The 132861-nt window shown below is 38.1% G+C and overlaps 1 protein-coding gene across 1 annotated transcript; it reads left to right on the forward strand.

Moving 5' to 3' along the window:
* Positions 1 to 21213: 21213 nt before the first annotated feature.
* GALNTL6 (polypeptide N-acetylgalactosaminyltransferase like 6) lies at positions 21214 to 121350 on the forward strand. The gene is made up of 7 exons (XM_090290165.1): positions 21214 to 21365; positions 26496 to 26613; positions 42899 to 43006; positions 68229 to 68450; positions 95142 to 95258; positions 103598 to 103747; positions 120171 to 121350. Exons 1-7 carry the CDS (start codon positions 21214 to 21216, stop codon positions 120336 to 120338), a joined length of 1035 nt encoding a protein of 344 aa, XP_090146291.1. The 3' UTR covers positions 120339 to 121350.
* Positions 121351 to 132861: the final 11511 nt, after the last annotated feature.

Raw genomic sequence — 132861 nt, forward strand, 5'->3', positions numbered from 1 at the left:
TCAGCAATATTGATAACAGGAAACACTGTATGTGGCTTGCGGCATTGTGTTCAGCTTGCAGAAGAGAAACTGATGTTATTTTCTCTTGTGATGAAAAATGAAGACTATGTTATGTTCTTCAAAATGATTGATAGGATATACAAACTAATATTTATAAACTTTTTTCAGCAGAGAAAATATTCTAGAATCTACTGGAATTCGCTGAGTTGGATCAAATTTAAGGATAAGCTGGTGAGAAGTACACTTTCTGCTTCATCCATAGCATATGCCTAAACTCACCTGTTTCTGCCATTTGGACAAGATTTGCCCTGTGAGAGTACTGCATGGCTTCACAGGGGTTTTCTGCTTTTTTTTTTTTTTTTTTTTGTATGTCTATTTTCTGTCACTCAGGCCCATTTCAAAGCATCTACTCAACAGACTTCCACTTCCTAGATAGTGCCAGTGTTAGTTCTAAGTACTTAAATAAGCCCACCCTGGTTGCCATGGTGAGATCAATGACATGTTCAAATTATGTAGGAAGAGAGGCAAGGCAGAGATTATGTAGAGGAGTAAACATGGTGGCATGTCTGACACGGATTTTGAACTTTTGCCCTGCCTACCAACAAGCTCTTTCTTCCTGGCTTAGAAACACTCCCACACACTTCCTTCCCTGACTCTTTATTACTTGGTCTGTTCTTTACGCCCTTTGTAAAAGCACATAGTCATCCAGCTGTATCATTCTGTCAGTATTCTCTGCCCTATCATAGCCAGTTGTCTTAGTTTGAGCTGCTATAACAAACTACCACAGACTGGGGAGCTTATAAACAATAGATATTTATTCCTCACAGTTCTAGAGGATGGGAAGTCCAAGGTCAAGGTGCCAACATGGTTCCCTTCTGATGAGAGCCAGAATACCTCTCTGTGTCCTCGCATATTGGAAGGTACTAATCCCATTCATAAAGGTTTCACCCTCATGACTTAACACTCCCTAAGGTCCTGCTTCCTAATAGCATCCTCTTTGGAGGTTAAGATTTCAACATGTGAATTTGGGGCTGGGGACACAAACACTCAGACTGTAGCAGCTGAATCATAAATAAGTAGACTAGAACTCACCCAGTAAGCTAAGGAATGGCTTACAGTGTTGGAGAAATCCTAAGGAAAAAGAAAGGAAGGAACCATTTGAGAAGCACTAGAATAATATACAAAATTAAGTAAGAATACTCTGTCCATATTTAGAAGATGACATAAGTAACTTTTATATGGGTCCATTCTGTCACTATTACAGTGTGATATTTCCCTTGGAAAAACTATGGTATCTCTACTTCAGTTTCAGCAATGAAATACACCCAAGTCATCTATTTACTTTGCAAGGCTAGAGGGAAATTATTAATCAATAATGCTTTCAGATATTCATAAGTAAGTTTATTTTAATTTATTAAAAATCTCAAAGCTAGAAGTAATAATGTTAAGGCATATCACATATATTAAATTGGGCTTATAGAATAAATATTTATTCCCTTTACTTTTGATGTTCTATTTCTATTTTAACTCTATTTGTATTTTTACACCTTTATAGCTTATTTTAAAATATTTCAAAATTTTGGGAGGAGATTAGTATCAATAAAAATAAAATAAAATTCTTAAGGGCAAATTCATATAGTGTCACTATCATATATAGGACAATATCATATAGTGTCACTGTTGTAATTATAGGGATATTATTAGATCTCCTTGCCTGAAAGGATTTGGGTTGTTATCTTCCTAGAAAAAAGAAGTTGAGAAACTATTAACCTTTGATAACCTTTACAATATTTTTTCAAGTTTGCCCTGTGCTGCCACGGGAACATATCCAGACAGAGCAGAAAATTCATTAGACTTGAGTGTTCCAAGTATCTATATCAAGGACAAGGACAAAACTGCTGTCATAGAGAGAGGATTGGGACACTAGGGCACAATAACTTCAATTTTTCTTCATCTGGGTCTAGTGACCCATTCCATGAAAATGCCAACACTGCACTATTCCATCCAGATGAACTGGGGTTATGGCATCAAGATAAACACGATTTGCTCAGAAAGCCCCAATGCCCAGCACTGCAAGGCTCTATTCCTAATAATATTCAGAATCTCACTTGGTAGAGTCAAAAGTGGCATCCAGTTTGGATGACATTTGCAGAATTTTTGGCCAAAGTCTTTCTGCCTCCCAAAGGCAAAAACTTTGAATCATTGGGACTACTAGGTTTAAAATAAGGTACGTACATGTTAGCAATCAGATACCATTAGACTCGATTAATGAGCTGAATAGCAACTATAATTCTGATGCCTTGAAGTACCAATTTAGCTTTGTAATATTTTCAAATATACTCATGAAAACCTGTTTAATTATTTTGTAAGATATCCATTACCTCACTTTTATAAATACTAGATTCTTTTTCCATTTGTAGAGGCTAGATTATGTTGCTCTCTTTCCACCTTTTGCCTTGATTCATCATCTTTTTCTCTTTGATCTCTCTCTTCCTCTGTGTTTTTTAATTTATTTTTCAATTGTAGTTGAAATTCAATATTATTTTGTATTAGTTTGAGGTGTACAGCATAGTAGTTAAATGATCATACCCTTTACATCTCCTCTCTTGTGTTTTGTGACATGATTTTATCCTGATTGTGCTCCTGCCTTCCTCCTTCCTCTTATTCCTTTATCCCTCACAGCAACCTGTAGTATGTATTCTTATATCCTGGGCCTGCTTTCTTCTCTATAGCTCTATCCTGGATCATTTCATCTGATTTCATGCCGATGATTCCTACAGCTATACTGCTCTCCCAGATCTTTTTCTTGAGTCTCAGCCCTGCATATTCAACTACCTATTTAACAAATCTATTGGATATTGCACAGGCAGCTCAAGCCAAACGTGCCCCAAACTAAATTCACTATCTAACCTGTTTACAAACTTGATTCCCAGTTTCATGGAATTATACCACCTGATTTCCATAGGTACAAGGCTTGAAAGTGAAACTCAGCTTTTCAACCACCCTTTCAAATTCTGTTGATTCTATGACCTCAGAATCTCTTGGATCCATTCTCTCTCCAACATGTCCACTGCATCTGCCTTAGACCAGGTATACATCCTTACCACCTGGATACCTGGAACAACCTAGCAGGATGCCCCTGCTCCTGCTATCCAGATCCAAATTTCCATTCCCAAACTGCCATCAGGTAGTCCTTATAAAATAGAAATCTAATCACGTCATTTTCCAGCTTTAAGCACTTCAATTATTCTTTATTAACTCATTGAATGGGTGTGTGTGTATGTGTGTGTAAGTGTGTATGTGTGTGTGAGTGTGTCTGTGTGTGTGTGTATTTGTGCCTCTGAGAGAGATAAAAAGAGGAAGAGAAGGGGAGAGAGATGGAGAAAAAGAAAGTGCTAGGCTTTCATGTCAAATTCTCTTGGTTTGAATCCGAATTCTACCACATGACATCAATCACCTCAGTAAACTCTCTCTAACCTGGGTCTTCTCATGTGGGAAATGGGGATAACAGCTGTATCTAACTTCTTGGGGAACTTTGAGGACAAATTGAGATAAGGCATTCAAATAACTTAACCTAGTGCCTGGCATATAATTAGGTGTTTGATCAATTATAGTTATTGTTGCTCTTACTTAATAAAGTCCAAATTCCTCAGTGTTATGTACAGAACCTCCCTTCACCCAGTCTGTACTTATTACTTTCAGCCCATCTTTAGCCAAACCTTTCACACCCTGAGATTCTTCCATATCAACTAAAGTACTGTAATTTCTTATAGCTCCTGCTGTTAATAAGCTGCTTCTCTGTCTGAAGTGCCCTGCCCTGTGTCCTTCTTTTCCTGGCCAATTCCTACTCACCTAATCAGCCATTTCTTGCTCTGGAACACTTTCCCTCAGCCATACCTTTATCTGGATTATAGGCCCATACTACACATTTAATAATTATTTAAATAAAACACTCATGACCCTCTCTCTCAGTAGTAAACCAGTTGAGAATAAATGGATATCTGAGAATGAAGACCTTGCCCTCACGGAGCTTACATGTAACTGTGGAATAGGAAATGCTGTGGCAGGTGTATTTCCAAGCATCATGGGAATATGTAGAAGGGAACTCTAATCCCGCTTCTAAGGGTCTGAGATAACTGTCTGGATAAATGTAATTTCCAGAATCTTCTGAGAATACTAAATTTGACATACATCAATTCTTTGTCCAAACATAGGCTTTCAAGAATAAAAGTGGGTCCCTGGCTGGTGTGGCTCAGTTGGTTCGAACATTGTCCTATAACAAAAAGGTGGCTAGTTCAAGTTCTAGTGCAGGCACATATGGGAGGCAGCCAATTGATGTTTCTCTCGCTCCCTTCTTCTTTCTCTAAAAGCAAAGAAAAATGCCCTCAGGTGAGGATAAAAATAAATAAATAAAAGTAAGTGCTATTAATAACCACTATGAGCCATAGGCATAAACTAGGACTGTCCAGGACAAATGGGATATAAAATCACCCTACGTACAAATATCCTATAATGAATGTGTTTTTCTCCCATTATAAAGTGATCACCTGCAGTATGGAGTGCAGTTCTTGACATAGCTTAGTAGGTGCCAGTAAATATTTCAGAGGACAGAGATGGTATACGGCAAAAGAGAGTCAGAAAACCACAGAGGGCTAAGGATCTCCAGACCAAGGAGAAGAGGTTATCTTATGCATCAGGCCATCAGGAACACACAGAGTGAACAAAATGAAGAAAGGGAAATGAGCCTCCTAAACAGCCATTGAGTTAAACATTCCCTCTGTGGTTTTGTTGATTTGCTATTTAATTCTCAGCCCACATCACTTGTAAAGTGTGGTGGGGACAGAGGAGAGTAGGGTGCACAATGTCTTCTGACCACTTCCTTCTTTTTCTGACTAAGGCCTGTCTACAAAGCTTTAATGTTACAGACTCTATCAGGTCCTATCACGTGGCCAGACTTCCCTATCTTTGTAACACAGACAGGTGTATCTGTGACCCATGACATCCAGCAAAATCAATAGCTTTCTCTTTTTAGCTCCAGAAAACAAACAACATTATGCACACACAGAGAATTGATCCTGCCTTCAGAATATGGTTATCTGAACCCTATAAGTGTGGTGACAATAGGGTAATAGCATCTGAAACACACAATGAAGTTTAACCAATACTTAATAGGAATTGGTGCATATACAGAATTAGGGGTAGAGCCTTTTCTTGCAAACACTCTCTGTATATTTAATCCCCCACAGTGTGTCTGACAAACGTCATATTACAAAGGCCAGAAAAAGGATTTTGAAGCTCTTTTTTGTATTATCAGAACATAACAATGAACAGAGTGAACTACAGCAGTTGTCTGTTCTATTTATAGAAGCCTGTGGTGACCTGGTGACTGCAATTTACCATCCCTGAAGGGATGTATAAATAGATAAATGATTCAAATCTGGGAAATTGCATAGCAACACTACACAATAATCACAGGCTCTTAGAGCTAATACCGCCCAGCAGAAATGGAGAGGTCTCCCCAAGCAGGGCAAAGCACTTGGAAGATCCTTTTGACACTTCATCTTCTCAGCATCTTTGTGAGCTTGGGAGAAGAAAAGATTATAACATTTAGGGAGATTTTTTAAAGCCTATGAATATATTATATAAAAAGCTCCTAAGAAGAGAGAATCAAGGCAGACAAATGTTAATTTTTCTGCCTTTTCATAACAGAGAAAACCTTTTAAAATGCATATTACTTTAGAACCAGGCATCAGTGGGTCTTTGGTAGCTCTTCACATTCTAAGAATTACTAGATAAAATGGAAATGTGACTTTATCTTACTATTTCACTGATATAATATATGTAAAAATGTATATGTGTGTGTCTTAAAAAAAAAAAAAAAAAAAAAAAAAACCAACCTTGGAATCAGGCAGGCTGCATTAGGTCCTGTCTCTGAAATTTCTCTCAGAAGCAGCTAATGATGGGAACTCATGGCTCCAACACAAAAACAACACTTTGTCTGTCCTCACTAATCAAAGCCTCAGGTGAAATCTTGTCAGGAGACTTGACCATCCATGGAGCATTACACAAAACCAAAATACTGAGTACTTTTTACTTTTAATTCTTCAACCTGAGGGCACTGAACAATGAACTTGAGAAACACAACTCTTCCTTCTAAAATGTATTCTGGCCACCATGTCAAGAACATCATAACCCATCCAGCTGACATGCTACATGACAACTTGTTACTTTGTAGGAATACCTTGTCCAGTTTACTGACTGTGCAGACATTAAATACTGGACTGATTCCAAATGGAGGTCATTAATTCCTTTGGTAAACTTGATGGCATTATATGCTGGAAGGCATAGACCTGTCCAAAAAAATCAGATGTGGATAAGAAAATGGGTTTTAGTCAAGGGAAGAAAAGAATTCTCCCCTAGTGAGTGTAAATCATTTCTAGCCACAAGTAAGTTTAAAATATAAAATATAATGAATATAAATCAGTGCATCCTATTAGAAATCTCTAAGCTGAACAATAAACAGTAAGGAAACTGATTTAAGTGGAATTTTCTAGAAGCAGAGCTTGAGATGGGTTTGGGTGCCTTTTATTTCTTGCAGGAGTTGCTTCAGGAAAAACCTACAAGATGGCGGGGGAAACAGGGCAGGCAAAGAGGCAAGGAGGGTGCAGCCTGATCCCAAGAGGTGGGGAGCATAAATCACGCACACAGCTGACCCTCTATGAGATAAGGGGGCTGGGCTTTTCCATCCCCTTTTCAGCCTACCAGTGGTGATCCCAGAGGGTAGCCCAGAGAAGGGGGTGTAAGCTCTCAGACCTCTCAGGGCGGGACAGCTGCCTTCGGCCAAAGACAATTCTGCAGAGGAGAAGCAGCTGGGAGCTGTTTCAGAGCCCTTGCAGGGGCAGGAAAGGGGAGCCATCTGATAGGGCACGGGCTGCTTCTAAGACTGAATTCATGTCGATTGTTTCATTACAACTGTAGAGGCCACTGAGGAGCTAACTTGGAAATATCTACCCTGCATTTTCCAAAATCTTTACTATTTGCCACCAAAATATGAAACTACATTATCAGCTCCTCTTGAGAAGAGACCCTGCCTTGATATCTTTTAGTTTTCACCATGCCTAGCAGTGTGCTATGAATGGGAAAGGAGTAGCGTGGCATGGCATAGAATAGAATCATATCCCGTAAAATGAATCGAAATTCTTGGAAGGATGTAGACTAGGTATTCATCCCATTAGAGAAAACATGCTAAGTGCAACTACACTGATCTAAAGAACTATACTGTGATTGAACATGCACCTCCTATGATAACCGTACATAATGCATTGAATCATCTTGAATTGATTTATGAATTTATGCTAAAATATAAAGGAGAATGTGAGCATTTCAGTGAAAAATAAAAGGAATTGAAACAAATTGCTACAGCTTAGGACAGAATCCCGCTAGCTTAAGCCAATCATAAAAGTGTTGCTCTGGGCGTAAAGAAGGACCCCAATTGTGTGCAAGGAAGAAAACATTGTTCGACCAAACCAGGTTTTTGGTGAACATTAAGTACGGATCAGCTATGCCAAGTTTGATAAATCTGGTAATGATTACTACCTTAAAATGAATAAAAGTTGTCTATGAAAAGCACTTACCTTGAAAAATATATCTAAAGTTACAGAATTCTCCAAATCCTGCTTTTGAGGTGAGGTTGAAACAAAAAACAAATTATCTCATGTGAGCTAGTTCTCTGAGTTCTGTGAAAATGTTACTTATCCTCATATCCCCACAGACTGCTAGCCCATAGCAAGTCAATGTGGAGAGCGTATTGTGCAGCAATTCCAAACACTCATTCTCATAACATACGTGCCATCTATCACTATCAGCCCAACTTTACAGATAAGGAAACGGAGTCAGAGATAGTAAGAAAGTTGCCCAAGTTATGTTATATGGAAAGGACTTGAGCCCATGCAACCGGGCTCCCAAGTCCATGCTCTTAACCATTGCTCTATGCTTAATCTGTACCATTCAGTCTGAACAGAGTTCAAGTGTATGTCTAATACTATCTAAGAGTCAATATATGTGAGCAAATACCCTGTCATGGGTGTCTGTTTTTGTGCTATCTCACGCATCGGCCATCTTCTGACAACTACTATAATTGCTCTCTTGGAACAGCTTCCTCCTGCATTCTCATTTTATATGGTTTCACGAAGTTGACTCTACACTCTGCTTTAGTTGTGGATAGAGTTACTGATATATTCACAGTGTGTTAGTGATCCCTCATAGTCTCTGGACAAAGCCATCCAGATAGACAATGTTAGACAGATGGGCCACTCATGAAGCAGAGTGACTTATTCCTAACTTATTTCCTAATTTTCTTTTTCTGTTCCCTCAAACCATACACCCTGGTATCTGTTCTGAATTATGCAGGTCCAGGTGATCTTTCCTGTTATTATAATCAATTGTCTAAAAAGACAGAAATTCCAATGTCCCCTATCCCTCTCTTTGGAAACCACAGGTAACTTTAAGGATTATAAAACCCTTTTAATCGAAGAGAGCCCCTATTATTTGGACCAACATCTATATTGTCCCATAACGGCTATAATTACACATTTTTCATTACAAGAGGACTTAAAACTTTATAGTACTTTTATTATATCAGAGTAAAGAACTCATTTCTTCTGTATTTTATAGCACTAGACTATATTGGGTAATATCCTTTCATTTGTCTTGGGTGTCTGTGCGTTCATTCTTTGGTCCTTTTTATGAGATAGTTTTATAGGCAGTTGTTTGATTCAAAATCAAAAGTTTGTTCCAAAAATGTTTGATGCAACACAACAGGTCACAGGAAAGTGCAAGCTATAGAATAAATCAGGTCCTACTTGGCTGTGAAGTTAATTAAACAATTCAGACCAGCCCATGACAAAAATATCTGGTTTACTGGTGATAAATCATTAACCTGATTATAGGTACATGACAACTTAATCTTAGGGAGATGTGGCCAAAATTAAGACAAGAAAGCAGTTTCCTACTCAGAAAGGATAAGGGAATAAATTCCATGGGAACAAGTATGGTATTCTCTGTGCCCATAAAAACCAAATTGCAAAAGCCACAAGGACAATTGGGGGTACATTTCCAAATTGGATTTTAATTTTTACTTTTTTTTCAGGCCCAGAGTGTTTCATTTGCTTACTCACAGATACAAAAAAAAAAAAAAAAAAAAAAAAAAAAGTGGTGGAAAGAACACATATGCCTCTCTCCACAGCATCCCTCCCTATCTCCGTGGAGCTCTTCTCGATATACATTAATTTCTTCTGGTGCCTGGCCAGGTCTTCTTCTCCACTCAGCCCTCTGACTCCCAGCTTTTGTCACTTCCTCTGGAGATGATGGCCTGTATCTGATTTCCCCAGATGGCTGAACCTTCCAAATGACCTGTCAGTAAGCTGAGCGTGTACTTACCTGGTTCAAGAGACTCCACTATGAGTGGCAGGCATGCCCTGACTGAATAGGCTTAGGCATCTCCCTGGAGGTTGTTACCCTATGCCTCGCTCAGTCTCCCCAAGCAGATATGAACGCCACACCAACGCTCTCTAGACATGGTCATGCTGACCCACCTTCCTCCGTGCTTTTTCTATATTTTACCAGTGACGGACATGTCATGGGCTTTACACATGTTCTTGTAGCCCACTGTCACACCCAAGTTAAGTAGACACCCCCCTGGCAAAACCATGAAGTGCTTTATACACTCCATCATTTTCCACACTACATTATATTGATTCTATGTGTGTCTTCTCCACTAACCCTCAGCACCACAGGGACAGAAGGGCTACTGCTCATTTTTGCATCCTGCATTCAGTATCTTAATCAGTTTCTCAGTAATTGTTGCATTGAACTACAAGGGAGTGCACTATTTCAGCTTACTCCTCAGCCATCTGTTCAGTAGCTGATGAAAGAAGTCCCTGGCAAATCTCAACACCTGTTATGGACTGAATAGTTCCCCCCAAATTCATATGCTGAAATCTTCACTTGCAATATGATGGCATTAGGAGGTAGTGTCTTTGGGAAGTAATTGAGTCATAAAGATGTAACCCAGATGAATAGGATTAATGCCCTTACAAATAAGACCCCAGAGAGCCCTTCAGCCTTCTTTCTGCAAGGTGAGGATGCAAAGAGAGGTAGGCAGTCTGCAGCCAAGTAAAGGGTCCTCACCAGAATCCAGCCATGCTGGCACCCTGAGCTCAGACTTCTCTGTCTCCAGAATCATGAGAAATAAGTTTCTGTTGTTCATGGACCACCTTGTCTATGGTACTTAATTACAGCAACCAGGACTGATTAAAGCAACCTCTTATAAAATTGATGCCCAAAAGCGAACATAAATAATCATCTTCATCCTCTAAAATTATAAAAGATTTAGCTAATAAGCCTCGTCGTTACATAAGCCCACAGTTCTAAGTGCCTTTATTCTTCTAGTTTTCAAAGGAAGAGTGAGACACTAGAGAGTATGTAATAGATGAGGCAACCCAGAAACTTTTCCCATATTCCCTGCTTCTGGTAACAAACCCTGCTGCACAGACCACAGAGATGCACTGTATTTCATATCATGCTTTATAAAAGGTTGATGCTGGATCCAAGCAAAGCCAAGCAAATTCCATTTCTGGTATTGGCATAGGAACCCTGTAAAAAAGAATCCTTCTGTAGCCTAGGATCGCCAGATGAAATGCAGAATGCTTGGTTAAATTCAGATAAATAACAAATACTACCATAATATAATCCTGTCCCAAATATCACATGCTTTATATCACTGAGTTGTGAGGTGGTTTGTTACATAGCAATAAATAATGGAACAGAGATTTGATACCAAGGATTAATTTATTTTTTGTTATTTAAAAAAATTATTAATTTGTAAAAATGAGCATAAATTCTTTAAAGATCAATTCTTTTTAAAAAAAGCTAGGAAGTTAGGAAAGAGAGTATTTGTCAAGACCAAAGGACATTTCAAACTTGTGTAAGCAAGAAAGAGATCAAAGCATCTCCACATGGCTTCTCTGTGTGGCCTGTGCTTCCTCCCACCCTGGGAGCACTGTGTCAGCTGGATTCTCATGTGGTAGCTCAGAGTCCCAAGATCAAATGTTCCAAGGAACAAGATAGAAGGTGTGTGGTTTCTCACAAACTACCTTGGAAGCCAGCAGGGGTCAACTTGCCATACTCCCTGGGTCAAAGCAGTTATATCCCCGCCCAGATTCAAGGCAGGGTCATAGACTCCACCTTTCAAATAAAAGAGGATCTAAGAATTTATCAACATGTTTGAAAACTGCCATAGAACGTGAGAGAGGCAGATATAAGTATAGATACAGAGCATAGCGAGGGTGTTCTTTTTCTCTCCTGCCATATATAGTTCTACCACTTCTTTATGGATAGGCTTGACCTAGAGAGAAAAACAAGATAATGCTTTTATCTGGATTTTTAAAAATAAATTATGGTTATGGCATTTTTTCTTAATACTTCTTTTCCTAAGTCCCTGTTTTCTTTTGCTTTTATTTTTCTTTTTAAGGAATTAAGTTCATTAAGCAGGGGGTAGATATTCAGTGTGAATTTCTTGAAAGGTAAAGGTTTGATAAGAGGTATTAAAAATCTATGCCATTTACAGTCGATTATAGATTGATATAAAATACTGGGAAATGAGACAAAAAATTGCCTTTGAGTTGCAATCAGTGCCAAAGAGAAAACGCATATTTTGCATTCTTTTCTAAGATGGAGGGGTAATATTTTCACAAGAAGAAATTTTTAAGTGTTTATTAAATAAATGAAGCCTAAAACAATCCAGGCTTGGATTTTATTAACTAGCATTTATCCCTGGAATGAAAAGGTATATTTGTATCCAAGAAGAAAGGCTCCCTCCTCTGCACTTGGGATTTTTAGCTCTGAACAGTCCCCTTTACTGATGAAATAAGTGATTTCCTCTGTCATGTCACAGTATTACTGTGTTCCTTTTGATGTTGGTGTTGATGGGAGTGATAAGAGCCTGGAGGAGGGAGGGGTAGGGCAGTGAGGGAGGATCGTTCCAGGGCTGGGTGGCAGAGTGTAAGGGAATGTGGAGCCTGATAGACCAGAACAGATGTGAGGTGAGGACCTTAAGGGACGTGCACTCATCAACATTGCGTGAGGACCTAAGGGTGCATCAATGTCAAAATACGGATTTTAGGAAGGAGTGAAAGTTATATTGGAAGACAAATACCAGAGAACAGGAAGGCTTTGAAGGCTCCATCCTGATAATTTTATGAAATCTGACCTGCATTGTATGTAAGAGAAGCAAGATGCTTTTGCTGGGTCCAAACTGGAATTCAGAGACTCACTGTACTGGTGGGATGGCAATATAATAGGTGTAGGACTGGCAGATTTTTTTAAGCTAAAGAAGGAAAGAAGATGTCTTAGTCTATAACGGTTGCTATAAAAATAAAAAAAAATACCATAGACTGAGTGGCTTACGCACAAAAGAAATTTATTTCTCTCAGTGCTGGATGCTGGAATTCCAAATTAGGGCACCAGCATGGGCAGGTCCCAGTAAAGACCCTCTTCTGGGTTGCAGACAGCAGATTTCTTGCTGTGTCCTGACATGGTGGAAGGGGCAAGGGAGCTTTCTTAAGTTGCTTTTATAAAGGCACTAATCTCACTCATGAGGACTCTGTCTTCACGATCTAATCACCTCCCAAAGACACCCCATCCTAACACCATCACTGTAAGGGTTAGGTTTCAACATAGGAATTTGGTGGAGAACACAAACATTCAGACCATAGCCAAAGGTTCTGGGAAACAGAGAGAATAAATAAAATCTCAAGGTGATGAATTAGTGTCTGCCCGATGTCTGGCCTGGGAGACTGGTGGGTGGCCCCTGTGGGGAGCAAGGTTAATTTCAGAAGCAGAAAGAGTTCTGTTGGGAAAATACTGAAATTGTGAGCATGAACAATATGGCTTTGGAGCTCACCTGCAAGACAGGTTATGGGGGACAAGGCCTAGGTCCCAGGGCTACTTTCCCCTGGCAGGCTCATTTAAGGGAACCGCCAGCAAAGAATGACCTTGGGTGGTGGGACAGCTTTCTCACGGAGGCGGCTGGCATCAGGAACAATAGCCAACTGACTTAATGGGCTGGAGCAGAAAAACATAAGCAGACTTGCTCCTAAGAACAGTATTGATATCCTTAGGGAAGCCCAGACCACGAAAAATTCTAGTGGGCAGGAGAATAAAGGAAGATGAGCCCAGAGACTTTTTGTAAGACCATTATAATTTGATTATTTCATGTTAATGTGACCTTATTTGTCCCTTCATGCAGGAAGAGTTTGCAGTGTTTAGATCACATAAGGAAAGAACTAATAATTGAAACTATCACTACAGTCATTATCCTGATGTGCAATATGACACTATGATTTAAATCTGTAGCCATTTAGGAATTAGAAATGAAAGAATCCAGTACAAACTGCAAGATGATTTTACTAGGGACATAATTTGGCAATAAAAAAGGAAATCCAAAATGAAACTTTGAGCCAAGTTTCCAGTCCCTCACACTGCTCAAAGAAAGAAATGGACAGGAAGTGGATTGAGAAAATAAGCTGTCACATTTACATTTTATGTGTCCCCAAATATCTTTGAAGAGATTGCACTGGGGGAGATCAGGTATATTCTGCACTTTGAGGAGTGGGGTGTGTGTTCCCAGTAGGTTGTTCAGCATGCACCTACTTAAAGGGCACAATTACCAGCAAATATGAGCTCTTTTCACACAAGAGTAGGAGTCAGGTAAGGTATTTTTGGAACAATTAATCTGGTCCCCATGCTTGGTAGGTCCTCCACTTGCACATACGTGAACACACACAACACACACATATACCATTTTTAACCACAGAAGAGCAGTTGAGGGACACAATATGTTAGTTACATAATAGAAGAATAACATTGAAAGAGTATTTAACACATTTTTTCCATTCTCCTGTCCCACTGAGACAGTTGTTGACGTAGCCTTTCAACATCCAGAGTTTTCTGTTTCATCTCTTGTTAGCGCAGAGCCAGCCACTGAAGGCATGAAGGCAGCCGTATTCTGCGAAACTTCAGAAACGCCAGCTTACTTGGGATATCAAATCAAGGCTATCACGCTATTTTTATGGCTGTAGTCTGGTTTAATGCCCCATATAACTTGTACTGACATCCACAAGATTTCTTCCTTCATCAACTCTTCATATCCTCTCACAGGATAGTCGACACTAGCTAAGTAGTAAGCAAGAAAAAGCATATTCAATTTTATAAAATCCTTTAAACCATTACATAATATTACATGTGTTTATGTTTGTGATTAAAAAAAATTACAAACCATGGCACAAAGTAATACAAAGTTTGTACTATGATTTATCGTTTTGTTTTTCTCCTGATTTTAATCAAAAAAATGAAAAGTCACAATCCTGCCACTTGCCTTTGGATAACTAGTTAGCCCTGGTTCCTTTTCTACCATTGCTTTTCTAAACATTAACATTTGCATTTGGAAATCTAAAAAAAATAGAAAGCTTTTATTTTTAAGGAAAGGTTTTCACTTTTATTCTGAGCAGCTCTAAAACCCAGTTATGCATTGCAATATATCCTAGAGTACTAGTGGACATAAATTTTTAAAATAAGCCTAAAAAAATAAGTCTATATCAGACAGATCTTAGAAATTAGGAAATTAATGAAAATCCTGTCTCTATCAAGGATTATTATCATTTAACAGTAGCATAATGAAATTGCTACAATACATCCTCTTTAAGAGCTTGGAATTCAAAATGAGATCTGTTATTGGCTGTCTACACGTATATAACAGACCATCACAGAATTTAGTGGCTTAAAACAGCAAGCATTTTGTTGGCTCACAATTCTGAACTTCAGAAATTTAGACTAAAGCTCCATTGAATGGTTCGTCAGTGGATGAACACCTGGTTTTGGTTTGCCTAGGACTTTTCAGTTTTAGCAGTGAAAGTCCAGCCTCTGAGGAAACCCATTGGTCTCAAGCCAAACAAGACAGTTGGTCAACCTATAATTGTGGTCACACACATTGCAGTATTCATCTGGTGGCACACCTGGAGCCACGTGGTCTAAGATAGCCTTACATATCTAGTAGTTGGTGCTTTTTGTTAGCTGAGCTATGTGTTTCCAACAAGCCAGCCCAGGCTTCTACACATGGTAGCAAGCCTCTAGAAGTAGGGGAGAGAGCAAGCCCCAGTAGACAGGGCCTCAGCTTGCACCACATTTGTTGAAATTAGCTAAACCAAGTCACATGGCCAAGGAAATTAATGTGGGAATATACCACACAAGGGCATGGATACAAGAAGCCATGATTTACTGGGACCATTATTGTTTCTATCCAGCGTAAGGTCATGTGCCTTTTAATATTTAACCTTAACAAATCTGAGATCCTGATTTTGTTCACTGTGTTACACTTAAATCTTGTCTCCTACATGGTAAGTCAAAAAATCCCTCATTCCTAGGATACAGTCCAAGTAACTATTGCCTCTGAGAAAGAAAATCAGAAAAATCTCTGTTGCTATTTGTGCTGCTGCTGCTGCTTGTTCCTGTTTTTAAAAATAAGTAAGTTCCACAGTCTGGTGCAGTCTGGTGGAAGAAATGAGAAGTGCAATGATCCGTGATGCTAAGGCAGTGATTTTCAACCCGTGTGCCACAAGAATTTTTTTTAAGTATATTTTATTAATTATGCTGTTACAGTAGTTCCAAACTTTTTCCCCATTTGCTCCCTCTGCCCAGTACCCCCCTTTGCTTCAGCAATACACCCCCTTAGTTCATGTCCATGGGTCGTGCATATAAGTGCTTTGGCTTCACCCTTTTCTATGTTATCCTTAACTTCCCTCTGTCTATTTTGTACCAACCAATTATGCTTCTTAATCCCTGCACCATATCCCCATTTCTCCTCCTCCCCCTCCCAGCTGATAACCCTCCAAATGATGCCCATACCTATGATTCTATTCCCATTCTAATTTGCTTAGTTGGATTTTGTTTTTATTTTTTAGATTCAGTTGTTGATAGTTGTGAGTGTGTTGTCATTTTAGTGTTCATAGTTTTGATCTTCTTTTTCTTAAGTCCCTTTGACATTTCATATAATAATGGCTTGGTGATGATGAACTCCTTTAGCTTTACCTTGTCTGGGAAGCACTTTTTCTATCCTTCCATTCCAAATGATAGCCTTTCTGAATAGAGTAATCCTGGTTGCAGGTTGTCTTTCATCACATTGAATACTGCTTGCCAGTCCCTTCCTGCCTGCAAAGTGTCCTCTGAGAAATCGGCTGATAATCCAATAGGCAGCCCCCTGTAGGCAACTCTCCACCTCTCTCTTGCTGCCCCTAGGACTTTCTCTTTACCTTTCACCTTTGGCATATCAATCATGATGTATCCTGGTGTGGTCCCCTCTGGGTCCAGCTTGCACAGGACCCTCCATGCTTCCGGGACCTGTATGTCCATCTCCTTCACAAAATTTGGGAAGTTTTTCTCATTTTTTTCAATTCTTGCTTCCTCATTCTGCACTGGTTGACTGTTTCTTTCTTCCTTATATTCCTTCCCTTCACCATTGGTTTTGTGTGGATTTTCCTTCATTTCACTTAGAATAGCCTTCACTTTTTTTCTTATACGTTTGCCATACTCAAGCATATCTGTCAAGCCTGTGAGCAACTTTATCATCAGTGTTTTGAATTCTGCATTGTTAGGTTGACTATCTCCTCGTCACTTAGTTCTCCCACTGGAACCTTGATCTGTTCCCCCTTTTGGGCCATACTTCTCTGTCTCTCCATTCTGACCATCTCCTGTGTTTGTTTGCCTCTGCGTCCCATGTAGAGCTGTTGCTCCTGTTACGTTGTAAGGGGTGGAGCCTTAGGGATTCAGCCGTACAGGATGGGCGACCTGTTTCACCACGTTGTGGCGCTGTATGTGGGGGAGGGGTCCAAGAGGGAACAATGCCGCCAGCCCAGCACTCTCCCCTTTTCCAGGCACCTCTCCTCCTTCCTCACTGGATTGACTCCCCTCTAGCTGTTGCCCTCACCATCATTCCCAGAGTGGGTGGGTCTGCAGATGTTCTAGGTCTGTGGGGACCCTTTAAACAAGCAGACTCTGCTGAGGGACCTGCAGTTTCTGAATCCACCCCAACCCCCACTGGTCTGCACAGTCAGAAGCAATGATGCTTGACCTTCCCCGGTGCTGGGACCGTGAGCTGTGAGGTCCAGTGAGGAGCTGGGAATGCTCCCCAGGTGTCCCTCCTGACTTTTTAAAATGTGTGACTGCGCTTTCTGCCACTGCTGCCACTGCTGCCACCACCACAATGTGTCCTCTCTGCCCTGGCTCTGTCCCTCCTACCTGTCTGGATGTTTGGATGCATATTTCTTTGCTGGACTTCCATGCAGTTTGATTTTCTGGAACTTCTGGTTGTTTCTAGTTTTGAGGTAGTTGTATTCCTTCTTAGTTGCATCACATCTGTCTATGACTCCATCTTGGCCGGAAGTCCCAATTGATTTGTTGCCTTGTGTACACACCCTGACTGGGGACTGAACACCCAACCTAGGTGTGTGCACTGACTGGGAATTGATCCTGCAACATTTTTTTGTGTAGGGGATTATGCTCCAACCAACTGAGCTACCCAGCCAGGGCAAGAATTTTTAAAACCTGAGTATTTAGTCAGGAGCACTGACCTCTTTTCCCTTAGCTTTTCAAATTTAAAAAATGACAACAGCCAATACAACAGTAGTTGTCCGGTGTGAATGAATCAAAAGTATGACTTTTTTTTTTTTTTTTTTTTTTGCCAGAGAAGCAAAAAATATACTATATTATTTGGTGTGCCACAGAATTTTAGTAATTATTTTATGTGTACCATGAGATGAGAAAGGTTGAAAATACTGTGCTAAGGCATAGATCCCAGTCACGTGTCCCATAGGACTTCTCAGACAGCAGAGAGCAGAGAGAGGAAGCTTCAGTTTACTTGGCTCTGCCAGCTCCAAGCATAGGCCTGCCTCCCAAGTGTTAAACCTCTTTACTTACTCAGTTCTTTTCAGGTTATATGTTACCAGAACCATTTCTCCCCTTGTATAACCATAGTCCCAAAGTGGATGAGTCAGGAGAAAACATAGCTTTTTAGGATTGGAATTAAATTTTCCTTCCACTCTGCATCCTGGAACTGCAAAGAGTATCCCTTTCTCTCAACCCAGGACCTACTTCTTCTTTGCCCCTGGAAGAACTACCCACTTGCATAACAGAGGCTCACATTCCTCTCTCACCCTTATAGTCCTCATTACACAATAAAAAGTAAGAAAATTATACCAAAAAGAAAAGTAATTTTTTACGTAAATGATAAAAATGAACTTATCAGCAGTTTTTTAGCCAACCATTTCAAAATTCTAATTAAGTAATGATTTAATACTTCAAAAAATAAAATTTTTAGAAAAAAATTATGTTTTAATGTGCACTACTATTTTAATCAACAACTGAATTCTAATTAATTATATTTTAGCTGAAATTGTTCAGATTCATGGGCCAACTAAAAATTACTAGTTCCATAATTGAAAATTATGTGGTTCATCTCTATGTTGATTGGCTTATGTTGATTGAGAGCTGAGTGAAATTGTGCCATTTTATTTCTGATCAAATTACATTACCATCCACATGTCCAGATTTCCCCCTATACCACTAGTCTGAATGGAAATCGAGAGACAAACTATTTTCTAAGAGACCAAATTGAAGTTTCTTATATATATCTGGAACAAAGTTTTAATTGTTAGTAAATTTTAAAAATAAATATTTTTGTATATTTATCTTTCATTATGATTTTTTTTTATTATTCTAACCCATAAAGGACACAGGAGCTGTATTAAACTTTGAAATAACACATTATATTTGAAAATGCAAGAAAACAGGCAAAAATCTCCTGGCACACTTCTTTTTTTAATTGCATAATTTTTTTCACATATGGGGGGAAATGTCAATATGTGAGATAGAGTATTAGGAAGATCAGTAACTACTAAGAATGCTGTGGGAACCACAGGGTGAGGTTATAAGCATGAAAAACTACATCCCAGTTTACCAAAGATAACTAACTATATACCCTTTAAAAAATGCATTTGCAAATGAGAACATGAAAGTGTTTCAAATAAAGAATAATTCTAGCACACTTGTACATTATAACCTCATGAATTAAAATCAGCGAAGTTTAGAATATAAAAATTGATTCAAAAAAGTAAACTAGCATACCATAAGTAAAGAGGAAAGCATATTTATTACCCAGTTCAATAGACTTAATATAAAAAAAATTGATTTTCATTAAGTATTAGAAAAGTTACATTTCTCTGCCCTGAAGAATAATCTTCCATAGGAGCATGTTGTTTATATGATTACATTAATTTTAAAGTCATCCCAAGGATGACAGGTATTTTTTAATGGCAAAAGTCAAAACTCAATTTGTGCTATTATGAGCATTACTCATAAAGTACATTAACATGTTGAAAATCTCATGGATACTGAGCCAACATTAAACATGTCTACAGCATGTCAGTATTCCCAGACTAAACCAGCAAGAATATTTGGGGGAAAAAACTAGGAATGTAAAGATAAATAAATGTGAGAGTGTGGGAAATTGAACCAATGCGGAGAGTTTCAAGCAATTAATGTTATATTTAAAATAGAAAACAGAGCATAAGAACATGCTGAAAATAATAAACTTCTCTTTCATTTACTCTGAGGGGAAAATAATATGACACATTAACATTTTTTGTTTTAATATATGAGGAAAACAGTCATTTTTCTCCTCTTGACTTCAGTGAAACATTGCACAATAGTTAACTCATATTTGTATGATGGGGTGGGAATTTCAACCCATAAACTCAGTTGCTCATGATATTTCACAATATTAAATTTTCTTCAGAGCAAGTTAAATCCAATTTTGAGTTTTTTTCACCAAAGTAGTATGAAATTCAGTCTGTCTTCTGATGGCAATTCCCTCTGCTCAGGGAAGGCAGAATCCTACTCAGGTCAAATTATCAGAGTTGTCATTTTGATCATAGTTTTAAGTTCACAGTGGTTGCCACCAAGACCCCTACTTGGTTTGTTCAAATCCAGCCATTGTGCCAATTTCATGCAAAATAGTCTGTCAAGGCCAAGAGTCCCAATGCATGGGGTATAGCCTCCCTAAGCGTTACACACAGGAGGTCTCGACATTTCCAAGGGCACCTCCCCAGAGCAGGGTGGGGCCTCCATCACTCCAGGACTTGACAGCTTCTGGTTGGGGAGTCTGCTGTTTCCTCTCTCTGCTCTCTGGACATCTTGCATGATCTCTTCAGACTGGTTAGAGTCCCTTAAAAATAGAAGAAGCAGCTCCTATTAGTCTTTTAGCAGCTTCTTCTTGCCAAGCTACAAAAATGACTGAGGCTTATGTCCTGGCTTGCTTTGTGCTTGAAATGAGAAGGGTGGTGACCATCAAGGGAAAGAACAAGTAGTGATTAATTTACTAATAATGTATTGGGTTATCCTGACAATGCCTCTTCCGTGCACCAGTAGGAACCTTCAGCACCCACTCTGTGTGGATGTGACAGTGGGCACTTTGCAAGCATCCCCCCCTTGCGCTCTGGCTTCAGCAAGGTTGACCTGCTTCCATTTCTTGTTACTGTTCTCCTTCCCAACTCAGGGCCTTGATACACCATCTTCCTTAGCCTCAAATCCACCCTTTACTCCTGTTTCTTTCAATTTTTTTAAAATCATTTACCCTGTGAAACTTTTAAATAATAATGACATGTCCCTGGCAATTTTTATCTGTAGACTGAAATATACTAATATTTTATGATAGATTTGTAATTGCTCAATAGATTTGCTTTTATTTAACTCTTCTATTTTATCAGGCCCTACATCATTGGGCTTGGATTGGTGTGAAACATGAACTAAGCTTCAGGTTGGAACACAATTTACAATGAACTTTTAACTTCCAGAAGTGGAAAAGTAAATCAGTTTTATACTTGTATTCTTTATAACACACCAGGATAGCGATTTCTAGGAGTTTAACCTAAAGATATACATACCCACATATGTGGAAATGATGTCTGGGAAAAGTTATTTGTTGTAGGAACTCTGAAATAGCAAAATATTGAAAATAATTTAAATGTTCACAAACATATGTATGTATACATATATATGTAATGGAATAATGGGCAGATGTTTTGGGGAGGTGTCTTGATGTCAGCCATGAGCCTGATGCTTTTGTCTTCCCTGGGGAATCTGTTCTTTGGATCGGGCTTTTCCAGGCACAGCATTGACCTCTTCTTAGACTTTGTTACTCTCTTCAGAAAACGCATGATGATCCTGGCTTTGAATGAGAAGGACAAGAAGAAAGAGAAGTAAAATGACCATCCAGCCTTTTCCCAATTTGTCTTCCTCTCCCTCCATCCACTCATCTTCTCTTTGCATACATTACATGTGGTGTGTTCTCTGATAATGAAAAGCATCGGAATAGCTTTTGTACTTTGTGGTTTTCTCTATTTTGAATTTTTTGATTAAAAAAAAAAAACGATTAGCAGAATATAGTTCGGAGTTTGGCTCCGTATTGGTGGAGTTCCTTCCCACTGCCTTCCTAGGCACAGCGATGATCTTCACTGCTTCACCCCGAGTGCTCTCCATGCCAGGCGCCATAGCCACCACGTTCCTTCTGTGATGGCAAGGCAGAAGGGTGTGTTTGCCAGACCAGCAGCAATTTGGGCAGCTCAGAAGCAGCAAAGCATTCACCAGAAGAAGCCCTTCACTTTCTTTGTAGGGGTTGACAGAAGCTCGGCTATAATGAGCCTGAGTAACAACAGGAGCAGCAAACTTCTTTCCGAAGCGAAACACTGCCCAGTCCCACAGGAACTGCGCGCCCTAGTTGCTGAGTGGCCCCTACCAGGTGGCTGTGATTAAAGAACCCGGGAGAGGAAGAAAAGGGAAGAGAATGGTTGAGCCTCTGGGGGTAATTGTAACTAATCTGCCAGACAAACCTAGATAAGGACTTGTTGAGACAAAATCTCCTACTGAGTGGTTCTTTGTTCAGATCAACAGATGAGGCTTGGGAGGCAGCAGTCGTTAACAGTCCTTTGATGCATTTTTGTTATCTCCCATCGGGTAATGTCCCACCTGATCGTAGGTATTGTCAAGCCAGAAATTTGGGGCAGGAGACAAATGTTTATTTTCACATGCATTTTAGTTTTTGGCTCTACGCCTGTTTTCTACAACTGTGCAGCCTTCCTGGCAGGGCCCAGGTGACCAAACCTGTAAGATACCTAATTCCCTGCAGCTTTGTGGTTGCAAATGGAGGGAGGGCAGTACCAATGGGGATCGCCAGCTCCTTCCCTCTGGCCTGCACAGTCAGCTGGCACAGATGGGTGGGCCTTGGCAGCAGCTGTGGCTCTGGCTACTCACAGGGCTTCAGCGTAAGGGGGACTGAGCCATGGAAAGCTTATTGCCAGTAGGACACCATTTTTGGCTCTGCCTGTTCACACCCAGTACACAGTTTGACCTGCAACTACTCATTTGCTGTACACCATCCCATGAAAAGGTTTGTTCCCAGGCTGTGTGTATTTCCGGGGTGGTTTGCCACCCCGAATGGCTTGCTTCCACAGAGGATGCTGCCCTCTGAGCTGCTGCCTCCAGCCTGTGGCTTGGACACTTACTAGAAGGACTTCCTTCCCATTAACCCGCCATAACAAATCCATAAATTTGTTGATTCTTTGCTAGGCGTGAGAATCCGAGTTAACATCTTTCGAAGCCAAACTCCACCTCTTGTGCTTTATTTGCTTGGGTTAAAGGAGTTTTTCTTTAGAAACTGTCAAGAATGACGAGCTATTAAAAAAAAAGAAAAAAAACTTTTAAAGAAAATGTCTTAACAGGTTTTTAAAACAGCAATCATTGTAATTATCACTTTCTTTTCTAGTTCCTTGGTTTTCAGCTTAGGCTGCATTCTCTAACATACTGTGAAGACAAATGTGTTTTTGATCAGAAATAAATGAAATCTACATAGTCTTAATTTGTAAAAATAATAAAATAAATTTCTTAACCTTAAAAAAAAAGTCAACTATAAAAGGATTCAAGTCATACAAAGTATATTCTCTGACCACAGTGGAATTAAATGAGAATCAATAACTGAAAGATCTCAAACAAACCCCCAAATATTTGGAAACTAAATTATATACTTCCATATAACCCATAGGTCAAAAAAAGAGAAATTAGGGATTATTTTGAGCATAATGAAAATGTGAATACTATCTACCATTTTATTGGGTGGGGGGGTTCTGCTAAAGCAGAATTTAAGGGATATTTTTAGTACTAAATACCTATATTAGAAAAAAAGAAAAATCTATAATCAATAATCAATAATCTCAGCTGCCAATTTAAGTAACTAGAAAAAGAAGAGCAAATTAAATACAAAGTAAGTAGATGAATTAAAATAATAAAGACCAAAGAAAAATCAATGAAATATAAAACAGGAAAACAATAGGGAAAATTAATGAAACCAAAAGCTAGTTCTTTAAACAAATCAATAAAATTGATAAAACTCTAGCCAGCCTGACTATGATAAAATAGAGAAATGACACAAATATACTCAACAACATTAATCATGAAAATGAAAAATAAAGCCATAGGAAGATATTATATTCTTGTTATAATACTAAATTTCAAAAGACTGTCCATATCAACTATTGAAGAAGATATGAAACAATTGGAACTCAAACACTGCTGGTGGAAATGTAAAATGATACTAACACTTTGAAAAACAGTTTGTCCATTTCTTTAAAGAATAAATGTATATGATCTAGTCATTCCACTCCTGGGTATTTTCATGGGAGAAATGAAAGAGTATGTTCACACCAAGATTAGTACACATAATTTATAGCAGCTTTATTTGTAATAGTTCAAAACTGGAAATAACCCAAATTTTCATCAATAGGTAAATGGATAATCAAACTGTGGTCTATCCATGAAAACAAAATACTAACTCAGCAATTAAAAAACAGAATGAATTAGTAATATGTGCTACAATATTGACGATTTCAATAATGTAAAATATAAGAAACCAGACCTCCCCCAAAAGAGTACATACTGTATGTTCATTCACATAAAGATATTTAAAATGCAAACTAATCTATAGTGACAGAAAACAGATCAGTGGTTGCCTAGAGGAAGGGAATGAAGGGAGGATCAGGAGGGTGGGATTACAGTAAGGAAACTTTTGGGATGATGAATATGTTCTTTTCCTTGAATATGGTGGTGGTTAAACAGGGGTATACATACCAAAGTCAAAACTTACTAAATTGTGCACTTTAAAATATGTGCAAGTCATTATATGTCAACTGTGTCTCAAATGTGCTGTTTAAAAGATCAGTGAACAAATATGAGTGAGTACATACATAAAAGTTTGTTTCTACTAGTCATTCACACTAATCAACATAGGAAACACTAATTTGAGCCTTGGTAAAAACATTAATGAAGGTAAAGGATATCTATTTGAACTGATTTTATTTGTCTAAAATGAACCTAAAATATACTACATGGTTTGTTTTTTATAAACTCATCAAGAAAACAAGTTATTGTATTTCCACAAAGTTACTTACAATAAAAAAATTACTATATGACTTTCTCTTGACTGATATCTATATTAATTCTGTGTCTATGATAATTATAGTTTTGAGATTAATTCTGCATATTAAAATTTTGATGAACTTTGGACTTATTTTTTGTATGATCAATATATTTGTATGACTTAAGATCTTTCTATTTGTGGTTCAAGTCAAACAGGTTTGATAATTTCTGATCACTTATGTGCAAACCCTACAGAAGCAAAGGTTGTATTGTGGAAATGTGATCATTGTGAGCTGTACCCAATGTATGATAGAACTCTAATTTGTAGCAGCTACTGTTGTAATTCACTTTTGAAATTCAGTGCATGGAAAATAGAAAAAATTTAGGCTGCTTCAGAGAAGGATGAAGTAAGGTACATTTGGTTCTAGGTTTTTTTCTTCTTTTGTTTTTCAAACAAAATTTAAAAACTGCATGAGATTTTTTTGTTTTTGTTATTGTTTTTGTTTGAATCCTGCTCACTTTCCCAGGGAAAAAAAAAATCCCTCCTCCTGCCATATAATCTTTCCATCTACGCAGAGTCTACACATTAAAAAAAAATGATTCTCTAACTGAAGTAGGCCAAGTACCATCTTAACGTGTAAAGTCATTGAAATATATAGTACACTTAAATTCAGTTTATGTTACTCAAGTGCCACATTAAATGTTACCAAGAGCAAGTCTTCAGTGGGTCTGTAAATTGGTGTGTCTAATGTGTTTATACATATTTTAAAACATATATTTTCAACATTTAATGTCTGTACTCTTATTTATAAATATTCTTTGTTTCTAAAACTCTCTCGAAACTCTCATAAAAACTGTGCCGGCCATGTGTGTGTTTATAGATTTGCTTTTTCTGCATATGGTGTTCTCTAATTGTTTTCTATCCACCTTTATGTAGTTGTTTGTCTCTCCTCACCCCCAAACACTGAAAGAGAAGCAGTGTGGTGAAGAGCTTAAAGGCTTTAAAATCGGATCCGGGCCCCAGGACTACCACACTCTAGCTTCAATCTTGGGCACTGTTTTTTAACCTCTTTCTGCCTATTTCTTCAAACAGTACATAGGGGCGATATTCATAGGATTGCTGTGAGAATTAATCAAAGGAGTAGGATAAAGCTCATAGCCAAGAGCCCAGCTTATAGTGAGTTCTCAAAAAACAAGAACTACATTTGAACTAAAAAAATGTTTAGAGCAGGGCCCAATTATGTTAAAGTATTATATTATATAGCAACATGTATTCAATGTATCCTACCAGAAATGGAATATTGAAAAATTGTTTTTTGACAAAAAGAAAATCTCATGGAAAGGCAGAGAAAGCCTAAAAAATATATATAATTAAACTGAAAGGACATTGTTTAAATTCCAGCTTTGGCATATTAATTAACTAATTCTGGTTGGTTATTGTAGTCCAACTGTCCGTCTGATAGTCTGTAAAATAGACATGGCCTGTAAGTGACAAATGCTTAGTGAATGCGTACTGAGACATGTAATCAAAGATATTGTCTACAGCAGCAATTTCTATACTTATACCTGTCTGACGGGATAAGATCCCTTTCTCTTTGAAGAAAATCATAAAATTGAGTGATATTTCTCAATATATCAGTCACTAATCATCATGTATTTCTCTCTAGTGATAAACATAGGGAGCAGCTCTACAGGGTATTAGTGGCATTAGAACCTGAACTGAGAAGTTCAAAGCTCATGAGAAGGCCAAGGGCAATTATAGATCATATGAGAACCTTACAACCACTTACAGAAAGCCAGTCTAAAAAACTCCATGCAGTTGACTACTGAAAATATCTTGAATTTGCTTTTTTTTTCCCAAGGAAAACACCATTGCCCTTGACGTTCATTATCCTTTAAAGATTATTTTATATATTTTACAGGTCTCCTGTTATGGCTGGAGGTCTCTTTGCTGTGAATCGAAAATGGTTTTGGGAGTTAGGTGGCTATGATCCAGGTTTAGAAATCTGGGGAGGAGAACAGTATGAAATCTCTTTTAAGGTAAGCCACCAAGACCCTCTTCATACTATGTCTACATACTTTTGATGAGTTAGAATGTCATTATTTTGTTTTGTGAGATGACATAACAAATAGACATGTCACCTTCCCAAGTCAGCTTTTGGGTGAGAGAAGCTACTTCCTTCTGATGTTTCAGTGAGACATAGCCATGCCATTAAAAATACACACACACACACACACACACACACACACACACATATATATATATATAATAAAAATAAGTCAAAATCCCATTTGCAGGTTGGAAACTTGGTTTGCCCTCAGATCTACTGCTCCCCTGACAAGTGCATTCCTTCTGAAGCACTTAGAAAATATACATAGAAGAATAAAAATAAAAGATATCAAACTTAACCCTTTGTGTTTGTTCTAGAAATAGTATTGCACATTTTTATTATAACCAGTTATTCCAAAATTTGAATAACAGAAGAGTAATTTTAAATAATGAATCACAAAGCAATTTTTATGCAATTCCAAAATAAGCAAACATTTTTAATCATTTTTATCTAAAATTTCCCAGGTCTCTACTTGCTTTGACCATAAACACTCAGTAAAATTATATACTTTATCATAGTATATAATTATCACAAATATGTTTATGATAGAATATCAAATTTTAGGGTTTATAAATGAAAAAACTTTGCCATAACATGTGAAGACCACATAGAGCAAAATAAACTGTGCAAAAGTTTGTACTTCATACCTGCCAAGATTTTTTTTCCTAAAAGCAGTCTCAAACCAGAAAAAATATATATATTTTATATTATCATTGTCACTATTTATATAGAAGAAAGATTGATTCTTGCAAGATTTATCGTGTAGAAATCTCTTATGTACAATAAGTCAGCTTTTCCTAATTATTTCCATAGTGAAATCAAACCAATTCTTGCTGAGGAAAAAAAAAAAAATGTGTTCTGAATATGGGTAAAAGTCAAACTTAGGAATCCAGCTGAACTTTTTAAATTGATGTATAAAAAATGAAAAAAATAATTTTTATAGAACTGTAACATCTATACTCAATATGTTTACAGAAATAATATGCTGTACTCAATGTGTCATAAAATAAGTATCCCCAAAGAGGAGCGTGAATGAGGCTTCAAGACATCTAGAATTTTCCATCTCACTATGCTAGCAGTAATCCTTGAAATAGCATTTATCAAATTAGTGCTTTTGTTTTAACATATTCCAAACACATCTAATATCACACATAAGCTACCTTTTTTTCTTAACCTTTTATAAATACATCGTTTAAAATCTGAATTTACCAGTATCACTTGGATTTCTCTGTTATAGCTGTACACTCGTCACATTGTATATGACCAAAGGTAATAATAATAGAAGTAATAATGATAGAAATAGCATCTACTACCTTTATCTGTGGTATGAACCAGATGCTGAGCTAAGTGCTTTATATGCATTGTCTAATTTGAAATCACAACTCTGAGAGGTTATTATTCTATTTACTAATGAAAAAAACTGAGATTTAAAGTTTTAAAGATTTTAGATTAAATTATTTTAAACTTCTAAAGATTAAATAAATGCCAGGTAGGGATTAAAATGCTCCATGTCTGCCTAATTGCAGAGATGCAGAAACATGAGGTTCTCTGACACCCAAGGCTTATCTACCAATACCATTCTACAGTTCACTGGTGTCTACTGAATTGTTACTCTCATTGAACAGAAGCAAGGATCTTTATTGTAGTCTAATAGCAAAGAAACAGACTTTCTGCTGACCTTGGCAAAATACCACTGGTCAGCAGATACTGCCTAAAGCTGGGTGCAAAGTTTACAGTAATACCTTCAACTAGAAGCATTAAAGATTAAAATAGTATTGCTATATTGGCACTATCATCAGAATTCAAGGGATTCTTCTTATTTTCACAGCTCAAGAGATTTTTTTTTTAATTTCCTTAGTTCATGACTTCTTAAGTTTAAAATATTATTAAGAAAATTTCTATTAAGCAGGAGGTGCCTGGTTTTGAATAACGAACTGGGTGATAGATAAAATTGCTATTGAACAACAGGAGTTTGCAGAATATACATTTGCATTTGAAATCACAAAAGTATTTTCTAGATCAACATAAACTTGCATCTCTCACTTCTCTGTCGCTCATATTTATCACATCTCTTCTGGGTGACCTGAGATTTTATTACCTCATTTTCAATATTTTAGTTATCTGTCATTCTGACAGATATAATTGGAATGCAGCCCTGTTGGCTTTGTCTAGAAACCATAGCAACGGCACTGGAAGTTCAGGACTAAATTGCCCTAAGTTGTTTGGTTGAAATGACAGCTTCTTTGTAGACAGTTATGTCATGTTGTACAGGGTCCCATTTTAGACATATCCCTTCATTCTTTTCACTATTGTGTGATGACCATGGGGTTCCTGTTCCTCCTTATTAGTATTTGTAACATGAGGAGGACAAACTTAAAGAGGCTTATTAGAACTTCCATTGAAGTAAGAAAAATGTTCTCCATGTGAAAAGAATCAAAAGAATTGTATACACTATCTGGGTTAAGTAGTATTACATGATATTATTTAAAATAAAAGAGAAAAATCAAGTCTGCATTTTTGGACATATTCCATAAATTGTGATTGATTTTACAATATAAAACACTTTAATATATACACTGGTCAGCACTTAAGCTTTGGGAAATAGGTATGGGTAACTGAGAGTTCACTAGTGTATTTGACACCACCATACAAAAAGTATTTGAAGTCTAGAACTTAAAAGCTCTAATTCAAAAGATTTCTATCTATGGCCATTATCAGATATCTTTGCTAGCTGTCTACTTTTCAACCAAAGAATCATTGCACTAAAATTGATGACAAGTTTCCATCGCTGAATAGAAGTATTTCCAGAAAGCGCTGCTTTATATGAAGGGCTTAGTGTTGGGTCAACCAGTATTTAGATAAAAGTGCTCCTCCATTCCTTTTCTCTCTAAATATTTTCCCTTCCTTTTTAGAACATCTGATTAGATGAGTAAATTTAATGCCATAACAAAAAAAGTGTAATTTTAAGGAGTCAATTGAGAAAAGATCTCTCCAGAAAAATGATCTGTCTGCACTGTACCTAGTTGTTAGTATGTTTTAATATGAATGTGAACTCCTCAATGGCCCAGAACTATCCAGCTGTCCTTCAGATGTTGCTAGGTCGGCCAACTGCTTGGGAAGAGAAAGCAGCATTTAGTCAGTCATTCAGCAAGCTTTTATTGAGCATCTAATAGCATCAGGCATTGTTCCAGGCACCTGGATACAAAGAGGAACCAAAACAGACTGCACAGTGTGGCATGAAATAGATATCTTTAAATATTGTGTACCATCTAAGTTGCTGAAATAATGTTAAAATCATTATGAGTCTCTGATTTTTCAGAATGTGTTTTCATATCCATTCCCCAAAGATCAAAGTCTAAATGTTAGCATTTTCAAAAGCTCTGTCCTTCAATTACAAAAAACTCTTCTCAGAAAATAAAAGTGAGCAAAAAACACTCATTAGGCACCACAAAATTTAGAAGCCCATGGACTGGCTGACTCTATTCCACAGAATTCTCTGGCTCAGAATGTAAAATGTAGATCTGGGTAGAAGAGCCTTAACTTTGGTTTGGGCTGCCCTTTCTCAGCCCCAGGAGCTTATCAGCATGGTCCCACAATGATCCAATGTTTCTTGGGCCCTTTCATAACCTAGGAAGAGCTCTTGATCACCAACCTTAGCTGTACAGAACTTTTCATGGCTCCAAATGATGTTAGTATGGGACCATATGTCCTAGAGCGAGTTTACCAAACCTGGCAGTCCCGCACAGCCTATTTCAAAAACCACTCTTAATGAATTATAACACACTATCAATCACATTTGTTTTGTGCTGTTGTCCTTCTCCTGTATTGAGCTTAAGATTCAGACATTTAAGGAAATTTTGACTTATGTCTTGTAATCTTTCAGCGCTCATCAGTCATTAAGTCATTCAACAGACATTTATCAACTACAGTGTGCCACTAGGGGGTAAGCTCTTGAGATTCAAATACAAATGTGAGAAAATTCTCACTGTGAAGCAGCTTACTCTCCAGTAGCAGCTTGAAAATTAATTTGCCACAGTTACTATCCTCAGGATTCTTTGGAATATATTTTATTTCCATACTCACAGTAATAACTTGGGATATATACAGTAGCCTCTTTGTTACCCTCCCTTTCTCTATTTCTCCTCCTCTTTTAACCTAGTTCCACGTTTTATTCTTTTATTCCCTGAGTTGCTTTATTTTCTCCTCCTTGCTTTATTTTCTCCTCCTACAAGTTCACAGCTGCTCCTAATTAACACACCAATCAAATGAACAGACTGAATCATACACCATGAAATTTTCTATAAATTACCTGCCTCACCTACCAGTCTCAACCTACATTGCAAACCAACTTAACTTGTGTCTTCCTCTGCTTTCCTGAACATAGGAATTTATACATCCATTTCTGTGCTTATTTATTGCAGAGATTTTACTAACCAGTCAGACTTCATTCTGTTGCAGAGAAATTTGTTTATCCTCTCTACAAATATTAATCAGCAGCCTTTACCATGAGTCCATGAACCATGCAAGCTAGATTCTGCACAAAAGTGCAAAGGAAGCCCAGTAGAACCCACTGGATCAAATAAAATTGAGATGAATATTTCACCCATTAAACATAAAGAGCAATTCAAGCATAAAACTACATTAAGAATTTCCTCTAAAGTAAGACATCAAAATGCACTTTTGTTCACCCGGTTTCTAATGCAAGAGTCCAAAGCTTTTCCCTCTGCATGTGGGTCCAGCGACTGCACCAAAGTAGGGAGCATAAACCACACGCATCCTGCATTCTCTGTGAGTTCCAGTTTGGGTTCTTCTAAACCAGAATAAGAACCTATCTTAATGCAGTAATAGAATCCTTCTGAATGTTTAATGATTTTTCCTGAACCTTTCATTGTTACTTTGCCTGCATCTAATTTGACAGCAATTTTTTAATAACTCAAACCTTTCAAACTCCTCGAATTAGTTTTGACATGACTAACAATTCCCTCTCTTTTCATAACCGTATTTCATCAGTTTAAGTGGCATTTAATTAAATTATATAATTACAATTTTTTAAAAAACTAGCATAATCACATTTGGGAAGAAATAAACTCATTGCCTTTGAGGTAAGCGTGTACTTAACTATTGTGGGCAAAAAATTACAACTGTATTTAACATAGCCCCTATTCAGTGTAGATTCACCATCATATGAAAGCAATTCAATATGTTTACAGAAGGAATAGAGAGTAAGAGTTAATACATTAAATTGATTGAACAGAGATCAGTCCCTGCTGTCAAAAACCTTCAGTCTATGGAGAGACAGGAAAAGCTCAAAGGCAATTCACTGTTGCATCATCAAGGAGGCAAATATCCCCCTCATTCCGATCAGGCCTGAGTGTCCCTCCTTGTCTTTGCCCCTGCCCAGGAGTCCAGTCCCCTGACCTTTGTCAGCAGGCTTACAGGTACCCATGATTTGTGAATGGCCAGTGTCTTGCAGTAATGAGTCTGGGGGAAGTCCGCTGTGATGCCCTTCCCTTGTCTCATCCCCTCTGCAGCCCAGTCCTACAGGCCATTTCCCTCTTTTGCTGCTCAGTTGTCACATCTTTTCCCTTCCCTAGGCCCCATCTTGTGTCGTCTCTAAAGAAATAAGTAAAATAAAAATCAGTCCTAAAATAAGCCTCTCGGGTTTCTTTGAATATTTGCTTCTACTTTGGTGTGGCTGAAGAAGAAAATGCTTCTGGAGTAAAAAATAGAATATGAAAACATGCTAAGCATAACAAAAGGAATGTTTCAAGTTATAATCCTGCCACACACAATTAAGCCTACATAGATAGCTTAAAGCAACTAAAGTAAATCTGAGATTTTAATACACAGATTTTTAAATTTTCTATCCATTTATGAATTATAATTTCTACCCCTTTAGGACTTATAAAATCTTTACATGAAGCTATGTTCTAAAGTTCTGGGCATTCTATTATTCTACTGATGGTAATAATATTATTTGGTCCCTTAACAAGAACAAGTAATGGGTTGGCACTTAAAGATCATTGAATTTAATTTTTCTTCTCATCCAACACAAATGCAAGGTAAAAATATAATTTCTATTTTCTAAATAAAAGGCTTGTACTTAGTTAATATCAAAGCAACAATTAGAATTCAGGTTTGCTCTCAAAACCATTTGTCTAATTTCCTTTAGCTGGAAAAAGAGTGTTTTCCCTTGGTGAAAAAGTGACTACTGTCACTTTCATAAAACTTCTTTTTAAAAAAATGTAGTTTCTTTCTATCTGATTTTTATTAAATATGAAGGCTGATAACTCTTGTTATGATTTAATATAAAATTTAAATTTTACTATCTTCAAAATGCACTGATTATTCAACAACAATTGAATATACACAATAGGGACTAATCATTGAGTAGAGAATTCAGTTCTTAATCAAACAAGAAATCAGACATTGATCTGAAATTGGCATTGCTCAGTAAACCAAATATTCTAGATCTTATTCTCACTGTAGAGCTTCTCAAGAACAAACATGGATTTTATTTATTGGTACTTGGAAAATCAAAAAATCAAAACTAATAAACTCACAAAATTTTAGTTAAATTTAAAGTTTTCCTACAAGGTACATGGCCATCAAAAAAAAAAAAAGATTTAGGATCAACAACTGATTATTAAACAATTACAATATATTTACAGTTTTAAAATGGACAAATATCTTCTCTTAGAGATCCCTCAAAACAAAAAGGAGAATAAGAAACAGGAACCAAAAAAGCCTGTATCTTTGAAAAATTACCATAAATCTTACCAACATCCACTATGTATAAAGAAAGTTCTCAGTGTAGTAAAGGTAAGTTCAAGACATTACAACAGGGGATGGGAAGATGGAATGATACCAGCTACAACTTTCACTTGAAGTCAGCAGATCTCCATTTTCCAAGTAATAGGCACAACCGAAGGAGGAAAACCACAATCACTTGTTTGAAATAATAGCAACACGTGTGATTACTAATGGCCAGAGCTTCCCTGGATTGAGTTTAGCACACTAGAGAAGCAGCAAATGAGAGGTTAGGGACAGTTCCAAATGAGGCATTACCCAGACCAGCCATATGTGCAGGAAGCAGTCTGTCAGTGAGGCAGATTGGAGGAAGGATACTCAATATTATGAGCAGCCTGCAGCAGCCAATCCCTATTGGATGCAGACAAAAGGCTGAACTAATTCAATTATACACAATTTTTTTGTCATAGGGTGAATACCTGCTGTAATTGGTAAGAAGAATTCACCCTATTTGAAGATGAATAATAGTAATTTTTAAAGGAAGTAGCACAGAAAAATACTATAAGTAAAAAGAAGAGAGAACCAGCTAAAATGAAGAAAATGCACCAAAATAATGTTGCTACACATTGTTATATATTTTATATGTTAATGAAGTTATTTACTCTGTAAAAGAACATTAAATGCTGAACTTTATGAGATAAGTAAAACGTTGAAAGACAAGGTGGCGAAAAAGAGCAACAGTCAGGATATCATGAAAAAGGAACAGATACCATCACTGAAGTGAAAGTCATACTGAAAGCAACACAAAGAAAAATATTCCTTCTGTTTTGCAACTCTAATATCAGAAAAGAAAGAAATCTTTCAAGTTGGTTATAAAATGGAGCATAATGTTAATAGCATATTCTGACCAAGATAACACAAAAATATTTCAAAAATGCAGACTTATTTTACTTGTAAATACTAAGATTAAAAAATAATAAAAGGTTACACAGTTGAACAACTTTTCAAAGACTGATACACCAAAATAAGTGCAGCTTTCAAGCATGTGTTTTCAGTGTTGAAATATGTAACATAACATATTGACATAATTCACCTTAATAATAATTTCAAAGGTTACAGTCATCTCCATAGGCAATATAAAGACATTACATAAACTTTGCAATTTGTTTTGAACAGAATATTTAATACCTAGCATGATTAAAATATTACTATGCATTTGTATAATGAATATCTCTCACCTCAAAAGTCATCAGCTAGCTTAAAAAGAAAAGAATGATTTTTTTCCATGAAATTATTATTTAATATTAGTCCGGAGGTAGTAGGCAATTCAATTAGGCAAGAGACAATATAAGATGTAAAAACTGGAAGGGAGGAGGAAAAGTTTTCATTAATAGCAAACAATATCACCATATACCTACTTGTACAATACAGGGAACCTGATGAAAAACTACAAACAATAAGAAGTTGAGTAAGTTGCCTGAGTAAAATGTGTGTGTGTGTATATGTGTATGTAAATATGTAAAAAGTAATAGCCTTTATATATACAAATAACAACCCCAAAGGAAGACACCATTTGCAATAGTAGGGAAAAACTAAGTAGGAATAAACTTAAGTAATATCCAAGACCTCATGAAGAGCAGTTATAAAGCTACTGAGGGACACACAAAAAGACTTGAACACATGAAAATTCATAAAGAAGATAATTCTCCCTTAATGCAATCTCAATAGTCATAACATGAAACTTGGAGTGTGAGGGAGCTAGATGAAGTGCTTCCAGTTCATAAGGCAAAACAGATAAATAGAATAATGAGCTTTAATTAATAAACATTTTCCACTTTCTCCATAGTTGTCTGAAAATACAAAAATTTCATAGGGTGCTTAATTCCTACTCCTAAAATAGTCTATTTTCCTCCCAAAAAGACAACTCAATCTCATTTTACAAGTATACTCTTTTCCCTTTCTCCATCTCTCTATAAACTATCATGATAGTTTGTACAAATGGTTTTGTTAGAAATAAATTCAGCCTTATAAAATGTGCCCATTAGAAATCCTTTTTATGCGAAGAATAGTTCTAGAATATTTTATATACCTTCTCATTGCTTTTCAGAGACAATTATATTAGAGACCACGTCTAACTTTTGAGCATGCAAAGTACCTCAAAGTGTAGTTGAATTTGTATGTAAAATGTGTCAGAAGTCTTTTTATGGCATGCCATATACCTTCACAAGGAAATATCTGAAGTTATTCCTATGGGTTTTTTCCCCTGCAATATTTAGGCTAGGTGACATAAAAATAACCATTTTAATTCAACATGCCCAGAATTGATCTTCCAAAGAAAATATTAAAATGACTCTAAAGTCATTCAGAAACTCAAAGATAAACAGAAACAGCTGCTAAATATCTCACCAGCCAGTCTGAGATTCATTTCAATTATCCAACAAGAAGTACCTCAGGTGTAACAGAGCATTTTCGAGTTAAATTTTATGTCCATTAGATGTAAGCCTAGTGGCAAGTCTGAATTTCTCCCAGTAGTTACTTCCTTTATGTCTGATGACATTTTCCTAATTCCCTGTTTAATTTTATGTTAGTTTTTATTGATAGTTGTAAAGTGAGCAAGATAAAACAATCTACAAAGCATTCGGTTAGCTGTATTAAGGTTAATTTGACTTCCTATTGAAATATTTTTCCAATATTGAGATCATTTTCAAATTTTTTTACTTTTCTAGTTGCCATTCTTTTCTAACAAGAAAAGTTAAATATGATACAATTACTCTAATGTTTCTGGCATGTAAATTTATATAAAGAAAGTCAACTTGCCCCCATCTCAAAAGATATTTGTAGAGAAATTTACAAAAAAACTCCTCCATATTTTCTCAAGCCCTTCACCCATACCTCAATGGCAATACTATTGAAAGCCTTAGAGTATATACACACATTAACTGTAGAGGTATAAAGATTTGATTTTTACATTCTACATCAAGGTCAACAACCATCAACAGACAAGGTCCACAACCCCCTCCTCCTCCCCAAACTGTGAGAGTGACAGTTGAGAATACGATCCCCACCTCTCCGACCCCACATCCACATACATTCACAAACTTGCATTTTTATCATAAGGCCTGACTCCTCTCCTAGAGGTCAACATATGGTTATACCATAACCATTCTACATAGCCTCCAACATATCAGAAAGTGAAAGTTGTCCACTAAATAGACTATATCATGGGGCCACCATTCTTGAGCACCTATTATGTGCCATTTAAAGGTGCTATGTATGCTTAACTTAGTGCTTACAAGCAACCACCTTATGAAGGAGACACATTTCGACAGCGTTTCAGAAGATGAAAATGATATGCAAAAGAAAAAAGAAAGAAACTGAGATGTAGAAAAAGGTAGTAACCTTCCCAATTCAAATCCTGGTCCAAAGTGTTCTTTCCATTATTCCATATAAGGAAAGTATATCAACTTCTCCTCAAGATAAGAAATAGCATGTAAAAATGCCATTATGAACTTTTAAGAGTGCTCCCATTTCTTTATTTGGATTAAATTTCTTTGTACTGAACGTTGCTAAAAAAAATAATAATTGACTATCAACTGAAGCTTTCTAAACCCTTTGCTTTCCTAAAGTTTTTGTCATAATGGCATTCAGCTGAGTAGCTTTTGGCTGATGTGCTTATTTCAAAGTGTGCCTTTGGCGCTCCTAGACACTCAAACCCTCACTGTTCAAAAAGATAGGATTTTTTAGTGTGAATTCTTTGGCTTACTGGAAAACAACAACCCAACTGCCTACCATAGAGGAAAGGGGAAATTGTATAAAACACTCCTGTAAACAACTGTGAAAAAAGTCAGGAAAGTAAGTGATTCTCTAGGATGCCTGGAAATAGGCCCCAAATGCTACCAGGACCATTTCTCTGCCTATCTTCCCCTGTCTCTCTCTCTGTCAACTTCCCCCCCTCCAACAGACTCTCCATCCACCCTTAGGCTTTTATTTCCTGCTTTACCATCAGAAAGGTCATTTCAATCTGATGAAACCCCAAGGAAAGACTTCATTAGACTGACCTGAGTCATGTTCCCACTCCTGCCATTAGGAAGGTGGTATAAGTGACAGCCCAACTCAGGAGAAGAGGAGACTCCCATTTGTGAATTTCCCTAAAGAATGGAAGTGTGCTTCCATTACAGAAAGCCAATTTTTTAAAGCCTTTAATTCAAAAAAAAAAAAAATTGTTGTTGACTTTATTACAGATATCCTCATTTCCCCCTCTTTGCCTGCCTGCACTCATCGCCCACCCCTCTCCCCCTGTTGTCTGTGTCTATGAATTATGCATATATGTTCTTTGGCTAATCCCTTCACCTTCACTCATTTTTAAAATAGTTTTTAAAAGCTTGTATTTATTTTTGACAGGTGGTGAATCCAGAAATTTAAGCAATTAGACACAAAATCTGGAGATATATAGAAATACTGGGGCAAAGCAAACACTTTGCCTCTAATGCACCTTCTAACATGAAGAAAAATGAAGTATATCCTTAACCATAGTATTTTACCTAAAGAAGTACTATTAAAATGTTTAAACCCATTCTTTCCTTCCTAAGACTTAATGTCCTGAATAAACCCATGAGTGATATATCTGTTTTTCTGTTCCAGGCCCCACACTAATCACTGTTTTAAAGTCACTGTTTCAAAGGCTGTTTCGTGTTGCTGCAACTAGAGATGCTGCATCGTAAGAGGAGTGATCATCTGAGCACTGTCCCCTCTGAAGCCCTGCTTTTCCCCACCCAGACCTCTTGTAGCTCATTAAATGCAAAATAATTAGGGCATGATACTTTCAATACTGACATAAGACAGCATTTCTTACTTTGGGAAAGAAGTCCTATGCTGATGGCTCTAGAAACCCGAGCTTTTCCCTGAGACTAGACACTGTCATATCTTCATTAAAAACTGTAGATACATTGCCCAGTGTCTGCATTTACTATGTGCCAATCAAAAATTAGAAAAGGGAGTCAGAGAAGGTCAAAAGTAACTTCTTTCTTTTCTCCTGATCTCAAAGAATAATCAGAAAACCCAGGTTTGTGAGACTAAAGCAAAGCAATGATGTGTGTGGGCACAGCTTCTCACTGTTACCATTTTTAGATGAAGTCAGGCCAAAAGGTGCAGCTTTACTACATCTACCGGGAAAAGCAGCTTAATGACAGGTGTGGTCCTTTTCAATATCTATAGTCCAAAACATTTTAGGTTAACAATTAATATTTTAATCTCTAAATAGATGGTAAAGTCGTTGTTCAGTCTTAAGACATTTTTCAAGGTAGGGTAATGAGAACTGAGTGCAGGATGAGAGGGTGTTTGGGGCAAAAGGACGTGGAGCTAGACTTGAAGGAGATGGAGGAGTTATTCTTGTGTCTGGGAGGGAATCCCAGGTACAGGGAACAGCCCTGAGGTTGGGGGTGGGGGCCGGATAGCTGGCAAGTTGGAGGAACAGAAAAGATCACGTAATAGCTTAAGCAGAGAGAAAAAGGGACATAAAGTAGGAAATAAAGTTAAAGAGACTGCAGATTTTGCAAATGAATGCATTAATAATTTTTGAGAATTTAGATTGTTTCCATATAATATACTATATTTCATCTTATATCTGATTATAATGTGTCCTTATTATCCTCCTGACAATCAATTTCCTACTGAAACTAATTTTATATTTTGTGTGACCAGTATAATTATATAATTCCATTCAATTTAACATTCTATATGTCTAAATTCCAGTTTGTGGCTGATAAGCAAAGTGATTAAAAAAATAAAGCAAGTATTCAATTATTTAGTCAATTTGAACTACATTATGAAAAAAATATTTTGTGCTAAATCATGGGTCAGATAACATTGCTTTAAAATATTTATGTTGTCAAAATAAGACACATTATTATAAATCTAAGACATTTTTCCAAGAATTCAATATTTAAGAATGACAATGCCATAGACTTTTTAGAATATCATCACATTATACTAACAAGAAATGTCATTTAAAAATATGAACCACATCTTTTAGAATAAATGTAGAATTTGATAAATGCCACAAGAGTTGTGTTTTCTGAAAGAACAATGTTCCCACACTGTTATCTAAACACGTCTCTCTAGTGCAGTGATTTTCAAACTTTCTCATCTCATAGAACATGTAAACTAATTACTAAAATTCTCTGGCACACCAAAAAATATATTTTCTGCCCTTCTGACAAAAAAAAAAAAAAAAAAGGTGTATTTTGATTCATTCAGACCAGACAACTCTTGTTGTGTTGGCTGTTGTCATTTTTTTAAATATTTTATTTATTTGTTTTTAGAGAGAGGGGGGGGAGGGAGAAAGAGAGAGAGAAGCATCAATGTGTGGTTGCTTCTCACATGCCCACAACTGGGGACCCAGCCCACAACCCAAGCACCAGTGACCCTTTGGTCTGCGGATTGGCACTTGATCCACTGAGCCACACCAGCCAGGGCTGTCATTTTTTTATTTGATAATCTAACAGAAAAGAAGTCAGTGTCCTGACTAAATAGTCAGGTATTGCATGTTTTAAAAATTCTTGTGGCATACCAGTTGAAAATTTCTGCGGTAGTGTGTCAGGATGCTTCTGCTGAAATAGGCATTGTTATTATAAGACTGAAAAAAAATAAAAATAAAGGTGTGCATGGTGACATACTGTGGTATAGAAACCAAGACAACTTTACAGTTAGGAATAATTGATTTGGTGTGCTTATGGTGACAAGCAAGTTGGCCCTGAGGTTGTAAGAAGCACCATTAAATTGGAAAGGCCATAGAACCATTACATAAGTGGGAATATAAGTATAATTGAAACAAGAGGTGATCATATCAGCTACTCAACAAATTTTTATTGAAAATCTCTATAGCTGAAGATAATAATGAATAAAATAATCATGGAAATTATAGCCTAGTAAGGGGAGACAAACACTAAGCAAATCATTATATACACAAATAAATTGCTTAATTACAATCGTTGTAAGTCTCCACTTGAAACAAAGCTCCACGTGCTCAGAATTTTGAAGTGGTCACAAAGTATAGCTCCGGCATGGTAAACAATGCCTAGCACATAGTAGGCACTCTCTGTGTATATTTATTGACTCAATGAATCACGTGAAAGAGAAGCGTGATGAAAACAGAGTATAACACAGAAGTCCTAACCAAATCTTGGGCCTCAGTTGTAATGGTGAAGCTGAAATATGGAAAATAAATAGGAAGAAGGAGAGGAAAGAAGAGTAGGAAGAAATGGGGAGGAGAAAATTTATTTAGAGAGAAAAAGCTATAGCAGCAAGCCCTGAGGAGAGAATTTTGGTGCTTCCTAAGGTAAAAATAGCCCAGGAAGGGAAGTGGGTTAGGAACAGGAGAGGGTAATTGAGAGACACATAATCAAAGGCCAGATAATAGACAGCCTTGGAGACTTTTATGGAGGAATTGAAACTTTACCCTAACAGCAAAAGAAAACCACTGAAGGATTTTAAGTAGAGGCATGATATGCTCATATTTATGTTTTTAAGTGATCATAGTGACAATATGAAGTAACAAATTCTAGGATTCCATAGTTCTTTTAAAACTGAATTTAGCATTAAAAAAATCTGGACATAAGTTCCTGAATTTGACTTGGATATAAAGAAAAATTTCTGATGGGAATAGTTTTAAGAATTAGGAGTAGGTTGTCAATAGAAGGCATGGATTTTTATTTCTTAGAGACTGTAGTAGGCTTTATGTCATGCATGCATACTTGTGATGTTTTGATCCAAAACCTTAATCCCCATCAAGTTAAAACTGATACCATGAGTAGTCCTGAACTCATTTAAAGCAACTGGGTGTTGTTTTAATAATTGAATTGCTTTCTCCTTGGACTTCCATTCACTCTAATCACTATTTGTTCACCAGTCTTACATGGGGTGTCATTTCTCTTAACAAAAGAAGTTGGAAGCAAATATAAGTTAAGATATAAACATTTCTCTTTCTTCCTTTCGATGTTATATTTAAAACAATCTGTGTATCTGTATTAGTCAGGGTTCTTCAGAGAAACAAACAGAGCCAACGAGGTATGTATATAAAGAAAGAGCAATTTATTTTAATGAATCAGCTCACACAATTGAGGAGGCTTTGTAAATCCAACTTCTGTAAGGTAGACAGGCAGGTTGAAGATCCAAAGAGCGGCAGCTCAAGGCCAAAGGCAGACAGCTGACAGAACTCCTTCTTGCTTTGGGAGGGGTTAGTCTTTGTTCTATTAAGCCCCTCAACTGATTAGATGAGATCCATCCCCATTATGAAGGGTAACCTGCTTTACTCAAAGTCCACCAAGTTAAATGTTATTCTCATTCAAAAAACACCCTTGTAGAAACATCCAGAATAATGTTTGCCCAAATATCTAGGCACTGTAGTGAGGCTAAGTTGACATATAAAACTAACCATTACATTGAGCGTCGGCCTGTGAGCCAAGTGTCGCTGGTTCGATTCCCAGTCAGGGTACATGACTAGGTTGCACGTCAGGTCCCCAGTTGGGGGCGCAAGTGAGAGGCAACCACAGAGTGATGTTTCTCTCCCTCTCTTTCTCCTTTCCCCCTCTCTTAAAATAAATAAATAAATAAACAAATTAATTAATAAAAAAATTTAAAAAAACACAACTAACCATTACAGTATCTGATTCTTTTTACCCTTTTTCTAACAATGAAAATAGCTAAAAATCTAGCCTATATGAAGCCTGGATTTTTGTTTTGGTTTTTTTCTTTCCTAGCAAGCAGCCTGTTATATATAAAACCATGATTAAGTGTGTGTCTAGGTAGGTAGTCATGATAAAATATAACCAATTAATTTTTGTTACTATATATAAGTAAAGCATTTTAACACATACCTCCAGTGTAATATTTCCTGTGTCCACATCACTAACCAATTATTTTCTCTAAGAAAAAATCAACAATGGGGAAAATTAGAACACAACTATGATTTTTAAGATGGGTTTTACTGAAAATTTCAGAATCCAGGGTGTAACTTCAAGTATGGATACATCTGTGTTCCTTAATTCATTCATCTATTTTAGAAATTCCATTTACTATATAAATTTAAATTTTTTAATATAAATTCCAATGTTATTTTTTCAAATGATTTCACAAGACTGTCAAAACAAATATCTATATAAATATGATGCCTAAGCACTAAATTTTAGTTCAATGTAATATTTATAATAAAATACTAGTAGAATAAAAATAATGCCAAGATGTCTATGGAAATTAGATTTTATTATACAGTATTTTGATTCCATACCTTTATGAATCTAGGTTTTAAAATGTGTTTCTCTTTCTTGTTTGCCTATTTATAATAAATAAAATTATTCATTTTGAGACTTTCAGAGATATTGAGATGTTTTTGAATCTTGCTGATAATTCATTTTTTGTATGAAATTCTCAGGGACCTTTTTTCATACATTTAAACTTCCTCTCTTTAGGTTTGGATGTGTGGAGGAGAAATGTTCGATGTTCCGTGTTCTAGAGTTGGTCATATCTACAGGAAGTACGTCCCTTATAAAGTTCCATCCGGGACCAGCCTGGCACGAGTGAGTACCTGGGGATCTGAACAAGCTGGCCTTTATACAGCTTTTTGTCAGCAGAGGAAGCCGCCTCACCTGTGGTAGTAATTTAAGACACAGTCTGACAGAAACACCTCCCTGAAATGAAACTTCTACCACTTGCCATACTGTTTGGCAAGCTTTAGTGTACAGAGTTTCTGTGTTTCTCAGTGTTTTATTGCCATTCCTTAAGGATGTATTAGCTATTAGGCTTCTTCTTGTTGTTAAGTGTTTCAAAGCACTTTCACATACAGTCTATTTAATCTTTACCATCACTTTCTGAGGTTGGTACTCTTGTCTTTATTTTGTACATGAGGAAACTGAGGCTTAGCAAAATGGCTTGTTCCTGCTCACAGGAAGGATAAACAGCAGAGGAGGAGTTTAAGCTCAGGCCTTTGGAATGAAGGTCCAGTACTTCCCTCCCTCCTGGAGCAGAACAGGAGAAATCATAAGTCAGAGGGAGAAAGGGGCAAATAGGAGGTGGGAAAAGGTGAATGCCCAGCTCCACCTTCTTCTTACTTGTAACTAGAACCAGCTCTGCCTTAAGTTTTACCCCAGCCTCAAACCTCCAAAATAGGCCAAGTCCAACTTTTTTATTCCAGGTATTATTTTGAGAACTCCTTTTTCTTAGATCAAAGGCAAGAATGGTTTTCTCTTCGGCCTTTTAGAATGTTTTCATACATATTTGGGAGGGCCCAGTCACAATGCCTTCTTAGAACTATTCTAACAGTGTCTGTTTTCCGTGTTACTTTCTTCATAGCTGAATTAGTTTTACTCACCATAATATGCACCTGCTACTGTACAGATGCCAAATCTATAAAAAGGGTGCTTTGGTTCTTTTACTGGTTAGGCTGTAATACATAACTATCTGAGTCTTTTATATAAAGCTTAATAATCTCACATAACAAGCTTTTCAGAAATATAAACTAGTTCATCAGGATTCCTTAGAATATCAACCACACAATGTCAGAGCAGCTTTCTCTCTATCATTTCAGCTACAGTAGTCCTCCCTTATCTATGGTTTCACGTTCCAATGTTTCAGCTACTCGTGATCAACCATAGTTGGAAAATATTAAACGGAAAATTTCAGAAATGAACAATGTATAAGTTTTAAATTGTGCATCATTCTAAGTAGTGTGATGAAATCTTATGTAGTCCATTTTGTCCACACTGTATGTGCTAATCCCACCCCCACCCCCTCCCAACCCCCACCACCCTCAACACCCCTCCCTGGGTTATTCGCTTAGTAGCTATCTTGATTACCAGATCTACTGTTACAGTATCACAGTGCTTGTGTTCATCTAGCCATCAGTTTACTTAATAATGACACCAAACTGAAATTTGTGTGTGCCATAGAAAAGCCATAAAGTATATGTATGTATAGGAAAAAGCATAATATATATATATGGTTCCATGCCATCCATGTTTTTGGATATCCACTGGGGGGTCTTAGAAGTATCCCCCATGAATAAAGGAGACTATTGGACTATAATCCTAGCACCCAGAACAAGGCTTGATGGACTCTCAACAAATGTTTGTTGACAGAATTAGTTAATCAGGAAAAGCTAAAAGTGGAAAATGCTTCTTAAAACAAACATTTTAATTAAATATAATAAAATTTACATGTATAGTGAGTGTTTTGGGGGAAGTAGGATTTTTCCTTTTTCCTATTCTGAGATTATTTATCAACAGTGTCTATTTTTCTTTAGTCACATCCATAATCTCTTTTAGAGCAGGTTGAGTTAACAATAATGAAGTTATATTACATTCTCCCTGAAGGAAAAAAGTCATATTATTCTTCTCCCCTCAAAATATTAATCAGACATTAACAATATATTCCATTAAGTAGCTGTAGAAATATATTATTTAAAGAAAAGGATCCAATCACAAAATTATAAGATTATTAAAGAGCTATATCTCAAGGAAGAAAATATGATTTAATTTACTCAGAAGACCTGATACATATGAATGTGAAAACTCATTCAGGAAAACAAGAATTCATAAAAAGGTAAATGATCGAACAGCCTTGAGCACATATCACAAATCAACCATGTAAATTATATCATAAATCATAGCAGTTAAAAATGTCCCAGAGATAATGATGCTCTGTCACTCATCCCTTTCGCTCACTCATATGTTCTCCAGCTTATACCCAAACTAAATCATTTATTTGCAAGATGGATGGTGTATGTTTGGCTTATAGTCAAAAGTAGAGTAAAACTGGGAGGGGGGACAGGAGGTAGTTGTGCAGATCCAAAGGGCTTATTTTCAAATAATGAAACTGTTCATATATTTTTGAGAAAGAAATTAAGTACTTTTTCAAGGACTGTCAAATGTAAGGAAACTATGGCTGACATAAAATTTCCAGCAAAAAGTGAGCATTCATTCAAATAAATAAAGTCCCTAATTCTGAATTTTAATCTTTTTCACTTAAATTTTATTTGAAGACTCATTTTTTTCTAAACATCTAGTACAATTAGAATGTTATAAATATTGAAGTTTAGCTGTCACTCTGAAGAAACTTTTATGATTTTTTAAATTAAAAAGTACATGAAAATGAAAAATAATTCTATTTTGTAGAAAATCTCAATTACCAGCTATACCCTATATGATTATTAAATCATCAAAAATGATGATAGACTTTAAAGATACTTCAAACACAGATCCTTGTCTACTCATCTTTCCAGCCTCATTAGGAAATGGAGGCAAAGATGAAGAATTGACTCCAAAAGCTTATCTTCTTATTTTACAAAGCTCATTTAATTTTTCAAAACTGTGCATCCTTCACTTATGTACCTATGTAAATTGAGAACCCCAACAGAATTCCAATACATGCAAATGCACACACACACACACACACACACATACAAGTGTGTGTGTGAACAGCTGAGAGCCCTCTAAACAACATACTAGTATGTATCACAAAAATTAATTCAAATCATTAGTTTTTCAGTACCTTCTATTCACCTAGCATTACAGTCTGGTTGGAAGAGAAGATATTCACACACGAAATCATTAGAGGACAATACAAGACAATAAATAATTGTTCACATAGTATTATAAAGATATGGATTTATATAGGAAAGAGGAGGGGGAAGGGTACCACAGCTGATGAATTGAAAGAGGACCTTCAACAATACCTCAATTAAATGAACAAGGTTCATATAATAGTGGTTAATGACCTATAACCAGACCCAGTTCTTGGCCCACTTTTCCCCCAGCCCCAGTGAACTGCAAAAATAAGAATCATAAAGGTAAATCTATTCAATTTAATACCATCTTTTTTAATGCAATAATTATAGACTTTTTCTGTTTTATGAAAGAATACAAGATAGCGGATTTTTATTAATGTTCTATTCGGCAAAAGTGAAAACTAACATCCTTATGTTAATTTCCGCGAAACACAAAAATCTGAAACACAGTACGCGTTTTACAATTCACCTTCACCTGGGAATCAGAGTATACACCATCATGAATGAAACTACCTGTTTTACTGAGTCGGCTGGGAGTCCAGTGTCAGCACTGGGCACAGGCATGGTATCTTATCACCAGGAACAAACAGCCAGCCCCCAAGAGAAGGGATACTCACCCCTAGAGTTGTAGGGAGACTAGAAAGTCCCCACGACTGTAGTGAAGGTCATCCCTTCTTTGAGATGAACTGACTGCCCTTCATCACAGAAGAATGAGCAGCTAGCTACTCAGTAAATGGCACATTGAGCCTTTTGCTGAGTGACATTTTGCAAAACCAGAGGTGGCTGAGTGGCAGGTGGGTGGAACCTCTTCAAAGAGACCCTTCATTCCACAGGTTGTGACATGAACCAAGTACTCTGCTGAAAGAGCAGCAATTACTGACACCCCACAGACTCCCCTGTGAATCCCATTGTATGGGGACAGTTAAAGTGACTAGACTGCAGACAGGTGGCTCTAGCAGCAAAAACATAACAGAGATACAGAGCAGTCACCCCATGGCTAACCATACCAGCTAATTGTAGTCCAATAGCGGTCCCCATGGGAGTTTCGCAGGAGGGTCTCACGTCAGCAGAGGACAGCTCTACAGACTGAGTGGGGCAGGCCTGTCCTCCCTAGCTCCAAGGGGAGGGAAAAAAACTGGAACCAGCTTTCACCCCAAGTGTATCAGGGACACCAGAGAATGCAGATCAGGAGACTGTATTATCCTGTGTTTTGCCACTGACACTAAATATGGTATTGATAACATTTTATTTTCTAAAATTTCATCTTGCATTTTATGGCACCTGTTATCCAAGTTAAGAGCTATAAAACCAAAGACATCAACCCCCCCAAGAGTTCAGTTGTACAGGATGGTCTATAGAACTTGAAAATGTAACTCACTTTAAAAGGGATAGTTTAAATGTTCAGTGAGTAGAGCTGGAATTGTTAACTGTGGCCTGGCTATCCAAAGCTCAACCCATCTGCTACATCGTTCCTGATAGGAAGGTTTGGGGCAGTCATGGCAGGGCCTTCAGCATGAGCCAACTTCCAGATACAAAGGAGAAGACAGAGAGTGGCAAAGGATTGTGTTTGGACCCCTGGAGTTAAACTGGACCGTGCATTGGAGACCCACTCTGGAGAACCCTGTATGCAGACCAAGGTGTACTCCTTTTTCTGATATAATGTAGTGAGGTGCTCATGATTTCTGAACAGGATAAAATGGAAAGATCAACCGACAAATAAATACTAAATGGGAGAAGGACTAAATTAAGTAACAGTTATTTTGAATGCATGAAGCATTTGTAAAGAAAACTTCCTAGGACATTTTTATTGACTTGTCATTTTTTGCAAGGAGAAAGACATCAAATGTGACTATGAGGTTTTCATTGCAGTGTCTGTGTAAACAGTATCAGGACAAATAAAGGGATGGTAAGAAGGGAAAAGGGAGGATGCTGAGATTGGTTTTAGATAAATTGGGTTACAAGTGACAACTTTATGTGGGTTCAGGGAGAGTCAGATCTGGGAGACATATACAGACTTCCCATCTAGAATTTGAGAGCCCACAAAGAAAAGATTTTGCCTGATTTTTCTTTACCAATAAATTTCAATTCTGAAGAAAATATTTATTATGCCCAGCACTGTGTTGGGCCCTAGAAATATAAATGATGAACAAAATAACACAAGCCTTAACTTCTCATAACTAATGACTGACTATGACAGTAAGTTAGAGTCCAGCAATCTATATATAACAATTCAAACATCATGAGCTTGAGAGAAGAGTTAAATAAAAATAAATTCACTATGTATCTTATATAGTTTACTTATTTATAAAGTATTTTATATAGTTTATAATGTTGTCATAGGGATTATGATTTAACAGAAAAGGAAGTAGAGCTCATAGCTAACACACAGCATTATTTAATATGTACGGTAATATATGTTCTATTTACCAATTATACTTAGTGATGCTGTAGGCTACACTGTGACCTATATACAAGTTACAAATGGTTTTGACTTTACATATTGACTTAGAGTTTCTTAGCAGGATGCAATGACCTTTGAAGATTTCCTATGGTTATACTTCATGCACACCAAGGTTAAATCAGAGGTCTGAGGCAGAATGGTTGTTTCACCTCTGTCAGCTGTGAAATTACTTCTTCACATATCTCCCAAAGTGCCTTCTTTGTGTTATATCCCTAGTGGCATCCAGCTCTATTGACTCCATGGATTAGCTCAGAATCTTGAAATTGGTGGCAGTGGAAGGAGGTGTAGAGAGGAAAAGGGGTGGAAGAGGAAGAAGAGGAGGAGGAAGAGGGGGGGGGGTATTTCAGTAGCAAAGCCAGACCACCCCAAGTTCGTTAATGAGTGCTTCCTCATTGTTCAGCATGGAATCAGCTCTCCCTGACTCATAGAGCTGAAATGGAAGAACACATTCTCTGACATATGCAGCTCCTCTTGATTGTGTCAGAAAAATATGTCAGTTGAGGAAAAGCCTTAATAAGACCAAAATCACTAGTTTTATATCAGAAAATAAAATCACCAACAAGGCTATAAACTGTGGTGATGAATGAAAAATCTACATCCTACAAATTGACCTTTCTCCCTTGATGACTATAAATCAGTTTCCTCTCATAAAACTGCCCAGCAAATAAAAGCCATAGCATAACAACCTTAGCCATCGAAAGCAGCCAGCACTTCTTTCCAATGCTCTTAAAACTATAGTGTTCAGATGCTTTATTGAAAACTATCATTGAGTTCAGGGACACCATGGCCTATCATATAGACTTCCTCCCCAAAAGCAGAAAATGATGAATTCTCAAAAGACTCATCCTGCCTAAATGGCTAGGACTTCTGTATAGAAGCAGTTCCTCTAAAAACAATCATTATTTCTAATTCTTTCTTAAAATATAACAAGAAGGCTAGGGTGGAGGAAGAAACTTTATTCTTCAAGGTTCTTTTGGCTGGTCTAATAATTAAGTCTACATGACACAGATTAACAGGTGAAAATAACCAAATTTAATTATATATGCACATATGAACCCCTACATACATGAGTCAGAGACCCCCACATACATCCGAGGTTCAGTGTCAGAAAGAGAAAATAAGGTATATATGGCATTCAGAGCTAAAGATGAGGTAAGGCACCTTGGGGCTTCCAAGGAGAGGAAGGTCATTTTCAGGATGAAAAGAAGAGCAGATGTTCAATAATTTGAAGTTTGCTTCCCCCTCCTACTGATTGGTCATAGAAGGTTATTTCTGGTGATATTCGTTATGGACAAGACCCCTGATTTAAATCCTTCAAGGAAGAGGTAAAAGTTTCTCAGGAGCTTACAGAGTCTCAATTGCCTTCAGCTCAACAATAATTCACATGCCAAAGCGGCACATCTTGGGGAGGCCTGTTCTGAACCCCTTTAAGAGAAATAAGACTGTTCAATACTGCGGCAAGAATGAAAGATGATTCACATACTGCAACCATGTGGTTATTTCTCTCCCCTCTTGGCCACGTTTTAAAATATAATATCTTCCAATTAGATGGCACTTTTTACTTAAGAAATTCAAGAATCTTCCATAAGTAGTATTTCATTATTCTTCATGACGGCCTCCCTAAAAATCAATCATGTTTGTTATGTGACAATAATGATTTAATAAATCATTAAGATACGATGAGTCCATTGCATGTTATGAAGATCTCTAATGTTATCAAAGGCTCAGGCTGGAGAAATTCCTCCATAGATGTGTATCAAGTGCCCACTATGTGCCAAACAGAAATACAAGAGCAACAATTTTCAACTAGTGTGTCACAAAATTTTTTTAAACTTGAAGTACCTGACTATTTAGGCATGGGCACTGACCTCTTTTCCTTTAGATTGCCAAATAGAAAAGGAAAAAAAAAATGACAACAGCCCACAGAACAATAGCCATACAGTGTGAAATGAATCAAAATTATACCTATTTTTTTGTCAGATGGCAAAAACTTTTTTTGTGTTCTGCAGAATTCTAGTAATTAGTTTATGTGTGCCATAAGATGAAAAAAGTGGAAAATCGCTGGCAGAGAGCATACTACACATCCTTAACGATAACGTGGGGCCTTTCTGATTAGATCAAGCCATCCCTTTCTAACTGAATTTTTTTGTTTGTTTGTTTTGTTTTGTTTTTATTTTTTAGATTCAGTTGTTGAGAGTTGTGAGTTTGTTGTCACCCGAGGTCATTCCCCACACTAGAGATTAGTCCTGGTACACAACATAGGCAGAGCACTCATACTCACCCTTGAATGATGTCTCTCTTTTGAATACTGGACATTTTATGTTTATTTTGCATATAAGGAAAATAAAGAAATGTAAAATTGTTCTCTGTGCCAAGGGGTCTAGAGAAAAGAGAGGAAAAAACATGAAACACAAATTTATTTCCCACTGCTTGACCCTCACCTGCTCCTTTAATTTCTCAGTGGTATTAAGAATCTTTTTTAAGTATGTACCCATATATTTTTTGTCTGTTTGCTTAACAAATAACACCCAATCACACATTGTCTTTAAAATGTTTGAACATTACAGAGGTAAAGCATGGAATTTTCACACCAACCATAAGACGCTGAAAAAGAAAGTAAAACAGCAAATCACTGACAGGTCCGGTCTCTTGCCATTTGGAAGCATCATTAAAAAATGTGAGGTTAAGACAATCACATTACTTTAAAACTCAGCAATTTCCTACAAAACTTCTCAAAACTTTTATTCAGTAATCTGGTTTTCTCCTATTTATTTGCTTCATCCCTCCTAAAACTCCCACAGATGCTATCTTTTCCCCAATATTGAAGCCTTTTGCTCGATTTAATTGTTTCAAGTATTCCTCAGAGTTTTCCCAAGTTTCAGCTCAGCTATGACTTGTGAATCATTTATCTGATGCTTTCTCGTGTGCAAAACAGAGCTTGTAATTCAGCCAGGTAATTAATTCCCAAGCTATGGGGACAGTATTTAGCACTGCTCTGTTTATCTAGTGAGGACCGACATTACACATTAGTTTTTTTGTTAAGACTATTGGAAGATTTTATAGAGTAAATATAATATTTAAATGGTGATCCTACATGGTAATTACATGATAATTAGCGGCCATGGTTAATCATTACTTTCACTTTGCTATTCTTAATGAAAGTTAAATGGGTTTTTTTATGTTTTTTTAATTTTTATTGTATTTTTTTCCATTACCATCTGGTCCCCTTATACCCCCCTCCCCTCCACAATCACCGCACCATTGGCCATGTCCACGAGTCCTTTCTCCTTGTTGCTCAGTCCCTCCACCCTCTAACCTCCCCCCACAATAGCTGTCAGCCTGCTCTCTATCTATTAGTCTGTCTCTATTTTGCATGTTAGTTCAGTTTGTTCTTTAGATTATACATATAAGTGAAATCATATGGCATTTGTCTTTCTCTGACTGGCTTATTTCACTTAACATAATGTTCTCCAGGTCCATCAGTACTGTTGCAAAGGGTACAATTTTTCTTCTTTTTCAGGGCCAACTAGTATTCCATTGTGTAAATGCCCCACAGTTGTTTTATCCACTCATCTACTGAAGGACACTTAGTCTTCTTCCATATCTTGGCAATTGTAAATAATGCTGCAATGAACATAGTGGTGCTTATGTTGTTTTGAATTAGTGTTTTGGGTTCCTTCAAATATACTTCCAGAAGTGGGATCGCTGAGTCAAAAGGCAGTTCCATTTTTTATTTTTTAAGGTACCTCCATACTGCTTTCCACAGTGGCTGCACCAGTCTGCATTCCCACCAACGGTGCAAAAATGTTCCATTTTCTCCACATCCCCACCAGAACTTGTTGTTTGTTGATTTATTGATTATAGCCATTCTGACAGATGTGAGATGATATCTCATTCTGGTTTTAATTTGCATTTCTCTGAGGATTGGTGATGTTGAGCCTCTTTTCAAATATCTATTGGCCATCTGTATGTCCTCTTTGGAAAGATGTCTATTCAGGTCCTTTCATTCTTAATTAATATAAAAATGGGATTTATTATTTCTTTCATATGGTGCCTTTTCCAGTCTTCTTTTAGTTACTTTTTCCCCACCTAGAGTATCTTGGCACTTTATGTTGTATTCAGCATTTATATACCTTTCTTTTTTCAAAGCACTTGGGCACAGTGAGCCTTATTTGTGGACTAGGGGGAATTATAATTGCATTCTCATCATTATTCCCATGAGAAGTGAACACTTCCCTGCAGCCAGGATCTCACTGAAGGCTGAAAAAGGAGAAAGTTTGCTTAAACAATTAGGTTCCTGCTGCTATGAAATTAAGTTGCTGAAACTTAAGCAAATTGAAATATTTTAGCATGCCATAATCTCAACCAAACATCCGACTCTTGCTAGAGGGAGCAGTGTTGATCGTTTTATACCTCTGCCTTTTGGGACCACCACTGGATCATGAAGCCACAGAAGCACCTGGAGAGGAGACTCATTTTGGAGAATTAGTGTCTTACCAAGAGATGTGTAAATGCACAGCGACACTGTGCTGGAGGCCTCTGCTACTTCATTTCTGTTCTAATCACCCTTAATTCTAATAGTTTATTTATTCCTTGCAAGAATTCTATTTTCAACTGCAATTCCAGCCCAAATATATCTCCTTTTTGATGTCATTTAATGCGATTCTGTAAACTGAGAAATATTCTAAAACCAAAGGTGTCTGGATGCTTTCAAGATTCTAATTCTAAAAACAGTTTATAAAAATAAAATTCCACAGATTGCTTAAACTTTGGCCAGATATTAATTTCAACCAAAAGGCCCTGTATGACTTAATAAAAGCATAGGGAATTTTTCTGCCTGTTTTTTTCTAATTATTTATTTGTTTGTTTGTTTATTTTAAGAGGGAGAGGAAAGGAGAAAGAGAGGGAGAGAAACATCACTGTGTGGTTGCCTCTCACTCGCACCCCCAGCTGGGGACCTGACGTGCAACCTAGTCATGTGCCCTGACTGGGAATCGAACCAGCGACACTTGGCTTTCAGGCTGACATTCAGTTCACTGAGCAACAGCAGCCATACGTTTTGAACGTATGAAAAATAACACAGGCTCTACTAATAACAAATGGAATAAATACTATGGCACCATTTAGATCAAGCACAGTTTGTTTGAATGCTTGCTGTGGATGTTCTTGTGAAGGAATAAAACACTTAATATTCTCTTTGCCTGGATGTTAGAAAATGCTGGTTGTGATTTATTTTGAAAAAAATAGCCAATGTGTCAATAATAATCATCTACAAATAAGGTCATATTGTTTTTTATACTCAAGTTATGATAGCTAAGAATACCAATGGTTGGATTGTCAATAGTGGACACCCAGTTGTCCCCAGACATCCCCAAAAGGCTTCCATCCATGTCCTGATATCCTCATTTGCCAGATGCAGTACCAACTCTGTACCACCTGTGATTGGCTTTTTCTGTTTGTGCTCCCACTTGCCTCATTCTCTTGCCTATGAAGCCTTTGGAGAAGCTACATCACCACACCCTCCAAAAAGAGCATCACCTTCTAGCTTGTGGTACTGTCTCTGGAGAAACCAGTCATTAAAGTGCCAGAACTTCTCTGGGTCCTGGATAGACTCAGACAGGATCTCCTAGGTGTGGCCCATACACCTTCACCTGAACACAAAAGACCTCTGCTTACATTGGGCTCCCTTTAACAATTCCAACAGCTTCTGGGTATCTCCACATTGTCAGAAAATCAGGAAACCAATTATGAAAAAGAATTCCATCATAGTCTGATCCTCAATCTCAGCCAAATAATACAGTCTTGAGAATGAAAAATAAATAAATAAATAAAACCAGGCAAAACAAAACAGAAACCATACTTTCAATTTTGTCCTATCAACCTACTTTTTCCTTCTGAGGGTAAGTCACAAAAGGTATCGCAGATTCCGTCATTATTCTTGAGTGGCCATCAGGTCATGATGACACCCAAGCTGCCCCATTCAGAGCCCCACGTGGGGAGAATGGAGTCCCCCTACCAATATAGCAAGCACCAATTTGCCAGACCTGTGAGTGAGCCACATGGGGACATCTTTCAGCCCCATTTAAGGCTTAAGATGACTGCTTCCCTGACCAAACTTTGACTGAAACTCCCGAGAAATCCAAGTCAGATTGCTCCCCAAACCACTCTCAAGTTCCTGCCACGCGGAAGCTGTGAAAGTTTTAAAATGTTTAGGGTTGTTTTAAGCCACTCCATTTTGGGATATTTGTTATATATCAATAGATAACTAATACAGCTATTTCTGTTTAGCAGTCCTTCATCAGCAACATTAACTTAATTTTATTGAAGGCACCTGATTACGTCAAGTGGCCCATTTGAAGCTTAAAAATTAGGCAAGCTTATGCATCCAAGGACACTATCAACAGGTTTCAACAGAGTGAAATGCATTTCACAGAATGGAAAAATTATTTGCAAGTAATTATCTGGTCAGGGGTTAATATTTAGAAAACTTGAAGAGCTCTTACATTCAGTAACAACAGCCAAAACAAAAAACAAAAACCTGATCTTAAAATGGGCAAAGGACTTGATTTAGACATATCTCTGAAGAAGATATACAAACGGTTTATAAACACATGAAAAGATGCTAAACATCACTAATCTTTAGGGAAATACAAAACAAACTCATAAGATACTACTTCAGACCCATTAAGATGATTATCTTTTTCTTAAATAAAATACATGTTAGAAGGGACATAGAGAAACTGAAACCCTTGTGCATGGTAGAAATGTTTAATGATGCAGCCACTGTAGAAACAGTATGGAGGTTCCTCGGAAAATTAAAAATCCAGTAATTTCACCTCTGAATATATATATAAAAATAATTGAAAGCAGGAGTTCAAATAGATATTTGTACACACATAGATATAATAATAGATAAAATGTAGAAGCAAACCAGTTATCCAATGACAAATAAATGGATAAGCAAAATTATACACATACAATATACATACAATGGATTATTATTCAGCCATATAAAGGAAGGAAATTCTGACAGATACTACAAAATGGATAAACTTGAAGACATTATGCTAAGTGAAATAAACCAGTCACCAAAGGACAAATACTATGTGATGCCATTCATATGAGGTACCTAGAACAGTCAAATTCATAGTAACATAAAGTAGAATGGTGATTGTCAGTAACTGAGGGAAGGGGGAAGGGGTTGTTAGTGTTTAATGCGTCTGCGGTTTCAATTTAGGAAGACATCTTCGTCCTTTTCATTACAAGCACATTCCTCCTTCCTGGCAATGCATGCACCCTCACTAAGTTTCCTGACTGCGTACCTTCAGTCTCTCAAATGGTAGTGATGTCCACATTCTCATGGTCGATCACTTCTAGAAATTCTACCTGAATTTCACTTTGAGCATTAACACCTTTTGATTTTTTTCCTGCTCTTTAATTTTTGTTGGCCAATTCTGCCTTTTCGGTTATCTATTTTAGTGAAATGTCATGAGGGTCTATTGATGAGAATCAAGAATGCAACACAACCATTTGCTCTGCTGTCTGTGTGTGAACTGGATAAAAGATGTGCAATGACCAATCACCAGCAGCCTTTGAAAGAAGTGATGCAATTGCTCGTTGATCATACTGTGCATCCTGTGGGACCTTTAAAAAATATGACTAATTTTTCTCCCACCTTCTAAATTCTGCTAGACTGAGCTAATAATGAACTTGACAGAGACAGATTAACAGGAGAAAATCAAGTTTTAATACATACACATGGGAGATTCACATCAGTATGAAAATTCCAACAACAGTGAGACAACATTAGATATATAAGACATTTTTGGACAAAGGAGAAAAGAAAGAGCAATGGGATCTTAGGTTTCAGAAGTGAAAATGGGTGATTTACAGGTAGTTGAGGTAGAGCAGGACATAGTATGGCAAAAGGTTCTTGTTAGGCAACTCAGGAACAATGAAGCCCTCTTATTTACCATAGTTAATTCAAATTAGGCTATAGGGAACATCCTAAGATCTCTTTCCTGAAGCAGGTTTTTCTGTCTGAATCTCTTGAGCAGGAAAGGGAGGAGTGTCAAAAGTTCTTTCTGAGTCTTGCTTTTTAATAAACAGCTTAAAATCAATATCTCGAAAAGGGCAGCTTTGGGGTGGCAAAACTTTGATTCCCTTTAATCTTTAATTTACATAATGATTTATGGCCTGAAGAACTAACAGCAACATTTGTTCTTTATATAGTTACTTTAAGTTAATATATCATAGTAACTGAAATCTGAACTGGGTTGTTGGGAATATATGAATGTTCTCAATGCCACTGATCTGTACATTTCAGATGATTAAAAGGAAATTTATATTATAATACATTTTACTGCATAAAAAATGAGGCAAACTGATTTTAAAATTCATTTACAAATGCATATGACCTAGAATAACTTAAACAACTTGGATAAAGAACAAAGTTCTACAGCTTCTATTACCTGATTTGAAGGCATTAAAAAGCTGTAGTGATCATGGCAATAGGTATTGGCAGCTGTTGGACAAGTGGAACAAAATGCAGAGTCCAGAAATGGATTCATGCATGCAGTCAAACACTTCTAGGGGGGAAAAAAATGAAGAAAAATTCTGAGGTTGGGTAAAGATTTCTTAAATATGACACCAAAAGCATTTGTCCCTAGATAAAAATTGTTAAGTTGGAGTCCATTGAAATAAAGACCTCCTGCAGTTTAAAGGGTATTGTTAAGACAATGAAAAGAGAAGACATGAACTGGGAGAAAATATTGACAAATCACATTTCTGAGGAAGAACTTGTATCCCAAACATATAAAGAATTGTCAAAATTTAATAATAAAAAACAAACAGTTCAATTTTTTAAGTGGACAAAATTATTTAAGCAGATACTTCACCAAACAAGATATATAGTAAATAATTACATGAAAAGGCACAGCATTTTATAATAGCAAAAATTAAAAAGACTGACTATACTGAATGTTGGGGAGGTTGTAATGTAACTGGAATGTTAATGGGAATGTAAAATGATACAACCCCTTAGGAAAACAGCAAGTTCATTTAAAGTTAGACTACCTAGCATATGACCCAGCCAATCCACTTCAAGATATATACCCAAAAGAAATGAAAGTCAACACCTGTACAAAGACTTATACAAGATTGTTTATAGCAATATTATGTGTGATAGCCCCAAACTAGGAATAGCCCGAGTGTGTCTCAGGAGGCAAATGGATAAACAAATTGTGGTATATCCATAGTATGGAATCCAATAAAAATGAATCTATTTTACTCCATGGATAAGCCTCAGAATAATTATGCTGGTGGAAGAAGCCAGACAAAAAGAACACATGCTCTGTGATTCATTTATATAAAATTATAGAAAATAGAAACTAAATTATAGCGACAAAAAGTAAATCACTGTTCAAGACCCAGAGTGCACCCATATGTAAACTATGAACTTTGGGTGATTATGATGTGTCAGTGTAGGTTCATAAGTTATAACAAATACACCACTCTGGTGGGGGATGTCGGTTGGTAACGGGGGAACCTATGCCTGAGTGGGTGCAAAGAGTAGATAGAAAAATTTCTATACCTGCCCTTCAATTTTACTGTGAACCTAAAACTGCTCTTCAAAAAATAGTCTTAATGTGACAAGATAGTAAGAAGTCAGGAAAATTACTTGGCAGGTGGAATGGGGAAACTGAGACAGACAGCTGATTCAAGCTGGCCTCATCTAGCACCATGAGTTGCCTGCCTCCTTCTCCCTTGCACAGCCACTCTCTTAACCATTAAACCCTCAGGAAATGAGGTTCTGATAAGCATCAGATAATCTTAGCACCAAAGCCTTGGGTCTGTTGACCACAGAGACAGAGTTTTGGTCAAACTATAGATAACATCTAGATCTCAGTTTTGTTTCAGCTCCAGGCCCAGAAAATCAGCAAAACCAAACAAAGTGACCATGGCTTGCATAAGGACCAGATGCAATGACCAATGACCTCCTACCCTAGTGCCAAACAATCAGTAGAGACTATGACTTTGGCCCTACATGTTCATTTTGATGAATCAGCATATTTGAAGGACATGCCTGGAAAGCTGTTGAATATTCTATTGAGACCCTCCCCTGAGACCTCCTCTAAAATTCCTGGCTTTAGAAAACAGATAAAAACCCGTAAGGCAAAGGACCCAGCATATGCTTTTTCTCTCTAGAGCAATGGTTCTCAACCTTCCTAATGCCACAACCATTTAATACAGTTCCTCATGTTGTGGTGATCCCCAACCATAACTAAAGCATAGTGATTAATCACAAAAACAATATGTAATTATATACGTGTTTTCTGATGGTCTTAGGCGACCCCTGTGGGGTCACAACCCACAGGTTGAGAACCGCTGCTCTAGAGCATGCCTGTACCTTCCTGCTTCAGGTGTGTATCTTTGCTTTTTTTCCCCCTAAGCTCTAAGGGCCCTTCTTTTGCCTCTGTAACTTGTTTCCTGAATCCATGCAGCCCATCTGGCTCACTTCTTCTGACTCTGTGACTTTCCTCTTGTGCTAGAGTTCTTGGCTCTGAGTTATTTTTTGCCAAACTCAAGAACCAAGGTTCTGAACCAAGGATCAATATCACTGCCAACATTAATAAAAATATTTTAATAAACCAGTGGTTGCCTGAGGTTTATAAAGATGCCAAAGAAAGGTGAAATGAAAAGGGATATCAAAAAAGCACAAAGAAACATTTAAAGGTAATGGATACATTCATTATCTTAATCACAGCAATGGTTTCACTAATCCATACATATGTCAAAATGCACCACATTGTAGACTTTAAATATGAGCAGTTTATTGTGTATCAAAAAGCTATTTTTTAAATTAGGCTCACATGCATTTTTAAATAAGGTATGTAGTTGAATAATTTGGCTACGTTAAATACCATCAGATACACTACCATAAATATTCAAAATATTTGGCCAAAAAATATAATAGAGATATAATTAAATTACATTAAACCAGCCAAGAACAGGTAATCTCTTGCAAACAGCTCACACAGACTTGAGGAAAAAGAGAGAGGAAATTGCCTGTCATTGAAGCCTCCCTTTTTAGTACTGGGTTAGCCACCCTTTCCTTATGCTGAAGGCTTCACACTGACTTCAAAGAAGTCTTCAGATCAGAGAGAATAACGCTAGGCTGAATAATTATAGTGAGGTAGAGGCTCCCGTAAAGAGGTTCTCTTTGGAGCTGTATTCATGATGACATTATCACATTATCAAGGATAAGAGGGCTTTGGGGTGGGACTCTGGAGCTGCTACAGTATTCCTTGACTTCAAAGAGGAGAAAAGAAATGCATTTAAATCAAAGCAGAATTTTTAAAGTCATAGGAGAGTAATACAATTCCTTGCTAGAGGAGTGACCGTGACAAACTCTTTCTGTGTGCGATTGGCTCTGCTCACTATCAGCAGTATCTGGGGGGAAAGCACCAGCCAAAATATGGGAGTGGGAGGGGGGATAACAAAAGAATGAAAAATGTATTACTAACTTCACTGTAATACAACAGCTTAATATTGACACAAGTGCAGCATGGGAATTGGGGTCACATGAGAGTACATGTCACGACTGCACCCTGCGCAGAGAAATAGAAACACACTCCTGAGGTGAGATGGCCCAGATAATACACGTGCATGAGACAACCTTGTAGCCCAAGAAACAATCCGCTCCCAAATAAAATGCTAAGAAATTGAATGAGGATTGTGTTTTTTAAATAATCGAATGGTAAGGATTTAAAATGTTGCTGGAAAACAAAAATAATTAGTGAATCGATTTATGCAGTTCCATGGATGAGCAGGTATAATAAAACGATCTGTTTTTCTCATGCTGCGCAGTAAAGATGATCAGTCAGACTGGAAATCTGTTCTTATGAACTGAAGCAGAAGCATGATTTAATGCTCTTGGTAAAATATCAATTCAAAAACCTGAGGATCATTAGAATTAAAGACAAATTTAGTCTTGGATTGTGCAGAGAAAACGGGACTTGAATTCTAAAGATCTCTAATGTAAAGCTGAATGTGTTAAATTAAGTGTGTTAATAAATTTGGAGGCAACACAAAGAAAAGAGAGATTACTATCAGTTTGGGTTGAAGAGAGGAACATGTTGTGAAACACAAGGAGCCACAGAAGAGTGACATAAAAATAGAGGATGTTATCGATGTCTTGTGCATAGAAGGTGCTCAGAATAAGTTTTTATTTCATTTGATTCCAAAATGATGAAGTTCTGCAGCTTTTAAAAATAGAAAAATCCTTCATTTGCTTTCTATGCCAAAAAAAAGTATTCCTCAGTTCCAGAAACTATCTTTCTCAAATTTCCATGCTGGGAATAACCCCAGCAGGTAAAAACTTCCTGGAACCACCTTGAATGGGATTTGGCCCTCTCCCCTAGTCTGCTTTGTCCACACTACACTCAGAGCCTGAATGGAACCCAGCCCTCATGTGCAGAGAGAGGAAGGCTTCACCTACTTATTTTCAGACTGATGTTAACAGTAGGCCCTAAATTGTCCCTTCTAGCCATACTGAGCCCTTGCCTCTAGCTACCAATTAGTACTGTGTTATCTTAAGCTACAGGCTGTATAGGGCAGCTGGGGTGCCTTCCCTGCTTGCTTCAGATAGGGGGCCAGTGGGATCCCACTTGGGAGAAACAGAAAAGCAGTGGGATTGTGGACAGCATACTGAGATCAATGCTGTGTTATGGCAGACTTCTCTGCAGAGCTCTTAAAACTTCCCTGGAATAATTTACATGGAAGGAAAATATTCACTAGGTATTGGCAACAGCATCAAAATATGCCAGATTCTGTATATACAGCCAGATAGTGAACTCAAAAACATTCGTGGAGCACAATATTTTATATATTTTTGTGTACATTGGAAGTAGGGTTGCCAGATTAAGCAAACAAAAATATAGGACACCCAGATAAATTTAAATTTTGGATAAATTATATTTTTAATATTAGTATGCCCCATGTGTCAAAAGATCAACTGAGGCATATTAAAAATTCTAAGATTTTTTAAATTATTTAAGCAAAACTCAATTCAAATTGAGCAGCATCGATCCAGACATGGTTAGGAGCACTCCACCTTCTAAGTTCTTCTTGCTGGGCTAATAACCAAATTAACAGAGATAGATTCACAGGAGAAAAATTGAAGTTGAATACATGCACTTAAAGTTAACATCCCCAAAAGCACCTTCAGGGTGGCAGAATTTTGGTCTCTCCCATGAAATTCGTTATAACAGCCAAAAAATATGAAAGAAGTCAAATGTTCCATCTTACATCATCAGCAGTTCTGTTGCCATCCAAGTCTCTTCCACTGTCTTACATCTTCAGTCAGAGTCTATGCCTCACTGATCTACCTGAGACATATTTGAGAGGCATGGAAAAGCACCTGTCACCCATTCAACTCTTCATGACAGAGTAGCCGTCAAGCCCAGGGCAAGGTGCCAGGAGGAAGGGAGGATCCAGGAGCAGGTAATAGAAGTGTGTGGACAGGAGACTTCCAGCCAAGATGGAGGCCTAGACTGACACACTCCATCTCCCGCCATAACTAAGAAGGAATACAACTACCACAAAACCAGAAATAACCAGAAGTTCCAGAAAATCAATGGAAGTCCAACATATGAAGTTATAAAGAAGTGGTACTCATTCAGACAGGCAGGAGGGGCGAAGCCAGGTGGAGAGGTCAAGCTGTGCTGGCAGCTGCAATAGCGGCAGTCGCGACAGCAGCGGGACAGCAGTAAGCAGACACTCGTATTTAAGGAGAGGTGAGAAGCACTTGGGGAGCATCCCCGGCTGCAGATCAGACCCGTCAGCTTGTGATTCAAATGCCGGGGAAGGCAGACCTCCATTGCCTTGGACTGTGAGGCCCAGAGTGGGTGGGGACAGAGGAGAAGGCTCCCGGTCTCTCAGCAGAGAGTGAATGACATAAGTCCATCTTGGACTCCCACCCCCACAGAAAACACCATACCGTGGTATGAAGGGTCCCCCAGTTGTGACAAGTGCACGGGGCTCTGCCCCCTATAGGGTAGGAGGTGTGACAACCCTGCCCAGGAAGCAAAGGTAAACACAAAACTGTCAGAATGGCACAAATTATGATATAGATCCTGGTGACACTGCTGACCAGACAGCAAATGTATAATCTAATGAAGCAGCAGATAAGAAATCTTTCCGAGGCACAGTTCAGAGCTTTGGTTATAAAAATGCTTACAGACCTAACAGCAGATCTTGATGGGGAAGGAATGAAGGCTAGTCCTGTTGAAATTAAAAAAATATGAAACTAATGCTGAGGGAAAGAAAACCAGGGATCAAATCAACAAATCGGAACATAGGGAAGGAACAAACAGTCAACCAGTGCGGAAAGAGGAAATGAAAAGTAAGGAAAATGAGGAGAGGCTCAGAAACTTATCGGACAGCTATAAGCGAACCAACATCCAAATCATAGGGTTCCCAGAAGGTGAAGAAGAAGAACTAGAGATTGAAAAATTATGTGAAAAAATAATGAAGCAGAATTTTCCTAACTTGGGGAAGGAAATAGACATACAGGTCCAGGAAGCACAAAGAATTCCAAATAAACTGGACCCAGGGAGAACCACACCAAACACATTACAATCAAAATGTCAAAAATTAAGGATAAAGAGAGAATCTTAAAAGCAGCAAGAGAGAAGAAGAGAATTATGTACAAAGGGTTCCCAATAAGACTATCAGCTGATTTCTTAAAAGAAACTCCAGGCAAGATGGGACTGGCAAGAAATATTCAAAGTAATGAAAAGCAAAAACCTATAGCCACAAATACTCTATCCAGCGAAGCTGTCATTCAGAATAGAAGGGCAGAGAAAGTGCTTCCAGGACAAAGTAAAACTGAAGGAGTTCATCAGATCCAAACCACTGTTATGTGAAATGTTAAAGGGACTTGTCTAGGAGAAAGAGGATCAAAATGATGAATATTAAAATGAAAACTGTACCACAATAACCAACAACAGAAGCTAGGAAACTGAAACAAAGGCAAAGTAAGTAGGCAACGAGAGTGGGAAAAGAATTATAGGTATGGGGAACATTTTGGGGGGAGGTCAGCAGGGAGGGGGAAGGGGGGAAAGGGAAGGAGATGGTATAGGAATTAAGAAGCATGGTAGGAGGGAGTGGAGTAGACAGGAAGATGTTGAGAAGAACTGTATGCACAACCAATGGGCATGGACTAAGTGGGGGGGGGGGCAACTGGAGAGAGAGTTGTCACTGAGTGGCAGGAAAGAAAGGAAAAAGAAATTGGGACAACTGTAACAGCATAATCAATAAAGCATATTTTAAAAAATAAAAAGAAGTGTGTGAACATAGCCTTGGGGATCCACACACATCTCCAAGAAGATAAGTATATGTGATTTGAGTAAACCTATTTTATTTGAATCTAAAACAAAAAACAAAAAACAGAAATCCCAGCTAACACCTGGCTCCATGTATACAAGACAACTTTTATAGATCCAAGTTCCATTTGGGAGTAAACAATTTCATGTATTCATCACCCAGAGTCCATACTTTACTCTTTATTTCCTCTTGAGAACTATTTTTGGACATCTTAGTGCCTCCATCATTGTTCATTCAATATCAGTGAGAGCTGCACCAACTCAGAATGACTTATTTTTCTACATTACAATCTCTGGCAAGAGATGTCATTAGGAAGTCTCAGTTTTATGATTCTGTAAATGTGTACAAAGCTATGAATGTTTAAGTGAAGAATATTGCCTTGCTCCAACCCCATTACCTCCATGTATTTAAATGGGTGTATATGTGTTCCAATGTAAATACCCCAGTGAACTCAAATGTGTATATGATTATACTGTTTCTTGGAATGGATGAAATTATTCTGTAATTGAGAAAAGATCCATGAAACTTCCCTTGCAAATGCTTGTAATACTTCTCAGCTGTGGTTCCAAATGTTTTCCCAAAAACTAAGTGCTGATTTGTGATGAGAGTGGCAAATTAACACAGTATGTTGTTATTTTCAGAATAATGACTTCAGAATGATATTATTTGCTCATTCACCTGGACTGTTTGGGAGTGGGGACTATTCCTTGGCTATCATAATCAACACTTTAGAAAGCTTCCTCCTGATGGAAAATTTCACTCAGAAAAGTAGAGCATCTATAATTGAGGATGTCTAATGTGTCATCAGGAATATTAGAGAATGGTCAGGATATTGTGTTTATGCTCAAATTATTTATATAACACTCATTGCTGGAAGAAAACTAGCTATTAGAGTTTTTGCAACTATTACTCTGTTTTTCTTTTCTGATCTCCTGGAAAGCTACCAAAAAAAAAAAAAAAGGAATCTATGCTTTCACACTGTCCCTGGAAATGTCTGTGATCATGCTGCATTCTTCGGGGTATTTGGGAAATCAGCAACCCTAACCTGCAGCCAGCTGTATTTCAATTTGAAAAAGACATGCAAAAGCTACCTGGCTAGTCCTCTGGTCAGCTATACTAGAGCTTCCCTAATGTTTTTGACACTTACGCTGGCTAACATTTATCATAACCCTTCAAGCCATTTCCAAGTGAATGCACCTGAACTGGTCAGTTCCTCTTTGAGTTTTCACAGTAATTTCTACTTCTATTTTAAAAGCCCAAAGCAACAAGTATCTATGCTTTAACAACAGCACTTAAAAAATTATTTCTATTTCAGTGCCTTTATCAGTAGATATATGTACATGCTAGGAAATTATTCACATTAATTTTATAATATGATTTATTATTAAATCAACCATGGCCAGATGAACACACACCTGTGCTTGGAATCATTTGAGGTGGTGGGCCTTTTAACTTAAAAAAAAGATATATGTCTATCTTTATAGCATTTATAGTCTTAAAGTGATTATTTACCCAAGTCAAGATGGATCTTAGTAACAAATCATTTTTGGAAAGGCATGTCTCTACTTAATGAAGTCACTTTCTCATTAATCCTGGGTGACTTACCTTTTTGCCTATACTTTTTGCCATTCCCCTGTCTTTATTCATTTTTGTTTATCAAAGAAGAATAAAGTATTCTTTATTCTTAAAGTGAAAATATTTAATTTTCATTTTTATAATAATTAAAGTTTAGAATAAAGGATGGAACTACAGCCTAAAATCTAATTTGAATATAAATCAAGTTGTAATATTATTGACTAATTTTTTCATTCTATCTTTGAATCTTTTTGCTAATTATAAAAATTGTCTCTCCAATTGTAACAGAACCCACAGGCTTTTCAGTAATGAGGGGCCTGATCGCCCACCGCCAGAAGCAAAACTCTCAATACTGGAGTTTGGTGAAAAAAAACAAAAGAATTATTTATTTAAAGGTTATATAGATTTAGATTATTTGCGGATTTCTGCCATTAAGTCTTATGTTCTTTAAAACACCCATAAACACATAGTTCTGCCTCCTCCTACCAAACCAGGCTAGTTTTAGAAAAGTCAGAGATACAGTTTTCCTACTTCCCAGACACAGTTCAGTTTTACCAACAGCTCCCAGTCATTGGAGCCTGATTGGGGAGGTTTTGCCTGTGGTTTTGCCAGCTCTTAATGCAGAACCATGTGGAGTTCTCAGCCTCCTTGTAAACTGCATGGAGTTCTCCCTTTCCTTTCAAAGCTGCATGGTATTCTTCTCCAACATGCCTGCCACCTTATTTTTAAATCCCTGACTGTGTCCTGTGACGCAGTGGGCAGGGTGACTAATTGCAGCTACTTGTACAATTTTACGTAGGCCCCGTAAGCTTTTCATCACTATTTTATGGTTAAAGCCCCTCCCATCTCCTTGAGGACCCTGCTCTGTAACACAAGGACAAATGGAAATAACATGCATTTTATCCAGAACATTTGTCAAAATAAAAGCTAAATGGCAAGATGGTGCTGAGAACACACGCTTAGACATTATATAAGTATGTAGCACATGGTACCCTCCCAGAACAGAAGCCTCAAAACATCATTTGTTTCCTTTTCTTTCCCAAAACACATCAGGCAGTTCAGAATCTGTGGCAAAGGCTAGAATAATACAATACAACATCGACTCTGAACATCTGTCAAGATAAACTGGAGTCAGAGGAGTGGGAAGTGTTATGAGCAAGGCAATGCCTGCGGGATGTTAGGCAAATAATTCCTCAGAGAACATGTCTTATACTTTTGGGGCTAGGAATCTTAGAAAGAAAGGAACACAGAGGCAGCCAAGAAATCAGAGTAGTCTTTGTGACATTGTCTCTTTTCTGTATCTTGCTGTATTAATTGAGCCCTGCTTTGTGCTCATCATTGACCATAACTAACCAAGGAATCCATGGGGGGTGAGGAGGCCAAATGGGAGAGGGGCCCATGGGAATACTGATGGAGCAGTTGGTGGGGCAGAACAGGAAAGGTGTACAATCCCATTAAAAAAAAAAATATTTGGAGACTTCTGAGTATGGTTCCAGGAGGCCTTAATTAGGATTTTGCACCAATTTTTAAGATAAAGTGTTTCCTAAATATCACTAGTGTTTACCTTTAGACACATGTTTGGATCTTCTTAAAGTTCCCAGCCATCCTGCTCATTTTCTCTTCTAATGCAAATGCAAAACTGGAAAGAGTCAATGTTCACACCAACTGGGCACGTAAGGAATTTAAACACAAAATGAGGAGCACCATAGCCTATGGGACACCAGCCAAAGAAACTGAACTGCAAGTTGCGGGCATGAGATGTGATCTCTTTAAGACAATGCGGCTGCATTCTCCACCACTTAGAATCACAGAGCTGAAGGAGTGCCAGAAACATTTCATCTCCTCTAAAGCCCTTCTCACAGACCACAGGACCAATTCCGCTCATCTGTGGCCAAGCCCAGTATCCAGGTTCTGATTCCCAATGCTGCACACTTTCTAATAATAGTTCTGATATTTATAGTACCCATTGTGTTCCAGGTGCTATTCCAAGCACTTTACAGAGTTACTCTATTTAATCCTACAACCACTCCCATGATGTATGTACAGATGACTGTCTGTACTTGTTTTACATGAAGAATCTGAGGCCTCAATGTCAAAACTGACAATAGGGCTGGGCTTCCTGTCCTGAACCCATACACTCTCCTGCCCCTAAGTTGTGTGCTTACTTCCCTTCCATCAGCCTTCCTCTTCATCATCCCATGGGAACATCTGCAGAGAAGACTAGCTACTTGGTGCTTCCCTTTGCCCAGCTTCATTGTGCAGTAAATTACTGAATTCTGCTTGGCATTCATGTCACACATATAAAGTATCATCAGAACACATGGTCTTGAATTTAGCAATGCTGGTTTCTCTCTGTCATTGGGAGAAAAGAATATCAGCTTGTCTGTCCTCATTCTTAGCAAGATCCCTGACTGTTCCTTGAAATGGTTTAAGCAATTTGATGCCTAAGAGGAACTTGACTATCTCCACCTCCAACCCCTTTATTTCTATGTGAAAAATAAAAAATTTTTATAATTATGAAATAACAGGAGGGATGAGAAAGTTGATGTAATTGTAAACTGAATTTTTGCTGGCTCCCATCAATTATCTAATTGGCAACTGCCCCCCATGCCAGAAACAGAAATGTATCCAAAGCCTTGGGCTAATCATATCATACCCCTTGCAGTTATGAAAACTCCTATGGTTAATAAGCTGCCAACTGTAGCTACCTGAGGTTGCCTGATTTCTTTCACTTTTCTTTTGTCAATTTCTAGTGCAACTCAGATCACCCTCTGAGTACACAGACCAATAAATGACCATCTTTTCTGCTGCACAGAACCTGAAGCGGGTGGCTGAGACCTGGATGGATGAATTTGCCGAGTACATTTACCAGCGACGCCCAGAGTACAGGCACCTCTCCACGGGGGACATCTCTGCCCAGAAGGAATTGCGCAAACAGCTCAAGTGCAAAGACTTCAAATGGTTCATGGCTGCAGTGGCCTGGGATGTGCCCAAGTACTACCCGCCCGTGGAGCCCCCACCCGCTGCCTGGGGAGAGGTGAGGAGCGGCTTCATGAACCCTGCTCTTACTTGAGTATGTCCATCTCCCCCAGCCTCAGGAGGTGGGAAGGCTGCTGAAACCCTCCATTCCTTTGCCTGGCTGCAAAGTCAGATTAGCTAAAATCCCCTTAGGTAAATGAATGTTCAACCTTTTTAGAAACCGCTAGGGGTGAGCATTCGGCCCTCAGCCTTGATAACACCACCTAGCGTTCTTGGCCACAAACGGATTTTTAAATATGCCTGAAAAATATTTTTATTTGAGATTACTGAAATTGCCATAAGAGCTTGTAAAGAATGGAAATATCTATCATGCTACTTCATATAAAAGGGTGACCTAATGTCTGTGATAAAATCCGCCACTGTCCTCCATGCATATGTTGCTATTTGCCTATGCAAGGACAGGTAACCGAGGGGCTTGGCCATCTTCCTAACCAGGGTGTGTTAAATGCATTTCCCAAATACCCAGAACTGTTAAACATGCAGGAGCCCTGTCAGTTTCTTAAATAAGCACAAACCTTCCCTCCTCTGAGTGCTTTACATATCCACCTTTTGGCATAGAAAAGACTGTTGTGCTGGTTCAGTTCCATTCAGTCCTCTTACTATAGCCTTTTCCCCATAGAAGAGAGTATGCTTAAGCAAGAGTTGAAATTGGATAGGGTGGATTTATCCTAACAACTTAAGCTGCTTTTCGCAGAAGGTTATGAGGGGAGGTGCAGGTGGGGCTGTTGCTCTCCAAAGGCAGGAGTTGACTCTTGGCACGTTGTGGAGGACCCTTTGCGGCAGGGTCGTTGGTTTGGTGGTGTAGGGAGGGCATGCCTTTGTCTGGTTAGTGCCTGTGTCTTGACAGAGCTCTGAAAACAGGTGGCCCCAGGGCATGGTAGGAGAAGTCAGAGTACTGAGGCAGCTTTCTTGGGCGAAATCTCCTGGCTTTTGCAGATAATACATTCATCAAGTTACATGTGCACCGCTTGTTTTGCTGAGAGGGTCCAAAAAGATGTCATTCTTTATCTCTGTCAGATGCCCTAGACATGAAGGAATTGAGGCCATCCCCACGTGCGTGTGGTCCTGGCTGCTTAAATCAGTTAGTAATTTGGTCTAATCCTTTGCATCTTAAACATTTCATTAGAACTTCCCTGGAATAGTAGTAATATTAATCTGCTGGTATTAGTTTTAGCTACTTATTATGGGCTTAATATACAACAGTGGAAACTTAAAGTGCCCTCCAGAAAGAACTTCCTTAGTCTAACACATTGTAAGATGTAAGAATTTGTTACCTGATAAGCAGGTGAGTTCCTTCCTAGAGCTTTTTTGATTAAAGTTATGTCTGTCATCTTTCTATGATAATTTAAATGGTCCTGCCTTAGTAACCAAAAAATACTTGTGAAGACCCCACAGTATTGTTGTGTGATTTGCAGCTGGATTAAAATCTCATCAGTCTTTTCTCTGTCTTATATGGAAACATACATTTTTATTCCCACCTGGTTACTACTTTAAACTGCAACTGGCCACGTTTTCCCACATTGCCTGACTAAACTATAACCACTATTTCCAAAGCACCTTGCTTGGAAACAGACTCGAGCTTTCATTGAGATTCCAGAAAAGTCAAAACTTCCCAGGGATAATGAAAATAAGACCCATTTTATCCATTACTCTTGACTGCCTCACACCTTTTATGTGGCTCGCCTGGCCTGTAGGAACATTTGCGTTCACAATTCCTGATCTGAGCAATCAGACATTGAGAAGATAAGATTTTTTTTTTTTTTTTAACATGATGGCAAATTTCTTTCCTCATTGCTTCAGAAAATGGAGGTCTGGGTCAAGGGTCAATTGCATTCAGTCACATTTGCTTAGTGAAGGTGTGCTGCAGAGCAAGAATGAAGACAGAGATTGGAGGAAGGCAGAAAGAAAGGAAATCAACACATGGCAAGGGTTTGACTAGTAACTTGTTTTGAAAGCTATCTATTTGCCAAACAACATAGATCCCTGGGAATGAATGTAATGCACGCACATTTAAATCAGGAAACAAGTGAAGTGTTTGAAATGCAGCTTACTCTCAATGAAATGATGAAAAAGAAAGACTTTTCTAACTATGTATTGGGTGATAACACCTACTTCTTAATAGTGGACAAGAACAATTTCTTTCAAACTTTTCACTCACATGTTTTCTTTTCCCTTTGAGAGGACTTTGTAGAATATAAATGTTTTATTTTGGAGTAATTTTCAATTCATGGAAAAGTTGCAAAGCTAGTGCAGAGAGTTCACCTACACCCTTCACCTCACTTCTTCTAATGTTAACATCATACGTTTGCCACACTAACCACAGTATATTTGAACTAAGTGATTAACTGGTAAAATACCGTTACTTAAACTACAGGCTTTATTCAGATTTCACCAGTTTTTTTTTTTTTTACTAATGCCTGTTTTTCTGTTCCAGGATCCAATCTAGTATATGAAAGGGCTATTTAATTTCCTATAAACTTTAATTGTTAGAATGGGCAAAGCTCCTAAATAAATGTCAATGGCTGTTTTAATAAGAAAGTAAAAAAGGAAATGCAGACGGTGTGGGTTTTTTTAAAGCAGTTATAGGAAGGAACCACAAACGTCCAGCAAAGTAAACATGAGAATTCTTTATGGGAGACCTGTGCCAAGAAGCAGGGTAACTCGCTGTTTTATGCACTTGTACTTGGAATGGTGTTCCACCTGCTTTTCTGTGCCAGCCTGATTCTGGATAAACAAAGAAGTGCTTAGGCAATTTTTGGCTCTGATAGTTGAAATTCAGTTTGTAAAGGATATGTTACAGATCTTAAATAGCCTATAAACTGCTACTCATTTCCCTGACAAATTCAGCTGCATTTTTGTACTTGTCTCCTAACTTATCTCTCTGCTTCTGTCCTTTCCTCTGTTCAGTTTATTTTCAACATAGTCCACTGAAAGTGGTAGATAAGACCTCTCCTCTATTTAAAACCTTTCAATAGCTACACCTCTCTCACGGTAAAAAACAAATCTCTCTCGTGGTAAAAACTGAAGTCCTTCTCAATACCATAAATGATCTGACCCCTGTTACAACCCCTCCAACCTCATCTCTTAGTATTCACTCCTGGTTTACTTTTCTCTACGCACACTGGCCTCATCACTGTTCCTCAAACTGGCCAGGCACAATCCTGCCCCAGGGTCTTTGCACTTGCTATTCCTTCTACTTAGAATCCTCAAGTTTTGGAAATCCTATGGCTCTTTTCCTCATTTCCTTCAGGTTCTTACTCAAAAAATAACCTTCTTTGTAAGGGTCACCCTATCTGCTATGTGCAACAATTCACAAACACATGGATTATCACACACACTTCCAACCCCCCTTCCCTGCTTTGTTTTTCTCTTCAGCCTTCATCATTATATAACAAGCTATCTAATGTAAGTATCTATCATATTTCTCATCTATCTCCCCCAATAGAAAACAAACTCTATGACACAGGAATTTGTTGATTTTTGGAGTTACTACTGCTCTTCAAAAGCTAAAAATGTGTTTGGCATGTAGTAGGTGCTCAGTAAATATTTGTTGAATGAATGAATGGAGCATCTGGCTCCCTATTGTTCTCTTCCCCATTCACTGCTCTGCTCACACACTTGCAAAGAGCTAACATACTGAGTGCTCACTCTGCTTTACTACATGGGGAACAGTCTCTATATTACCCTCCCCTTGGCCACACAAAGCCCACCTCATTGGAAACTTTAGCCAGGAAGACAGTTTCAGTAGTGTATTTTGGGTAATTGATTCTGATTGACTGTCAGATCTATGGTCCATATGATTGTCAAACAAGACATGCGATACTCTCTTTGGAAATCCTAAGGGGAAAAAGGAGGAACTCCAAAAGTGAGAATTTTATGTCCTGACAATTTCCAAACTCTCCCTGTCAGCTTCTTCCTTAAAAGACAAGAAGATATTAAAATCACATCTAAGAGAGAATTTCTCTCTAGAAGTCATTCCATCCTCTGGTGCACAAGGCTCATGGGTGAAGTAGGGAGGATATGGAGCCCAGAGACAATAAATAGAATTTTGAGCTGTGTAATAATTCCAGCATCCCTTAGTGCTATTCAAATAAAAGCAATGTGCTTTTTCACAGTACTGTGCTGGATGGAATAAGGACAGATTTAAAATGGGAAACTCTTCTTAAATCATGCACATATAGAGTGCCTTTTTTTGAGTCAAGATGCTGAAGAAAAGAAACAGAATCTCCTATTATGTTTTTTCTTCTTACCCCTTCCCTCCTTAGAATTCATGAATTTGCTAAAGTCATTTATAGCACTCCTTTATAGTCCAAAAGGAAAACTTCTGCAGAATCCCAAATATCATGTGTAAGAGCGAATAAAAGTGGTAAAAGAGACAAACATGCCTCTTCCAGCCTGCAGCATAAGTTCTTTTATGAGGTGTCTGCTTACTGTCCTCAATGTGCCAGTCTTGGCCCATCCACTTGTCATCTTGCGATTGTGCAAAACTTTTTAAAAATCTTTACTTTAAAAATTCATCTCCATGCTCAACTACTTCGGCTGCTATTTAAATTCCTTCCTCAAGATTAATGTCACCCTGAACTATGGAACATTCACAAAGACAGGCACCCTAAATGACTCCTGGTCTCCTCCTCTGCTTTGAGCTGCTCTTGACCTCTTTTAATTTGCTTCCTTTCTTCTCATGCACTTACAGTACACAAGCTTTCTAAATTTCTCAGTATTATCTTACAAGAAAGGAAGTTCAAGACTGGGAGCTGCGTTATTTGAAAGACTATCTGAGGAAGTGATCTTGTCTGTTGCTGAATAACGCCAGCACTTTCTGCTCAATGAGTGAGGTTCTCTCACATTCTCTTGGCAGAGCCATGGCCGGTTTCCCACCTTCCCCTGCAACCTACTCTTGCAACAAAGAAAGGTACAAAGTCAAATTGTCCTGCGACTCCCCTGGCAACTATGCAGGGACTGTCCTTGCCATTCAGCTGCTGTTTATCTAAACCGGATCTTTAAATTAAGCAGTCATTCAGAGATGCTTTGTCATTCCCTGACTGTATTAGAGCTGTCTTGATCTGTCATTTATTTTCTCAGGCAGAAGCAATGCTGGTACACTATGCTAATTCATCTCTCTGGAGCTCAACAACAAGGTTGAGAAAAATGTAAGGACAAATCAAGAATCACATTATCCTTTCAGATTTTACTTTGTGTTTTTTGAGTTCTCAACAACTGAGACAGTTGAGACAAACTTAAGTATCTTATGATAAACATAGTTTTAGTTCCATTTTTCCAGCCAAGCAAACTGGACATCTTCTCAGGAGAGGCAATTTGGCCCAAGTCATAATGGAATCAGAGGGGTTTCAGGGCTAACAGATTTATTTTTCTTCTCTTATATTCCAATCAGAACTTTCTGTCTATTCTCTTTATTTTGTTCTTTCTTAAAATATGCTTTCATACTGACATATGTTTATACACATAAATATATAGCTTTTGGGTTTCATGTGACAGAAGTAAATGAGATTTTAACTGTATGTGAGCCTAGTCATGAATTTATCTCGTTTAATTTTCAATGACAATTGCTACCTTTCTACTTCCAAGAATTATACAAAATTAATAACATTTGAGGAGTCTTCCATTATCACAGCAGGATCTCTAATCTGCAGTTTCAGAGAGATGGCATTGATGGAACAAATTCAATATAGTTTTTCTAGTCACGGACATAGGAGTACCTCCAACTCACCCATTCTTTAACAAAGTGTCCAGCTGGCTTCTGTGAGCTTACCCACAGCTTGCCTTAAAAATCCAGTGGTAGAGGACAAGAACAAACACAGAAAAAAACAGGAAAAATTCTTGTGATCCCAGAATAAAAGTGAGAAATTACTAGCAATCGATTCTAACTGAGCTAGACGATCCCAGTATGCATCATTGGGCTTGGAATTTGGTTTTAATCATTTACAGACAGGCAATAGTTATGAACAAGAGCCAATATTCCTGTATGTGTCCTTGCAATATACTGAGCTGTTCTATTAGCAGTAGGTCCTGACTGGCCTTGTTCCAAACTCTGGGAGGTACAGTTACTCAACTGCTTAAAGGTAAGCAGTCCCTTCAGTTCACAGTAGATATGTTTTGGGCAACCGAAGGTCATCAGTCAGTGTTAGACTTTGTGAGCAACTTGGAACATAACTATCTCTGTTTTGGTTTGGGATGTGACAAATAAGCATTTGGTGCTCCTCTGCAGGCTCCATGGCTAAATTCTTTTTCTGTGTTTTATTTTCTCACAGTTCTCTTTTTAAATTTTTATCTATTTCATTAGATTTCTTCCTATTAAACTTGAGATATAGGAATTAATGTTGACCCGTTTAGATTTTCCAGAATTCTATTTTTGTCTAATCAATAACCCAGTGGTATTTGGCTAAACAAGCTAACAGCATAGATCTTTCCCTTTTTATGGTGACATGCATAGTCTATTAGCTGATGTGATGCCTATTAGTTGGTCAATTTCTAAATAAAGTGGCCTATCCTTTAGATTCATTACAAAAAGAAACTAATGTTAACAAGATAATTTCAGGAGGAGCTTAACTTTCTAGACCAAACTCTAAAACAAGCAAGACAAATTAGTTTTCCCAGTCTTGTTCTAGACCCAAGTCATCCAGAAGCAACTACGCACAGCCAAACTCTTTGCCTATACTTTTTTGCTTGAATTACATACAAGTTTGCAGCAAATAATTATGTTCCAGATTCTAACATTCAAATACTGCCATTCTGTTGGAAATAATAAAAATCCATATGGTGTGGTGCCAGAAATAAAAAGTTAAATTTTCCACAATATTCTTGCTTTAAAATATAATGGGATTTCCAAAGCTAAAAACTTGGTAACAGAGTGGTTTTGCTTAATCATGGAAACCAGAGAGTACACATAGGGTAGCAAAGTAAAAAAATAAAAACACATACAACATGGGACATCCCCAAGAGCTCCAGAGCAGAGGTTAGTATAACCTGAACACCAGCCAGCATCAAGTTTTGTGTGGAATCAACACTGATGAGGAGTTTGTAGAAATCAAAGAACTATGTATTGGCAACTCTACAAGCTTCAACTCACAAATCAACAAATATTCACCCCCAAAGGAGATGATCCTTTTCAGAACAGAAACTAAAGCAATCAAGTCTGAAAATTACCAGTGAAATTCAAAGACTATCCTCACAGGCTTGAAGCTGAGGACAAGTACAAAGAAACCATAGGAAACCAGTAAGGGGCCCTGGAAATTTAAACTATGCTGAAGAAGGCTTAGCCCATGTATGACTCAAAAATACTCCAAAATACTCCCTTTTGGAAAGACAAGGACTCATTCTTTTTCCTTCCCTTCCCCACCTTAAAACAAGAATAAAAGAATAAAATCTGCTGATCAATGAAACCAAAATGAAACACTACCAATTCCAGGAAGACAAAAGCTTCTAATACCAGAGAGGTAGGTGCCTGATGGAGCCCAGGAAGTCCTGAACAACAAATATATTTAAAGGTAACAGTACTGCTTTGGAAAGAAAGACCCCTTTATAGATGACATAGACTTAAAGGCAAGAAGCATTTGTGAATCAGCCATAGCCCTGAGAGAGAGAGGTGATATATAAGAGGCCATATTTTTTAATGTGTCATAGTAATAACAGAGAAGAGACTCCTATAAAGAAATTTTCCTCTAGTCATCCAAGAAAATTATTTAATTTATATATAGAAAATAAAAACAGATGACAATAAAATTCTATGTCAAAGAATGACAAGAATAAAGATAAAAACGAACCAAATAGTTCTAACAGATAATGAAAACATATTACAAATGTGGACACAAAGATGGAAATTACAACATAGGATTTCAAAATAAGCTAAAAAAATCTTTAAAACAATCAAAGCTGTAAAGAATCATACAAGTCAGAATTAAAACAGTTCAGAAAGGAGATGACTAGACATGATGATGTGAAAAGAGAGCTGAAAATTCAGAAATGGAAAAGAATGAGAAGAAAAGAAAGAAAAATATTTCAGAAATGAAGGCTAAATAAAGAATAAAGAAGCAAATAGAGACCATGGAAGACACAGTAAGAAATATGGAGACTAGAAGGAAAAAGAGTAAAATTAATAAAAGAGAAATAAATAAAAGAGATAAAAAGGATTCTACCAAAAAACTGGACTAACAGAGATTTAAAGAAGATTTAACATAAGTTCCCAAAGAAAACACACACACCCCCAATGAAAGACAAGAAATATATAAAACTACATTCAGAAAACCTTCACAACAAAAAGATTAGCATCTACATATTAAAAGGGATGTTATCTGAAAAATTCAACTGAGAACCATCAACAGTGAAACATTTCTACTGAAATAGTTCTATTTTTTAAAAGAAGAAAAGCAATGTTATGCATCCAAGAAAAAGAAAACTGAAAACTAAGTCAGATTTTGAAGCACATTTTGTGCCAAAAAACAATGTAACAGCCTTGTAAAGATACTCGGGAAAATATGAGTCAAAGATTTTATGTTCAACTAGGCTTCAAGTATGAAGGCTATCGAAAAAGTTATAAACATTCAGGAACTCGGAGATTACTTTTCCTAAGAGTCTTTCTGAGAAACCTACTGTCACAGAGCTCAGAAATCGTCTTGTGGATAAAAGCAGTACATTTGGTCTCAGAATGCTATGCATGCAACAAAGGATCATTGCAAATCTCTCTATTGATTTTGTAAGATAAATCACTTTCAAGGGCAACAGAAAATTGTGAGATCCATATCATCAGCACATTCTCTCCATGTAAACAGACTAGATAGGAGTCAAAATGTTGTTCAATGAACATGCAATCAAAACAAAGATGAAGAGAATATTTAAAGACTCAGGGATGTCAATGGGTTTCGTTTGCCAGAAGGAACAACATGGCTATCACCTCCCACGTTCAGCTCCATCCCAAGAACAGCCCTGCCATTGAGATGGGTGGGGAATGTGTGCAGAAGGTGGTTAGCATTTGGATGTCACCACCGACATGTACTTCTCGGTCATCTTGTCTGTCGCCCCGTTACTGAATAACCCCTTCTAATCAACACATTCTTTCTTCTTTCTCTGCTGATCCATTGGCTGGGTTGTTGTAGTTTTGCTGACCACCCTGGCTCCTTCAAGTGACCTCACTTAGCTATTATCTGATCTGTCAAGTGTTCACTTTTATTCATTTTTTTTATTGAGTACATATAAATGGGCCAGGCACTGTACTCATCACAGGGATGAGTGGTGAGCATGTGACACACAGCTTCTGCTTTCATGTGGCTGAAGAACTGGTGAGCTATAATGAGAGTGAACTGCTTTCATCATTTTGAAGGACAGAAAAGTCACTTGAAGGAATTTTTGAAACCCTCTGCAATGTATAGAACAACTTCTGATGAGAACACATCATCATGACCACATCATGGCTGGACAAAACAGAATTGGAACATGTTGTTCTTCAGTATTTGTGCACCACCACCCACAAATGCAAATCCACAACTCACCCTCTTATATAGGCTACTTGATATAAGTGCCTGAAAATGAGTCCATAAAATGCCACATTGCAACAACTTACACATTAAAATAGGAGATAATTAACACAGTGCTATCCTTTAGCTTTCCTCATTCACTTATTCTACAAACTCAAATCAAGCTCCCTCCACCACATCAAAAACACAATGTGCAACGGTCTGGCAAAAACAATGATAAATAGGAAGTGGTCATTTTTCTCCATTTCCCATAGATCAGTACACATCCTCAGTTCTACCAAATTCTCTGGCACCTCTCTTTGTTCAAATTCCAGCTCCAACATTTATGGACATGTTGAAATCAGGCAACATATCCAGTAAATGTCATTTCACTTCTGAGGCAACTCTGTTTCCTCAGCAGTAAACTAAGAATAATAGTCCCTAATCACAGAATTGGTTAAGAATCAACTGTAGTAATTCATGTAAAACTCTTACTTCAGTGTTTGGCATCTGGCAACCCACAGAAATTACCTGTCAGTACTGACAGTGATGGTGATAGTAAGAGTGGTGGTAGTAGTACTAGTTGTAATTTGCACATCCAAATTAATGGCTAACAGTATAACTGGAGCTGTTGTTGTTTTAACAGACTCTGACCATCTCAAAGCCAAATGAATAAAAAATTACCCAAAGGTAATAATTCCATGTGTGCTATAGTTATTGATAATTAAAACTTGAAGTACCCCATATCTAAAAGAAAAATTACATTTTATTCTCTTCCCTGCCGAAGTGAAATGAGTAAATATTTTCTCCTGAAGAAAATTGATTTTATCTCCCCTCAAAGGTTCAATTTTCAAAAAAAAAAAAAAAAAAAAAAAACTTTGGGTAGAAGATGCAAACTAATTAAAACAAAGAAACAATACGAAAAATAAATTTGTTGCAGACTCAGTCATGTCATTCTAAATGAGCAAATGATGGGGGCTAGAGAATTCAAGTTCATATCTAGCCTACACCTGGGTTACATTGAGCAGAGGTAAGTAAGAACCTCCCATTTTTCAAATACTCCTTTCTTCTCTCTTTCTAGCTCTCCTTCTCCAAATAAATTAGAAAAATGCTTACAAATTTAAAAGCAGATTTTGCCTCATCCAGCTTAGTAGAGTATTTTCCGGTTTTAGGAACACTTTGAGCTTCCCTGCTTGGTTACAAAACATTGGTGATGCAGCTGGAAAGCTGGGCTGTGACTACTTGAGCTATACATTAAACAGAACAATCTTACTTAGTTTCTGAAGAAGGTAGTATGAATTTAAAGGGAGTTAATCTCAAATAAGGCAACATTAGAGGGGGGGAGAATAAAAATAAAATAACAATGCTTACCACTTGCAACTATCTATGCCTGGTTTTAACTTCCTCCCTATCGTCAGCAGCCGTCCGTCTCGAGAGACGATGGTGTAGCTTCTTAAGAGTCTATCTGCACCGCCGAGAATGGCTGTGCAGTCCGACTCGGGAGTGACACGGTATCTGTCTCCTCCCGTGTTGAATCGACATCTTGCGATGACGCTGGAGTGTCCTCTCCAGTGAAGCTGAAGCTACAGAGCCTGGGCAGGGTGATATGGAGGGTCTGCTGTTGCCCATGCAGCAGACCCCCCCTCTCTTTGCAGCTGAAGGGTCCAAGGGAAAGACGGAGTCGATACAGCTTGGGTTCAGGTGCGCCGCAGGAGTTGCCGGTGTTGACTACAACGTCAAACCGCCTTAGGGACTCCGGCTCCGGATTTTCTGTCGGGGTTTACTCCCTTAGCCTTTCCCCTGAAGAGGTATGCCGCAAGGCAGCGGAGGTTTTTTGGAGTCAGAGTTTTCCTTCTCTGATGTACCCTGACTGGAAGATCGAACCAGCGACACTTAGCTCGCAGGCCGACGCTCAATCCACTGAGCCAAACCAGCCAGGGTCAACTTCCTCCCTATACTCAGAAGTAATCCCAGTCCTCTGGGAGAATTTCCAGACAGTTCTCTCTCCTAAGACAATTATTCACCATCATAGAACATATAATGCTATGTATCTTTGAAACTCTTTTTCTCATGTGTAAAATGGGGGTGAAATACATTGTTGGTGTGAGATATAATGTTCTAAATACATTGAGAAAATTATATTTACTCAGAAGACTATTGAGACAAGTCTCTCCTAATATTTGTTCCAAAGCAAAGGAATTAGGTCCTCCCTTGTAGGACCCGCTGGCTCCCACAAGACCCTAAAGCTTGGCTGCTTCTCCTTTATGGATTTACAGAAAGCAAACACAACTTCCCCAATCACCATCGAATTAAACACTGCATTTTTTTAAATGATGATAAAATAATCATAATATAAAATTTACCTTTTAGCCATTTTAAGTGTACAGTTTAGTGGCATTATATACATTTACATTGTTATGAAACTGTCACCAACATTCAGCTCCAGAACTTTTCATCACCCCAAGCAGGAACACTGTACCAATTAAATAATTCCCCTACCCCACCCCACCCCACCCCCTGAGCCTCTGGTAACCTCCATTTTCTGTTTCCATGAATTTGACTGTGCAGGCACCTCATGCAAGTAAAATCACGCAATGTCTGTACTTTTGAGTCTGGCTTATTTCACTTAGCATGTCTTCAAGATTCATCTACGTTGTAGCATATGTGAGAAGTTCATCCATTTTTAAGGCTGAATAATATCCCATTATACATATAGCCAACATTTTGTTTATCCATTCATGCATTAATGGACATGTGGCTTGTTTCCATGTTTTGGATATTGTGAATAATGTTGCTGTGAATATAAATAACTGTTCAAGTCTTTGCTATCAATTATTTTGTGTATATACCCAAAAATAGAATTGTAAATGATATGGTAATTCTATGTTTAATTCTTTAGGCACTGCCATATTGCTTTCCATAACAGCTGCATATTTTATATTCCCACCAGCAATACACAAAGGTTCCAATTTCTCCACATTCTCACCAAGACTTCTTGTTTTTTGTTTAGTTTTATAATCATCCTCATGGATATAAAGGAATATCTATCTCAATGTGGTTTTGCTTTGCAGTTCTCTAATGATTAGTGATGATGGACATCATTCCATGTGCTAATAGGCCATTTGTGTGTCTTCTCTGGAAAAATGTCTAAGTCTTTGGCCCACTTTTGAATTAGAATGTGTACTTTTTTGTTCTTGAGTTTTAGGAGATCTCTATATATCCTGGATAGTAACACCTTATTTCTGGGCTCTATTTCATTGGTTATGACCAGAGAAGGAAAACTCTGACTCCAAAAAACCTCCGCTGCCTTGAGGCATACCTCTTCAGGGGAAAGGCTAAGTGAGTAAACCCCGACAGAAAATCCGGAGCCGGAGTCCCTAAGGCGGTTTGACGTTGTAGTCAACACCGGCAACTCCTGCGGCGCACCTGAAGCCAAGCTGTATTGACTCCGTCTTTCCCTTGGACCCTTCAGCTGCGAAGAGAGGGGGGGTCTGCTGCATGGGCAACAGCAGACCCTCCATATCACCCTGCCCAGGCTCTGTAGCTTCAGCTCCACTGGAGAGGACACTCCAGCGTCATCGCAAGATGTCGATTCAACACGGGAGGAGACAGATACCGTGTCACTCCCGAGTAGGACTGCACAACCATTCTCGGCGGTGCAGATAGACTCTTAAGAAGCTACACCATCGTCTCTCGGGACGGACGGCTGCCGACGAACACCTTATAAGATATACGGTTTGCAAATATTTTATCTTATTATGTACCTTACACACTTCTAATACTGTTCTTTGATACACAAAAGTTTTTCATTTTGATGAAAGTCATTTAAAATCTTTTGTTACTTGTACTCTTGGTGTCATATCCAAGAATCATTGTCAAAGTCAATGCCATGAAGTTTTTCTCCCATGTTTTCTTCTAAGAGTATGTAGTTTTAGCTTTTACATTCAGGTCTTTGATCCATGTTGAGTTAAGTTTTGTACATGATGTAGGATAAGGATCTAACTTTATTATTTTGCATATGGATATTCAGTTTTCCCAAAATCATTTGTTGAAAAGACTCTTTTCTCCCAATGAATGATCTTGCTACCTTTATGGAAAATGAAAATCATTCGACCTTATGAGAGAGGGAAGGTTTATTTCTGGGCTCTATTTCATTGGTTATGACCAACTGTTTTGATTACTGTAGCATTTGAGTCAGTTTTAAAATCAGAAAGTATGGATTCTCCAACTTTGTTATTTTCTTTCCCCCAAAATTGTGTTGGCTCTTCAAGATCTCTTTATATTTCATATGAATTTAAGAATTGATTTTTTCTATATTTTTGCAAAAATATTGAGATTTTGATAAGGGTGAACTATAAATTGTTTTAGGTATGTTAATATCTTAACAATATTGTCTTCTAATATATGAATATGAAATGTCTTTCTATTTATTTATGTTTTCTTTAATTTCTTTCAACATGCATAATATTTTATCCAAATATTTCAGGAGCACTGCTCTTATGCCAAGCAGGTGCCAGCTACAGCTTAGCAAGCTTCCCAGACTCTCTCAAGTCTTTTCTCACCTGCCCTATGGCTTGATTTCCAAGTCTTTTCTCACCTGCCCTATGGCTTGATTTCCATGGAGCACCTCACCCTAGAAAGCAAGGAGGGACACTAGATGTTGGCACTCTGTCCCTGAAGTGGTATTTGGCTCTATTGTCCTGGCCTCAACCTCTTTATTTCTTTGTATGAGTCAGTTTCATAGTTCCTCTAGAACTTGGACTGATACAAAACTGGGCCCTGCTCTCTCAGCAAGTGGCCAATTAGCACATGGTACAACTATCCCTCTGACTGAGAATAAACCAAGAAGAGACTACTGTTATCAAGAGTGAGGTCTTTACAAGCTCTTAAGGACCTAACATAAGAGTTGAAATTCCAGATTTACCACTGACTTACTCTAACTTATCTATGCCTTGTGTAGCAGATTGAATGATAGCCGGCAAAAAGATTTGTCCACATCATAACTTCCAGAGCCCATGAGTGTTACTTTATTTGGGAGAAGAAAAAAAGAAAAGAAAAGAAAAGAAGAAGGAGGGTCTTTGCTGATGCAATTAATAACTTCAAGATGAGATCATCCTGAACTATCTAGGTGGACCCTAAATCCTATGACAACAGTCCTCATGAGAAACACAAAAAGAAGAAACAGAAAGAGGAGAAGAGAAAGCCGTGTGAAGACAGAGGCAGACTGGAGTGACTAGCCACTAGCTAAGGAAGCAGAAAGAAGCAAGGAATTAAATTTCCCTCAGGGCCTTTAAATGGAGCATAGCCCAGCCAACACCTTGATTTTGAACTCTGGCCTCCAAAACTGTGAGGGAATACCTTCCATTTGCTTCAGGCCACCAGGCTAGTGGTAATTTGTTACAACAAATATAGAAAACTAATATACCTGGGTTTCCTCGCTGAAAAATAAGAATATAAGAGTATCTACCACATAGCTGTTGTGATGATTAAATTAAATGATTTAGGGAAAGCACAGAGCAGAGGGCCTAACACAGCAAGCTTTCCATTAAATGTTGGCTATTATTATTTACTGCTATGGAAACCCTGATTTGCATTACAAATGGATGGAAGAGGCGACGCTTTACCTAAATCATACAAGAGGCAGCAGTTTAAAAGATTAATTGTTTTTGCATGAGACACTTCTAAGTTTTTTTTGTTTTTTTTTTTTTGTTTTGTTTTTTTTTTAAGCAAGAACTATAGCCATTTTCTTGTCTACCAATGCTAATGGGTACAGGGAAAGTATCACATCATATATTCCAAAGAACGAATCCTAAGCTCCTGTGGGTCTGTGTTTTGGAGGTAGGGTAGAAAAAACGGCTATATATGTAATTAACACATGAAACAGTCTTTACGTGCCACCAGATATATAAAGCAAGAATCTGTATATATGAACATTTTTCTGTAGAGTCCATAGCCTTTATCAGATTTTCAAAGACAGTCTATGACCCAAAAGAAGTTAAAAATCATTTACATAAAATGATACTGACAACCTTGAATGAAAAAAATTAAGAGCAGGCTCGAAATATAAACCAGACAAGTATCACATTCAGCTGGCTCAAAAAGCTATTGCTGGAGTTTTGCCCATGACCTAATTCCAGCAATAAGAGGAGATGAGTCGGGATTTGGGTGAGGGATTTGGGAGATGATGTAAGCAAGGGGCTTTGAGGCTCTAGCAATCTGCAGGATAGGCCTGGTATGTGTGTGTAGTAACAGAAAGTGGATATTAAACACATCCAATGAAAAGGCCTGGCAATAAATTATTTTTAAAATCATTTAAAAAATTCAATGCTTGGTAAAGCTTCTTTGTAAAACTCTAAAATAAATTGCAAGAATAGTAATACATAGCTATTATTGTGACCCCTCTCATTTATCAGCAGAGAAACTAACTAGAAAAATAGCAAACATTTTTCTTTAGTTATGAAGTAATTATTGAGTAAGTACTATATATTATAGGCTGAACTGTGTCAACCCAAAATTTATATGTTGAAGCTCTAACCTTTCAACAATGTAACTATACTTGGACATAAGGTCTTTAAGGAGGTAATTAAAGTTGAATGGGGTCGTACAAATGGAGCCCTGATCCAATAGGACTTGGAGTTTTCATAATAAAGGAAAGAAACACCGGGCCTGTGCATATACAGGAAAAAAAAAAAAGGCCATGTGAGAACACAGTGACAAGGCTGTGATCTTAAAGCCAAGGAAAGAGGCCTCAGAGGCAACGAAACCTGCTGACACCTTGATCTTGGACTTCTATCCTCCAGGACTGAGAAGTAAGTTTCCATTGTTTAAGCCCCCCAGTGTGTGGTTTTGCGGCGGCAGTCCTAGCTGACGATTACATTATGCACCAACATCCATGTCAGGTGCTAGAGCTACAGAAATGATTAAGGCATGGCTTCTTCCCAAGAAAGCCTCATTGGCTTGAGGTAACACGGGGTAGGACCCTGCCAGAAACAAAACCTGACCCTTGGCCTCTCAAAGTGACCTAACTAGGGGTCAGGTAACCTGAACTAGCCAGGATTGGCTGTTTAGCTTGTACATACCCAGATTCACTAAACCAGAACTAGAGTAATGTTGACTTTCTATATGACTTCTTTTGTCCAGCACTTTTTTCTTTTTTTTTTTAATGTTTTTTATTGATTATATTGTTACAGCAGTTCCAATTTTCTCCCCCTTGCTCCCCTCCACCCAGCACCCCCCTCCCCCAGCAATCCCCCCCAAGTCCATACCCCTGGTTCGTAAAAATTAACTATCCCCCCCTCTCGAATATTAGGACCCTTTGTAATCTTGTAAAGGACAGTGGGCGAAGGTCTCGTGCTCCTCTAGCTGCTTCAAGCTGGCTTTTTTTTTTTTTTTTTTTTTCCATCTTGTTCTGCTGCGTTTTCAGGGAGACATAAAGTCTTACTCTCTCCCAGAGAAAGAATACCTCTTAGCCTTTGGCAACTACCATTTACATCACAATCTCATCAAACCCCAACCAGTTCATTCTCAGAACTAATCATGCCCATTGAGTCTGGCATGACTAAGTACATTCACAGTTAAGAAATTTGAGAGGAGGGAATTGTGTAAAATGCTTAGATTAGAAGTGGTTGTGAGATTGTTGTTCAGAAAGCCAACCAGAGCATTCAAGCATTTTGAGATTATTACACTTACTTCTACATAAGATGGTGCTCCAGGGTGGAATTTCTGTTGTCATTGTTTTGGAGGCAGTACATTTGCTTTTTTATAGGAAATATTAATCTGTTTTCCCTATTAGTTTTGCATGAATTTCCACTGATACAGGACACAGTGATGGCGTGCTAGTCAATGTGACTCAGAATTTTATGGCTTAGACTTTCACAGCTCATTATATCTGTTCCTCATTTTGTTTGATTTTGTGGCAGGACATAAGAAGGAGGATGGAAGTATTTTTTTCACCACTATTGTGTTCTCTACTAAACAGAAATGATATGGCTTCATAACTTCAGACCCACAGAAAAAAAAAATTCAGGGAAGTAGTTACACCATGAAATGTTTTATAAGTGTTGCATTGCAGTTTAGTATCCCAAAATGCCACTTGACATGTCCATATATTTCCCTTAAAAAACCAATTGACCTCTTTTAACATGCTGACTATGCTTAGTAGTGATGAAATTTACAATTAAAAGCTCAGACCCTGAATTATACTTGAAAATAAGGACAATTTGCTGACCTTCTTTAGAAGGATAGCTATTAAACTCACGAGTAAGTTCAAGAGAATCTACTTCTCTGAAAAACTTTAAAAGTTCACAAATTATCATGTATCTCAGGGATTTTGCTACAATCTTGTTTAGAGTCAAAAAGTTACATCTTTCTCAGAGTCAACCCTGTGATTTTGACTACAGGTCTTCATTAACTAACAGTCCTTAATTTACCCAAGAGCTTAACATCTCTTTATTAGACAAACTTTTCAACCTGCTCATATTTCAATGATCTGACCTGAACCCAAAGGAAGAATTATTTTATCCAGACACTGTTGCATGAGTAGTTTTTCAAGTACACTAAAAAGTTGCTTTATTTTTAATGCCTGGGGCTATTGACCTTGGCTTGGAGGATAACGTTGAAAGTGGCTTTTCATGATTATACTGGAACACAAGCAAATCTTAGATTTATTGGCAGTTCATAGGTGAATCTAAGCATCTGGAGAAGTGTTCATATTCAGAAAATAGCACTCCAGGAGAAAAATGGCAGGAATTTTAGATGTCAAGACATTAGTTAAAAAACATAGCACCCTTTATTGTTGAAATCTAGAACTGTAGCTGTTGGCAAGGAAAAATGTCTGTAGGGTCCAATCTGAGTATCACAAAGCAGGGTAAAGAGGGATAGGTTTAGAGTTGAGAGGCAATATGTTAATAATTGGCATGACAGATAATTTCCAAATCTGCTTTTCTTACTCTGACCTCTTTTCCAAAATCCAGACTTCTAGATATCTACATATAGATGTCACAAAGACACCTCAAATTCAGCATGTCTTCTTCACTATCTATATGTAAACAGTTGTCAGGACCTGTAAGTGCTATCTGGAAAATGCATCTGGAATGAATGTCTTTCTTTGAAGACATACATTCTTTGGCTGTTTTCTGTCACTATTACTGTCATCCTCCAAGTACTCATTTTCAATTAGAGCTTCTGCCCATGCTTACAATGGCATAACTCTTCACCCATCTTTCCCATTAACACCAGAATTTATTGTCTAAAAGAAGTTTTTCTCCCAACAATTCTAATAATTCCCTTTGCCAACAGAACAAGCTACATTCCTTATCTTAGCATCTAAGACCCTTCACAAAATGGCATCAATCTGCCTCTCAGTCTCATTTCTCACTGCGTCCCAAAACTGCCACGACTAGTACTACTATAGAACTAACACTTACTGAGCATTTAATGTAAGCTATATTTAGATATATATACATATATATATAATTTTTATTTATCCTCACATCTAATTTATATATATATACAACATATATCTAAATGGAATACTGTTCAGCCATAGATTAGAAGAAAATCTTTGCCTTTTGAGACAACATGAATAGACTTTGAGGGCCTTATGCTGAGTGAAATAACTCAGAGAAAGACAATACTTTCTGCTCTCATTTATATGGGGAATCTAAAAATGTGAAATGCATAGAAATAAAGAACAGAATGGTGGTTTCCAGGACTCGGGGTTAAAAATAATAGAAGAATGTTGATCAAAGAGAGGGTACAAACTTCCAGCTATAAGAGGAATAAGTTCTAGGGATGTAATGTACAGCATAGTAATTATAATTATCAATACTTGAAAGTTGTTAAGACAGTGAATCTTAAATGTTATCACCATAAAAATGGTAGGTAATTATATGGCAGGTTGGAGGTGTTAACTAATCTCATTGTGGTAACCATTTCACTGTATTTAAGTGTGTCAAATTCATCACATTGTCCACCTAACGTTTAAACATTTTATAATACCTCAGTAAAGCTAAGGGAAAGTGTAGTACTGACATAAGGACAGACATATAGAACAATGGACTAAAGTAGAGAGCCTACAAATTAAATCCTCACTTACATGATCGATTATTTTTTGTCAAGAGTGTCAAGATTACTCAATAGGGAAAGGACAAATGGTTCAACAAATGGTGCTGGGAAAATTCTGGGTATCTAGTGCTAATGAGTTGAATTACGTCCCCCAGAATTCATAGGCTATAGTGCTAATCCACAGTACCTCAGAGTGTAACCTTATTTGGAAGGAGCATTGTTGCAGGTGTAACTAGTTAAGATGAGGTTATACTGCAGTAGAGTAGGCCTCTAAACCATTACGACTGGTGTCCTTATAAAAAGAGGAAACTTAGACACACACATGTATGTATTCAAGGAGCTTGTTATGAGAACATAAAGGCAGAAGTCAATGATACATCTGCAAGCAAAAAAAAAAAAAAAAAGCCAAAGATTGCTACAAACCACCAAAAGCTAGGAGAGAGGCATGGAATATATTCTCCCTCATGAGTCCCCAGAAGGAATTAACCCTGTAAACACTTTGATCTAAGAATTCTAGCCTCCAAAACTGTGAGACAATAAATTTCTGTTATTTTAACCACTCAGTTTGTGGTACAACGTTATGGCAGCCCTAGCAAATAAATATATCCACATGCAAAATAATGAAGGTGGAGCTTTACCTTATTATCACATAAAAAATTTTAACACAAAATGGTTCAAAGACCTAAATATTACAAAATTATAAAATTCTTAAAATAAAACATAGGGAAAATCTTCATGGCATTGGATTTTGCAATAGTTTCTTAAATATGACATGAAAAACAGGCAACAAAAGAAAAAAATTAGGTAAATTTAACTTGATTAAAAATAAAAATATTTGTGTTTCAAGACACAGAGTGAAAAGGCAACCTACAAAATAGGAGAAAATATTTGCAATTGTATTTCTGGTAAGGGATTAATATCCAGATTATATAAAGAACTCCTGCAACTCAACAACAACAAAAAGCAAACATCCAAATTCAAAAATGGGCAAAGAACTTGAATAAAAATTTCCCCCTAGAAGACATACAAATGCCCAGTAAATACACAAAAAGATGTTCAATGTCATTAGTCATTAGGGAAATGTAAATCAAAACCACAATGAGATACCACTTCAAACCCCCAAAATAGGAAACAAGAGTTGGCAAGCTTGTAAAGAAACTGGAACCATTGTACATTGCTGGTCAGAATGCAAAATGTTGCATTTAGCATCTATGGAAAACGGCGTGGTGGTTCCCCAAAAAGATAAACATAGAATTACCACATTACCCAGAAATTTCACTCCTAGGCATATACCCTAAAGAACTAAAAACAAGTTGTATACCGATGTTTACAGTGTCAGTATTTACCATCGCCAAAAGGAGGAAACAACCCAAATGTCCATCAAAGGATGAATGGGAAAACCAAATGTGACTGTTAGATAGATATAAAGATAGATACAGATGTAGATCTAGAAATAGACATATTACACACAATGAAATATTATTCAGCCTTAAAAAAAATGAAGTTCTAATACATGCTACAAATATGAATGTATTTTAAAACATCACATTAAGTGAAGTAAGCATGACACAAGAGAACAAACATGTATGGGTTGGTCCACTTATCTCAGTTATCTAGAATAGTCAGATTTATAGTCAGTAGAGTAGAGGTTACTGGGAGTGGGGGAAGTGGGGAAGTTATTGCTTAATGATTATAGAGTTGCTTCTTGGACTGATGGAAACACCTTGAAAATAGACAGTGGTGATGGCTACTCAGAATTTTGAATGTATTTAATGTGATTGATCTTGCACCTAAAAATGATTAAAGTGGCAAAACTCATATTACATATATTTTGCTACAATTTTTTAAAAGCACATGAGGGGATGTTAAAGGTGTGTGAGAGTGGGAAGGAGAGGAAGAGAGTGGGACATTCAGGATCGAGGGCTAGAATCAAGTCAGCTAATTGATCAGGGTGGGGATATGTCCAGGGTGACATCCAAGTGGCTGTTTACAATGATATTAAGATTAACAGGTGATTCAGACTGAAAAATAGGTCTGGAGTTTGAGGCCGCGGTTTGTACAGAAGCAGTCTTTTTATTTTTTAAAGGGCTTTATGGAATGTTTTGTAGTATAATAGAAATGTGATGTATGACATGACCACATTTACCAATATGATTGATTCAAGTGAAAAAAAATTAGCAAACAAATAAATAGTAGCTAACATTTACTGACCACTTACAATGGACTGTGCAAGCACTTCGCATATATCAGTTTAATATTCACAACTACCTGATGAGGCATGATTGCCCTCATTTTACACATCTTATGCTGAGCCATTCCCTAAAAAATGCCTGACACTGTCAAATCTCCATATTTGTGTATATTTTGGACCCTTAAGGCTACAATGTCATTCTGTCATTTCGTTCTAGATTCGATTCTACTCATCCTCCAGTGCCCCTTCCAAAGTCATCAGTTGTATAAAGTGTTCCAAGTGCTCAGAATTGATCACCTTATCTTCCGTTCTCACTTCCCATTTAGTAATCTAATAAAATGCCTTCAAAGTGATGTGGCCCCACTAAGACTGTGGGCTCTTTGAGAGCAGAAGCTGTTTTTTCTTTGTCTTTGAATCTCCATCAGTACCTGTCAAAGTGCCTTTTATTCAGAAGCACTCCTTAAAAGTTGACATTTTATACATGGATAAACTGAGCTTTGAAAAGGAGTGCATGGCTAAGATTATAGGGAAACTCATCTGTGCCTGGTGAGCTCCATCCCCATTCAGTTTTCTCTCCCTGTTACACTAGCATCTTCTTTCTTTCCAGCTGGGCACATCAATTTGCATTCTAAAATCAATTCCAAGCCATAAAGGGAAGCGTCTTGGTTTCTTCTGCAGCATTAGAAATTCACAGCCAGAACGCGAGGGAGTCTCAAAACTCTTCCACTCTCTCATGTCCTCACTGGACCAAAACTTGCACAAAGGAGTGAACCAATTATTTATTTTTCACTGTATACCCAGTACCTAGCACAGTGCCTAGAACATAGCAAATACTTAATAAGTATTTGCTGAATGAATCATGAACCACTACTTCTTAGTGAAAAGACCCCAAGGCTATCACGAAATTAGCAAATAATGTTCTCTCATTCGTTAAACTGAGACTTTGTTACAGAAACAGGGGAGTCCAAAAATCCCCAGTTTGCGGCTGGGGGATGGGGAGAAGGAAGCAGCTTTCAGAATGCCTCCACACACCTGAGGCTGATGGCTGGTGTCTTTCATTATGCAAAATTGCTTGGATGCTTCCAAGGCCTCAGGTGGATGGGAGGAGTCTTGAACCAGGGGACGGTATGGAAAGCACACAGAGCCTGCGTGGGGTTCTGTGAATGGTCAGAACTGTTGGCAACACCCACTGCGTCAGAGGACACAGTCAAGGATATATAGGCAGCTGCAAACACTTTAGGGGGGCGACGCGCTCTGGGCCTGTCTCCCTCGCTGGCGGGCGTTTGCAGGGGTGCTCTGGCGAAGGAGAGGAGGTCCACTCGGTTTACAGAAAGAAGACAGTTTGCAAGGAGGCTGAGAATCCCGGCGGTTTTGTATTGAGAGCTGAAGGGCACCACAGCACAGAAAGGACCTCCCCAATCAGATTGAATGATTGGCAGCCACTGGTAAAGCTGAACTGTGTTTGGGAGTAGAGAAACGGTGTTTCTGACCTTCCTAAAAACTGGCCAGGTCTGAGAGGGGGAGGCAAGGATATGTGTAACTGTTAAATAAACAATTTTCTTTTCCCTCAACTGAAGTATTAAGAGTTGTAATTCTGGCGGTGGGCAATCGGACCCCTAACTAAAGAGCCCGTGGGTTTGTTTTCATTTGGAGCAGCCCAGGGGTTCTGTAACAGCTTGGCTCTCTAACAACCAATTAAATTACCCAGCACACACCCAACAAGCCACCTTGACATTTGTATCACACTCCCCTTCTCTTATACCTCTTTCAGAAAACCTGTGTTGGGGAAAAAAAGAAAGAAAAAAAAAAAATACAACAATGTTCAAGCTGAGCCTGACTTCTCTTGCATACCTAAGAAATCCTTGACTCTGCCAGACCTTTCCCTAATCCTCACCCAAAAGGAGATTATCTCTGTAATCCTGTCACAAGTCCTGATTCCTTTTTCCCCCTGGTTTCTCCTTTCCTCCCACTCCTAGTCAAGCACTACCTTGCTTCCTAATCAGGTCTGGTGTCTCTCAGGATTCCCTGACACTGTATTCATGATGCCAAGCCCTGAAGCAGAGCATCAAAGAAAGAAAGACTGAAAATGATCTATCATGTCATACACAGACCCAGTCCCCTCTGTGTTGCAGATTTGGAGCACGTGTATGTGCGTGAACTGTGTTACCTTCAGCCATAGGCACAGAGCCTGTGTTGAATAAGAATAAAGCGTTTCTAGATTTTCTGGTCTACATTTTTTAAACTTGATTCTAAGGAATTAACGTGTATTAGAATCAGTCCTCCTGGCATTTTATTTACCTGTTTATTATGTTGGAGGGGTGTTTGCGAGCAAGAAGAGAGGCTAGGAATGGTTTCTGCAGGGTTGCAAATAAAAAGAGAAGGGAGAGAAGCAAGTGGGAATTGCCTGATGTTCATCTTGTATCCAAGACTGTGTCCTGTGTTGAACTCTCGGCACTTCCTCTCTGGCACCACTACGTTCTGGAATTTGCACAGATGTAGACAATTAAGGCTTTGAAGCTTGAGATTTGGCTTCCAAAGAGGTTGATCCCATTGTCTATGCAGATGCTGTTTGAGTGAGAATTTAAGCAGTTGGAAAATGGGTCTCCTCCATTCCTGCCAGAACCCTTTCAAGCTCAGAGCATTTAGAAATAGATCAAGGCTCTCTGAGAGGTTTTAGTGGCATTCACAGACAGATCTGGCAGGTTTGCCAGTCAGTGTCCCTGGCTTGTGTATGTCCTTTGCTTCCCTACATACCCCTTTACCAAGAGCAGAGCCCCTCCAGTGATAAAGGGGAACAAAATCCCCCCTCTGTGGCCATGCTGCCATAAACCTGTAAGCAGGTGCTTTTTCCAAAATGTCATTTAGAGCTCCTGGACGCGAGTCGAGTGAACAGTGGAGCCTAGAGATGTCTTTGGCACAAGCTAATTCTGGTTCTCTAAGAATGTCTGTGAGTTAAATGGTCTAAGGATGAAAAGACAGCTCTGCCCGGAGCTCTATTGGGCAGCTCCCAGGTTAACAGACAGCTTTAGAAACGGACACCCTGCGCTCAGATAAGACGATCAAACAGGAGCTTTACACAGCATGCCAGGCTCAAGAATGAAGTGGAAAAATCAAACTTTCGACCTCCTGAGTTATTTTCTTTCACCAGAGAAACTCTCACAGACCAAGCCATTGATTTTACAAAAGGCACATTTTAAGGCTGGCTCCCCAAATTCCGTAGTGAAGTTCTCCCTAGTACTTGTTGAAGAAGATAGAGAAAAGGTAAAAGTGAGAGAGAATCGGAGGCATTGCAGCACCACAAATTCATTCCCTCTCTTTCAGGATCTCCCATGCTACTAAGTGGAGGGATGTGATTAGTTTGCAAGGCGTGGGAGGCAACCATTTTTTCTAACTCAGAGTTCAAGTTCAGGGTCTATGCGTTCCAGGAAAACGAGTGCAAATGTGCTTGTGTGTATTTACTTACAGTTCGTTTGTTTTTGCAAAAGGATCCATAGCTTTACTTGGATTCTCGGAGAGGTCTGTAGGCCAAACTACATTAAGCCCTGTTGCCCTGTACCCTACACTATTTCTCATTCCCTGTCCTCAGGGACAGAGGCTCTGAAGGTAGAGGCCCAACAGTGCAAAATGAACCCAAGCTGCAGCCAAATTCCCTGAATAAGGAAGCTGGTACCCACCACACTGATTCCCTCCTGAATGACATCGTACCAACATCTACTTTACAAGGAGTGAAGTATGAAATAGGCCTCTCCACGGCCCTCTCATCCCAGCATCATTCGTTCCTTTCATGTTAGCCAGTGTATTTCCTGACAACCTTTCTTCTGTCTCATCGTCCACCCCAGTAAGAACAGGCCCAGGTCAGGCATCTTCTGTCATGGGCAAGCTCCTGACCTTCCCTACTAATTCTGGGGAAAAGAACCTTCACCAGAGTGATCAGCCGAGTGGAGTACATCTTGTTCTTGTTTCTATCCTTAACTGGACCTAAAAGGATTATTATAATCCAGGACTATACAAAGGCATAAAAAATACTGAGGTCATTGAGCTTATGTATACATACATACCTATATACAAACTATAAATAATATCCAGCTCTAGGACAGGGTGTAGTTCTCACGCTAACAAGAGAATTGGTGAGAGCTTCAGGAAGATTCGACAAAAAGACATGTATATGTCCAAACTTCCTGTTGTTCTTTCTGCTGTTGATACTTTTCATAGTTCAATCTTTTCCCACCCCTAACAATTCAGTTTCTCATATCAGTGTTAATAAAATAATTGTAAAGTATTATCAATCTTTTTTTTAATTCTGCAACTTTTCAAAGTTCAGACTCTACACAGAGAATCTTTATCCAGTAGAGTATTGCACCAACAATACTGTATTTGCCATTTTGCTAAGACTCTAAGGTGCCATTTTTCAATATGTCAGCCAGACATAGGTATAGACCAAGACCGTCCCAGGCAAACTAGAATGTCAAGGTCACCATGTCCTGCCCAGAACCATGCAGTGCTCAGTGATTCACTCTTTCCTCACACACTTTACCTGCATCACCTCCCTCATTTGGGGTCTCTTCCTTAGCTAAGATCGAAATGGTAGAAGACGCTTTTGAGCAAGAAGATAAATTCCACATTAAGAACTACCTGAAGCAGAAAAATCTCCCATTTTAGAAAAGTCATGGATCCTGTGCTACTCCCTATGTTGCAATCACACCTTCTTCTGCTGCAGTCAAACACAGTTTTGCAGTTCAGCCACCTCATGTTCTTGCACATGCGGACCGGACCATGCTAATTTTACTTCCCGCTTTGTCCATAAATTGCCATAAATTTAAGGCATCATTCAGTAACATAAAATATCACACACACACACACACACACACACACACACACAAACAACTACTGCATCTGTACCAGAATTTTCAGGAAGTGGAGGTAGAATAAAAAATGGCCTCATGCTCATTTTTCCTTCTCTCCACAGATTCGAAACGTGGCAGCCAGTCTCTGTGTGGACAGCAAGCATGGGGCCACAGGCACTGAGCTAAGGCTGGACGTCTGTGTCAAGGACGGTTCTGAGAGGACGTGGTCTCATGAGCAGGTATGTCAGCTCACAGAAGTCATGAGTGGGGTGGCTGAGGAAGGCACAGAGGGTTACAGTGGGGACAGATCTCTAGATGGGACATGTGGGACCTGGGGGCAGGTCCTGGTTCTGTAGTTAAGTGAATTACTTCACTTTTGTGTTTCCATTCCTTCTCAGAGCAGTTGTGATGATCAGTTGAGTTAATGAATAAAAATGTGCTTTAAATCATAGAAAGGATGTTAGAAATGGTGTATTTCCTTTCCCAGAATGATAGTTTTCAAACCATAAAAAGCCTGGAGAATGCTGTGGAATTCTTCCAACTAAAGTTCATGGTTTTAATGAAAAACTCTTTGTTATCCCATAAGTTTGTGTGACTTTAATTTTACTTCCTCCCTTTGGCTGTATATTGAAAAGAATACTTTGCCTACACCTCTTGCTGTTGTAGGCGTTTGTAATCTTACACAGGAAAGATAACTTTGAGGCAATAACACCCAAGGTAAACTTCATGGGATGCTTAAAGACTATTTATTGCTTTTGATTGAAAAGTAATTTCAGCACTACCTGTTTATGAAGTGAGGCGTGATTCCTGACCCACTTTGAAGCCTGACAGTCCTCATAAGGGGCTTTCCTCACACTGTGTCACCTGTAAAACAAACAAACAAACAAAAAACAGTGGGTAGAATCATATCCGCCCCTTTCTAGGGTTTTAACTTTTAATTGTGAAATATTTCAAATAGGAAACTATAAAATATTATAGCAGACATTTATATACTTACCATGAAGATTTAACAAGTATCTACAGCTATTTCTTTTCTTTTCTTTTTTTTTTTAAGAATAAATTTTATAGCCCTGGCTGGTGTGGCTCAGTGGATTAAGAGCCAGCCTTAAACCAAAGGGTCGCCAGTTCAATTCCCAGTCAGAGTACATACCTGGGTTGCAGGCCAGGTCCCCAGTTGGGGGCGTGCAAGAGGCAAACACACATTGATGTTTCTCTCTCTCTCATTCTCCCTCCCTTCCCCTCTCCCTAAAAAATAAATAAATAAAATCTTTAAAAAATAAATAAATATAATTTAAAGATACAGTTAAAGCCCCTTACCCCCAAGCTGCTCCCCTCTCTCCCTCTGCAAAAGGATATATTCCAAATTTAGGATAGTATGTCTTCCCTGTACATTCTGTTTCCTGGAATTGTCTATAATACCTCTTCTATGAAAACCCAAAAGGTAGACAAGCAACTTCCAGTAAAGTTTTAGTTGTGTTCTATGTTGTTCTGTTCTGTTCTGTTTGCCATATTTCTCAAGTGTCTGTCTTGTTTGTACTAGTAAAGTTCCACCATGTCTAGCCTAGGACCTTGCAGAGTGCTCAGGTGTGCTGAGATTCAGCATGGTGGCACCACCCTTTCCCACTGACCCTTCCTTCCCCACCTCTAGCCTGCATTACAGGCAGAACAGCATCATCAGGAAGGTATCAGTGGACCACGTCCATAGCATAGTCCAGAATTAATTCAGTCAGTCACTGAACCAACAACCACCCCGCTCTGCCCTAGCTGGTAATCTGGTTCTTGAACTCATCCCACAAGCTCATGGTGTTCTAGAAGAGTCTTGCCATCAGGCCAACCTAGATGTCAGCCAGTTTGACCTGTGTGTCCTTGTGAAGTTATTAACTCTCTCTAGGCCATCCTGCCTCCATCTTTAAGTAGGGTCAGTAATCCACCTCACAAACAGGTTAATTGTGAGAATAAATCATGTCTAAGATATAACAGCATCTTGCACCTGGAGTAGGTGCAAGAGTAAATATGCTTTCCTCTTTGCCTTCTCACAGTTCCTCGCCCCACCTACCAAATACTATTTATCATTCACTCAAATACATCCTGCAGCATGTGGACACTTATCACACAGGCTTTAAAGGAGACTGCAGTGCCAGGATTCACTGATAGGAATGAAATGTCAGTAAAAGCTGACTCGCCTCCTTCATTTTCTTTTTCTATGAGCACCACAGGGGTGCTACCAGGGCTGTGAGACAGAAGGTTGGCCTGTTACTTCCAAGAAGCATTTCTGACTTCAGCCTGAGAGCAAGAGAGAAGGTTTCGGAGGCATGTCAGTAAGACTGACATCATTAGAGGAAAAGGTTGTTTTTTTAAAGAAAGAAAAAGAAGTGTGCTATAGGAAAATCTTTGTCGAAGGGCTAAATCCCTCTCTGCCACCTCTATTAATCCCAACCAGGAAACACCCCTAGGCAGCTGGTTGATGTGAGGTACTCAGACCTGAATGACTGAACCAGGGTTAATATTTCTATCCCCTGGAATGTTCTAGAGTTAAATATGATCTGGACCTCAGATTTTATTTAGTTGCTCAGAATAAATAAATAAATAAATAAATACATATATATATATAATCAATTCTATGGCATACACTTTTAAAATTGTTTCATTTTACCCCCCCCTTCCGGAAAAACTGTGATCTGTGGCATGTAATTCAAGAAATAGTCAGCAGAGGGCAGCACTAGACAAGCTGACAAGAGAAGTTGAGGAGACCGGTTAATAAATCTCTAAAAAGATTTGCAGTCTCTAGAGACTGAAAACGGAGCTACAGGAAGATTAAACAAGGCTTATAGGAGGTGAAAAATAAATCATATTTGAAATATGTATCACGCTATATTGACTTCGAGGTGAGAACATTACAAGCTGCTTTGTTTTCTAGTAATTAACTACAAGCTTTATTCAATATATTCTCGATGACTCATAAGAATTAAATCTCATTTTTTCACATTTAGATTTAAATTCCTGAATGAAAAAAGAATTATATCAGGACAGAAAACATATAGCTATTCTTTTTAATTCAAAAGCATTCATACAACACAAAAAGGACACTAATTAGAGTTGAAATAATCCTTTTTTTAAATGGGAAAAATAAAACAAATAAATAAATAAGCACAATAGTCACATAGGAACTAAGGGATAGTCTATTGAAGCATCATTTTTTTTTTTAATTGAGGGAAAAAATATTTATTACCACTGTTTACAAACAATGAAGACAAGTTCGAACTTTATTCTTCAACACAGATATACATGAATCCTAACAACTGAATAAAAGGTAATTGGCAAAACACTGCAGAAATGTGTATGAAATAGGAACATTCCCATTTAAGAATACAATGATTAGTCTTACTAAGATCTTAGAAAACTGCTGAGAGTGAATTCATTGGAGGGGAAATACTTAAAAGTTTGAAGGGAGAGAAACTACCAGTTAGAATAGCAGCTTTGAAGTGTTATCTTTGTTGTTAACTCTTTTTAAATCACTTTTTATTTTTCAATTACAATTGACATACAGTATCAGGTGTCCACACCAGTGATTAGACATTATATACCTTACTAAGTGATTATCCTGATAAATCTCATGCACATCTAACTCCATACGTAATTATTAGATTATTATTGATTATATTCCCTATGCTGTACTTTATATCTTCATGGCTATTCTGGAACAACCCATGTGTACCTTTTAATCCCTTCACTTTTTTCACCCATCCTCCCATCTGGCAACTCTCAAAATGTTCCCTGTATCTGTGAGTCTGATTCTGTTCTGCTTGCTCATTAATTTTGTTTTTTAGATTCGATTGTTGCTAGATAAGAAAATGCCTTTTATTACAGAGCACCAGTGATGACTAATTTGGCTTCTCTGAAGGAAGCAAATGTCTTTGATTCATTTTTCCATACCATCTATTTAGCTGTTTGATATCACTGTAGCAATGTGTGCTGGCTTTTTGTTTCCTTTACAGGCCAAGAAAGAAAATGAAAATTAAACCGTAATAAGACTACAGATCTGAAAGGGCTACTCCCCAGCTGCCATTACAGTATGAATCCCTGAGAGGGAAGAGGGGTTGGGGGTGGGGGAAGAGGAGTAGAATAGCTGAGGGGCCCCCTGGCTCCTTGGCCTGGCAGCAGGCTCTGATCACATTTTGGGGAGGAAGCGCTAACTGCAGAGGAGCAGGCCTTGGTCCTGCTGAGGTAGCAAACAAATGCCCCCTTTCAAAGACCTGGAAAGGAGATGTGCAAACAGAGATGGAAGCAGATCCCTGCATGTGGTAAGAGGATAGATTCTGGGACATGGTCTCACTCTCAGGACAGAGCACACTGCAAATCTCAGATGGCTGCCAGCCACATAACAATGAGTCTAAATATCACCACCCACAGAGAGAAAAATATTTTTAATCTTTCCAAATCAAGTAGCAAAATTACAATAATAAGAGTATTATTAGCACTACTAAGTCTAGGGAGCTTATTCATATAATACAATACAGACACAGGCGGAATTACACATGCCAAATTAACATTAAAGCAAAGATGTAGGAGTTATGTATCATCTTGAATCTATATTTAAAGGTATCAATTAAAAGAAGAAAGTGGAGAAATTAACATCAATGTACTTTAAAACTGAAGGATTGGAGGTTGAAAAAGAATCAGGAGTTGTTTTCAAGGAAATCTAAATCCTTCTGTCTGTAAGGAACAGCCCCAGGGTAGAAGACAAACCCTGAATGTCACAATAATATCACCCAATGCAAACAATGACAATGCTTTCATAATGTCTGCTTGTTTCTGCCCTGACAAGAGTGCACACATAGAAGTGTGCCTAATGAATGAAACACTCAATGTCTGATCGGTTTGACATGGCCATTAGGATAAGATAAATGGCAATTGAATGCGTTTCAAACACATAAGAGAAAAAAAGATTTAGCTAATGGTAGAGGCAGCAGAATAAAACAATTGATACAATCTGAAGATGTATCACATGGATGCAGGAAAGTAATCACCAGGTAATAACAAAAGCAACCATACATAACACACTGTAGAAGAACACAGGCTAACAATCACTCTGCAAATCTAAGAATAATTGTTGCACTATAATAACAAACATAGAAACAAGAAATAAAAGTCACCTCAGGAATCCCTGAGATATAACTGTGACAATACATGAATAAATCTATCCAAGAGACAAATCTGCGTAAGTTTGCCCTAACATAGGTATTCTTTTGAACCTAACAGATCAATTTATTGAGTATAAGCAAGTAAAATATAAGAAAGTAATAAGTAAGAAAAACTGTCTATGAAGTCATTTCACCTTAGCAGGCCTGGTTTGCCTCAACTGTATAAGAAGAGAGAGAGTATGTTAGGTAACAACTACAGTCCCTTTGGCCTCTGGCCTTTGCAGGGTGTAGCAGGTCCTCAAGTCACATTGTTTTGTTCAACATGGTTTTGTTATAATGTTGATGGGTTGCCATAGGAACTTAACTCTTGCTTTTTTTTTTTTACATATCAATTACCCTGTGGTAAAATTGTTTTTGATGATGTTAAGTGAGGACTTACTGTATGAAAAAGAAAGAAAAAGAGACAGAGACCATGAGGCAGAAAGACAGCGACAGAGAGGGAAATGGATAAACCAGTAAAGACCACTGGTTCCTGTATTGCTTGGTCTGCTTAGAGTAACAAGGAAATTTGATATTTAAATAAAATAAAGATTTAATCAATGCCAATGGCAGGTTTGTAGGCCAGGACATAATAGGTAACTGAGCCTAGAATCATTGAAGTTGAAATTTTGACAACTAATAATGTGGTTGATATTGTTGTAATTAGACACAAACAGAACAAATTCTTCTGAGGAACCAAAACGATTAATTCGTTTGTTTTGACAGCTATCCCAATACACTTTCTGTTAATATAATTAGTGCAAGTTTTTATTTATTTGCTAGAAATTATATTGAACTTTTATTATGTGTCATGAGTTGTTCTGCGTTCTGGAAACACGAAGATAAAAAAAATAAAGATAGGATTCCTGTCATTAAAGATCTCGCTGTCTAATGAGAGATACAGAAACATAAATGGGCAGATGTGATGAAGTAATGTAAGGGGTGGCAAGGAGTAAGGGGTTCAAAGAGGGAAGCTGCTTGGATGGCTGGACAGCTGAACTGAATGTCATAGAACTAATGAGCATTCACTAGGTCAGCTGGTGAATGTTGGCCTTCCAACCAGAGAGACTGTCCTGAACAAAGTCACAGAAGGGGAAATATAGCCTAATGATTAGTGCAAGGAACTATAAATGTTCTAGTGTCACTGGAACATAGATTTAGGGAAGAGATGCAGCTGGAAAATAATGGCAAAGACCGGATTTTGGAGAGTTCTTTATGTGCTAAAGAGTTTGAACTTTATTCTGTAAGGGTTATATGAAAATATTATGGGATTTTAGGTTGAGAAGTAGCATGGCCAAACAGACATTTCAAACAGACTTCTCTGGAGGCTAAGGAGGACAGCTAGGAAGAAGTTTAAAAAGGAAGGTGGGGCTGAAAATAATTAGGATGCCATTTTAGTAGTCCAGACAAGAAATGTTGAGATTAATGGTAGTGGAGAAAGAAAGGAAGAACTTCTTCCAGCAATGTTTAGAAGACAAAAGTGGCCAGATTTGATAACTGATTAGATGAAGAGGGTGAAGGAGACAAAAGAGTTAAAGATGAAAGACTCCCAGGCTGACAAGTTGAGTGATCTTATCAGCAACTAAAACAAAATATAAGAGTATAAACAAGCTAAAAAGGGAAGAAAATCAATTAAATTTAGGATGTGTTGAATCTGAGATGTTCATGGGACATGCAGTTGGAAAATCTTACGTGGAGTTGGACATAACACAGATGATGAGTTATTAGCACATTGTTAAGAGTCAAACTGAGCATGTTTGAGACCAACCAGAGAAAGTGCAAGGGCAGAAGATCCAGAGAAGAAGCCTGAACAATACCTCCGTTGAAGAGATGGGTAAAAGAGGAACATGGGCAAGATAGTTATAGGATAACAGGAGCTCAGAGATCTGAGTTGAAGGGAGTAATCAAAATCAGAAACACTGAGTAGACCTTTTTCCTTGAGAAGTCATTCTCCTGCACAGAATCTGAATGGCTCTAAAAATGCCTCAGTCCACAATCATATTTAAAGAAGCAAACAAGAGGAAAAGAAGAAAAACAAAAACTCCAGGAGGAGAGACTACACAATTCCTCTTTATGAATCAATGTTAAATGACTAAACTAAACATCCTTTGTCCTTCTATTCAAAACATTCTCTTCTGTCTTCAGGGAAACTAAATTATAGTCACTTGCCGTTACTCAATCAACTTCTAACTTCCATATGGTTGAGTTAGATAATTTCTTGCTGATTTTTTTCAGAGCACTTACCCCAATTCTTTCAAGTGTTCTGTGGTTTCCCCACCATTTAATTGTTTTGGTTAGCCATCCCCAGAATTTTTCCAGAATCTCTATAGTTTCTTTCCTGGGTGGGACTTAAAAACTGAACTATACTGAGGACCCGGTCAATTGTACCTGTTTTTTTATCAACAGAGACTTCTTGGCATCTCTTTATTTTGCAATTCACAGTTTGGCTTTATACAGCCAGACCTGCCTTCAGTCCTATAGTAAGAATTATATAACCTTAATGAAATTTTAGAATTGGAATTAATCATAAGGCTAATCTAGTCTATTATCCCACCTAAGAATTTTTTTCTACTGCACCCCTCCAATGGTTGTCTAGGTCAAACTCAAGAAAATACCCTTTACCTACAAGAATGTAATAATTTTAAAAAATGTAATACTTTGTATAAGTAATTTAGTGCATCACATGCAGCATTTTTTTAAAAATAACAGAATGGGATGAACAAGATAGAATAGAATAGGATAGGATAAAGTCGAATGGACTGTCAGAGTCTATTAATGCAGTAAGGATAAATATTAGTTCATGGAACTTGTTTCAGTTTGGGGAGGGGAAGTGTGTGTGTAAGTGCATGTATGTGAACTATACTTCTTACTGTGAGGTATCATTCAAAACATTGCCCTGCATAATTACTCTTACCAACCCCAGAAGATTAATTTGCCTATTCTTTACTTCATCAAGCTTAGCTTTCATTTAAGTCAAATTGTTTAAGTTGCTAGCTTCAATACAGTTTAACTCTACTCCTTGTCTTTTTTCAATTAATCTGTTCATTTCAGCTAATTGTGTAGCATTTTACCCAGTAGCATTCTATCAAAATGAAGAATGTAAAGAACTTCATTGAAGAGTTCTTCTTCTATCTCCTCCCTCCCCTGTCCTCATACAACCTTCTGTTATTTCTGCTGCCTGCCTGGAAGCTCCTCGATTGCATTTCTGGCACCCTGGGCCAAAGGTGCAGCTGACGCTGCTACGGCACTTTCTGGTGCATGCCTTCCTGGACACCTCTATTATGCCAAGACATCGTTTTTTCCTGAAAATCACAAAACAAATCTCAACTGCTCCCTCTTGTTCTCAACCTCTCCAAATGAAACTCACTGCAGCTTTTCTGCTATTGTCGCTTTGTTAGCTCTTTACTTTTGGATGGAGAGAAGATATTCGACCTGGGGAGCCGCTGCACACCCGAAAATTCTGCTTCGATGCGATCTCACACAGCAGCCCCATCACTCTCTATGACTGTCACGGCATGAAGGGCAACCAGCTCTGGGGATACCGGAAGGTAAGAGTCGGCTCCCTGCGGGCATTCTCAAACTGCCAGGCTAATGCTTTTCTAACTCAAAGTTTTCTTTTAAAACACACCCTTTGATGGAAGTTGCTGCCTGGACATGTGTATGCGTGTCTGGCTCACATACTTGGAGATCAGGGGAAAGATAAGAGTGTGTAGGAAGCGGCACGCTTTGGGCTGTGCTTGTTAAGCGTACACCCATCACAACCATTTAGAATGAAAAATGGCTTTGAACCAGAACACTAGCGCTACAGGGAAGGGATGCGTCATGACCCAGAAAACTCTCACACGGAGGGACCCCAAACCCAATAAACACATGAGCATATGTATACTCAATTCTTACACACATACACACACCCACACACAGATTAACACATCTGTTCATTTATTATATATCTCAGGCTCATATGCTTGGGAGCTGTCTGGGCTAAGGCAAGGATATTTATACAAATGATTATACATTCATGTAGATGTGATTGTCAAAACCCTTGTACAGAAAGTGAACTATTTGTAATTTGGCCAAAACGCCCCCTAAGCATAGCAGAGAAGACCTTATTCAAAGAATGCAGAAGTTTAAAGAATGATCAAGTTAACATTTAATGATAGAAACAATAGTTCAAAAACAAATACTACATTTAATTGACTTGATAAAATAAGAATCAATTAAAATTCTATTTTAAAATATTTTTATTATAAGTACTATACAATTTTTTAAATTCTTTAGTTTTTATAGCAGGACTTAGCTTCCAATTAGCAAATGTTTCATAAGCTGTGCTCTGCCCCTCAAGTTTATACAACTGCTCACGGCCTTCAGAGCTAGGCAGAAGAGACCCTCTGTTTGCCTTTTACACTTTGACATAATTCAGCTTTACCCCAGACTATAAGAAAAATGTCATACCCACCACTTTAATCATGAGCTTTGGCTGTCCTGTGGCCGAGGTAATATCAGTATCCCCTGAAATGACAGAAAGTAAACAGGAGAAATCTGCAGAGAATCAATACGGGGCCACCGCTGGTTTTGATACCTATTCCCTCACATAATAAGCTTTCTGGTACCTAAAATTACACTCAGAACATTATACCCACCATCATATCTGGCAGATGATGGTCACATGTCCAGAAAAAATAAATATGAAATGTCAGTTGTGTGTCTTTCTACAAAACAATTCAAAATCAAAAAAGCTAACAAGAATATGGCATTGGACATAATATGGGGGAATTACTACAATAGGAGAACCTCACTGTTTTCCTTTTGAAGTAGGTCATAAATAATTAATTTTGTCATACCCTTTGCTTTTCACTGTGACCGGGACTGTGTGCAGTTCAATGAGAAAATTTTTTTGTTTTGTTCTGTTTGTTTGTCTGTAGCCTGACCTTTAGGAAGCCACTTTCTGGGCACCTCAATGAAATACCTGACTCGCCAGTTGCCTAGTATGCTGGTGGTCCCTAATTAACAGCCTGCTTCTCATTACTGTACATTTATAGCACAAGAGACAGAACACTCAATAACATGCAGTTAAGCCCAGAAAATGCGGTTGTTTTCATTAGAGAGCTTACACAAGCTTACCGATGGATAAGACCAACTAATACCCGTGCACACAGAGCTCCTGGGGAGACAAAAAGGACTGCAGTGATTTCAAGAGGTAACTTACAGCTTGAACACTTTAAACCTCCCCAGGATCCTCAGGGACCTGTGAAAGGGGCCTGCTAGATGCATTATGCTATGGCTCTTTTCTCAGATCTTCTTGTAGCTATTTGCTTTGCATTTCTTAGCAAAAGGTTACACTCACTATGTATTTATATAACAAGCAAGGCATTTATACATAATCAGAAACATGCCACAGGCTCCAAATGGAAATCTTCTGAAATATCTCATCTTAGTCGATGACTCAGGCCTATTCAAAGGTACCTGTTTTAGAAAATTCTTTTTGTCTGTTTCAAGGATTATTCCCAAGGTGTTAAGAGAGAAACTACAAAGTGAGAGGCCTCTGGGGTTCTACCTTGTGTGTTTAGATTCACTACTTGGCCCTGGGGGTTTCAGACAGGTTAGTAATATTTTGAGTCAGCTTTGGAGTTGCCCCTTTGTTATTAGCATATTCATGAACAAACAGGATCCCAAAGACCCTGCTAATGGCCTAAAGGACCTCAGTGGGTCATCTCCTGAGCTCCTAAGGTAATCATTACTTCCAACTGTTAAGGAGGCATTGAGCTAGTGCTTTCCCCATTTTCCCTCAAACCTCACAGCCCCCGGATCGTCGTCGTCGGCAGCCGTCCGTCTCGAGAGACGATGGTGTAGCTTCTTAAGAGTCTATCTGCACCGCCGAGAATGGCTGTGCAGTCCGACTCGGGAGTGACACGGTATCTGTCTCCTCCCGTGTTGAATCGACATCTTGCGATGACGCTGGAGTGTCCTCTCCAGTGAAGCTGAAGCTACAGAGTCTGGGCAGGGTGATATGGAGGGTCTGCTGTTGCCCATGCAGCAGACCCCCCCTCTCTTCGCAGCTGAAGGATCCAAGGCTTGAAAGACGGAGTCAATACAGCTTGGCTTCAGGTGCGCCGCAGGAGTTGCCGGTGTTGACTACAACGTCAAACCGCCTTAGGGACTCCGGCTCCGGATTTTCTGTCGGGGTTTACTCCCTTAGCCTTTCCCCTGAAGAGGTATGCCGCAAGGCAGCGGAGGTTTTTTGGAGTCAGAGTTTTCCTTCTCTGATGTACCCTGACTGGAAGATCGAACCAGCGACACTTAGCTCGCAGGCCGACGCTCAATCCATATATATCATATATCATATATATATATAGATATATATGAGATTACTGGGCAATTTCCTACTTTGTGCTATTTTTGGCTTTCCAAGTTTTTTATACTGTCAGGTATAATTCATAGAGGAAGAAATGTACACTAGCAGGTTTGTGGCAGGACCGACATTCAGGCCCAGGTGTATCTGGTTTTAAAGTCTTTACTCTTTCCTCTGTCAGGCTCTTAAGAAATCAGATCAATAATGGAAGAATTCCCTATGCCTGTTAGATTCAGCATCACACATAGCAGCAACCCCATTCTGGGCTAACTGGAGACTTCTTGACCAGAAGCTGCCTTGCTGGAGTGGGTGAAGGTTGTTGTCAGGCCTCACTTTCTGACCCATCAGCAGCCATTAGATCTCAGTTGTTGTTAATTCAGGAAGACTTTTTCCAGCTTTACTGAGATATAATGGACATAAAACATTGAATGCATTTAAGGTATACAACATAATGATTTGATATATGTATATATTGCAAAATGATTATCACAATAAGTTTAGTTAACACATCCAATCACCTCACATAGTTACAAATAGATTGATTCTCTTAGCAACTTTCAAGTATACAATAAAGTATTAACTACACTCACCATGTTATACATTACATCCCCAGACCTTACTCATCTTTTAACTGGGAGCTTCTGTGTTTCAACCACCTTCACTCATTCCTCTCAGCTTTCAGGTCTTTTCAGATGTGGGTCTTTGCTGCCACGCACAAAACAGGAAGGGGATTTTTACACTATGGTCTTGTAACCAGGTCCAGTTGCACGATTGTGTCCCACAATAACAGGTACCCAGGGTAAGCAATCCCCGTCTCAGTTTTCTTTTATCACCGGGGGGACCCCTGTTACAAGAACAAGGAATTGTTGAAGTGACCTCAGTGAAAATATTTACATTGTCAACCAACATCCAAAACAAAAACTGTCTTCCCTCTTCTTCAACCCCTAATTGGTCACTGAGACTTGTCAATCCCCTTCCTTGCTATTATCTGAAAAATTCATCGTCTCTTTGCAAGTTCTGCAGCCCCTGCCCTAGCTGTAGCCCTTCACATCTTTCCCCTGGGTTATTGCCGTAGCTACCGAGAGGGTTGCCCTGCCTCCTGTCCCTTCCTCCTCTGATTCTTCTCCCATCCTGAAGTCAGAGGGAGTTTCTAAAATATATGGTCCTTGCATTCTTGTGTTTTACAGCTTCATCTAGTTTGCCATTGAATAAAAAACAAAGCACCTTCACTCCCAATTCTTCTCCTGACACTTCACAATCTGGTAAACATAAAGTTGGCCTATCAGGCCTAACCCTCCTGATTCACCCTGAACTGTAACGCAATCTTGAGAAAGTTATTTTGCATCTATGATTTTCAACTTCCCCATCAACACAATAGGGAGAATAATTAAGGGAGATAAACCATGTAAAATTTCTAACGATGTCTGACCACATGATCAAATTGACATCTGTGTATTTGAAAAATGTACTTTTTATATTGAAAACAGTGGTGAGGTATATCCTAATATACTGTATCACTACATCAATCTATCCTAAGTAATGTTGACTCTTGTTATACCCCCTGAAAATTCAGACCTATCACCCATGTCTTCTTCTTTTTAAGTAAACATTTTTATTTAGTTTCCCCAAATGTATACCCTGAATGAGAATTTGTACAAGTGGCTTATTTTGGAGATGGCCTCAAAAAATCTTGGTAGGCAGTGGGGAAGTAGTATGGGGAAGGTATGGTAGTCGATAAAAAGTACATTATCAAAGAAGTACCACTGTGGGCCACTAGAGCTCCAGCCTATTGAAGATCTCCAGAAAGGGTATAGAAGACACACCCAAGAGCACAGGGGTTGGGGTATTTATACACCATTCCATGTGGTTCTTGATTAGGATTGCTCCTGGGAGGGAGCTTATTCTCTGATACCTCTGGGCTACTGCTGTTACAGCCAGAACTATTCTTAAAATCAGAGAAAGCCCTGAGGAAATCAGAAGCTGCAGCCAACTCCTGGAAGTTGGGCCGTATACACTGAAATGCTGAGGCCTGAGAGCCGTGGGTCAGGAATGCATCCTATCTGAGAATCTAGTTGCTCCACAATCCTTGCCAGCACTTGGCATCATCAGTCTTTTTCAGTTCCTCACTTCACTCTGTGACTGTAGTGAGATATCACATGTTTGTTGGCTGTGTTTGGATATCATCTCTGTGAAGGATGTGAGCCTTTTGGTTATTATTAACATTGGTTATCTGGCTTTTCTTTTACATATTTTTGGGAGGATACATACATACAAGTTCTTTGTTAGCTGTATGTATTATAAATATCTTATCCTGATTGATGTCTTCCCTTTCCTTTCTTGTGGAGTATCTTGATGAAGAGCTATTCTTCATAATTAGTGTTTTTTTGTGTTCTGTTTAGGAAATCTTTGCCCACACCAAACTCATAAAGATAGACATCTAAGTTGTCTTTGGAAGCTTTATTTTTTCATATTATATTCAATCGATCAACATTTATTAAAAAGACCATTTCTTCCCACTGAACAGACGTGGCACCTTTCTCATAAGTTGAGGGGCCTTATATACATGGGTCTATTTATGAATCCTCAAGTTTTTAGTATCTGACTAAATAGTCTTAGCCATACAGAAAGTAAACTGATAGTGACAAACTAGCTTATTCTAATATGAGGTATATCCAAAAGCCCACAACAGCCATCACTCTTAGTGACGAAATGTTAAAGTTTTCCTCCAGAGTCTGGGGATAAAATATGATGTCTGCTATCATCAGTTTTATTTATCATTGTACAGGATAACCTACCTAGAGCAATCAGGCAAAATAAAGAAATTAAAATGTATAAGATTTGGAAATGAAGAAATTAAACACTCTATTCACAGTTGGCACAATAAGTATATTTAAAAAGTCAAAGGGTTATACATTTAAACTATTAATAAGTGCATTTAGCATAGTCCTGCATACAAGATAAATATAAGAAAATCAATTGTCTGTATACTAGCAACAAAAAATAGAAAATGAGCCCTGGCGGGTATGGTTCAGTGGATTGAGCACCAGCCTACAAACCAAAGGGTCACTGGTTCGATTCCCAGTCAGGGCACATGCCTGGGTTGTGGGCCAGGTCCCCAGCTGGGGATGTGCGAGAAACAACCACACATTGCTGTTTCTCTCCCTCTCTTTCTTTCTTCCTTCCCCTTTATCTAAAAATAAATACACCTTTAAAAATATTTAAAAAGAAAGAAAGAACGAACAGAGCTACTCAGGTCCCTGCCTTGGAGAGTCAGGTTCCTGGGGGCCAGGCTGAGGTTGAGGCACTAAAAATATAAAAAATAGAAAACGAAATTCAAAAATGATTCCATTTGATCCCCATGAGAAGCATCATCTCACAACACATGTTTAAGACCTTTGCACAGAATACTATAAATCATCACTAAGAGAATTTTTTATTTTTTAATTTAAAACATAGATATTATTATCCTTGATAGAGCAATCTATCAAGGACAGTAAGACATCATTGTAAAGATGTCAGTTCTCACGTGGGTGTATAGATTTAATGCAAAACTAATAAAATCCCAGCAGGCTTATTTGTAGGAATTGACCAACTAATTCTGAAATTTATATGGAACTGAAAGGGCCAAGATTAGCCAAGAAAATGTTAAGGAAGAAAAAGAACAAGTATCACTAGGAAAGCACCAGGTACCAAGATGTGTAAATAAAGTACGTTTGGTAAGGCACAATGCTGTTGGCAAAATAAATAGGCTGAGACCTGGGTCTCAGTATTTTGGGAAAGCTCCAGAAGTGTTCTGATGAGCAGTCAGATGGAGAATCATTTTTCTAGCTCTAACTTTTACCTGCTTTCTTTACCCTACTCTTGCTTTAGTTGGAGTTGGCCCTTCCACTTATGTTCCTATCCCATTTTGTTCCTTTCTGTGTACCTATGACATTGTATTATGCCCAGTCTCTTATCCCCTTACAGATGTTGACTAGATAAGGGAAGAAACTTTTTATTGTATTTCTATATGGCCTACTGAATACCTAATGTGTAGAAGTTCCTAAATAAGCATTCTTTTTTTTTTAAATTTATTTATTTGAGTTTTTGTCGTTGTTGTTGTTGTTTATTTATTTATTTTTAGAGAGAAGGGAAAGGAGAAAGAAAGGGAAAGAAACATCACTGTATGGTTGCCTCTCACTCACGCCCCCAACTGGGGACCTGACGTGCAACCTAGTTATGTGCCCTGAGTGGGAATCGAACCAGCAACACTTGGTTTGCAGGCCAACGCTCAATCCACTGAGCCACACCAGCCAGGGTAACATTCTTTAAATCGCTTTAAGAACCCTTTAGTTCAATTATTGAAATACTACCCTCCTTTATAAACCCCAAGCTGTGCTGGATAAAACACAGTACATTTCTTTGTCTTAGAACGACATACACAGCCTCTCCAAAAACCAAAAGTGAAAGATTTAAATTATTTTTTTCTAGTTGCTAACTGGGGTGTTCTTATCATTTATCTTTCTTAAAAGGGGCTTTACAATAACATCAGACAAGAAATATCAATAAGAAGGTACCTTTCAGGCTAAGCTGATAACAGTGCAACAGTCACATTGGCTTCAAACCTGAGTGGGTGGAATTTGTGGCATGTATCTACATTTGACTCTTTATTGTAGCTTATGATATAGGCCAAGGTTTTGGCCTCTCTGCCCATAAAATTCTGCTGGTCCACAGAGATACCAGATGGAAGGCCACAAGGTTATTATTTTTAAATCATTCTGGTTAGCTATTGACTTTGAACCCAAAATGAGGAAAATGTATATAGAGAGTTTAATGAAAAGGCATGTAATTCAACTTTGATTCTGACATATGAAGCCTTACTACAGAATCCTGGACTGAGGCAGTCACACTATCCCAGGTCAGCCCAGTCATTCCTGGACAGTCTCAAGAATCAGAAAGCTCGTCCCTGCCCTTGGGTGCCACACAGGTTAAATTTAATGCATCTTGCTGAAGACATATCCCAAGTATTTGAACAATGCTTGCCTGATCTTTACTCTTTACTTCTGATTAAATGACCCAGTTTCTTGTCACTGCTCTTCATATGACTTAATTTGGGTCTACCTCAATCAACCTCCTTGACACTCACCCCTAATGTACTACATGTAGTCCTGGAGAGTGATGATACCCAGAACAGAGCTCAATATTCTAGGTGTGTTTTAACCAAAAAAAGAAAAAGAAAAAAAAAATAGAACGAGTTTCTAACACCCTTTGTCATGAGCTTTTAGTACCCTTTGGTTATGAGCAATATATTTCTGTTCATTTAGCTTGAGTTGGTTGATTTTTCTGCCTTAACTTGACATACTTGGCTTCTTAATGAGTTTTCAGTATAAAAGTAACCCACGGTCTTTTTTCATGTTTTGCTGCACAGACACATCTCAGCAGTATTATAACTGTATAGTTCATCTTTCATACTTATGTAGTTATTCATTTGTTTCTGTTAAATTCTATCTCATCAGATTTATCCCAGCCTGGATTTTGACTCTGATGCAACTAATGGGCAAGTGAACTAGTTTAGTTTCCATCACAGCAGGCATATATGCCCTACTCTGTTATAAGTTGTTGATCCCAATGCACAAGGCCAAGAACTGAGCCCTCTAGTGTATAGTAGAGGTGACATTGATCCATTAATGAGCATCATTTAGATAAAGTTACTCAACCAGATACAAATTCACCGAATAGCAATATCTTATAGCCCACATTTCTCTAGCTTGACCATAAGAAAACAAAGATGGACTTTTCAAACATCTTGCTGAAAACAGTCTGCACACTGTCTATATCATACCTGTATTTGTAATAGGAGGCTTCAGTAATAATACCCTAAGAAATTATGATTTTCAATTCAAATTGATGATTCAACCACCTTGTCAAAGAAGAGGGAGGGTAACTCCCAGGAGGGGAATATTTTCACCCTGGTACAGAAGTTCCCTTTTCAATAAATAGTATTATCTTCCCATTGTTTTTATCTGTATGTCTAACCTATCCTAAGTAACTTCAACTTAGCTGTCATGACATCTTAATTTTTGCCATTGCTGGGTAATTTGGCAATATTCCTATCGGTTACCATTTTATTTAGCGTGATTAACTGCCATTCTCTGGTCACTCAGAAGAAGAAAAGTCTTCCTCACAGGCTAGCTCAGGCTCTAAAATAAGCATAAAGACTTCTTGAATTGAATGCCTGCCAAGATCTAGACTGACAAAAGATTCTTAGTCATTGGAACTATAAAAAAATTACATTAGTTTGCTATTAGAACAATTTCTCCCTGCTGAGCAGGTATGGGGGTGGAGCAGAACTGCTGATTGGCTCAGGCAAGAAGAAGAATGAAGTATCCCAGAGGTCAAGAGCACAGGCTCTGGGTTCTAAGGGACCTGAGATTTGAGCTCTGGCTTTACTGTTGGTACTAACTCTGGGATCTTGGGACATTACTATGTGCTTCTTCTTCCTCACTTGAAAAAGGATAATAGTTTCTTACTTAGAAGATTACTGTAATGATTTTAAAAAATTTAAATGCACCTAGAACATGGTACTTAATAGGAGTTCAATTAATGTTAGCTATACTATTCCATGTGCTCAACAAACTATCTTCTGATGTGATTTTAGCTCTCCAAGTGTACATACATGAAAAGATGGGTTAATTGGTCATATTTCTGTACTATTTTAGCTATTGCTAAATATCAGAATGTAAATTTTGTGAAACTAGAGATTTTTCTCTGCTTTCTTTCAAGCAGAACCTAAAACACTGCTTGGCACATAAGAGATACTTTGTTAGTATTTGTTAAATGAATAAATGATCCTAGCTTTCATTTGTCCACATCCACTACCTCTTTGGATTGTTTATGCAGCTTAGGTAGATACAATGAGAAAATCTGGGTTGAACATTTAGCACTGCCAGACACAGATACATACTTGATAAATAACAGCTACTGTGATGTTCATATGACTCCCAGAAAGTTTACTGAGGGGACATAAAAAGCTATGGACAGATGGCAACAAGCTATAAAAAAGTGGGTTTTCTTTCCTCTGGGAACTTCCAGTCTAGTGGAGAGGCAGACAAAAAAATAAATTAATTAATTAATTAAGTGTACAGGACAGTATGAGAACACAAAACACTGGACTCTACTCAGCTCAGAGAGGTAAACAAGGCTTCTCTGACAAACTTTTCAGTGGAGACTTAAAACTTGAGTAGGAATTAGATAGTGAAGAAAGAGTTAAAGAAAAAAGATCCCAGATACAGGGATCGGCTTGTGCAAAGGCCCCGAGGTAGGCAAGATTTCAGTTTTCTTAGAAGGACAAAGAGAAGCCAGTTGAAAATTCTGAATGTGAGGGAAAATTTGAACTAGAAGGACAGCCATCTGGCCAGGGGTGGGACCACAGAAGACCTTACAGGCCATGCTAAGAATTTAGCTAAGAAACCAGGGAGCCTTTAAATGGTCTGAAACATGGGGGTATAACAAATCAAAATAGATTGTTTAAATGATTCTGGCTGTTTTGAGGATAATTGAGGATACACTCATGCACACCACTTACCCATATCCCAGGGAAGCCAGTGAGAAGAGCAGGAGGAGGCGTTGGAGGCCCACCGAAGCTGGCACTGACTCAGTGCATACTCCACGGGGCTCTGTCAAGACATTAAGAAGCATTATCTATGATTGGCCAAATTAGCCACTGATGCAAGACCAGTTTTCTCCTCCTGTGAGGAATTCTACCTGTCAAAAAAAAAAAAATGGGAAAAAGTAGACAGTAAGACTGCCTTGTCCTCGTTATGCCTATCAGGGGGCTATTTGCATTCTCCCAGATGCTAACAGTACAAATAGGCAGACAAAACCTACCTAATTGTCCGTCTCCCAGAGCTCACGGGATATTCATATATCAACACTGTCCTCTACCACAGCTCTAGGGTGTGGGAGGGCAGATATTTTTATCCCTTATCTCATCCCACTGTCCTCCTCTCACCCCATTCATTTTGCAGATAGAAAACTCAAATCCCTCACAAACTAAGTGGCAATCAAAGATTATTGTCAAAGATAATGCTAGAATTAAAACTAGTCTCATAATTCCAAACCTTCCTTCTCGCATATTTGTATTAAACACATTGGATCTAGGGAGTTTTCTCTTACAAAAGCATTCTCTTGTAATGTATGGTATCCAGAAATGAATAGTCAATAGGAGGGAGTAATAGAGGAGCTATCCTGAGGTCCAGTCTACATCCAGCTGCTTACTGGGCATCTAAAGCTGGATGTCCCAGAAATATCTCCTATTCATTATACCTCATGCAGAAATCATTGTCATCTTGACCCCAGTCCTGTTCCTTTTCTGCATTTCTTCCCTTAACACTGCTTTTCCTCTGGTCACCTACCTCTTCCCTCTAACTTAACCCCCATATCCCATTAATCAGACATCCCTGTATATTGCTCTTCAAATATCTCTCACACCATTTCTAGGATCACCTACAACTCATCTTACGATGCTTCTGTGTAAGCTTAAACCCAGGTGATTGCCGTAGCCACATACTGTTCTCTTGGTTGTAGTCCAACGCCTTCCTTCCCCCTCCATTCTCCTCACTGCGGCTAGCATGATCCACCCACAATACAGGGCCTGTGGCTCTACTGTTTTAAATCCCCCAAGGACCACCCGCCCAAACTTGCCTGAAAAACCAAGCCTTAGCACTGTATCCCAGTCTCTTTGTGCTATCATTGTCTGGACCTCTCCAGCTTGCTCCTTGTGCTCCAGCCAGACCAAATGACCCAGGGTTCCCAGCACATGGTCTAGCCTTCCATTACCTTTGAGATAATCTCCTACATTCAGGCTGTTTCTCTAACCCACCGCTAGGCATTCTGCTTCTTCTTCTTTTTTTTTTTTTTTTAAGATTTTATTTATTTATTTTTAGAGAGAGGGGAAGGGAGGGAGAAAGGGAGAGCAATGGCAATGTGCGAGAGATACATCAATCAGTTGCCTCTCACACACCACAAACTGGGGACTCGGTCTGCAACCCAGACATGTGCCCTGGCTGGAATCAAACCAGTGACCTTTTGGTTCACAGGCCAGTGCTCTGCATTCTTGCTTAGAACCTTTGCACCAGTTGTTTCCTATGTCTGGAACCCTCTTCCCCCAGATATTTGCATAGCTAATTTCTTCACCTTCTTTAAGACTACCCAAATGTTACCTTCTCAGTGAGGTTTACCCTTGCCACCCTATTAAAATTTGCACACTGGTTATACATTTTACTTATTATGCTCATCATTTATTTTCAATGCTCTATTGCCCCAACCCATACCCCTGCCTCTAACATATAAGTTCCAGGAGGCAGGGAATTATTTTGTCTTATTAAGTTTATTGATATATTCTAACTACTTAGAACAATGCCTGATAAGTAGTAGGTGCCAAATAAATTTTTGTTGAGTAAATTGAATGCATAGATGCACGTGTTATTTTACATCTCTCTTTTCACAGGTTATTCTCCATGTCTGAATTATTCTAATCAATTCTAGTCTCCCTTGTATTGATACTTTTTTACTTCAAGTATTTCCTGTTTACCTACTGGTTCCCCTAACTTCTTGGAACATATCTTATGTTATCTTTTTATGGCTATCTCCTAATACATACCAGAATATAAAAGGCACTTAATAAATGTCTATTGAACTCAACTGGCCTGAATAATGTTGCATTTCAAGGAAAGGGCATAAATGCATATCAGATTACACAGAATAGCTCATTCTAGAGCCACCAATGACCTTTGTTCCGTAAAGCCTTTTGCTTAACACAGAAGGTACTGGTTTATCAAGTGAGATAACTGGTTGAGGCAGGTGCTAATTTTTGCAAATTCTACTTTGCCAGGATTTCAGAAAAAGCAATTTGGTCTTGAGTAGCTAGTCTTAGACCAGATGGTTAGTGCATTCTGATTTTTAGAACTGGGGAATGCTCCCTGACTAAATTAAGAGAAGTGGGGAGTGGAATCACTATTACTTAGTTATTTATTCTATGTAGGACACTGTGCCAGTGATTTTACATTTAGTAACTCTTAGTCTCACAACACACTTGTGAAGCAGATAGTACGTCTCTATTTTACAGATGCGGAAGCTGAGGTTCAGAGAATTAAGTAACAGTTTAAGGTCACACAACTGTAAGTGGCAAGACTGGAATTTGACCCAAATTCCCTGTGGAACAAAATCCCAGCCTTTTACCCAGCGCTGGGTTGCCTCCCTTCCCACAGTGTGGAGTTTTAGTCTCAGAATCATCTTTCCATACATTACGAACTCACACACCTGTTTTAGTGTCTTCGCATCTGTGGTGTTTGGTTTATTTATTACTCCGAACACAGTGTGGAATGTTTCCTACATCATGCTCATTCTTTCAAAGTTCAGACCCTACAAAATTATGGAACCTAAAATTTAATGCTGGCCTGCAAACACCACAAAATATAACATAGAAACCAATCATATTGCAGGCTCCTTGGAAGAGGCGCCCCTTTCAAATGAGCTGCCTAAAAATTCCTACCCACGCCTTTTACAACATGGACTGATTGGCCAGCACCCAGGCACTTCACCTGACCTAATTTGATTATGAAGGGCAGGTCTATAAACCTGGATATGAACTTTCTCATTTCCTGCTCAAGGATTTGTAGCTCCTTAGGCAAAAACAAAAACAAATAAAAACAAGAAAGGAAGCAGTCAGGGAAGGTGGGAGGAGCACAGGAGAGACAGTTTGTTGCAATTACATTTTGAACAGCCAGAGCATAGGCTATGCCTTCTGTCAGGACTGAACAAAGAACAGTCTGGTTAAAAGAGCCCTTTAAGGAGGATTGTTATGGACAACTGACTTGCCAAAGTACTGAGAAGTCTATTCCAAAGAAATAGCCATCTCTTATCATGACCAAGGACATGAAGGGTAGAGGAGTAAAGAGCTGTCACAAAGCAAGAGACCATATTCACCAGCGATTAACCCAATCCACTGACTTCATTCCAGCTGGCAAAAGCATCAGTAAAGACATTTAGTCATAGAAAAGCTTAGCTGAGTAGAAACATAATGATGCCAATTAGCCGCCAAGGTCAAAAGTGGAAAATGCATGCTCTGGGGAAGGCTGAAGATACTTCCAGAAGTTTTATCTCTAGGACCTACTGGTTACTCCAAAAACAAGGGTGAGCAGAACTCAGTCTACAACCAGAGGGAACAATTAATCTGCTGGTCCACTGTTTATGTTGATAGTCTCTGGTTTGATATTCCATCATTTATCACTGTCATGAGTGAACTTGGGAATAAAATGTGCAACTTTATGGCTGGGAGAGACCTCACAGATCGATTCTACCCACCCCCTCATTTAATTGATGAAGTTCTTCAGACATAAATAGATTAAGGGAATTCAACTTTTCAACTTTTATGAGAACGTAAAGTCCAATAACAGAAAGCACATTCTGGATTGTTCAGGGTAGTGCTGAATTTGCATGTCCCGCCTGGTTGGCCCCATTAGTAACCTGTATTTGTCAGAGCATGTGTTCCAAGTTGAGATTTGCAAAAATATGATCACCTTATGGCTCAGGAGATAGGGTGGGAAAAAATAAAATGTTCAGAAAATCTGGTTTGGCTTGTGCATCCGTGCTGAGGTACACACACTGATGAAGGAAAGAGAACAGAAACATGTTCTCCTTTTCTCATTTTTTTTAAGCTCTCATGGAAATACGTGCTTTGGGGGGAAAACTGCAAACATATGGAGGTCCCCACTTAAGCTATTGATAAAGGTAGCAATAGGAAGAAATACAGATAGTCAAGGGAGGAAAGAAGTACCTATACGTGTAACAGAGTGTATTATAATTTAGTAGGTCCATAGAACTAATTTTCATGAATTTTAACAGCTTAAGAACACTCTGTGCAAAGCATATCTAAATCCATTAGGCCCATGCAGCTAACCTGGTAGGAGACAGGGCATGAAAGATGCTGGAAAGGATGAAAGCAACAGGGTAAAGGAGACTGCTCACCCAGGGAGCCAGGTGACTGTCAGGACGGATGTGTGACAGCAAGAATGGACCCCGAGAGAGAGGGGTTGTAGGGTGAGCCGCGGGGCCCTCTCCTCCCTTCCAGAATCTGCTCCCTCCATCCAGACTAGGAGAGCTCCTCAGAACTTCTCCTGGAGTCCAACAGCAGCCAAGTTAGCTAGCGAAGCAGGGCGTGAAGAAAATGGGAAGGAGGCCTCAGGAGCCCTCTTTGTGTAGGGAAAATAAAAATTCACCATAAATTCAGGAAACGTTAAAGCGGACAGAAGAGTGAGCCTTTGTATTAGGCATAGCTCTTTGTTTACACTGAAAATAGAAACATGGAAACCAAATTGCAGGCAGCTGCCTTTCCCTTTTCTTTTTCTTCCTCCCTTCACACGGTGCCTAACTATGCAAACATCCGGGCCCTAAGAGAACATTAAATATTAGTTGGTGGAGTCTTAAACATCCAGGAGCAATCTAGAAATGTTTACACAGGGTGTCTGAAAAACTCCTACATTCTAAAGGCATTGCAAGTCTAATATTACCCAGTTAAAGAAAATAATCAAAACCTCTAAACATGTCCTAAGCTAAATAATAAAACATTATTTGATCCTAAATTTTAAGCAGTGATTGGGGAAGTTTTTCCGTGTTATTGCCACTTTTCTTTTTTAGCATAGGAATTGTAGGAGACAGAAGTTTTATTACTAGATAAGAAAGGATCTTTCGCTCTTGGCATTAAGTTTCTCTTTCCAACTCCCACAATAAAAAGGGGTGTGTGTTGATAAGGCCTATTCAGATAGTGAGCTTGCTCCGCTCCCCCTTTGTGCCCTTGCAGTATCTTCATTCACAGAGCTGTGATCTTTGTCATGTACTTAGTGACCTTTTTAAAAAAAAAAAAAAAAGTGAACCCTGCCTCCTCCATTTACAGAAAGCAATGAGAACTGCACCACAGGAATGGCAATGCAGAGGGTGAGAAGAGACTGAAGTTCAAGCGCTAGCGAATTTGAGGTTGTACATTGAGACATTGCCTGTGCGTCACTGATCCCCTACCCCACAGTCATCTTTCATTAGGATGACGGGGCACTTAGCTTATTTACTTCCTGTTTCTTTCGTATTTCCCCTTCTGATTAGAAGCTCAGTACAAGGGTGAGAAACATTGACTCTCCTGGTTGTGTGTGTGGGCTGTTGCTGTTTAGAAACAAAAATAACCATTTTTGTATGCATGCCTCTCCCCAGGTAACTAGATCATTAACTATTATTAACTACTTGAAAAGCAACTTCACATGCTTACTATCTTCAAAACCCAAGCAAAAAAAGCAAACTGCCTACTACAGAGTAGAAAAGAATAGATTGCTTTTAAAAAAAAATATCAATAAATGAATGAATTTTTTGTTTGTAAGTGAACCTGTTTGGAGGCCCTCCCTAGTACCAATGAATTCCAGGACACCATGTTCCATGTGACAACTCAACCTGCTATTGTTTGCTTTGGGACATAGTCTCTTTTTCACACTATGGGTGTAGACTGAAATATAAACAGGAGTATTTTGCTTCCTCTGTACACTTTGGGTTCTAACCATTCACCAGGTATTATGTCAGTCATTTCTTTCTGATCTCTCCAGGACAGAACACTATTCCATCCTGTGAGCAACAGCTGCATGGATTGCAACCCCGCAGAGAAGAAGATTTTCATGGCCAGATGTGACCCTCTATCTGAGACTCAGCAGTGGATTTTTGAACATATTAATATGACTGTTTTAGAAAAATTTAACCAACATGCCAGCTCCTAAAAAAGAAAGAAGAAAGAAAGAGTGATAACCTACAGATTCTAAAAACTAAAATTTTGCCAGCATCTGGGTCGAAGGAGTCAGGAATAACATTTCCTAGATCTAGGAAGTCTGGTTTCAAGTTGTGTAAATGCCACATCAAAGTAGGTTGTCCTGGAGCACTTCCTGCATCTGAAGAACTTGGCTGAGAACCTCACCAGCTGCTTCTGAGCACTTGAGACTAGCGGTTCCCTTGCTGGCCAAGGGCAAGGATTATTTAGGGACTTTTCCAAACAACTGCTGAGTTAATAAATCCTAGCATTTCTCAGGTCAAATCCTGCAGTAGTGAGTAGCTATGAATGGATCCTATCATTTGGGTGGGAGGGGGGTGGAAATAAGAGTGCATGACTGCTCTGACAACCTGAAGGTGCCGCAGGTATAGGACTAGCCACGCTGAAGGGGTGAGCTGTACTCTTCGGTGCCATTCTCTGACTAAGAATAGGTTAAGCAGGTTTAACCCTTAAAAGTGCTGCAGATGATTTTAGAGTGCTCATACTGTTCTGTTGTCTCGTTTTTGTTTTGTTTTGTTTTTTAAATGAAGGTGTGCTATCTAATGTAAGACTTAAATTACATCATGAAATGAACTTCCAGTGTTTCCATTCTTGCACTGACAATTTTCCTTTTAGAGCAGAAGTAACTTATTTATAAAAAAATTGTGCTCCACCAATCAGCTGAAGTCCTAATTCAGTGCCCTTGTATGAATCCAGTTTAAAAACAAAAACAGAACACTATGTTACCAAGTTACTCCAAAGAGAAAGATGTCACAGAAGCAGCAAAAACATGTAAGATATAGGAGAGGGATTTCCTTAGGAAATCTATTTTTACTTTTCTATTATTCTTAGAATTTTAAAAGCCTGATGTTTGTCCAGTTATGATTTTTATTAAGGAAGGGAATGGAGTGGGATTGATGTAATTTGTTTAAGGAGAGTCTTAAACCCAAATAAATCTACACTCCAGTGATGTGTGAAAATGTCTCAGTTCACTTCAACTCTTTTTGATCAGCCCTGAGGACTGAAGTGCTTTTATTTGTTTGGTTTTAGATTTTTTTGTCTTATAGCATTGATATTAATGATGTTTTTTATTTACTTGGAAGTGCACAGGAGGAATTTCCATTAATAGTGCATCTGACACCATTTTCTGTAAATGAGAAAATATTTCAGGGGTGAAGAAAGAAGTGATTAAAAAACTAAATGGAACATTTAATCCTTAAAATAATTTTTATTTTACTTTTCAATAATAATGGAGATGAAAGAGGGCTATATAGGGGTCAAGATGGCTCTTTAGAGGCAAAAATCATGTTTATTATACATTTCTCAAATTTTTTCAAGTAGGAGGAAGTTTTTTGTTTTACTTTCATTGTTGTCTTTTAAGTTGGTTTTCTTGTTGACAAAAATGTATACATGATCTTGGATATAGAAGCATTGAATTTTAGAATTGGGAAGGCTCTTAATCCAATCCCTTTGTTTTTAGAGATGAATAACAAAAGCCCGGAGAGGGTAGTCCTAATTCCTGGCAGGACAGATGGGTCTTCTGACCCTACTTCAGTGCTTTTTCTCCTGCTTTGCGTTGCCTCTGTTATCCAAGGTGGTTCTGCTATTACTCTGATTTAACCTGTAGTTTTTGGTCACTAGATGAAATACCATGCCTCCCTGGGGATGTCTACAATAGTAGCATTCACTTTCAGAAGCTTTAATATATGAAACCTCTTCTTGTAAATGTTCATAGTTTTGTTCTCTCCTCAAATTCTAATCAAAGTGTCCAGTTGAACTGCCCTGCTAATAGTTGGGGAAGAGCTATTTTGTTATCTTTAGTGATTTTTTTCAAGCATTCTTTTGAAGAACTCTTCTCTTTAAACCAACAGTCAGAGATATTTTTTTAAGTAGGTCAAGAGATCTTGAAGCTTTCGAGATGCATACTAGAGAAAATCAATAACGAGAAATTAACCTGTGTGTTGAGCAATTCCAGAGACTGAGTAAAGCTTGTCACAAGTGTTCAGAGAGTGATCTGGTTTTAGAATTAGAGGAGCCTATAAAAATCCACATTATGTCATTAAACAGTTGACTGCTATTTACACTTCCACCCAGGAGCCACACTTGGGTTCTGCACCCTGGACGGCCGTATGTTAGAATGCCCTCATCGTTGGAAGTCAGCCATAGTGTGTTTGGCACTGGCCTTTGAGAATACCTGGATACTGCATCATTTTAGCATAATGCCCAGGATCAACAAAAATTGATGCCCTGATTTCAGAGGGGCTATCTCTTGGATTTAATCTCACCTTTAAGTCAAAGGATGTAATATAAAAAATTAAAATTAAGAAAACAACTTGAGAGAAGCTTAAGACAATCAAAGCCAAAACTAAAACTTCAAACTGCCAAGAAATTTTTCATTGTTTGAGAATGGGAACTATCCCAGTAGAATAAAATGAAGCCAAAAGAATCTACCCCTAAGCTGAAGAGCAAGGCACTGCCAATAAGCACATTTTGGGAGGCATTCCCCACACCACCGAAGGCTGGGACTCTACTTACTTGAATTACCAATATTGTCATTCTGAAAAGTAGGAAATTTCCTATACTGGTATGTTTATTTGGCAAAGAGGACTTAACAGTTTTCAGAAAGATTACCTTTCCTAGAAATAATGTGTTTCAGTGTTAAACAGTACAGTACTGATCAATCCTTTTATCAAAATGGGAGGAAAGGTAAAGTTAATCTGGCTTCAGAAAATGCTACTTCCCCGAAAGAAGAGATGGTTTGGTTAGAAGTTAGAAAACTGTTAATTTTTAAAATCCTTTTTATGTATTTACTGAGAAAAGTCTGTGCTGAAAATGGTTGTGGACTAATCGTGGGATTTATATTCTGTTCCAAGGCTGGATTAGTACCATGGCAATAACGATGTATTGGCATCTGTGTCTACTGCTATTTAGCTGAAAATATTAATATGATCACATGACTGTTTTTAAATGTCTACAGAGACCTCCGTGAATAATACAAGTTGCAGAATTATTTTATGAATTGATTACATAGAACTTTATATAATAAATGCATAACATATTAAAAATGGGTTTATAGTCAATGAAAGAGAATGTTAGGCCCATTCTGTTCATGTTCTTGCAAAACATAAAACCAATGCCAAAACTTGACAACATTTCCTTTAGGAGCAATTATATGCTTTTTTTTTTTTTTTAAATAAAAACAGCCAAAAAGTAAATAAAGGGCATGTAAATAGCTATTTTGTGCTTCTTAACCTTACATGAAAAACTTCTGTTTCAATCCTTTTATAACTATCTCTATAAAGATAGCAAAAGGGAATATTTTATTGGAAAGACCAGCACCAGCACTATAAAGTTTATGTCAGACCAATCAAAAGGATCAAGGACACTTTTTCTTTAAAGGTTTTATTTATTTACTTTTAGAGAGAGGGAAAGGGAGTGAGAAAGAAAGAGAGAGAGAGAAACATGCAGGATATACATCGATAGGTTGCCTTTCACGCACCCCCAACTGGGGACCTAGCCCACAACCCAGGCATGTGCCCTGACTGGGAATCAAACCAGTGACTTTCGATTTGCAGGACAGCACAAAAGCCACTGAGCCACAGCAGCCAGGATGAGCCAATGACACTTTGATTATGAAGCCCACAGTCCATTCATGCAAGGCCACACCCACCATTGTATGACATTTCTTGTCCAGGATTTCCACGCCTGAGGACGAGAACAGCATTAATGGCAAGACTTTGACGCACCTGCTGCTTTTGACTTCCCATAGAAAGTGTTACAGAATTGTTCCCAGGAGTGGACAGTTCTGCCAGCCTTCAAATGCTGCCAAGTTATAATATTCAGAATTTAAAACCATTCTAATAATAGCATATGATTATTGTAAACCTTGATGTATCCCTGGGAAATTGTTTAGGAAGGTCGTAATAAACTTTCAAAAACAGATGCTGGAGATAAGGAAGTAAGGCATGGATATAAGGCATTTTATATACCTCCTGAGAAGGAAGACCTCAAAGGGAAAGTGTTTTTAACTGATTCCCTATGATTCTGGGAGTAAATATAAATGACAAGAGGTAAATTGTATCTCTAGACATGGGTGCACATAATCCTCTCCATTCAGCTCATTGACGAGTTCTACCCTTGCTACCATAACTCTCAGATGACACTACCAACTGTAATTACTGTTCACGTGTGAAACTGTGGCAAGAACACTGAAGCATGACAAGTGGCCAGTCTTCCCCCACATTGCTGATGATGGAAGATTGCTCTTTGATTTATGTCTGTAGCCTTTGCTTGCAGAGCTGGGAGCTGTTTGCAACTCTATTTGGTAGATTTGATACTGGCCTAAAGCTTTTATTCACAGTCACTCATCTCTCCACTTGACACACCAGGCTGGTGTGTGGGGTACTGTGGCTTCTCAGCAGACAACAGCTGATGCACATGTTTGGCAATTCACTTCAGAGAAACCTGGGAGCATTTCTTCTGTTCCTCCTGCCTGGAGTTGCCCCCTACTACTCACCCCAAAATAGCCCCCCAGCATTTCCTCAATCTGCCACTCTCCACATTTGCTCAGTCCCGTAGTGATGTCACCCACCTCAGTACAGAAAAACTGGCTGCATTTCATAATCTTATTATAGATGATTTTATACTGACGTTTAACTCACCTTGGGGAGGAGTGTTTATAACTGAGACAGGTCCTGCTTTACCAGGGGCATTCCTGCTTTATGCCTGCTGTCCTATGTGATTCTTAATAGTGACCCTTTTTACTCTTAAAAATGTCCTACTTTGGATAGGAAATTATACAGTTGTTCTATCTATAATGCACCAGCCTGTTACTTCACAATTCCTCTAGGGAAAGTTAAAATGTCCTTTACTTATTAATGCCTATAGTCTCCAAGAAGTGAGCTAGTCTCACCCCCTCCCTTCAAACAGGACCAGACTAAACCAGTTATATTCAATGATTGTCTATTGCATTCACATTTCTTTATAAGTTGCTTAATGGAACCCTTTTAATAAGAGTTCTTATGCCTATCTAAATCTTTTTGCTGAATCAAGACAATTACAATTTAAATGGTTTTCACAATTTAAAGAATTTATTTGAAATCAACTAAGTAATTTTTTACTTTTTCAAGCTAAAGACAGATCTTCACTATTAGCCATATTATTAATTCTCAATATTATGGTAAAGGATAGAGATAGAAAGGTAGATAGATAAATAGACAGACAGACAGACATTCTATCTGATGTTGATAACATGACTATCCTTACAAAGAAACTGGAGGACTCAGAGTCAAGGGACTTGCCAGGTCAAGGTCATACATGTTAACAGCAGAGCCAGGACAAGAATTCAGGCCTTTCAGTGCTTAGTTCTCAGCCCCTTCAACTCTCCATGTTACTTCATACCTCATTAGTTCACAGCAAAACCAAATATGAAATGTATTGAATGAATTCAAAATACTGTGAACAATTATTCCTTGGGGTGCTATGTTCTTAACCCCTTAATCATGTTTGCTCTTCTCCATACCTGTGTGTTTTTGTTGGTTTTCCCACAAGCTTATTAAAGTAAGAACACCAAACTGAATTCCCTCTTAATGAGATTTTCAGGGTACTCTGAAGAAAAGAAGTGATCAACTAAAGCTAGTTGCATAGTTCTGGATGATAAATCCTAAAGCAGATATTCTGTACTTTGTGATTATTAATGGATTCAACCCTCGGCGGGGGGGGGGGGGCAGGGGGGGCAGGGGGGCGGGGGGGGGGGCAGCCACCAAGCAAAGATTTTGCCCTTACCTTGCAATAAGGCTCCAAACTGACCTTCTTTCAATGCTTTTATTTCTGCATTCTATTCTGTCCAGTTCATCTCTTAGCCATATGAGATTCTAAATGCACTGATGTGACTTTCTCTGTGGCAGTTTCTTACTTCTGGAGGTACTTGCTAAACATGTAGATAACTGGGCCTTACCCCAAATCTACTAAATCTGAATTTCTTCATAAGGCTACTAGGTACAAATAATTCTACAACTGAAAGAGGTAGTAAAATTGCTTTGTGCTCCACTCTGAATGTCTTACCACTAATAAATCTAAGTTAATTCTGTGCTATGGTTGTCTTGCTCGCATATAGGGATTGCAAATGCATAAGGAATGGTTGGTTGTAATTCAAAGCTAAATTTATATCGAGTGAAACACACAAGAGCATTTTATTTCAAAAGTCTTTGAGTTTGTATTAGGCTAGTGGTTATTAAACGTTAGCATTTAAGCACCTGGAAGGACAGTTACAATAGAAATGGATAAAACACTGGGCTACATACCCTAAGTTTCTGATTTATTCAATCTGGGATGGAGCCCAAGAATGTACATTTTAAAAAAGTTTCTAGGTGATGTGAATCCTGATAGTTTGGGATCCACAGTTTGCCTTAGATTAATAGTCTCACCATTTTGAAAACACCTTTTTAAAGATAGTCTTGTTAATGTTGAATGTGTTTAGAAACCATTTATTGTATTTAAAAGCTATCTATCGGAAATGATAAAACGCTAACTCACTCGAAATTCAAATGAGTGTAACTCAGTTCAATAAATATTTATGACCAGATAAAGTTCCTCTTTTAAAGCTCTTTAAATTAGGGTCACAGAGTGGAAGACCAAGAACAGGTAGTATGATGATATCATAGTAAATGTCTTTTTAATCACTGACCTTTCTCAATGGAAGTATAATGAATGGATCAAGACCCCTACCATTAAGTGCCTGACATTGAACATCAAGTTAATAATTTAATGATTATTGTTCCTTCCTCTGAGCTGTTAGTGAACTTCATACTACTGTTAAATAGTACTAAAAATCAGAGGAAAGCATAGTGTGGTTAAATAATTTACATAACATTGTTTTTCAGTATCTCAGCCCTCCTAGTCCAGACCATGCTTTATCTCAAGTTCTGTCTTGAGAAAAGAAACATTACTTTTTGGTGGCAAATACCTGGCCAACCTCATTTCAAATACATTGTGCAAATACAACTGAGCTATGGTTCCTTTCATATTTGAAAACTGCTGCAAATTTAATTAAAAGTCTTTTAAGTGGAACAATATTTCACTATGTTTAACTCAGTTCAGTAACTTCATTAGAAATAGTCAAAGAAAGTAAGAAAAGCTTCATATTTCTATCATGTTGGAACTGTGATTCTCTCAGATTTGTAACATCCTTTTCATTGAAAATAAATACTAAGATTTTTTAAGTTTATTTCTCCCTCTTCTTCTGTATTCAAAAATAAAAGTTAATTGAGATTTTTTCCAGTTTATTTAAACTTCAGCTTCTAAGAACACACAGAGGAAATCCTTCAAATTTCCTTTTCTTTCAAATATTTTTCTGGGTTTTGTGTGTGTGTGCGCGCATGCACTAAGGATGCATGAAAGGCATTTTGCCCTCCTGATGCTTGCTCTTCAGCTTTACATCACCCAGCAAATGGGTTGTGAAGGGATTTATAATGTGGTAATGTGCCAGTAACCCAAACTACATGTGTTCAGATTTTGTGGAGAAAAAAAAAATACAGTAGATGCAAAAGCTAAACATCTATCATTAGAACTTTCAACTCCTGTTAAAACTAGTCAGAAACTGGAGTCTGAAAACAACACTTCCCATCCTAGTAAAAAAGAAATTAGAGGATGCGGAAACCTGGCAGCAGGTGCGGGGCGGGGACAGTCATGCATTATTTTCCTTAAGATAATTGTTTTCAGTGTCCTGGAGGAAGCAGCAGGGAAGTATCGGAGAGACTGAGGTGTCAAAGAAATAACCTCACAAAAGATACACTGCCCTAGAAGCAAGGTGCCACTTCTCATTAATATCGACCCACTAACAAATGGTGGGGGTCACACACATACAGGCACACACACATCCTCCCAACCCGCTTGCCTTCGGAAGATGAGGATTAGTAAAGAATGGGAGCACAAACTAGTATTAAATAACTATGCAGAACCCCTGAAATGTTTAAAATAAAACAATCTCTGGGGCAATTCATCTGGATAATGCCTCTGCTTGAGAAAGGGCCCAGAGTCGAGGTTCCTTTATTGTGAATGACAGGAAAGACTTCACTGAAGGAGAGCTAATGACCTTCTTTCTGCATTCCTGAGACATCCCTGGGCTGCCAGAACACCACCTGTGGGGTACAGGCAGTGATGGCCAGGGAGAAAGGCTACAGGACAAAATGAGCTGTGGCTAGTGTGGCAGTTTCTTAGCATGAGGATAAATGTCTCTGCCATGGAGCCAGGCAACACATTGCACCCTGTGCTACCAGAGCTGAGCCACTGGCCGAGATGCTGGCATCTTAGCAAGGCCCTTTGGGAAATTATTCTTCAGCTCTCATTTTCTCTTTAATTTTTCCCTATTTCCATAAATCCTGAGTAAATGCCCTCAAAAAAAATTATCAATAGAACATCAGATCAGTGTAATCCTTTTGGGGACCTGAGGAAGTCAGAGCATCGTGCTGGCATAAAGAGAAATGTTAGAACACCAAAATCCCCTGTCTTCCTTAACATCATTCTTTTTGTCTCTTCTCCCAAACAGGGAAAAACTGTTTCAGGCAATGTCAGTAGGTTGTTCTTTTTCTCTGGGGACTCAATGTTCTCCCTCTAAATTTAATCTGATAAATGTTTGTTGAGTACCCATCAGAGTAAAGTTTCACATTAGACCAAGAGGTACAAATAGCTAGAAAAAAATGTCTGTTTAGTTGTCAAAAAAATTATATTCTTGCCCTAGTTGCAGCCCTTCTCTCCCATTTGAAACTGGCTAAATGTTTTGTTTTTTTATTTAAATTAAATTTCTTGAGGTGACATTGGTTAATAAGATTATGTAAGTTTCAAGTGTACATTTCTATAATACATCATCTTTATATTGCCTTGTATGTTCACCACCCAAAGTCTAGTCTCCTTCTGTCACCGTATAGTTGACCCTCTTTACCCTCTTCAATCTCACCCCACAATACTCTCTGGTAATTACTATACTGTTGTCTGCGTCTATGAGTTATTTTTGTTTGTTTGTTTTGTTTGTTAATTTGTTGCTTTCAATTTTATATCCCACATATAAGTGAAATCACATGATTCTTGTCCTTTTCTGACTTGTTCATCTATCCATGTTGTCACAAATGGCAATATTCCATATCTTCTTATGGCCAAGTAGAAATCAATTGTATATATGTATATGTACCACATCTTCTTTATCCAATCATCTATCAAAGGACACTTAGGTTGTTTCCATATCACAGCTACCATGAATAATGTTGCAATGAGCATATGGGTACATATATCTTTATGAATAAATGTTTTCAATTTTTGGAGACAGATACCCAAAAGATGGATTGCTGAATCATATGGTAGTTCTATTCTTAATTGAGGAATCTCCATACTGTTTTTCACAGTAGCTACAATTTATATTCTCACCAGCAGTCTGTAAGGATTCCTTTTTCTCCATCTCCATATCCTCTCCAACACTTGTTATTTCTTGTCTTATTGATAATGTGGTTTTGATTTGCATTTCATTTATAGTGAAGTTGAGCATCTTTTAAATATCTTTTGGTGAAACTGGCTAAATCTTTAATTGTGTAAGTCTTGCTCAAAGGATTGTGGTAATGATAAAATATGATAATGAACAAAACATTGCCATGTAATTTGCAAACAAAATGTAAATTCAATGTGTTCGTTTTTAATGAAAATCTGTCCTCAAGCAGCTTGCAATTTAGCAAAGATGCTTAGATAGGGTGACCATATAATTTATTATACAAATCAGATAATTTTTGAGAGTGGAATAAGTTACAATTATGGAGGACAAACAGATGAAAACCAAGACATATAGTCATCCTCTTTTTTTTTTTTTTGTTTTTTTTTTTAATTTATTTGTTTATTTACTTGTTTTTAGAGAGAGGGAAAAGGAGAAAGAGAGGGAGAGAAACATCACTGTGTGGTTGCCTCTCACTCGCGCCCCCAACTGGGGACCTGATGTGCAACCTAGTCATGTGCCCTGACTGGGAATCGAACCAGCGACACTTGGCTCGCAGGCCGACGCTCAATCCACTGAGCCACGGCAGCCAGGGCCATCCTCTTCTTAAAGACACAAATAAATGAGTCATGGGTAAGACAAAATATTAAAATGAAACCCACGTAGTTAACATTTAAGGGCTGTATTGGTAAGGAAAAAGACTTTTCATTTACTCTCTTAGATAGAGTTTTGGGGAATGCAAATTAAACAGATGAAAGACAGAGTAGCAAAAAAGAAAACAAATTTAATTATTTACTTATGCACAGGAGTTCACAAAGAAAGTGACTCACAGAGGAAGTTAGAATTTGGGGCTTATATATCATACCATCTGAATAGGGAATGGGTAGGGGTAGAGGGGCACTTCTTAGGAGAGGAGCAAGGGATAAAGAGCATTTATTGAAAAACAAATGACTTTTTAGAAATATAAATGGGTCCTTAGGAGAAAATAAGGGAGATATAATAATCTGTGACAATGTCTGTTTGGGTATGGTGCCAACTTCTGTCTCCAAGAGAAGATTAAAATACTTCCAGAGGTGGAGATTTATGACAATTGAGTTTGTTTTGGAGACTCTGCTTTTAGGCAGATAAAGAATTTCAGGTACTCAAATGCCTCAGCTCAAAATAATTGTTAGGCCAAAATGTTATATTTTGGGGTGGCATATCCTGATCCTCTTCAGGGTTCACAAAATGGATTTGGGTTCCATACTTAGACTCTTCTACTGAGAAATCATCCAGGCTATGTGGTTCTTTTTCTATTTTTAAGTTTAGTCATGAAGCTTTATCTAAAATAAAATTGTTCATGTGCTATTATTGCTAAATTATAATATCTAGGCTATTCATTGCTTGAAAATGGCCCTAAAATCTTTGCTTGTCAAATCAAGGTTCAAAATAACATCATAATAATCAGCTTAACTTAGAAAATATAAGTCAAAATCTTATAGAGTGCTTTAAATAGGAAATATAGCCCTCTGTTTTGATATGCAATTGTATACATTTAATTAAAAGGGAAAGTAGAGCTTATAAAACAATCGAGAGGCTTCTGGCCAAGATGGAGGCATAGGTAGACACACTATGTCTTTCTCACAACTAAGAAGGAATTTACAACTACTTCAAAACTTAAAAAAAAAAAAAAAATCCAGAAAATCAAACTACATGGAAGTTCAACAAAGAAATAAAGAAGAAATAGCCAGACAGGTAGGAGGCGCAGTGCCGGGGAGGAGAGAATGAGGCATGGTGAGGCTGGTATTACATGGCAGTGGTGGCAGTGGCAGCTAGCAGTGTGGCTGACAATGGCAGAGGCACAAGGGCTGTAGCCATGGTGAAAAGTGCAGTCATACATTTTAAACCTGGGAAGTGATCCCAGCCCCAGACTAGACCATGCAGCTCATGGTTCCAGGATCAAAGAAAATAGAGTCACATCACTTCTGTCTGTGAAACCCAGTGGGGGATGTAGCGGAGGAAGAAACTGCCAGTCTCTCAATGGAGTCACCTAGTTTAGTATGGAAGTAGGAGAAATGCCTGGAAAAGTGGCAAGTGCAGGGCAAGCAGCACTGTTCCCTCTAAGACTCCTACCCCACATACAGTGCCACAACATGGTGAAACGGGTTGCCAGCACTGACAAATACCTAAGGCTTTGTCTCTTACAATGTAATAGATGTGACAGCTCTACCTAAGACACAGAGGCAAACAAAGAAAGCTGTCAAGTTGAAAAGACAGAGACATATGGCCCAAAAGTGGGGGCAGATCAAGGTTCCAGTGGGAGAACTGAGCATCAAGGAGATAGCCAACCTAAAAGATGGACAGTTCAAAACACTGGTGATGATGATGCTCACAGACTTGACAGACAAGATAAAGTATGACAGGGAAGAAATGAAGGTTATACTAAGTGGAATGAAGAAAAATACACATAAAACTAGTGGTGAAAGGAAAGAAACCAGGGTTAAAATCAATAAATTGGAACATAAGGAAGAAATAAATAGTCATCAGTACAGAAGGAGGAAATAAGAATTGAAAAAAAATGAGGAAGGGCCAAAGAACCTCTGGAACAACTTTAAACATGCCAACATCTGAATCATAGGGGCGCCAGAAGAAGAAGAGAAAGAGAAAGAAATTGAAAAAGTTAAGTGAAAAAATAATGAAGGAAAACTTCCCTAATTTGGTGAAGGAAATAGACATACCAGTCCAGGAAGCACAGGGTCCCAAACAAATTAGACCCAAAGAGGACCACACCAAGACACATCATAATTAAAATGCTAAAGGTTAATTAAAGAGAAGATCTTAAAAGCAGCAAGAGACAAAAAGAGAGTTACCTACAAAGGAGTACCTATAAGGCTGTCAGCTGATTTCTCAAAAGAAACTTTGCAGGCAAGAAGGTACTAGCAAGAAATACTCAAAGTGATGAAAAGCAAGGTCCTACACCAAAGATTACTCTATGCAGCAAAGCTATCATTTATAATGGAAGGGCAGAGAAAGTGCTTCCCAGACA

This window comes from Furipterus horrens, unplaced genomic scaffold (assembly GCF_987537825.1).
Source record: "Furipterus horrens unplaced genomic scaffold, mFurHor1.1.pri manual_scaffold_10, whole genome shotgun sequence".
Lineage (NCBI taxonomy): Eukaryota > Metazoa > Chordata > Mammalia > Chiroptera > Furipteridae > Furipterus > Furipterus horrens.

Bases quoted from the DNA above. Each gene is read 5' to 3' on its own strand.
- GALNTL6 (XM_090290165.1), top strand. From the start codon at position 21,214: ATGAGCCTGATGCTTTTGTCTTCCCTGGGGAATCTGTTCTTTGGATCG. The intron at 21,366-26,495 runs GTAAAATGACCA...TATATTTTACAG, and splicing joins AAGGACAAGAAGAAAGAGAA to GTCTCCTGTTATGGCTGGAG. The intron at 103,748-120,170 runs GTAAGAGTCGGC...TGATCTCTCCAG, and splicing joins AGCTCTGGGGATACCGGAAG to GACAGAACACTATTCCATCC.